This window comes from Ciconia boyciana, chromosome 1 (assembly GCF_034638445.1).
Source record: "Ciconia boyciana chromosome 1, ASM3463844v1, whole genome shotgun sequence".
NCBI classification, from domain to species: Eukaryota; Metazoa; Chordata; class Aves; order Ciconiiformes; family Ciconiidae; genus Ciconia; species Ciconia boyciana.
In genome coordinates, this window is record NC_132934.1 from 86,587,053 (window position 1) to 86,692,448 (window position 105,396).

The 105,396-nt window shown below is 42.4% G+C and overlaps 3 protein-coding genes across 28 annotated transcripts; 2 read left to right on the plus strand and 1 right to left on the minus strand.

The window, feature by feature from the left end:
* The first annotated feature begins 2,563 nt into the window (after positions 1–2,563).
* LOC140646629 (antigen WC1.1-like) lies at positions 2,564–32,052 on the plus strand. The gene is made up of 15 exons (XM_072850924.1): positions 2,564–2,698; positions 12,868–13,182; positions 16,079–16,387; positions 17,985–18,299; positions 19,116–19,427; positions 20,335–20,652; positions 21,403–21,717; positions 26,209–26,523; positions 27,288–27,350; positions 27,442–27,756; positions 27,945–27,980; positions 28,287–28,428; positions 28,729–28,817; positions 29,423–29,506; positions 31,745–32,052. The coding sequence occupies exons 1-15, from the start codon at positions 2,629–2,631 to the stop codon at positions 32,050–32,052; spliced, it is 3,306 nt and encodes a 1,101-aa protein (XP_072707025.1). The 5' UTR covers positions 2,564–2,628.
* Positions 29,137–103,082, minus strand: LOC140659469 (rap1 GTPase-activating protein 1-like). Of its 25 annotated transcripts, XR_012045148.1 has the most exons (26): positions 99,617–99,767; positions 95,524–95,617; positions 95,030–95,065; positions 89,339–89,386; positions 88,219–88,257; positions 87,898–88,089; positions 81,897–81,992; positions 80,460–80,563; positions 78,885–78,963; positions 78,537–78,590; positions 78,363–78,446; positions 78,011–78,111; positions 77,245–77,374; positions 76,830–76,985; positions 74,044–74,115; positions 73,770–73,856; positions 73,016–73,150; positions 71,291–71,437; positions 69,416–69,519; positions 66,959–67,072; positions 61,918–62,044; positions 61,730–61,832; positions 56,156–56,241; positions 54,897–56,003; positions 53,856–53,947; positions 53,454–53,750 (listed from the first exon to the last, which is right to left on the minus strand). XR_012045148.1 is itself a non-coding variant. In XM_072879187.1 (25 exons), the coding sequence occupies exons 1-24, from the start codon at positions 99,658–99,660 to the stop codon at positions 55,980–55,982; spliced, it is 2,256 nt and encodes a 751-aa protein (XP_072735288.1). In that variant the 5' UTR covers positions 99,661–99,767; the 3' UTR covers positions 29,137–29,525; positions 55,945–55,979. The 25 variants fall into 25 exon arrangements, 17 of the variants coding, with proteins under 17 accessions (XP_072735288.1, XP_072735297.1, XP_072735334.1 ...); XM_072879187.1 differs by lacking the exons at positions 53,454–53,750; positions 53,856–53,947 and adding an exon at positions 29,137–29,525 and having other exon boundaries at positions 55,945–56,003; XR_012045147.1 differs by having other exon boundaries at positions 53,454–53,947.
* On the plus strand, positions 44,793–52,572 carry GSTK1 (glutathione S-transferase kappa 1). 2 transcript variants are annotated; one of them, XM_072879350.1, is made up of 8 exons: positions 44,794–45,100; positions 45,703–45,784; positions 46,559–46,687; positions 47,024–47,124; positions 47,540–47,575; positions 50,388–50,504; positions 51,029–51,122; positions 52,433–52,567. In XM_072879350.1, exons 1-8 carry the CDS (start codon positions 45,035–45,037, stop codon positions 52,480–52,482), a joined length of 675 nt encoding a protein of 224 aa, XP_072735451.1. In that variant the 5' UTR covers positions 44,794–45,034; the 3' UTR covers positions 52,483–52,567. The 2 variants fall into 2 exon arrangements, with proteins under 2 accessions (XP_072735460.1, XP_072735451.1); XM_072879359.1 differs by lacking the exon at positions 51,029–51,122 and having other exon boundaries at positions 44,793–45,100; positions 52,433–52,572.
* Positions 103,083–105,396: the final 2,314 nt, after the last annotated feature.

The window sequence follows — 105,396 nt, forward strand, 5'->3', positions numbered from 1 at the left end:
TGAAAAGGGGGAATGGACCTCCAGAGGGATGAAACTGATGGCAGAGAATCTTTTCCAAACAGGTACTCAGTTTATGACAGATGAACTATGCTTTAAAGACAAATGCAAGATTTGTGCTTAGTATCTCTATTTCCAGGAGAGAAGAGATAGAATCCTCAGCCTGTGACTGGCTTATAAGTGGCCAGGGAAAGAAGTGAAGATGAGAGACAGTTTGACTGGGGGAAGAGGGAGGGCGCGGTAGGTGGGTTCCTCAGAGAAGAAGGAAGTGTTTCATCCATCTGAGGAAGGAGCAGAACTTCTGGATATGTAGACCAAAATGTTTGTGCTTAATGGAGATGGTGCTGTTTTTTCTTCTGCTATCTGAGCATAGATGGTGTCCCAGCATGCCCCTCTATCCAGACAAAGGATACCAACAGTTATGATGGGCTGTGCAATGGTAACCAATGGGTTACTTTTCCATATAGGAACATTCTGTATCCAAGTCTAGTGAGAAGATACCCTTAAGGTCCTTCACAAACATTGCTAGGTGGATAAGGCTGGATGACAGACACAGTATCATGTTGCCATTGAACTTGTCCTTGAATAGATGTCTTCTCCTGGTCATTTGACTAGAAGCACATCCTGGTGTCACCAGACATATTCAGGACTTGTTAAAGTCATCATGAGGACTGTGTTTTTTAGGTAAGCCTTCATGCCCATTGGGCACAGGGAATCCATGCTGCCAGTCCGAACCCAGGTGAACTGATCCTGATGACATCCCTGTCTGCAATGGGAAAGAGAAGAAAAGGAGAGTACCAGCTTCTCCGCAGCTGAGAATTCTGGAGTTCTAACAACCATGGGCACTGGCATGTACCTGGTTACTTGGTCATAGTACCCATGAAGTACCTCTGGTCATCAAGGGCCTGCATGCTGAGAAGTAGATCTCACTCTCAGGCTTCCTGGAGTGGGTTTAAAATGTCAGTGAGAATTCTGCTGATGGCTACTAATCAGCAAGGAAAAGAGTGCTAAGTGAAACTACTGAACATCCTTACAGGAACAGACATTATAATGGATACCTTGTCTATCTCTCATTAACACATCTGTAGTGGATTTTTCCTCACCCTGACCAGATTTCCAATGGAGTGGCAGTGACTTTTTGTTCTTTTCAGAGGTCTGTATCAGGGAGCAGAAGCAGGCTGCTCTGCAAGCGAAGGTCAGCCAGGAACTGAAGTTAACAAGCCAGGCATAAGGCAGGATCCTCACCAAGGGGTACAGTCCCATAGACCTGAACAAGAAAAATAGAATAGGTCTGGCAACTGCAGCCACATTAAGTCAGCAGTCCAGCCAATCCAAACAAGACCATAGTAAAGTGGTAGGTCCAAGATCAAGCCATAAAGTCAGGTCAGCAGATCAGGGTCAGTATCAGCAAAGTTCATGGCTGGACCCAAGTTTGGCTGCCAGTATAGCTGTAGCAGAGACCACAGGCAAGTGTCTGAGCTCCTGAGCAGCTCCTGAGCAAAGAATGGGCAGTCTCTGGCCAGAATCTCTCTCTTGCAGCTCTTCCTCATGCAGCTCTTTCCGCAGCAGTCTGACCTAAGGTTACACTGCTGCAAGATTATACAGACCTTGAACAGGCAGTCAAAGCCCAGTGAGAAGGGGAAGAGGTTGCAGAGCTTGTTGGTGTACTAAGGACCTAACAGCTTGGATGTCAATGAACTTGGGATTCTGGATAAACACCAGATAGATGCCATCAGACAAAAAGAGCATGTGTGTCAATGTCATAAAGAGAATTGTGTGTTCAGACTGGTGTAAATAGATAGCGCTCTGCAACTTGTTCCAGTTGCCAAGGATGAGTCAAGTAGCCACAGTGTGATTAACACCAGCATTTATTTCCCTAAATTCATCATTCAGGAGTGAATAAGAGAGTGGGCAGAACTACCAGCAATAGTCATACATAACCTGAAACAAAAAGAAATTCAGCAGAGGAAACAGGAAGTCCTGTAATTCGCATCCTAAGGAAGATGGTCTTTCAAGAGCTTCTGCCCATACAGTTCTCAACTTTTGACCGAATAAGGAAACCCAGAGCAGTGCTTGCCTCAAAGAGCGGGTGTCATTTTTTACTCACAGAACTACTGCTAGTGATAAACACCACTTCTGTTGATTTTACAGTGAGAGTACAATTGCTCCCAAGGAGATGGATGAGCTACAAATTTAGGGATTTTCTTCGCCTTTTTCTCTTCCAAAGCGATTCATAAACTGACCAATGTTCTGCACTTTCACATCACCTTGTCAGGTGAGAAATAACCATTTTGCGTACTGCTCTGCCTCTACCACCAATGTTGGTCCTACAGTAAAACAAGACAATACCGATGATGACATCAGAAGCGCAATCATCCTTCATATATGGTCACAGGCAGAATTTTCGAATTTTATTGGAGGTTTTGGTTCTTTCAGATTTGAGATTAATCTGTTGATAATGTCTAAAAAGGTGAACAATATTTCTATTGGTTCCTTCATGTAGTTCATGCTAGCATGTGAATATACATATTTCCTCCTTTGTAGTCATTTGTGAGACACAGAGAAGCCCATGCACAGTTTGGTCTAGGCAGTGCCTAACAGAGAGTGAAGTTTCATCTGTCCACAATCAGGATGGCAACAAAAGGACATCTTTCCACTCCGGTGTTGTGGCTGCTTCTCCTCTCCGTTCAGGTCTCCCTGGGTAAGTACATACCTTCACATAAGGCAGTGAGATGGGAAAAGAATGTAAATTCAATATAAATAGGTTGTTATTCCATGAACATGTAAGGCAAAGTGTCAAGAAGATGTTTAAATACATTTCTGTCCTTGATTCAATCTCCTTGGTGATCCTGAGAGAAAGAAGGGTAAGCCATTTGTAATAGTTTTATATTTTACTCAGACATCAGTGAGTGGCCATTCTCATAGGAATTCAAGTCCAAGTTTAGTAAACAGCCAAGCTGTAATGGAAACCAGCTGGGTATTTTTACTACTGTCTTGCCTCCCCTGCTGAGCTCTGTGTAGACAGAATGAATAACTCCAGGTCTTTACTCAACATCAGTTAAAATGACGGTGCTGTGCTCTGTGTGTCCAATGGAGTTTGACTGGGTAACATACCATCTCCTCAGTTGTTCCTGTGTATCTCAAGCTTATCGCTATTTGCGTCTCTGCTCTTCTGGAGCTATGTGTACATGTTTGAAGCTGATTATGAGAGCAAGATTTTGGAATCCCCATTTTTGTCTCTATACACATGGAGGTGGCACTATGGCACTGTGACTGTTGGTCGCATCCCCATATGATGAGAACAAGACTTCATGGTTGATACTTTGATGTAGCATGGCCCTAGTTCTGGATGCAGTCACAGTTCAAGTGGATGGGAACAGGAGGCACAGGCCTTTCTGTGCAAAGGAGCATAAAGAACAATATTAAACATTTGTAGTTAGACATCTTTGTAGCAATGTTTGAGTGTCAGCTGAGCAGTACTGTAGAAATGAGAGTGAGTTTTCTGCCAACTTCTTGTTAATAACAGGGAATAGTACCACAGTGACTCACTGGCAGATGCAGACGAGTAGCTTTACCTTGACACCACCATCAGCACCTACGATCCACGTCTCTGCTCTGCCGGGACTTGTACTCTCCACGCTGCCGCAGCCCCCTGCTGGTCCCCGGGGAGGGTGCAGCGCGCAGGCAGCGCGGGAGGCACGGCCATCAGGGAGTGAGCAGGCAACCTGCGACCGAGGCCGCACGCGTGTGCTGAAGACCTCCACTTAGGGCCTGGGTACAGGGATGCATGCCTCATTCTCATCCCTGGCCTACGAGGGGAACTAGCTCTTCAGCTGGAGCAAGCCAAAATCTGATGCCTTCTTACCCAAGCAGAACCTCACTCTGTGACTAGTACCACTGAATTCAATGAAGGCACTTGTGAGACCTGCTATGGAGTGTGACGAAATACAAAAGAGTGTGCCTGCAGGTATCATTAAAAAATCACATAAGATTGATTACAGCAAATGATAGTTTTGATTAGGGAATATTTAAAACTGTTGATTGGGTTATGCCTACTTCTGCATCCAGCACTGCATGATGTCATGTGTTTGAAAACATCAGATGTTGGATTATTTAAAAATTCAAGTACAGAGAGGTCGATCAGTCAAGTGAGGAGCTGTTTGTTTTACTCCTGGATATGGCTAATGGAAATAGGTTATCTAGTTCCTTTAATAATGTATTGTGAATTTAACTAACTTTTCTTAGAAATTATTTCTCTTTTAAATGTATATATTTTTTAGCTGAGAAAACTCTTTTTTGGACTATGTTCTTCAAATAAACTGTGGGTTGTTCTCCAGAACATCTTTCGGAAGAGTCCTAAAAGACTTACTACAGCAAGGTTATACTCCTTCTGAGACAACATGTTGCAAGTACAAAGGGATTTTGTAGTTATCAGAGGCTTGTGCTATATACGTGAGAGACTTCCTTACTGAGGACATTTGAGGAGAGAGGACAGTTTGCAGAAAAAATAGTTTTTGGAAGTTACTAGTTGTCAGTCATGTCAGTCACTTGAATAATCTCCCTTAAACTTCTTGTGTTTCCAAATCTAAATGATAGGCAGGAAATTGTGAGGACGTCCAGCAGTGTTAGCAAAGAGGTAAAACCTTTGCCTATGTATAAGAGGTGATCATGTGTCAAAGCTATATTGTCTGTGTCCGATGAAGCAGGGAAGAATCAGGCTACAGACCACATGGAGATGGAGGCAAAAATGCCTTTTAGTTGACTCCTGCCAGCAGTTTACTCTAGAATGAGAAATGAAACAATGGTTAGTTAGGGAAGGAAGTGGCTGTATTAGCATCGGTTGCTAATGATGACATACTGTAGAAACTATAGGCCAAGGATGACATACTGTAGGGAACAGAGAGAGGAATTGGATTTGTTTTCAAATGCAAAAAAAAATTATATATTCTTGTTTCACAATCTCAAATGACAGCAAGCAATGTGATATGTAGGAACACCTCTCTCTTTTGAGGAAAGGAAGGAAGGTGATATTTTCCACACCAGATTGTTTTGAAAACTCTTACTGGAAAACCCAAGTTTCTTAGTGCAAATGAATTCTCTTTTGTCACTTATCAAATACTATCATTGGTAGGAGATGATCTCTGAGAGGTGTCTTTCTGGACTATTTGCAAGGTGTGCACAGCTGCACTGTTTTCTGTTTACATCACTGCCCAGCGCTGGGTCATAATGAGTACTGCAGGTTTCTCTTGGTACCTGGTCAGGTTCTGATACCTTTCTTACTTCCAGTGCAGTCTTACTCACTAAGAATTGTGGCTGTCTTAGCTAACTGTGTCACCTTTGGAGAGGTGACTCATAGGAGTCATGAGCTGGTATGAGGGTACAGCAAGGGCCAGCTGCTCCAGCTGCAATAACATGTCTGGCAGGGCAGGGACCTCACCAGCCAGGGTCCAGCCCTGCAGTACCCAAAAGAGGCAAGCAGGGCTGGTAGTTGGCTTCAACTCTTGTTGCCAACTTGCCTCAAATCATCAGGCAAGTTCATGGTGATGAGGCAGGTCCAAGGTCAAGCTGAGAAGTCAGTCTGTGGCTCAGAGTGCAGATCAACAGGGCACATGGCCAGGCATAGCTGTGCCCAATTTGAACACAGATGCACCTACAATGTAGCTCAGGCAGGGACTGAAGGTCCAGGCCTGTGCTTAAATGGAGGCCTGGGCCCATGGGCAGAGCGTGTGGGTGGGGAAGGTCAAGGCCATTAAGAATTATTAGTGCACTCAGGGCACTGACAATTGGATCAAACCTGTCCTATAGATGTTTGCTTTAATTTTCCATTGTGTGTCAGGTTTTGAAACAGTGCTAATTTGGGACCAAAGTTACTAGGCTTCTTACGTGACTGTCCTGTAAACCTTCTCTAACTATATGGTCAATCTGAATGATCCTCCAGGCCCCAAAAGAACTTCTTTTGCCAGCCCTCTTCAGGGATTTACCTGTTTTATAACATGCTGAAATTCAAATCTGATCAAATCAAAGACAAGTCTGAGATGTGGTGGCCAAGCTCTTCCTGATTCTTGCGTGCACTTAGCTTGTAGTTTGTCCTTAACCTTGTAGTTTGTAGTTTGTCTTTGTCATTTGTCCTTGGAAATACCAAGGTCCTTCATGTGGTTTTCTACCATTTGATTTTCCACCCATCCTGTCGTGTCTTCTTTCATGCTCTAAACACCAGTGGCTTTCAATTCACATAGTTTAGTAATGCCAACACATAATTTTTCTTCCATTTTCTCCTTTTAAGTTTTCTCCTTTTAAGTTTTCTCCTTGAGAAGCACAAAGCTCGTATCCAACAACTCGGTTCCAAGGGGCGCGGGAGCCAACAGATGGACATGATGAGTACAGAATGATTTAGGTGTCAAGGGCCAGACTTAATTTTTTAAAAAGTGCCCCAGTTTTCTTAGTTCCATCACAAAAGCTGCAGAGCTTCCTTTCCTCTGAAATATAAAATTTCTTTCAAATATTTCAATATTCTATGTGTAATTCGATTGAGCATTTATATCCAACAAGTAATTACACATCCATCTTCATTTCAGGTTGGCCTGTATCCCAAGGTTTAAAGCATGTATCTTTCTCATGTTATCACTGCTTAAATGTCTGATAGCTGCTTGATAAAATCCTTCTTAAAAACCTTTCTTATGCAGGGGTTGCTGAAACTGGTAGCATGATAAGACACAAGGCAGTTACAGCTCTATTTCCTGAGGTCCAACCAGTAGTGAGTCTAACTTGTAGTCCCAATAGGCACACACATATATAACACATATATACTGATATACAGATATGCACACACACACATATACACCTGTACATGGCTGGCCACACAGACAGAAACATGCCACAGTGACACAAACACAAACAGCACCAATGGACTTCTCATGAGCAATTGATGTCATCCATCTTAACTTCTGTAAAGCCTTTGACATGGTTCCCCACAATATTCTTGTCATTAAATTGGAGATATATGGGTTTGATAGATGGACTATTCAATGAATAAGGAATTGGCTGGATGGCCACATCCAAAGAGTTGCAGTCAACAGCTCAATGTCCAAATGGAGATCAGTAACAAGTGGTGTCCCTCAGGGGTCCGTACTGGGACCGGTACTGGTCAATATCTTTATTAATGACTGTGAGAGACTGAAAGAGTTAATGTCTCAAACATTGTGGCGACTTGAGGCGCTATTTGCATGGCAACGGCAGGTCGGGGAGCACAGGGTGGGGGAGAGCGAGAGCGGGACGTGGAGAGCTTGTCGGAGGATGCGGGGTTCCAGGTTCTGACAGACCTGACCATGTATGGCCAGAGGTCACACAGAGTTCATCTGAGGAGGGGGTTTGCAACCGCCCGAGAGACCCCTCGTGACCACCCCCCTCCCCCAGCGCCTGCGCAGAAGATTGAGAACTTTCTAGAACAAGAACCATGTAAGTCCTGAAGGGGCGTACCTGGAGGCGGGGATTAGCCTATAAAAGGCTCACCCCCGCCCAAGGAAGCGCGCGCGCGCCCACCGCTGGAGGATTGCCACGTCTGTCATCGTCATCATGGGATCCAAGGGTGGTGATACTTTTCCTTTCTCTTTCCTCCTCTCTTTTCCTTTCCTTTTCTTGCTTCTCTCTTCCTCTGCTCTTTCCAATATGTATGCAAGTTTGGGAAAAATTGTGATGGGTTGCCCGGAAAATAACTCCATTGCCAAATCACCTTTGTTCGTTCGTTAAGCTCGCCAGTTCATTAAGTTTGTCCATTTGTGGAATTCGCCAGTTAATATAGTTGCTGGCCAGACTGTTCCTCTGGGTCATTGTCGTGACTCTACCGACCACGCGGCTCTGCCAAGCAGAGATCGGCTTTTGTCGGTACACAAACGGTTAGGGAATCGAAAAGATTCACCCCTCTCACAACCCACCAAGTGGGACGAGACAATGACATAGACAGTGGGATCAAGTGCATGCTCAGCAAGTTTGCAGATGACACCAAGCTGAGTGGTGCAGTTATCACCGCTCAGCTTGCAGGAAGGGATGCCATGCAGAGGGACCTTAAGAGGTTTGAGAAACAGGCGAATATGAACCTCACCACATGAAGTTCAACAAGGCCAAGTGCAAGGTCCTACATCTGGCTTGGGGCAATCGCCAGGATCAGTACAGGCTGGGGGATGAAGGGATTGAGAGCAGCCCTGTGGAAAAGGACTTGGGGATACTGGTAGATGACAAATTGGATGTGAGCCAGCAATGTGTGCTTGCAGCCCAGAAAGCCAGTCACATCCTAGGATGCATAAAAAGAAGCATGGCTGGCAGGTCGAGGGAGGTGATTCTGCCCCTCTACTTTGCTCTTGTGAGACCCCACCTGGAGTCCTGCATCCAGCTTTGGAGTCCTCAGTACACAGAAGACATGGACCTGTTAGAACAGGTCCAGAGGAGGGACACAAAAACAAACAGGGGGCTGGAACACCTCTCCTATCAGGAAAGGCTGAGGGAGTTGAGGTTGTTTAGCCTGCGGAAGAGAAGGCTCCAGGGACATCTCTCTGTAGCCTTTCAATACTTAAAGGGGGCTTATAAGATGGAAAGAGACTTTTTACCGTGGCCTGTAGCAACAGGACAAGCAGCAATGAATTTAAACTGAAAGACGGTAGATTTAGATTGGATACAGGGAAGACTTTTTTTACAATGAGGGTGGTGAAACACTGGAACAGATTGCCCAGAGAAGTTGTGGATGCCCCATCCCTGGAAGTGTTCAAGGTCAGGTTGGACAGGCTTTTGAGCAACCTGATCTAGTGAAAGATGTTCCTGCCCATGGCAGGGTGATTGGAACTAGATGATCTTTAAGGGCCCTTCCAACCCAAACTGTTCTGTGATTTTATGATCCTATGTTTTCCCCTCTGGCTGATCAGCATAGAAGTCTATCGGTGGGAAATATGCAAATACATACAATTTGGATTCCTCCAGAAACTCAGCCCATCCCATATCTGGTCCTGGATCCTCAGTCTCTGTAGTTGCCTCATGCACTGACACACATGCAAATGGGTCTTTCAGTTGATGCCCTGACCTTACCATCTCTCCAGTAGTTGGCCTGGACCCTCTGGTCCCTCTGGTAGCCAACTTCCCCAGTTACCTCACTCCCAGAGACACATACACACACTTGGCTCCCAGGCCAATTAACTTACTGGCTAGTCCAGCTTGATATTCACTAGCAATCACACGCTGACATGCGGTACCCTCACTCACTCCAGTTACTGGCATCTGTTGTGGTTTAACACCAGTAGGCAGGTAAGCACCACACAGCCGCTTGCTCACTCTCCCCAGTGGGATGGGTGTCACAGTCCGTTTGGATCTCTCAAATTTACAGGACAACGTACTCTGTGAATGAAACTTCATTTTAGGAGCTAATTAAGAAATACAATAAACAAACACAACAACAGGGGCTCATTTCTCCTTTGCCCAGACTAGCCTGTCACGTGAATGCACTGATTTGAGTCATAAGGTTTCATAACTTATAACCTATAACTTTTAATTCATGCACTTAAGAGGAAAAAAAAAAAATTAGTAACCTAGCCGAGCCGACGGTGAGAGTGCTCATCCTTCCTCCTCCATCACGGTGCGGGCATCCCCTGTATCACACTGGGAAGCATGAAAGCCTCAGCAATCCAGCTGCTGTTGGATCTGCTTCAAAGGCTTTTTGGGTAAGCTGATGTTTTATACCTTCCAGCTTGGAAGTTTGGTCTATACCATTTCCATAAGTTAGCAGATTCTGAAGAAACTGACAGACAAAGGCAACGGCTGCAGAAGCCAGCACCCTGCACGTGATAATGGCTGTATAATGGCCCTTTAGCTCTTTCTGGTCACCTGTCCGGCCTATGTGGTGCTCTCACTTTGACCTAATGGCGCTGCTCGCAGCATACATCAGGCTTTAGCATGAGCTGTGTTAGCCAAAATCTGAGCAGCAGTTGAGTCACAGATGGGGGAGAGATTCAGACGGGTAAAAGTGAGACAAACTCCTGGATTGAGATAGACAGTTTAATAGGTAAAGCAAAACCTGTGGATGCAGGCAAAGCAAAATAAGGAATTCATTCACTACTTCCCATCAGCAGGCAGATGTTCAGCCATCTCCAGGACAGCAGGGCTCCATCACGCATAACAGTTACTTGGGAAGACAAAATGTCGGAACTCCAAACGTCCTCTCCTTCCTTATTCTTCCCCCAGCTTTATATGCTGAGCATGATGTCATACGGTATGGAATATCCCTTTGGTCAGTTGGGATCAGCTGTCCCAGCTGTGTCCCCTCCCAACTTCGTATGCACCCCCAGCCTACTCACTGGTGGGGCAGTGTGAGAAGCAGAAAAGGCCTTGATGCTGTGCAAGCACTGCTGAGCAATAACTAAAACATCCCTGTGTTATCAACACTGTTTTCATGACAAGTCCAAAACATAGCCCCATACAAGCTACTATGAAGAAATTTAACTCTATGCAGCCAAAACCAGTACAGCATCAAAGACACGTGCTTCTATGACCTGTGGTCCAGCTCCAGTTGCTGGCACTTAGAACTCCATACACACACATGCACACTGAATAGAGTCACCTCACCCAGGAAAACAGTTAGAAATAGATTTTAATAAGAAGAAACAATGGACAGTGCTGATTAGGTTGCAGGGCATAGCCAGACAAGCATACTGACCAGCAGCCTGCTTACCCACCACTGGCTGCTTTTCATAGAATCACAGAATGGTTGAGGTTGGAAGGGACCTCTAGAGGTCATCTGGTCCAACCCCCCTGCTCAAGCAGAGCCACCTAGAGCCAGTTGTCAGGACCATGTCCAGATGGCTTTTGAATATATCCAAGGAAGCCAACTCCACAACCTCCCTGGGTAACCTGTTCCAGTGCTCAGTCATCCTCATGGCAAAAAAATGTTTTCTGATGTTCAGATAACATCAGAAACACAGAACATCAGTGTTTCAGTTTGTGCCCATTGACTCTGGTCCTTTTATCCACTTACCCTTCTCTTTTCCCACTCTTGCTCCTAAGCAAACATCCTTGATCCCTCCCTTTCCCCACCTGTGATTCATCTCCTAAACATCCTATAATAAGCCTTGTGCAATTCCAAGATGCTCTTCTCTTGCATCCCATAGTGTCCCATACCCTCTAGGCAGTAGCCCTGCTCAGTCTCTAAGGTGACACAGAAAGCCCTCATGTTGATTCATCTGATAGGTTTCACACCTAGACAATGGGGCTGATTTCTCTGCTGGGAGAGCCCTAGGTCTCTAGGTGGTCAGGGCAGGACCCTGACTGGATTATTGCTATTATTATTATTATTATTATTATTATTATTATTATTATTATTATTATTAACCTGGCATTGTTCCTCTGTACTCCTTTGCACATGGAGACAAGCTTTCTATCACATAACCTAACAAATGAATGCCATCCATACTGTTGTTTAATTACAACAGTGACTGTTTTTCATGGAATTTGGCAGAAGGTTTGGGGGTTCTTTTGTTTCAACATTTGTTTTCACAAACATCTACATAAAATCATTGTCTATGTCAATTCAGAATACTAACTCAACATGTTCTATGATTCTGTGATTCTGCATATGCTTTTTACTCCAGCAGATATGAACCTTTCTGCAAGTAAAGAATCTTTTTTATGAAAAGATGTTCCAAAACTCTTGCCTTAAAATTCCTGACTGGGAAAAAAAAGCTTAACACAATTCATGAACAAGTCCACTCTTTTTCTTTACGTGTCACTACATCTTAGGCTACACGCTTCAGTTTTTCCAATGTTTACTGTGTCTGTGTAAGATGCAGATTCAGACCTATTCCCCTGTGTTTCTTGGGCCTTAGCAGGCCTTTGTGTAGCTTGACTTCCTAAGAACTGCTTCTGTGTCCCACTGTCATTCCTGCATTTGAATGTAACAAAATTCTCCCTGTGTTTTCTAGCCTTTAAGTCTCTGTGCTAAGCTACTGTGCAATATTTGAAGCAACTATAGTAGCAGTCCAACAATGTAAGTCAAGAAACCAACGTGTGCATCTTCCCTCTTTTGTCAGGCTCTTTATCAAGTGCTCCGTGATGACTGTAATGTTATTTTGTGAGTCCACAGGTAAAAGGACTGGGAAATGTGTATCCATATCAAAGGAAAGCAGCAGACCTGGGAGTGGAGCAGGAAAAGAGGGTTCCTTGGGCATCAGCCCCACCCCAAGAGATGGTGGGGCATGAGGAACAACATGAAGACCTACCTGTCTGTCTTCTGCTTATGCTGCTGTATCTCCTGAGATAGCTTGCCACCCCTCACGAGTAATTCTCTTCTCTCTTCGGGTACCCCCAACTAGGGGACCCCGTGGCTAGGGCAAGAGAGGGCAGAAAGAATAAAGAGTATTGGGACACTGAGTTGCAAGTAATAGTTTGTCCGAGAGGAAGAAGTTGAGGCAGACAGGGGAAATTGCTTCTTCACAGTATACTGAACACAGGAATGAAGAAACCGGTGCCCAGTGAACATTTTCAGCTGGATATCATCATGGCAGAACAACAAAAAGAAAGGAGTTTCTGTTGAAGCCTTTGTGAATCACACAGCAGGGACATTAGTCAGCATTTCCCAGCCCTGATAGGTCAGAAGGAGAGAAAGTTTGCCTGTCATTAGAAATAACTTACATTTTAGCAGTGCAGTTAGCTCAAACTTGTAAATACAGACACAACTCCCTGCAAAAAAACTTTGTTGGACTATTTAGAAAGGTGAACCAAATAAGTCTGATTTAAGAGTAAATTAAGAGTAATAAGAATCTCATTAACCATCTGCAATAGATAATCGTGATTAGGCACTGTCCTTTCCATAACCTTGCTCTGTCTCTGTGTATGAAGGTGCTGATGAATTGAGGCTGTCAAATGGAACTGGCCCCTGCTCTGGGAGAGTGGAAGTAAAACATGAGGAGCAGTGGGGAACTGTGTGTGATGGTGACTGGACCATAGAAGATGCTGAGGTTGTTTGTAAGCAATTACGATGTGGATCTGCTGTTCAGGCCCTTAATCGAGCTCCTTTTGGAGAAGGATCTGGACCAACGTGGTTGTATCGAGTTGATTGCCATGGTGATGAATCCACTCTCTGGAACTGCTCACATAGAGGATGGGGTGCTTTTACCTGCCCTCATTACTTTGACACTGGAGTGATCTGCTCAGGTAAGAAGTCACCCAACCTTGTATAACAGAAAAATGCTACAAGGTTGTTGCGTTAAAAGTTACTGTTGCGTAGGAGTCTGAGGAGTGGCTGGGGGCGAAACCCTCCCGTTGAGTCATGAGCTTCAGACAGGACCCCCTTGCTTTCTAAACTCCTTCTCAGAGAGGAGTCTAGGTGTGGCTAAGTCCAGTCTTAGTCTCAGACTTGGTCAATGGTTTATTTTTCTAAGGATGGTATATGTAGCCACCCATCAGAATCAATGTTCGCCTGTCAGAGCCCTCTCAGGGCTTTCACTGAAACAGCTTCACAAAGTTGATTAAGGCGACAGCATTAGAGTAATTTGACAATGTTGTAAGTCTGGTCGCGTTCAGTGTACTGAACTTTCACAATTACAGATTCACAAATAACGCAATGCACCCCCAGTCTAGTCGTGTTGCATGAACTATCACGGCCACACTTAAAGAGTCTGGTCATGTTCAATGAGAACTATCATGGCTAGATTAATGAAGAGTGCAGTTTATTAGAGCAACAGACACACAGGTTCTTTTGGACTACCGGTGATGAATTCACTGTCTGCAAAGCATGTGCAAATACCAAGAGTATGAGTAACACCACCGGCTACAAACGCGTTAAAAGGTAATAAAGTGACTCTATAGAGATTTCTAAGTTTCCTGGGGACGCACTTGGTATAACCAAGTGTTCAAATCTTACCCAAAGGCATCCCGATGGGGGGGAAAGAGAGGCTCAGCCCGTCGACTGATCCCAGAGATCTGAGTGGTACGCAATGGTGTCTTCCCTAACATTCTCTCTCTCTTAAGCTATTTTATACTATTTTTCACCTTTCAGGTGGAGCTTGAGTGACTCTAGTCATACATACCTTTGTTTAGGATTGGTGTAAAGTTTTCTCGCTTTGCTTTTAAAGGTATAAGCTAGGAAAATTCAAAGTGCAAGCTCAGTGAGGGGTGGTCGCACCTTGGAGGCAGGTAGCTTTTGGGATGGAGGTGTGTTTTGGCATTATAATGATGTTATAATGAGCAAAGTTCACCATAAGGACAGTATTTTGTCAAAAACATGACAGGCTGTTGGCCCAGGGTAGAAAATATGCAGCTTATCGGTTCCGTGGTACCTTCAATTTCCCGTATTATCACAGAGCCTGGCACGGTATCTCCACACCGCCCCACCCTCTGAGCAGTTCCTCTTAGAGCCAACACACCAAGTTCCCCTGGCGTTTCTGGGGTTGCTAGGCCTGCAACCCATCTAAGGTTGCAGGCCTAGGGAACTTCCATGGAATGGATCCCTTGTATGTCAGCTGCACTCCACCCGGGAAGCTTCTTCAATGCTGTGCCTTACCTAAAAGTGTGAATATAAGTTTAATTTCTAAGTCACCTCCAGCAATTATTCCACAAAGGTTGAGATCAAACTTTGTCCTAGCTGGATAAAGCCAAGTACTGCAGAGAGGTAACACTTTTTCCATGGCCTCCGCCCAGCCAAAGCAAGTTGCATCAACACTAAGTATTCTGCTGACTACAAGTGTATATCTCCTTTTCCTGGGCACAGCAATGACATAGAATGGAAGTAGACATAGTAAATGACATAGAACAGAAAAAGAAACACTATTTGTTTTTCCCAGGCAACAGGAGAGCAGTACTAAACTTGTCTTTGACCAGGAATGGGGGCTAAAAAAAACGGTGGAGATGGAGAAGCAAGAAAATGCTGTGTTACGCCATATAACTGCCCTTCTTCTCCACATCTTCATGTAAGCTATGACAGGACAGTCTGCAACGGCAAACAAATCCAATGTCTGTTTGGCTGCCTTCCTCTGCAAGATGTGCCTGGTTTTGCTCTTTGGATAAAGTACCATTGCAAGAGGTTTTTCCTTCCCAGCTTCAGGACTTTACATTTGTCCTTTTTGCTTTTTATAAGATTCCTGTCAGCCCATTAAACCAGCCTGTCTAGGTCCCTCTGAATGGCAGCTCTGCCCTTGGGGTTATCTCCCCCCACCCCCAAACTGATAAGAGTGCACTCCATCACCTCCTCCAAGTTGTTGGTAAAGATGCTGAACAGAACAAGTCCCAGGAAAGACCCAACAGGTGGTATTCCACTTGTTGCCAGCCTCCAGGTAGAGTGCAACCCACTAATCACTACTCTCTGAGCCTGACCATCCAATCAGCTTTTTAACCATGTAGCTGTCCACCCACTCGGACTGTAACATCCTAGTTTGGACACAAGAATATTGTGCAAGACAGTGACAAAGGCCTTGTTAAATGTGAGGTAAGTGACACGCGCTGGTCTCCCCTCATCCACAAATCCAGTCAGATTTATCAGAGAAAGTAATAAGGTCACACAGGCATGATTTACCCTTAGTAAATCCATGCTGACTCTTCCCATTCACCTTCTTGTGCCCAGAAATGTGTTCCAGGAGGACTCACTCCATGTTTTTCCCAGGTACCAAAGTGAGGCTGACCAGCCTGTAGATGTCCAGACTGTCTTTTTAGCCTTTTCTGAAGATGGGTGTGACATTTTCTCTTTCGTCTTTCTGGGGCGCTTCAGCTTCCTATTCATTTGAATAATGAAGTCTCGAGGACACACACTAGTAAATGGCTATTTATTTATTTTTTGGGGGATTGCTATTTCTCAAGCATTTGGCAAATGTTCAAAACTTCCCTCCTTCTGTAGCTTCCCAAGGATTTAGTATTTTCACATACTAAGAAATAAGCATTCCCACACACCATTTTCTCTCTTGTCAGTGGTATACAGGAATTGCCACAATGGTTATTTAAAAGTGTCAGTGGTCCTCAGAGAAGTGACATGTGTCTTGCCCATGAAGGTATGTGAGTTATTAAATTAGGTCAGTACAACCAACCCTTGATGCTGGATTTCTTGGGGGTTTTTTTCCAGGTTTCTCTGGGCTGCGTCTGACTGGAGGGGACACTGCTTGCTCAGGACATCTGAAAGTAAAGCAAGAAGAAACTTGGGCTACAGTCTGTTTTTCACACATTGATTTTAAAACTGCCTCTGTTATATGCAATGAGTTAGAGTGTGGCCAGGCTGTGGATATCTTGAGAGGAACTCACTTTGGAGACAGACATGAACTGACCTGGCAAGAAGAGTTTCACTGTGTAGGGAATGAGACTCACCTTGCACACTGTCCCAGGATGCTGCACCATAGTAAGACATGCTCTCATGATGCCACTGTTGAATGTTCAGGTGAGACTTTGGACTGATGGACGTAATTTACATGTGTCCTATATGTCTTCTTCCTTTCAACCCACAGTTCAGAGCCTCTGTATATTTCTGTGGTCCTCAGGGTTCTTGGGTGCTTGCCCTATCATGCCTTGAGCCATCCAGGGAAGGCCAGGAAGTAATAGAGGGCAGCCCTACAATCTCTCATTCACTCTACTGAGAGTCTGCATTTAACATGGGCTGTTCTAACCACTTCACTTCTGCACTAGGGATGCGGATCTCAAAAGGGCTGTAATTTCTTTTATGCTACTAGAGGTATGCACTCAGTAGTGCTGAGAATTCCTTCCATGTCTTTCTCATATATGTAAAAGGAGAGATAGCCAGAGCAGACAAGCAGGAACATGGAGAAATGAATTTATCTTCTGTGCTGCCAGTGTGTATGTTAATCCCTGGCACTTCAGTTAAAAACGGGGAGAGGTACTATACCTCCAAAAGGTCAAAGGAGGCACAAGTTACAAACTTAAGTTATTTAAAACAAAAAAAATAAAAAGTCGTCAGAGGCCTGGATAACTTTAGTTGTGACTGCCAGGTAACACCATTTAAGAACTCTATACACTCATGGCTGCCAGGGGCTCTAAATACAGCTAACTTATTGCCACCCACTACAAAAGTGATGATTAGACCTAGCAAACACAACATTTTTCCTGAGGGCACAAATCAAAAGGTGTAAACTGAAGATGGGGCAGAGCAGCTGGCAACACCCTGTCACAAAACAAGCCTGGAAAGGACTGCAGTTCATGTCCATTTCCCAGTCAAAGGGCTGCAGTCTGTTTCAAGACTGCCTTGAACACTGTCTTACTGGCCATGGCAATCTGAAGTGCTGGCTGGGGAGCTGTGGCAGCCAAACAGCCTATTTAAGGTATCAGTAACTGACAGGTCTTGGATCCTGCCTCCATCTTGCAAGAGTCACAGCTCAGAGTGGAAATCCAGGTCTCATTAGGGGGAGTATGATGCAAGGACCAGGCAAGGGTAAGAAGTAACAGTGTGAGAAGATAGAGGGACTGTATGAGGCTGGCAGTAGGACACCACAGTCCTACCCATGCTTAAATTATTGTTAATATGCTGATGGGCATAGCCTGTTGTGTTCAGAGCCTTATGCTGTGCCATGGATGAAAGCTGAGAATTGCACGCTGCACTTGCTGCTTACCAGGTAATGTGAGATAACCAACTACTGAGAGAGTGCTTCTAGTAGCTCCTGCCCTGAGTTTCTCACATGCTCCAAATGCAAGGCAATGCTGGAACTGCCTCTGCAAGAAAAGATGTTGCAAGGTAGCAGCAGTATTGTGGGGGAAAGAGAGAGAAGAGCAGAGGAGGAGAGACTGAACTTAAAGAGTCAAAAGACTTTTAATCATGTAGTGCAGGCTACAACATGGACAATAAAGACTTTTTTTTCAGAGCTGGCTTATGAGCATCCTGGTCTAACATGGATCCCAGTAACCTAAGACATAGTGAGTGCTAGTTCTTTGCAGCTAGTTTCTTGCAGCTAGATATCTCTTACAATTTTCAGTGCAATAGCACAAAAAACCCTTGTAACTGCTAAGTTCCTTTATTCTTCCCACAGGCTATGGTGGGTACAGGCTGGCAAACGGCAGTACCACATGTTCAGGGAGAGTAGAGCTTCTTTATGGAGGCATGTGGGGAACCCTGTGTGACTACCTATGGGATTTACCAGCTGCCAATGCCCTCTGCCAGCAGCTGGACTGTGGAGTTGCCCTACTGATACCAGATGGACAGTCCTTCAGGAAAGGAAATGGATCTGTCTGGAACAGCACATTCAGCTGCAAGAAGAATGGCTCACGCCTGAGAGACTGTCCTGTGACTGTGCTAGGTCATGATGAATGCCCTGCTGGAAAAGATGCTCGTGTGGTATGTTCAGGTGAGCAGCAGAAAGGTCTAAGAGGAGAACTGAAAATCTCCTTCTTTGAGGAAAAAGATGGACCCAAAATCCAGAGGGTGTCTGTGGAGCCAAGTCTTTTGTCTGCTGCTACAGGCATTTCCGGGAGTTGAGGCTGCACTTCACCTGTACCACAAGGCTGCTCTCTGCGAAATGCTCCTAGTGTCAGGGAACAGCAGGAACAGGGCTGCTCCACAAGGTAGGATGAGCTGGGGGCAGAGGGTGAGGACAACACAGGCAGTGTCCTTACCCACCAAGGCACAATCCAAAGCATCTGCACAGAGGACAGAGGAAGGTACTGATAACAAGGTCTATGGACACTCCCAGACAAGGCAAAGTAATCAATCAGATGTAGGGTCCAATCAGAGTACAGTCAGGAGTAGCAGGAGACAAGACTGGAGACAGTTACACTAGTCACATAGTTGAGGCAAGGACTGAAGGCCTGGTCCAGGTTTAAGTGAGGCCTTGGACCAGTAGCCCAAGGGTGCATAGCTGGAGGCCCTAAGTGAGGCTGGTCAGAAAAATTAAGGTCTATTGGTTTACCCAGAGCCCTGAAACCTAGCACCCTGAGTTTAAAAATTGCAAAAAGGAGCAGATCCTGATTTCCAGTCATTCTTCTCAGTAAAATAGGGTGGACTGAAGTCTAGTTATGAGTATGGAAGTTCTAGTGGCCCAGTGCAGTCATTTTTACTACTGAATTCTAAGGAAAACTCATTCCCATTTCCCAGTCACTTTCAGGTCATGCCCATGAGCAGTTACGAACATGACATCTCAATACTCACTTTCTCTTATATTCAGGGTGCGCAGGGGGCAGGTTGGTGAATGGCACCAGATGCTCTGGCAGAGTGGAGATCCGCCATGGAGACATGTGGGGAAAACTCTGCGGCTCCCACTGGAATTTGCAAGCTGCCAGTGTTCTCTGTCATCAGCTGAACTGTGGCTATGCAAAGTCAATCCAGACAGGAGACCGTTTTGTGGACGGGAATGGGCCTGTATGGAGAGATGCTTTTCACTGTGAAGGGACAGAGTCCTGCCTGTGGGATTGTGCTCAAGTGACTTTGGGCAATCCAACCTGTTCAGCCAGAGAAGCAGCCACTGTTATTTGCTCAGGTAAGTCAGGAGTGGCCTTTATGGGTACTGCAACTTCAGACCAAAGCAGCATTTGTGATCTCACCCTGCCAAGCAAGTGTGGTATGTCATCCTGTCTTTAATGCCCTTTCCCTTCCCTTCCCTTCCCTTCCCTTTCCCTTTCCCTTTCCTTTCCTTTCCTTTCCTTTCCTTTCCTTTCCTTTCCTTTCCTTTCCTTTCCTTTCCTTTCCTTTCCTTTCCTTTCCTTTCCTTTCCTTTCCTTTCCTTTCCTTTCCTTTCCTTTCCTTTCCTTTCCTTTCCCTTTCCTTTCCTTTCCTTTCCTTTCCTTTCCTTTCCTTTCCTTTCCTTTCCTTTCCCTTTCCTTTCCTTTCCTTTCCCTTTCCTTTCCTTTCCTTTCCTTTCCTTTCCTTTCCTTTCCTTTCCTTTCCTTTCCTTTCCTTTCCTTTCCTTTCCTTTCCTTTCCTTTCCTTTCCTTTCCTTTCCTTTCCTTTCCTTTCCTTTCCTTTCCTTTCCTTTCCTTTCCTTTCCTTTCCTTTCCTTTCCTTTCCTTTCCTTTCCTTTCCTTTCCTTTCCTTTCCTTTCCTTTCCTTTCCTTTCCTTTCCTTTCCTTTCCTTTCCCCCACTCCTCCAACCTTGGTTTCAGCATAGAAACTTCACTTAGTAGAGGGATTCACATTGTTTAGATGTGCCTGACCCCTCACAGGATCTAGTCTTTGAGATGGGGAAGCCCTTCTCGCTTCCCATTGCAGACTCTTGTGTGCATGAAAGCAAACAAAGCCTTAACAGAGGCTGTCTCCTTAACCAGTGGTGAGAATTATTTTTTTACCAACATAGAAATTTGTTTTCCATCTCTCTCCTGCATGTTATTTCTACTGCAGTAAGAGCAGTAGATGTTATTCAATAAATTTTCCAACTTTCTTGGGCCCAGGTCTTGCTGAATCACTCAGACTTTCAGGTGGTGAGAGCCGCTGTGATGGGCGAGTTGAGATCTCACTCCATGGCATGTGGAGCAGAGTCCTGGATGATGACTGGGACATTAAGGATGCTCATGTGGTATGCAGACAGCTCCAGTGTGGAATTGCCAAGAAAGCCTATTACCTTCCAAGGTCTGAGCGAGGCATGGGTCTTGTTGGCTTAAGAAGTGTCCAGTGTGCTGGAAATGAGACTCAGCTGATGCTCTGTAAGACCTCCCATTCTCAGACAGTGCCAACGGGAGTTGCTGAAGACGTTGGTGTGATTTGCTCAGGTGAGTTACTGTGCGAAAGGTACAGAATGCTTCCTAGGGTCGCCTCTAGCCCACCTTGTGCTGTGGTCTCACCAGATCTTAAATAGGCATGGATCTGAGTTTGTGATACCCACCTGCTTGTATATGCTAAGGGACAAATGATAGTTAAGGAAGCAAGCGTAATTTACATAATGCTTTCCTCATCTGAATTTCTTAAAGAATTTATCTCACAGAATCGAAAAGAAATAATAGAATACAAAAGCCATAAGAACACTAATTTGGCCATGACTGCCACACATTCTGACTGTCACTTGGGAATTAAATAGGTTTTACTTTGTGACATTTCTGTATTTATAGATACCTGCAGCCTTTCTGAAGTAAATTAGAACTGTTTCTACTCTTCTCTTATTTTGTAACCCATCTGTAACAGAAACTGTCTCTGTCTCTGTCTAACTAAACAAGTTTAGATAGAAAACAGCTTCTCCAGCTTTCTAAGATAAGGTGATGTCTGCATATACTTAGTATGACTAGACATTCCTTCTTGTTCGCAACATCTCACAGGAATTATTCAAACATTCACCTGATGCAGGAGTAGGCTTTTCCCCTTATGTGGTTTTAGCATCACAGGAGTTCTGCCCAAGAAACCATAACAGAAGAACTGGAATATAACAAGAACATGATGCCTTACAAGTGCTTTAAACATACAGCCATTATGCTGACCTGTGCATTATCATTATATTGCATGTTGACAGCTGGGTTTTCTTCCTGCAGGTAGCAGACAGATCAGGCTGGTGAATGGAACACAACGCTGTGCTGGGAGAGTAGAGCTTTATCATGATGGCATCTGGGGCACCATCTGTGATGATAACTGGGATATAGCAGATGCTAATGTTGTTTGCAAACAGCTGGAATGTGGCCATGCCATCAAGGCATTTGTCTCTGCTCATTATGGCAAAGGCTCAGGACAGATCTGGCTGGATGATGTGAACTGCAGTGGGGCTGAATCTGATCTCTGGGCATGTCCTTCTAGGGCATGGGGCCAGCACAACTGCCAACACAAAGAGGATGCTGGAGTCCTGTGCTCAGGTGTGTTCAGAAAATCCTTTTCTGAGCCTGTGGGTTGAAAGGGGGAGGGTTACATGAAGGGGAAGCAGAGAATAGTGAAGACTTGCTTGGACAGCCTCTTGCTCTCTTGACTACAAGCATAGTTGCTCAGCACATCCCCTTGGTCCCACCAAGATGCAAAGGGTCCTTATTTTGCGTTAACACACACAGAGAAGAAGTGTGGGGTGGGATATCTGGGGGGTAAATTGGAGGGTTTCCGTCAAGATTTCCACAGCAAGGGGCTGTGGGTATTCCTTGTGCAGGAGAAGGTCATCAACTGCCATGTGCCCATTACAGTCAGTCACAGCTGGCTCTGAAACCAATGGAAAAAACCCACTGTGCACCAAAGCATCAACCAATCAGAGAAGCATATGGTGGCTCTGCTCATGCATATTTAAGACAGAGTGGCAGCTGCAAGAGAGAGGAGAAATGAAGGAGAAGTGGAAAAAGACACTGCTGGGGACATGGCTGGAGACACGGTTTTCCATGCCAGAGGGGATATGCCTCTGAGAGGGCTGTGGCCTGTGGATAAGCCACACTGGAACAGATACACTCCTGAAGGGTCTGCAGACTGTGAGGACCCATGCTGGAGCAGGTATAACCCCTGAAGGAACTGCACCCTCTGGAGGGCCCACGATGGAGTGGGTACAAACCCTGAAGGGAATGCAGCCCGTGGACAGCAGTTGGTCAGCCATGTTGGACCAAGTACAAACCCTGAAGGGACTGCAGCCTTTGGAGAGCCCACAATGGAGCAAATACAACCCCTGAAGGGACTGCAGCCTGTGGAGCATCCATGCTGGAGTAGAGGAAAATGAATAAGAAGCAAAGAGCAGCAGAAAAAAACACAACCTCCTGCACTGAAGGAACTGGGAGGGAAAACAAAGGAAGTTAGGACTAATGAAGAGGATGAAAGATGTTTCCCTAAGTGTTTGTTTAATTGTTAATGTTTCCTTTTTTTTTCCTAATTACCCAAAGCAATGATTAAGATTATGTTAAGGCAAAAAATAAAATTAAGTTAAATTTCCCAAGCGGGAACTGTTTTGCCTGCAATAGCAGACAGTAAATATGGGAGACACTCTGGCAACACTAGTACCTGGCATGCCCTGGGACTGGAATAATTGTAGTGACTTTGAAGCTCCAGAGAAGCCTTGACTCTGATATTGGAAATTTTTCTTGTTGTGGTGTCGTGTAAATGGTACACCCATTGTCAGGGGGAGCAGGGAAGGGTATGAACTATGTGTAAACAGGTGGGAAATGGAGAGTGTGACAGACCTTGTTGGAGAGGAAGGTGATTGGGAAGAACTCCAGTGGCCTGGAGCCTGGATATTTTTGTGTCCAAGAATATCAGCCCGGGAGACGCAAAGTGAATTGCCTTTATGTTGCCTGTGAAACCACAAAAGAGTGGTATGTTGCTCTGCTGTGGGATACATCAGAGCCTACCATGTGCTCACAGCAGGTCTTCAAGAGGCACTGGGACAGCTTAGCAGAGCTGGGGAATCTGGTTGATGGTCTCAGAGTAAGGGTCTGGTAAAGTGGTGTTAACTAGTGCTCAGCACAAAAGGGAGGATTCTGGTCAGAAGTTAGCAGCTAGTAGCACTGAAATGGTCAAATTGCAAGCTTCAGGCTGCTTGTGGGAGCACCTACAGCTTAGATTGACTGACCTGGCACCTTGGGAGGGCAAACTAGGCGCTCATGATGAATTAAAAAATGAGTCCTTTCAGGCAGCCCTAGTTACAGTAATTATGAGCCCTACGGAAAAAGGTACACTGCTCCCCAGAATGTGACCACTCAATGGGTCTTTACTCTGAGTGTAAATGAACGGAGAAATGTGGAGAAACTTACAGTCACTGCTCAAGGGAGAGGCCTCTGCAGCCTCTGCCAGCTGACCAAATTGCTTGAATAAGCACCATGGACCTCCACACAATAAACAAGAATCCAGGCTTCCTTGGGCATTACTGGATTTTGATGTATCCACATCCCTGGTGACAACCAATTGACCAAACCCACATATCAAGTGACCTGAAATAAGCCTCATTTTGAGTGGGAAGAAGAACACCAGCAAGCTTTGGAGCTGATCAGCAGGAGATAGTCCATGCCATGGCATTAGGACCAATATGGGTATGTAACAATGTAAAAAAATTGTTATATACACATGCAGGAAAGAAAAGCATCATACAGTGTTTGTGGCACTGAGTATCCCAAGAGATGAGAGACGCTGTTGGCACTCCAGTGTCAGATCCACAAAGGAGCAGAAAATAACTACTCCCCTCTAGAGCAAGAAGTCCTAGCTGTATATGCAGAGGGTGTCTGAGTGTCACTGAAGTGAGTGCAGAGCAGTCACTGTGGTTATGCCCTAGAGTAGCTGTCCTGAATTTTAGGTTCAAGGATTCAAAACCACTGAGGGAAGAGCAGCCACAACTACATGGCAAAAATGGCTACTGGCCCTTTGCCAATCTGCAGATATTGGTTCAAGCTCCAGACCAGGATTAGTTTAATTTACTAAGTCAATGGCCAGCAATCAATAGTATGAGGAAGACCAAACACCTTTGGCTGTCAGAGTCCTAGCATATGATGAATTAAGTACTGAAAATAAACAACAGAGTTTGTTTACTGATGGATCCTGTAAAAGCACAGCAAGAAACAGGAGGTGGAAATCCCTGGAACCCCTCTACAAGAGAAGCTGCCATCTGGAAGGAGACTTGAAGAAGTTTGAAAGGCCTTGAAAATAGCCTTGGAACATAGGAGCATCAACAGACCCACATATACAGACTCCTAGATGGTGAATAATGTGGTAAAGAAATGGCTTGAAGAATGAAATCGTGATAACTGGCAGCAGCGAGGAAAACCATTTTGAGCAGAAGTATGGAAAGTAGTACAACAGCTGCTTGAAGAAAGACCTGCTTGGTATGTCATCCTAATAATGCAAGTATCCCAGATGCAAAGGCAACTCAGGAAGAGAAACACAGCAACCAAGCTGACCAGCGAGCTCAACCTGTCAGCAGAGATTTGGGATGGGAGCATGGGAGCATAAAGGAAAATTATTTTTAGATAGATGAGCCTAGGAAACTGCTAGCATGCTGCAAGGGATTGAGGACAGAGAAGACTGCTTAGGCTTGTCTTTGGAAGACATAATGCAAGCAATTAAGCAGTGTGATGTCTGTGGAATAACACAACATACAGCGTGAATGATGAAACAGTATGCACAGTGAGAGAAATGAATGTTTGGAGATGCCTGGCAAGTGGATTATAAAGACCAACCCCTTCCTCCCCAGAAGCACTGGCAGATGCTATGTTCTCATACTGGTAGAGCATCACAAGGGTGGCTAGAAGCTTTCCCCACTCAGACAGCAAACGCAGGTAGCACCCTAGAAGGAATAAACAAACATATCTGTTGGCACCACGGAATGCCGCTTAGGCAGGAGTCAGACAATGTAAGTCATTACCGAAACACAACCATTCAAGAATGAGTAGAGTGGGTACATTGCCAGGCAGCTGGAAAAGTAGAGCTGTGCAATGATTTACTTAAACCCATGCAGCCCAAAAGAAAACCTGAGCTCATTTGGGTAATAAAGTACCAGCCAGCCCTGAGGATGTTTGGATTGGGAAGCCTGCAACAGTTGAAATCCCTAAGACAGTGGTCTCTATTGTTTGAAAAGCAGGGTTTACTTACTGGTTGGTCTTTGGAAAAAGAAAAATGAAATGTGTGCCTTTACATAAAGTAAACAGAAGAGAGCAATCTTACTTTATCTCGTAAACTACATTCTTGTTCATGTGTTTTGCAGGGACAAGGTCTGAATCTTGTAATAAATATATGTTGAGATTGGTATGATGTTAACTCCTATAATGTGGTTCCCAGAATGAGAGGCAGTGTTTTACTGACTCTATGTGCATGTTCTTACAATGACAATACCTATTATCTGGGACTAAGGGTGGAGTTTATAATGCATGTATTTTATGACTATGATGATAGTAAAGTAGAGTTTATAATGGATGTATGTTCAAACACTTCTTAAATATGTGTTTCACAGAGGTGAGGGGTGAAATGTACTGGCTACAACTGGCAGGGTTTCAGTCACTGGAGGCTGCAGGGGTGCCCTGTCCTTCTGCAGGGCAGCCATTCCAGCTGGCCCTGAAATTATTGTAAACAAGTAATTGCACACTAAAACTTCAACAAATCGGAGGAGCGCATGGTACCTATGCTTCAACATACAAAAGAAATATGCCTGCAACTGTGGGGGGTGGCCATCACTGTTGTTTGTTGATGTAGATGCTGGTGAATGCTGGCTAACGAGAGAGGATCACTGTATGACTTCTGGTTTTAAGTGTTTGTCACTTTTAGAGTGGTTTCCTCTGGCACTTTCTCATTCAGAGTGATGAACAGGATTGTTAGCAGATTCTGGATTTCACTCATCACAGCCAAGTTCCTAGCAGAATCAGGCCCCTCTAATTCCATTTTTATGTCTTCACTTCTAGAGTTCCTGGCTCTGAGGCTGGTGAATGGCAATGACTGTGCTGGGCGGCTAGAAGTTTTCTACAATGGGACATGGGGGAGCATTTGCTCCAATCGTATGTCTCAACTCACTGCAATAACTGTATGCAAACACCTGAACTGCGGAGATGGTGGTGAAATCGCAAGAGACTTCAAATATGGCAGAGGTTCTGGGCCCACGTGGCTGGACCACATTGAGTGTACTGAGCAACATAGTTCTCTCTGGCAATGTCAGTCAGACCCCTGGGATCCTCAGTCATGTGATAACCGAGCAGAAGAGACCCATATTTCTTGCACTGGTAATTAGAAATGCATCTGTACAGGACTGCCCAGACATATACATAAACCTATGCATGCCTATATGGACATTGTAGTAATTACCTCATGTTCATTTGTTATCTGGTATATATTATTTCTAGTTTCATGCAAATGGCACAAACATTTTTCTTTGTGTATATCCTTGATGTAAATGAGGGAATTAAAATTACATGAGTGTCACCAAGTGCAGTTACCCAGCAGAAATCCCAAGGAAGTCCCCGATAGGATAGTGCCACTGCATATTTTTAAAGCAAAAACCTACGATACACAGTCAGTCTGTGAGATCTGAGTTAGGATCAGACTTCTCAAGGAGTCTAGAGGCATGTATGTGTTTCTACATGTATGGAGGCATATCAGTGCATATGTACATGTACACACATGCATGCACATAGCCATGGACAAGTGTATGAACTAGTTCCGTTCTAAAGGTCTATTTCTAATGCCTGCTCTTATGACAGTATTTCATACCTGTGGATTCCCACTGTAATATAAATGAATTCTAGACGACATTCAGATCTCCTAAAAAGGATTGCAGCTGCCTCACACAAGAAGAAAGCAAGCACAGTCATCAGGAAGATTATTTAATTCACAGCAATAGCCAAACAGTGATCCACCAAGTTCTAAATAGGCCACGTATATATCATAGGAAAAAATTAACTTGATGATTAATTTTCAGGCATTTTATACTCCCTCACTCTTTTTAGAGAATAATCAAATTATTTACTTCAGCATTTAAATTCTACAGGAAGAAAAGAGATGACGACTCCAGCCACATTTGCTGAGTGTCCAAACTCTACAAGTTGTTCAGGTACCTCTACCTCTTTTTTTCTCCTTATTGGTCCCTACGGACCTTCCTGCTGTTTCAGCAATACAGAAGGTTTCTTCTCCCTGTTTTGCAGACAGGGAGAAGCTACGAGTCATAGGAGGAGAGGATGGATGTTCAGGCAGAGTGGAGATTTGGCACCAAGGTTTTTGGGGAACAGTCTGTGATGATTCCTGGGACATGGCAGATGCTAATGTTGTATGCAGGCAGCTGGGTTGTGGATCTGCTGCGTCTGCTCTGAGTGAAGCTGCCTTTGGGGAAGGGACTGGTCCCATTTGGTTGGAGAAGGTGCACTGTAAAGGCACAGAGCTGTCTCTTTGGGACTGTCCTACCAAGCCCTTGTTCGGCAAAAACTGTGATCATAAGGAAGATGCTGCTGTGAATTGCTCCGGTTAGTCCTTTGGTTCATTATACAGATCTGGGAAGGAGGTGGGCAGAGGAACATTATGTCCGCTGTACATCCCAGTGACTAGCCCCTTCATAATTTTGACAGCAGGAACTTCACAAATGATGTGAAGATGTTCTCCCTATTTTTCACACTTGCCTCTTCCTTAATCTGGACTCGCCTTCCTTTTGCAGGTATGACAGAAACAACAGCATCACCCACTAGAGCAGGTAAAACATTCCTTCTTCCCCCTTTCTTTCTCCCATCAAATGAGGATTTAATGTCCCTGATACTATAGAGCAGGTAAATCAGCAGTATATTCCAACTCATCAGAAAGCATCTCATGTAGCCTTTTGTAAAGGAGAGCTGAGTGGCACTACCCCCAGCTGCTGAATTTTAGCTGCTTGAGCAAGACCCACAACTGGGCAGCAGGTGACCTGCCTCACTCTGCTAGCATGGGCAAAGCAGGAGGCTACAGAGGAGCAGCCCTTTGGGTCACCTGATTCTCTATTTGTTGCTTCTTCATTTCCATTCAGATCCTCCCCGCCACCCTGCAACAAACACTATGAGAATTTCAACGCCTGTCATCCTCTGCATTATCCTGGGGGCCCTTCTCTGCCTGGTCCTTGCCATTCTTGCTGGACAGATCGGAAGTGCCAGGGCACAGCAGAGAGGTGGGTCCCTCAGGACTGGTATGAAATGCCTCCTTGACATGCCTGGCAAGTGTTTAGTTGGCTGAGGATTCTGGGGGGATCAGTGACAGATGAATGGCATCTGGTGCCACAGTGAGATTTTCACTTACTGTCTGGCAGTGAAAGAGCCCAGCAGTGCTTATCCTCAGTCAGCACCCCTCGATGACTTTCTGGGTACCAACAGGCCATGTACACCCCTTTAGGTCACTTCTCCTTTTCATGACCCCAGCCTGGGTATGAGCAAAGACTGTGTGAGTGATCATTGCCTTTTACTTTCAGGCTCCAGACTATCCTATGACCCCTTCTCTGAGGCTGTCTATGAAGAGATTGACTATAACCTGAAGAGGGAAAAGCAGGGCATGACTGGCCTCTCAGGTCTGTGTGTCTTGCTCTTGTCAAGGGAAAATTTCTCCTTGTGGGCCAGATCCCAATCTGTTACTTTGCAACTCCCAAATATACTGGGAAACTGAAAATTCCTAGATTTGAGGAGAGGGGTTTCCAGCACATTGGGCTCTGCCAATTCCTCTCCTAGGGACGATTCATTTTGTGCTGTCCTCACTGCAGCCATAGAGCATAGATCAGTATAGGTCAAACAAACAAACAAACAACAAAAAACAAAACCAAACAAAAAATGCTTTTACTGCAATTATTTAAAGCAGGAACAAATAAAGGAATAATTTGTATTTCCCTCCCAGTAGCTATGTGTCTCTGTAGGCTTCCTCCTGTCGACTGCTTTTCTCCCTTTGTGGCTTGCCTCACCCATGAGCCACAAGAGGTGTTATGGGGCCCCTGAGGGAGTCTTGGCTATTCCACCGTAAGCCCTTTACCTTGCAGGAGTAATATTGACCACCCAAGAATCTGCTTGACTTGGGTGTTATTACTCAAGTTATTACTTGACTTGTCTACTCTTTTCCTCATGATGCAGTCTTAGCAGCTAAGGAGAGTTTAATCTGATATCACACTCTTTCTCATTTGCCTAGATTCTTCCTCAGAGAGTTCAAAAACAAAGGCACAGTTTTATAGCTGGGACAGTGATGAAGAAAATGGTCCTGGAGCTACTCAAGGTAATGGAAGATGGGGATCCTACAAAGAAAGAGACACAAAATGAGGGTAGTTTGTAATTTTCAAAGGATTATTGGTGATTAAAACTTTTTTCTTGCTGCACTTTATGTCCACTAGTGATGTTTGGATGTGAACCAAAAATTTCTGTTTAACTCTTGTGGTGGAAGAATGTCATTCAATCTCGTATACAAGTGCTAATCTTCTCTTATATATGAGAAGTTGAAAATAAATGTTTGAGGGTAGTATTGCACTCTTCACAGGATCCAGTCATATGAATCCAACAATTTGACAACTGCTTCTCCCAGAAATTGCAACTGTAACAGCTTGTAAGCTGTTGCTTCATTTCTGAGATAAATGGGGAGAATTAAGACAGAGGAAAAACATTCCCCAAATAAGAACATTGGCACACCATTGGAGTGGATTAGGGAATTTTCATTCGAGTGATCTGAAGAAAATGCAGTTTGCCAGATTGGGGCGGGGGGCATGATTTGAAAAAGCTGAGAGAGAGCAAATGTTTGCAGAAGAATTGCATTTTCCTGGAGCTGATCAAAAAGCTCTCTTAGCTATTGCCTGGTCTCAGAGAGATAAACTGCCAAAGGCACGAGCAGTTTTGGACTCAGCTTCCCATATTCCCAACTCTATGCTGTGCTATGTCTTTAATTTTATTTTCTATTGTTTTTCTTATATTAAAGGGCTTTTATTATTTAAAATTAAAATAAAAGCTGTTCTTTTCCTTACCTGCTTTGAAATGCTTATCAAGAAGGCAATTATTCCAAATAAGATCTCTTTTTCTTATTCAGATTGAATATTGAGTACTAGGTAAAAAGTGAAATAGGAATGCTTTGATTGACTTTTATATATGTATTATTTGTATGTCCATGTGTGTATGCATATACTATAAAACAGTGAAAACTAATATCCTCTGAGGGATAGCTTCCAGTTAAGTACAGACCACAGAGCTAGCTGCCCTGGAGAAATTAGAGAGCTGGCTACTCACAGAACTAAGTTTGATGGATGGACTATTCAATGAATAAGGAATTGGCTGGATGGCCACATCCAAAGAGTTGCAGTCAACAGCTCAATGTCCAAATGGAGATCAGTAACAAGTGGTGTCCCTCAGGGGTCCGTACTGGGACTGGTACTGTTCAATATCTTTATTAATGACATAGACAGTGGGATCAAGTGCAACCTCAGCAAGTTTGCAGATGACACCAAGCTGAGTGGTGCAGTTGATTGATACACTTGAGGGAAGGGATGCCATCCAGAGGGACCTTGAGAGGTTTGAGAAATGGGCAAATATGAACCTCACCACATGAAGTTCAACAAGGCCAAGTGCAAGGTCCTGCATCTGGCTTGGGGCACTCACCAAGATCAGTACAGGCTGGGGGATGAAGGGATTGAGAGCAGCCCTGTGGAAAAGGACTTGGGGATACTGGTGGATGACAAATTGGATGTGAGCCAGCAATGTGTGCTTGCAGCCCAGAAAGCCAGTCACATCCTAGGATGCATAAAAAGAAGCATGGCTGGCAGGTCGAGGGAGGTGATTCTGCCCCTCTACTTCAGTCTGGTGAGACCCCAGAGTGTACTGGAGTACTGCGTCCAGCTCTGGAGTCCTCAGTACACAGAAGACATGGACCTGTTAGAACAGGTCCAGAGGAGGGACATAAAAATGATCAGAGGGCTGCAACACTTCTCCTGTGAAGACAGGCTGACAGAGTTGGGGTTGTTCAGCCTGGAGAAGAGAAGCAGAACTGCAGATATTTTTCTCCAAAGGTTTGGCCTAAGTTTGTAGCCACATGTCCATAGGCAAACGGCCAAGGGTGGCTACTTAGCAAGACCATTTCAGAGAAATTTAACAGAAGGTGGTTACAGCAATGAAAAGACAAGGAAGCAAGTGCTACACAGAGATAAACAAGGAGTAATTTGTCATTGTGCAATTATGAAATGCAGTGGGGAAGCTTATTCTGAAATAAACCCTGTCACTAACTGCCTCCTTCTCCAGATCTTCTTCCCCCTCCTGTCCCTCCTCCATGTTGATTTCTGGTCTCTACTTGTTACAGCAATGTATAACAATTATTGGAGCTATATAATTGTTGTCTGGAATACCTTAGAGTCCTCAGGAGGATCCTTGGTTTCTTATTGTTCATTATCGTCATGATAACATCAGTATTACATGCCCTTATTGCTGGATCATCAGCTACTGCTCTCTCTAGTGATAGTTAATACCTGTACTGTTCCAGAGGTCTCTCCACTGCCTGGAAATATCCTGGAAGATGGTTATGATGATGTGACAGAAGCTCCTGGACCTAAAGATGCTTCTCTTTCTGAGCAGAATAAACAGGAAATCATTGGGATCCCTGAAGAAAGCGACAGAAACAAGGATTCACAGACAGGTGAGGCCAGAAGAGCAGTGCTGTTAGTTTTCATAATTTATAGTTACTGTACTGAACTCAGGGAAAATCAAGGTGGAGGGTACCTCAAGGGATCACCTAGGTTTTATCTAACCACTGTCGGGAAGGAACACTACCTACCTACGCGAAGAGTGTAGGTTAGACATTTGTTATTCTGTTCTTACAGCCATTCAGTAGCAGTGTTTCCACAACCTCTACAGGTAATCTATACCCATGCTGTGTTTTCCTTACAGCTATAAAACTCTTGTCTGTGGCCTATCCTAAGTCTTCACTGCTGGAAATTAAAATTGTTACTTCCTACTATAAAGACCATGGGGATAGAGGAGTTGCATTCACCTTTGTAACAGCCTTTTAAGTACTTGAAGACTGTTAACATATCTCCCCTCAGTTCTATTTTGTATTTTGTTTCTCTAGACTGCAGCAACCTAAATTAGTCAATTTTCTACTTAGGTCTTGTTGACTAGACCTCTGCTCATTCTGTATGTCTTTATCCAGGCTGTGTTAGTAGGTCCCTATCTTTCAGAAAGTGTTTCAAAACCAAAATTTTACACTATTTCCATACAGCATGGTACTAAGACCTTACTAGTGTCAGGTAGAGCAGAAGGACCACTTCATATGTCTTACAGGATATCCTTGTCTTATGCATGCCAGTGTGTCTCCCTTTTTTGCAACAGCATGACACTCCTGACAGTGTTCAAAGTCTGGCCCAATGCAGCTCCAAATCCTGCTCTGTAAAATGCCACATACCATTAGACACTGATCTTTCTAATTATGCAGTTGATTGTTTCTCCCTTCATCTGTAGTCTTGTAAGTGTCCTTATTAGATTTCATTCTGTTTTCATCAAAACTTTGACAAGATCATTTGAATTCTAATATAGTATGGTATCATCTGGAAAACGTAATAAGAGCATGTGTATTTTATCTTAGGACTCAATAAAAATACTTAGTTGTATGTAGGGCCGTCAAAGAATCTTACCTGGTACAGTGAGCAACACTAAGAATACCATTTTTGTCTGAACTTGTAGCCAGTCTACAGAGGTTTGAGTTAGACTATATTTCTCTAGTTTACTTACAAAAATATCATGTGAGGTGAGTGACAATTTGCTTTACTCCCTTATAAAAGCACTTTTAGATAATCAAAAAGAAAAATCAGATTTATCTGGTGTGATTTATTTTTGATAAATCCATGTTATCTGTTATCTACCCTTTTTTTTCTTCTGTCTCCTTATAAGTAGTTTATTTGTTCTCATATTTTTCTGAAGTTGAACTTTCTGTAACTCCTAATCTTGTTTCTTCTCCCACACACACCATCTTAAAAATAAGCATACGTTCATGTTTCCCCAGTCCTTTAGAGCCTGTTCTCTGTGAGTTCTTAAAGACAGTGGATAGTGGCTGGAGGATGGATTCAGCTAGGTTTTCATCCTAGCACTAAATTTTGTCAGGCTCATCTAATTCAAAAAGAATTAACAAAAAATATTTAAGATAGATTTCTCTTTCTCTGTGCACTTAATATTAACTGTGGAACACCTTCTGATCAGCGGGTGAACTCCACCTTTTGGGGTAGTGATAAACATATTTCACAGAATCACAGAATCATATAGGTTGGAAAAGACCTTTAAGATCATCGAGTTTAACCATAAACCTAACACTATTTGACAGACTGAAGGCATGAAAAAAATAATCAAAATATTTTAGGACTTAAAGTGATTAGGAAACATCAGGTATTTTTTTAATAGCCCATGATTATATTCATTTTAACATTGTGTATAAAGTTGTGTACATTTCTACCTTACTCAAACGAATACTCAGTGTCTTTGTGAACCTCACTTGCTGTTGACTTCATACAAAGCTGCTCAGCTGTATTGACAACCTTTGCTGTTTGCAAAAACTGTGTATAGTCAAGGTATATTCATCTCTCTTATCATTTGTTTGTCTTCTTAAAATCAGAAGATACTAGGGTTTGCTAAATCTGGTCGTCTGATGGAGGTTCCATGTCCCTAGGTCCAGCCAGTAGTGAGCCTGAGCATGTGTAAGCATGCACACACATACATGCACATATAATGCACCCAGGACACACAAGGCTGGCTTGTAGAGACAACACAGAAAACATAGCACTCAAACACAAGCAGCACCGATGGCCTCATCCTGTTCCCCTCCCTGGCTGACCAGGATGAAAGCCTATTGGTGGAAAATGTATATGTACACACACAATATGGATCCCTCCAGTAGTTGGCCTTAGACACTTAGTCTATCCAGTAGCTGCCCCTGTATCCTAAGTCTCTCAAGTTGATGTCACCTGCATGTCACCTGGAGGCCCACAGAACCACTCCAGTTTCTGGTAATCAGACCTACACACACACACACACATACACACACATGCACACGAATGCTATACTTCCACCAGTAACTGGCCTTAGTCTATCCAGCAACTGGTCCTGGAACCCCCTGGCTTTCCAGTTACTTCACACACCCACACGCACACTAACACCCACACATATGCACAACGCATCCCCCAGTAACTGGGCTTAGACATGCAGTCTACCAAGTTACTAGCCCCTGGATCCCCTGACCTCCCCTAGTTGGCTGGTGTTTGGGCATGTGAGCCCCCGACACCCAGAGTCCTACCCCATTTGGTGGTACTTCGAGGTCTAGGCACTCTGGTCTCTCCAGCTGCTGGCACCACAGATGCACAGACCCCACTGACCCATGGTCCAGCTCTGGTTGCTGGCACTTATACCTCCATACACACACATACACACAGAATGGAGAGCCCCCTTACTTGGGAAAACAGTTAGAAATGGAGTTTAATAGGAAGACAGGACAGGTGCCACTGATCAGATGCAGGGCATGGCCAAAGATGCATACTGGCCAGCAGCCTATTTACATGCCACCAGCCTCTTTTATCCCCTTATCAGTCTATTTTCTCATGTTTGTTCTTCCCCAAACTACATCGATCCCTCCTTTTCTGTGCTTTTGTTTCCTCCCCTAAGCAGCCCATAGTAAGTTTTCTATGATCCCAATATGGTCTTCCCCTGTATCTCATAATAAGTCTCACACCTTTGCAGGCAACAACACCCCTCAGTCAGTAAGGTGGGTTACATCCTCTTAATGGGTTTCAAACACAGACAATGGGCTGAGCACTATCCTATGATAGCTCCAGGAGGAGCCAGATCAGGGCATACATGGGATGGATAAGGACAGATCTACGAAATTTGCAGTGTGTCAGATAACACTTGAGGCAGTAAAAGAGAGTTGAGTTATTTAGGGATATTGAAGAATTGCCTTTATTAGAAGTCTTTAAATCAGTAACCTGTTTTCTGGGAACAGTAAGCTTGATCCTTGGATATGTGTACATGTAGCAGGAGGCAGAATGAGACAAGCACTTCTCAGGTCTTTCACAGGCATGCATATCTAATGGTTCTAATTTCTGGAGAAGACAACGGACAGCCCATGCTGCCAGCTGCACAACCATGTAAAGGTAATGTGTACAGCATGTGCATTTATCTCAGTGTTCTTCCCTTCATGTTTTCAGACTGGAGTCCTAACATGTCAGGAAACAAGAATTCTGAGGCTGAGAAAGATTCATCCCCTGCTCTTGAAGATACAGGCTATGATGACATTGAAGAGCTGGGACACTGATAGAGAGTGCTGAGCTGTACTAACCACTTTTGGAAATACACCTCTGTTCATAAAATGTTAATCGGGTACTAGTAGAACCAGAACAACCTGCATTTAGGATTAGTTTACCTAAGTTTGGTTTATTTGCAGAGAAGTGATTATGTACTTACAAAAATACAAGCATGACTGTTAAGAAAATCTTTCTAATTTCCCTTATAATTTCTTGTTGCCAAGACTGGCTGGACACTTTTTGCTTTTTATTTCTAAATAATTTCATTGTAATCTTTTTTCTACTGAGTTAATTTTTCAACTTAGGACACTTTCTTATTAGAAACTGTTTAAAGATTTCTTCTCAACTTTATGCTTCTCACAGATACACAGGGCAGCTTTCTAGAGATTATTAGGAATGGAGACTGAACTGCAAGAAAATCATCAAAGTTCTGTTTCATCTTTTGGATATTCTTGCTTGTCACACAGAATGTGAGGACTAGAATTAATTTTCTATATAGTGCTTTGTGAGATGAGAAACTCGGCAAGAGGTTATTCTCGTCCTCACTTTAGATGCAGTTCTGTCATTTGAATTATGTACAAGTGAATCACTCATTTGATTGGAGGAAAAAGCCTCTCTTCTCTTTTCTCCCTCTATACCATCATGACTTATTGTCTCCCAAAGTCATACCAATCATACAGTAAGAGAAAGTTTAATTTCTTTCCATAAATGGCAAGTGGTGGTCATACCTATAGGTGTCTGTCATGTCATTTCTTTTAATCACATGAAGGCAAACTGAAAAAGTCCACATGTTGATGGAATAGAAGGCAAAGTATTGCTGTCTTGGCTCCTAATGAAATTTCTTTCAGGTCCTGAAACAAAAAGCCTCCCTTGCATTCTGTCATCTCTGTTGGCCTCCATTTATCTCTCAAAATCTGAGCCCTACCCTCCTAGTAGGCACTCCCCCTCCACACCAGAAAGCTGCTAATTTATTCAAGAATGTGAAGGAATTTTTTAATGAACCTTATTCAGATCAACTAAATATCTCAAAAGGTCTGAAACTTCAACATGGATATGATTTTTTGGATCAGAGGATAAATGTACTGGAAACGCAGGCTGTTGAGAATTTGCCTAGAGCATGCCAGTGTAATGATGTGTCTGGAAGAAATACTTGAGAGAGTCACCATAACCTAGATGAGACTTTTGTTTGTACATAAAAACAACAGTTGTTCTAGCCATCATGATACATAAAGAAATGTGTGTTTGTCCCAGACAGCTGAGAACACACACAGACAAGCAAATCCTTTCTCAAACAATCTCACTAACCTCATTAGCCCAGCATCAGGACACCCTACAATCCTGTGCCAAGGACTGAGGCAGAAGAGGTTGCACTGAGATTAACCAAATACCTCTTTGTATTCAGTGAGTATCCTGGCAGATCTACGCTTCCCTGGATGTCTCCCTCTCAGCAGTGAATGGAGCTTCCTGTGGGATACTGTGAGAGCACAGGAGTACTCTGTACTGCTATGATTCTGTGATGCATAGGATGTTTCTATCTGTGTAACTTCATCCTTTCCAAGCTAGACTGGAAGTAGTGAGGAAGAAATTCAAAAGGAAAGACAAGTCTGGCAAAGACAAGGCACTTTGTTAAAAGAGATCCTAACGGAAAGCAACCACCTTGACATCTAGCTCCAGGCAAGAGTGGTTTACTTCCCTGGTTAAACCTAGAATCACAGGAGGACATAAAGCCATTGCAGGAGCCAAGTATTTGAGAAAGGAATTCTTGCTGCTTGCTTCTCCAGCAGCATCAGCAAGACCTGACAGGCATGCTATAGGTATGCTGTGAGACACAGAAGGAGGGAAACACATACATCCCTGTAATTTAACTGCATCACACTATCTGCTTTTCTTGGCTCACTAATAGAAAAACTAGGAAAGCAGAAATAGTCAGTGTTTGCAAGGAATAGAAAAAGGCAGCAGAAACTGACAGGGGCAACCAATTCTATGCCAGAAATAGGTGTAGCAGACTATTTATCCCTGTCAGAATTATCTATACAGGACAGGACTTCCCCTCCCTCGGTGCACCGGGCTGGGCTCCAGCAACCAGGAAGGAGGAATCCCCTGGGCCTCAGAGATGGCAACAACTGATGTCATTGGCATGATCCAGTTGAGCTGAGTACTCCCCAGGTGATCATATATAAGGGTATATAATCCTCAATGTGGCAAGTGGACTGATCTTGGAAATGTGCCTACAGTGTTAAAATTTGTAACCAAACTTCTATAGCATTATGAGTGCACCTGAATGGGACCTGCCCAAGGAAATTTTTAAGATAATTGGAGTAATCGGATTGAAAGCATATTAACAGAACACAAGAACAATAAGAGATGTACAGTGGCTTAACTGTGGGATCTATCAGGCAAAATTTCTACTCTGAGGGATGAAAGCAGATGCTTACAGATGTATAAGACCTCCTATAAGTAACAGATCACTTCAAATTATTAAATCAGAAACAATATTGGCTAACAAGCAGGATGAAAACCAAAAGAATCAGGCTAAGGCTGATCTCATTACAAATCCATCTTTAACATTTGTGAAAAAAATCAGGTACAAAAGGAAAACAGACAATTGCAAAGGTATAGCCTCATTTTACAGAGAGATTTAAACCTAATGGAGTCTGATAGCAGAACTTTTGAGTATTGCATACAAATTTCAGCCTCACCTAATTTTACTCAGTTTGATCCCTCTAATCCTCCCACACCTATTTTTCCCTGTACTGCCTTTAATTCTTTCTCTGAAACATCACTACTCCATAAATAATGTAAATAATGTACCTAGTGGAAATACACATTTCTCATAGCTCCTGTCATTAGACAAACAACTAGACATCCTGCTAGGAAGCAAGAAGTGGCTGGACAGGACAACCGAGGGTCAGCCAGTATTATTTTAGCAGCACAAAGGCCAACGTTTCTGAGGATGCTTGGATAAAGATCCTGACCCAAGAGAAAATACACAATTTCTAAAGAGGTTGGACCCTCCTAGGGAACTTTAAAGTTTTTGCCCTTGAAGAACAACAGAAATATGGACACACAGGATGGGTCAGGTTACAGTTTATGTGTCACACTGCATGACATCCCACCCATCAATATCCCTCCCTTCCTGATAATTTAAGTGCTAAAAATAACAGCACTTAAAAGGGGTCACTGCGGGGGAAGAGGGTTGAAATAGCATTCAGAGACCAGCACCACCTCACCCTAGAGTGCCAAAGATGCAAGGTTCATTCACCAGAGCAGAAGGAATTTTGTTTTAGTTCATGTTGAACTTACTCTAAATTAACTACTGAACCACCACAGACTGAGATGAGATACTGGAGTGGGGGACTGAAGGATGGAGATGTTGGGGTCAATCAGTTGGAAATGAGGCACCCCCCTCTGATACATCCTTATACTCTTATGCATACAGATGTATCATGTATCTCACAAACATAACTGAGAAATTATAAGAGAGACAGTAAGACTAAAATTCCTCAACCACTAGTTGATGGGCTATCAAGAATCTACAGGAATAGCTTTGAAGAGAGTTGACTTGGACTTTGTAACTGATAAGGGGGAAACAAGAGAAAATGAGTGTTACGGATATTTGAGGGGGTCTGGGGGACTATGCAAAACTTACTAAGGAATGTTTAGGGAAAGAGTCAAAGGTAGGGAAAAAGGGGAATCAGGGAGGAACAAAGTGAGGGAAACAGAGGGGAAGAATAAAAGGGTCCATTTGTGTATAAGCAGCTGCTGGTCAGAACACTTGTCCGAAGGAGCCCTGTGCCTGATCACAGGCTATCCTATCTTACTAATATTTATTAAATACCTTTCTGTTTAATTTCACCCTCTGCCCCATGTGAGACTGTTCAAAGGTCTAGGTGACAGCAACTGGAGAGACCAGACTAACTGAATCAAATGCCAGCAACTTGAGTTAGATCATGGGTGATAACAACCCGTGTCTTTGTGGTGCCAGCAACCAACTGTGGGGGGTCTCAGCATCAGCAACAGGAGGGACCATGGGTCATAGGCCACATGTACCTGGGATGCCAGCAACTGGAGGGACCTGTCCATTTATATTTTCCCCTAACCTGATGTGCATGGGTTCATATGTGTAATTTGCTAGAAATCTTCTGGTAGGGATGGGGTGAATCTGGTAGCCTGACAGAAGCAAGGCTGCCACAGTTCCATGACCCCAGGTACAACTAGTAGTGAGGCTGACAATGTATTCCCAGTAGACACACACACAGACACACATATACAACACAGATCAACACAGTCAGACACACTCAGCACTCACACAAACACAAACAGAACCAACAGGCTCATCCTAGCCCTGCTCTGGCTGATCTGGATGAAGATCCAGACCTGGGGGTGTTGGCTGACAGCCGGCTGAATATGAGCTGGCAATGTGCCCAGGTAGCCAAGAAGGCCAACAGCATCCTGGATTGTATCAGAAATAGTGTGGCCAGCAGGACTACAGAAGTGACCGTCCCCCTGTACTCGGCACTGGTGAGGCCACACCTCGAATACTGTGTTCAGTTTTGGGCCCCTCACTACAAGAAAGACATTGAGGTGCTGGAGTATGTCCAAAGAAAAGCAACGAAGCTGGTGAAGGGTCTAGAGCACAAGTCTTATGAGGAGCAGCTGAGGGAACTGGGGTTGTTTAGCCTGGAGAAAAGGAGGCTGAGGGGAGACCTTATCGCTCTCTTACAACTACCTGAAAGGAGGTTGTAGTGAGGTGGGTGTCGGTCTCTTTTCCCAAGTAGCAAGTGATAGGATGAGAGGAAATGGCCTCAAGTTGCACCAGGGGAGGTTTAGATTGGATCTTAGGAAAAACTTCTTCACCAAAAGGGTTGTCAAGCATTGGAGCTGGCTGCCCAGGGAAGTGGTTGAGTCCCCATCCCTGGAGGTATTTAAAAGACACGTAGATGTTGCACTTAGGACCATGGTTTAGTGGTGGACTTGGCAGTGTTGAGTTTGCAGTTGGACTAGATGATCTTAAAGGTCTTTTCCAACCTAAACGATTCTATGATTCTATGATTCTAAGATCCACTAGGTACAACGTGGATTCCCCCCCGTAGCTAGGCTAAGACAGTCTAACCGAGTAGCTGGCTACTGGATCCCAGTCTCTCCAGTTGCTGGCACTTGGTCATAGAAGCCCCTGAGGCCACAGCCTCACTCCAGTTGCTGTTACAGACCTCCTAACTCACCAACACACATGCATACATACACTCACAACTTTCTAGCAGTTGGCCAGGACTCCCCTGGTCCCCTGTGGTAGCCAGCTCCTTCTGTGCTCTTGCCCTTTGAGACACACAGGCATACACACACAGAGCTTACTGGGACTCCCCTGGTCCTTGTGGTAGCCAAGTCATGGCTACCATGACCGGCCCTTTTTACCCCCTTATGCCTCTATTTCCCCATGCTTACTCCTCCCGAAACTGCCTAGATTCATTCCTTTCCCTGTCTTTGGTTCCTCCCATAAACACCCCATAAATCTATTGTAAACCCAAAATTATCTTCCCCTGCATCCCAGACCCCTTTGCAGTACTCCCCCCCCCCCCCCCAACAGTCCTGCTCCTGCTGACTTGATAGGTTTTATGGGCTGGTGTCTGTCCTGGGACAGCCCTGGGAGGAGCCCAGGACAGTGTGTTCCACCTCTGAGAGAGATGGAATTTGGGTTCTCACATGCCATCGTGCCCCTGAGCGCCTCTGGGCTTGCAGAGATGGGCCTGTGACATGCTCCTTTGATAGACCTGGAAGCAGCCAGGAACCACCCACCATTGTCCTTCTGTGCTCCTCTGTGTATGTGCAGATTAGTGTTTTTATAGATAACCTAACAACTTCAAGCTGTACTAGCTGGTTCATAGGAGGAAAACCTGGGAAGCCTCATGTCTGAGCTGGAGGTAGCTAAGGGAGCTTAGAGCGCAGTCCCCGGGGGCGGGGGGGGGGGGGCAAGCTGAGAGGCTTTGCTGATAAGGGATCCATGAGTGTAAGAGTGCTTGTGAGACAAGCATGTAAGTGCATGCCTGTTTGCCACCAAGTATTGAGCTGGACTAGCTGGCAAGTAAAAGACCCATATACTGGGCAAGAGGGCTCAGATCAGAGCATGAACAGGAGAGGGGCTGAGGGGTCGTGCTGATATTCAAGGGATCTGCAAATGTGCATATGCTTATGAATCTAGAGGGTGAAGGGGTGTGTTTTCACTAGTGAACTTAACCCCGAGCAGCCAGACAGCAATAGGACCGAACTATCTATACTCACATTTTTTTGAGTTCTGGTAGCGTTATATGTGAGTGTTGTTAAAGGCAGCACTCTCCCTGTTGCAGTCTGTGTAACTGGCCATGTTAGTGTCCTCTGTATGTATGTGTGTATGCACATATATATCTCTCTGGGACACACACTCAGCCTCACTACTGGCTGAACCTGCACATGGGAAACCAGCAGCCACATCCATAGGCTCCAGTGGCCTGGAAGGAGGAATCCCCAGACCGCAGAGGATGCCAGAGGCAGGTTCTTATAACATCCCTTTATGTCATACTCTACAGTTTTGTTGACCCCTTGAAAAAAACATAAGGCAGGATTCTCCTTTATAGAAGCCCTACCAATTCTTCCATATAGATTTTTTTATTCAGTTGTTCATTAATTCTTTTTTGCCACCATGTCTACCAATATGCCTGGTAAAGACCTCACACTGAAGCTTCCCAGCTCTCTCCCAAATCCTTTCTTAATGATTGGCTCACTGCCCAGTACTCAGGTGTTAAGAAAGATTTCAGAGAGAGGTCACAAACTACTGTTGGCAGTTCAGATTCTTCATCCTTGAGTTAAAGTTACTTTAATTTCAGAAAGCTGGTTTTGTTGAAAATCAAGATTACAGCAAGATGAGTCATCAGGATCATATTCCAGATCATATCTAGGACTAAGGGGGGTTGCTGCCTAGGGGATGGTGACACATTACAGGATGCAAGGGAAGAACGTTTTGGGATTGCACAGGACTTCTTGTGGGATGGTTAGGGGAGGAACCAAAGGTGGGAAAAGGGAAGGGTTTAGGTGACTGGAGGAGGAACAAGGGTGGGAAAATAGAGGGTAAGAGGATAAACGGGCCAGTTGCATGTAAACAGTTTACTGGTCAGTATACTTGTCTGGCCATGCCCTGCACCTGTCCTATCTCCTTATTAAAGTCCTTTCTACCTCTTTGTTGGGTGAGGGCTCTCTACCATATGTGTATGTGGGCCTGAGTGCAGCAACTGGAGTCAGACCACAGGTCCCGGTGCGGGTGTGCACATGAGTGTGTGATCGCTGGTGAAGATCCAGCCAGACCAGCCAGTGAGTAGGTGAGGCCACCTGAGAGCTGGGAGCATTGAGTGGGTATCTAAGGGCCAGCTCTGTGTGTGAGAGTGTCTGTGTGTCATCTTTATCTGTCTTCAAGACAAGACGCAAGGAGAGAATAAACACTCCACTGGTGCGAAGCAGTAGATTGCTTTCACATCTTAATTATCACCTCAAAGTAGCAGTATTTGTTATTTAGAAAACACGCTCTCTTTATCAAAGGTGATGCATTCTCATGCATATGACTTACTTTTCAAACCACTTTTTAAAGAACTTGCTTCCTTCTTTCTGTCTGCATTTAATTTCTTTACCTTACTATGAGTGTTGCCAGAGGTAATGTACAGATGGACAGCACTAAATAATGCATGGTTTGAGTAATCTTACAGAGCTGAGTCAAACACCTTTAATACAAAGAGGAACAACTTGTGCTCCACTCAAAGGTAGCCAGTCTGACTCTCTCAGCCAATCTCTCTCTCTGCATATAAATATATATAATATGTAATATAAGCAGTAATTCTGAGCCAGTTTGGCTTCTATAAGGGAAAATTGAACCTCTTGATTGTTTCTAGTATCAGTGAATGAATAATTTAATTGAAAAAGTCAAGTGGATAAAATTCCCAGAAGCACTCAAAGTCATTTAGAAAATATGTATTGATTATAGCTGTTAATGTTAGCCCATCCTTACAATGTCATTTCAGAACTACATGTGAAACAGCACATTTCCTTTCCAAGGGTAGATATATAATGATTAATCAATATAGTTTCATAGATTAAGCATGTTAAATATAAAGACAAACAGTTCTATTATAATGAACATCTTATTTTTCAAAGACATAAAAGTTTGTAAGCAACCATAGTTCTATGCTGGAAACTGTTATAATCTCAACATTTAAAATCTATTGTCTAAAGTTAGACACATTCATGTTTTAACTTCTGAAGAGGAACAGGCCCTTTTCCAGAGCTTTTGAGTGCTTGGAAACCTGTAAAACCGAGTGGGAGATGCCTACCCAAGAGCTGAATTTAGCCCAGCATATTCAATATTGTTCATTAATATAAGGGCGGAAGTAAAGACCAAAGAGCTGAGTCTGTAGATGTACCTCAGTTACTTCAAAAAGCAAATACTCAATGGTGGAAGAAGGTGGTGGGGAAGCATACTGCACTTCCAGACCAGGCAGCATGAAAGCTGAAATTCACTTTCCTAAGGCCAGATTGTGATTGTCTCTGAACATCCGAGTTGAGTCATCTGAGGAAAGAGATGATGGAATTAGCACAGGCTGTGTGCTTTTGGAAGAGCTGACTTTTTGCTGTTGCTCACGTACACAAGCCATGCGTAAAATAGTGAAATAAACGTGAGTATATCAAAAAGGAGATGGGAAGTAGCAAGATAGTATTTTGCCACCCTGTGCCATATGCTTCAATGGGATACTGGAATATACTTGACAAGATTTTTAAATATCATGAAAGGAGACAGAAAGAGACTTACAGATTATTTGACTGGTGTGTGTAACATAACACAAAAAAAAAAGGATAATACAAAAAAGGAAAAATAGTAATTGTTTCTGTGCTTTAGATTGTAGCATAAGAAAATTCTTAAAAATGTCAGTGTACTTAGAAAGAATGGTTCGTAACTATGAATTTTTTAGGTAGCAAGAACTTCAATTTGTTACCCCAGCCGATTAGTTTTCTGGGGGAATTTTTTGCTTTTAAGTTTTACACACCCTCTGCAGGCTCCAGCAGGGAAGCCGCGCTCCCGGGAAAACATGCCGGCCTGCTCCGCTGAGTCAGCTCCCGGCTTCCCTCCTCGGGAGCCTCCTCTCCTCCTGCCTCGCCATGGAGAAGGGCACAGGCCCCCTCTCGGCTCCCTGCAAAGCCCCGGCTCCCGCCCCCACCCCCCCCCTCTTCCTCCCAAGCCGGGCTTCAAGGAGAGACAGCAAAGGGCACCTCACAGCTGGGACTGGGCCCCAGCCATAGCAGGGCGCGCAGCGCCACAGGGAAACAGACAAAAAGAACCAGAAAGGACGAACGCCGCCTGCTGCCTCGGCAGCGGAAGGGCCCCCCGCCTCCGCCCCCGCCTGCCCTGGGGGTGGTGTCGCTGCCTCTGGGGCGCACTGGGTAGCGGCGGCGGTGGGACGGGACAGGACGGGGCCAGGATGAGGCGTACGGTCGTGGAGCTCTTTTACGATGTGGTATCCCCTTACTCCTGGCTGGGGTTTGAGGTGAGGAGGAGAGGAGACGGAGGAAGGCCGTTCCCGAAGCGCTCCGCCGTTCTTCCGCGGCCCGGCGGTCGCTCCCGCTGCTGCCTCTCCTTCAGGAGGCGGCTGAAGGGCAGCTTGTCTGGCCGACTCGTGGTGCTTTCTCACCGTGCTGCAGGCAGCCCCACGTAATGTTTCGGTTTTATTTTTATCTCACTTGTGAGGGTTACTTTGGTTTCTTCCTCACGTGTTGAAAACCAGGGACACTAAGGAAGCGTGTCTCAGCCAAATGGCAGCATGGCCTGTGCATATTTGGGAGTTATTGCTGAACGTTTTGCTTTACGGATAGTTTTGATGTTTAACAAGTGCAAGTGTCCACTCATGAGCTTGATCTTTTCCTTATTTATCCCTGCTTAGACTTGTACTACGAATGTGGTACTTTCAGGTTTTTTGAGATCAGAGCTCTCTGGCAGCATCCAGAAAAGGCTTTTAGGACTGTCACTAATACAATAGAAAAGGATTCATATGCAGTGTCTATTTAATGCCTTAGCTTATTTCCTAGCTGCACACAGCTCTACAGACATCTCCTCTGACTGTTAATCCATCACTACTTTTTTATGTTGCAGGTGCTCTGCCGGTACCAGCACATCTGGAGCATTGATCTGCGCTTTCGTCCAGCTTTCCTTGGTGGCATAATGCAAGCAACTGGTAGGCAATATGAGGAAATTATCTCTGTAGGGAAATAACTTCTTCACTAGTAGGACACTAGTGAGCAAGCTCTTAGTGAGTGCAGAGCCCCCAGAGCCAGCTTTAAACTAAGTTTTGGCACCAATAACAAATTAACTATAGGATTGTGGAGCTCAGTAGTGACTAAGAAACCAGCCACAAGGAATTTCATACTGTGCAACTACACAGCTACTGTTTGTGGCACATACAGTCTATGCCAAAGTTTGTCAGTTCTAAACTAGGATAATAATAATTTGATATGGAATGTTTTCCTAAAAGTTTTCTGTTGAGTTCAAACCAGAATTAATTTGTGGAACACTTGCAGTTTGTAATATGCATAAAGGATCCACGTATGCCATAAAATAGTACTTGTGGCCTTATTAGAACAAGTTAATCACTGACACTTATAACTCATAAATCATGAAATTAACAAGTCTCTACATATGTTTATCCATGCATTAGTAGTTGTTTAGCTTAAGTCATCTGTCTGAATCCATATAAATCCCTGCTAGGACATTTGTACCTTGGTTTAAAACTGATTCTGCTATCTTAAAGGGTTGATCTGTGCAAAACCAAAATAAATCATGTTTAAATCCTAGCATTATCTTTGGAAAAGCTGTGTATGTTTCAGTAAGCCAATATGAAATTATACTCTTTCTTAGGCACATCTATGGATGAGGTCTAATTTGTCCAGTATTGTTTAGTCTAGTGTTATTATAATACAGTTGAAAATCTCAACAGAACTTTTTCTGAAAGGTAACAAGCCTCCAGCAATGTTGCCAAAGCGTGCTGAATACATGCTGAAGGATATAAAAAGGATGGCAAAATACTACCAAGTGCCTGTACGAATTTCAGAAGATGACTTCCAACGTGTCCTTGGTACAAGTAAGTAAGAGACTTAGCTGGTGTCTTTCGACTCTAGTGCTTCTGGTTCAAGTTCTCCCTAACAGTAAAGGTGAAGATGAATTCCCCGTCCACGGCCTCTTCCTGTATCTGTGAGCAATATGAAGTATGTGCATTTTTAATCATAAAAGGAACTTCTGGAGAAATGCGCTTGTGAATTATATTAGCATGGAGGATACTATGAATCAACATAAGCTTTACTGTTTGGGGACTGTACAGAGAAGATCGTACTGTTCTTAGGTAGCACTTGTGTGGACTATCTGTTCCTGATCCTGTGCCTTGTTTCAGTATGTTTCTCTGTCTCCCCACTAATCCCAGGCAGTCTTGGGGCCATGCGCTTTATCACAGCCATTGATATGACACAACCACAATACTTGGAACCCTTATCTAGAGAGTTCTGGATACGTTTTTGGTCACAGGTCAGTATTTTATGAAGCCAACTTCTTGATCCTTTCTCTGTCACCCTTCCTGTCCCACTTTGTTCAAATGTTGCATTCGAACAAGAGAAAGGAAATGTCTTCATGAAAAGTCATAGCAGGAAACGTAAGGTCATAGTGGTTCAGGAGCCATTACAAGAAAAGAACTAGCTTATAGTCAGCTTAATTTGCCTTCTTTTAGGTATGTATGGTGAATCCTATGGGCTGAGTGGATTAGTAGTTCATACCAGAAAGCATTTAATACATTCCTAGATTAGGTGACTTAAAACTTTTTCTGAGGAAATTCTCCAGCAACTAGTACTGTTTTTATTTCTATTTTCTTAGAAAACTTGCTTTCAAGTCCAGACCTGAGTTTTTGTTCTTAAGTACTGAATTACTTATTTTATTCTTTTACCAGCATGAAGATATCAGCCAGCCAGAGAATATATTGGCCGTAAGTGTCTCCTTTCTGTTGGTGCTTCTGCATTTCTGATACAGATTGTTATTGATGGCTTGAATCAGTAACAGACATGAAGACAGCTTAGTCAAATGATCACTTGGAGTTTTGAAAAATTTCAGCTAGAAAAAAGTGGATTTAATTTCCCTAGCAGCTCTGTTTGAAATGATTTTTTTTTTGTCATGCTTTGAATGACACTAGAACCAGAATCTCCTTTTTTGTTAATTCATGTGGCAAAGATGGAAAATGAATTATCTGCTAATACTGTTTTACTAACAGTAATGAAAGTATGATCAGTGTCTCCAGAATGCATTGGGGTTTTGCTGCTATATGAAATCTTCAGATGAAATGCAACACTTTGGGAAAGTTGACTTTCCTTGGAGTGATGGAGCCAGGCTTTACTATTAAGTTCAGTGCTGTACTGCCTTTTTACATGCTCGGAAATTATACTCTTTTGATGTATTTTCTTTTGCTGTTTAGATTTTGTTTATTACAGTAAAAGCTGTAATGGCATATAAGTTAATATACCATGAGATCCTCTTTAAGGGCTCTCATTTCTACATTATTTTATTTTTTAAGTTCTTGGAATATGAAGAAAAGAGAGGAATAGTCCATGACTAGTCTCTCCTATCCAACATCTCTATTTGAAAAGTGAAACCTGCAGTCTTGCTGTTTCCCCATAGTCCTTGCACTTCAGCTTCATCTTAGTGTACCTTTTTTTACCAGAATTTCAGCAAAGGTTTGCATTTTGCCTTTTCAAGAGGCAAGATTTGAAGGATATAATTAAACTGTGGTGCATTAACCCTGATAGGCAGCTGAGCACCACTGGTGTTTGCTTACTTCCCCTCCACTGCCCAGTGGGACACGGGAAGAGGAAAAGAAGAATAAAAGCAAGAAAACTTGTGGGTTGAGATAAAATTGCTTAATATGCAAAGGAGAAGTGGAAAAGAGAGAAACAAACAAGACAAGCGATGCAAAGGCAATCACTCACTACCTCCCAAGGGTAGACTGATGCTCAGCCAGTTCCCAAGCAAAAGGTGGCTAACCGCCCTAAACCCCCTCCTCACTTCTTGTTGCTGAGCATGATGTTATATGGCATGGAATATCTCTTTGGTTAGTTCAGGTCATCTGCCTTGTTGTTTCCTCTTTCAACCTCTTGCGTACCCCCAATCTGTTCACGGAGAGCGGGGGGAGGGTGAGAAACAGAAGGCCTTGACACTGTGCAAACTGTTCAATAATACCTAAAACATTAGTGTGTTATCAATCAGCATTGTTTTGGTCACAGACCTGAAACACAGAACCACAGGAGCTGCTGTGAAAAAAATTAACTCCATCCCAGCCAGACCCAGTACATAAATATATACAGAAAGTCCTCACATAGTCTCTGAATCCATCATTATTTAAATAAAGATAAAGCAAGGACATGCAGAACTTCAGAGAAACAAACTTCATACTCAGAAAGATCTCTATGTAATTTAGTCACTGTTTGGTGGTCTACGAGTATCCCCCTATGTTCAGCAAGACAGAGAGGTCGGCATCTCCTTGTTTGCTTGTGTCTGTCTTCAGTCACCCCTACAGCAAGTACTAGACTTTCCTCTCTTCTGGAAATACGCCATCCAAAGGTGGGTGAGGGGTCCCAACCCTTTCATCTGAGTTTTCATAGGTGAATTTATTTTACACATCAATTAGAAAAATTGAATGTTGTTTACTTGATACAGTTCCTTAGTATTTTTTTACTTTTCTTTTTAGTCAGCAGTTACTTCACATAAATTACTCTAGAAGTCTTTGAATCCTGCCCCAGTCCACTTAAATACCCCTTCTGCCCTAACACGGTGAGGACCAGATACTACGTATCTGTGTAAATATTGCAGTCTAAACACTGTGGCTACCAAGCATACACAGCATTTTGTTCTATTCCAGTCCTACACTTGTTTATCTCCTGTTCAAGCAGGGTCAAAAAGAGCTCCTAATTGCCCTGATATGGAAGTAGGAGAAGGTACAAGAAAATGTGGATACTAAACAAAAAAGTGATTGAGAGAAAGAAAAAATCATTAACATCTACATGTGCAGGATTACTGGTCTGTGTACAATACCCTAAGCATTTTTTATTTTTTTTTAAGAAAAAACAAAGGGCATGTCATTCAGGTAGATGGCATGGAAGTTAACATTTTTTGTGAAATACTTTATTAAAATAGGTACTTGTGACTTCAGTGTTACCCAATAAACATTGGACCTTTATCTTTGGCCACTTTATCTCATTCCTGTGTGGCAGAGGCACAGAGGAGACTAAAAACACAGCAATAATACTAGCAACTGTTTAACCTCTGTGAGTTACAGTCTCTTTCATGCAGTATCACGTATAGATCCTATGTGGCCACATTTGTCATACAAACTGTTTTTGTCTTGGCAGGCTTGTACAGTAAGATTTTTTTTTTTTCAGAACAACTTTTTTTTTTTTTTTGTAAGTTATCTGATAAGTCATTGGATCAGAGGTTAAACTTAGTATTTATCTTTTTTTTTTTTTTTTTTTCTGTTTAGGAACTCCTGAAAAAAAGTGCAGATTTGGGGCTTGGAAGTTTAAAATATCCCTTCTACTTTGTATCTGAGAGTTGATAAATGATTCATGGGTTGGGAATACAGCAAGACAGTTGTGCAAGAAGTGCTTCAAGGGTATTTTGTAATTTTTTTGGTAATAGACCTTTTGGTAATAGACCTTGGGTGATAATACTGAAGATTAAATTAATTAGACCATAGTAGGAATTAGAATGTTTAGTATTAGAATACTCTTAATTACATCATCTTTTCTCAGGTTGCCAGACAGGCTGGGCTATCATCAGAGCTCACCCAGAAGCTACTTGAAATGATTTCAACCCCTGCAGTGAAGAACCGACTGAAAGAGACAACAGAGGAAGCAATAAAATATGGGGTGAGATGCTTCCAATGCCATTTGTCATCACAGCTATGCATTCCTTCCATATTAAGAATACTGGGAAGCAAGGAACAATGAAGGTGATGATTAGAAAGCACTATATAGGCCATGTCTCTTAGGTGGTTTTTTCTTTTTGAACATGTGAAAGCTAACTCACTGTTGTTGGTAGTTTATCTCAATGTCATCTGGGAAACCAACGTTGACCCATTCAGCTCCTTCCAGCTGGACAGCAAGGGGAGCTACAGGACCAGTACTAAGAGATACCATTTATCGCTACTTGACATAAAACCGTGGATTTGTCAGGTTGCTTTTTTTGCTCCTTCAAAAGGTGCACACAGGCTCTGGAGAGTCACCTACTTTCTGATGGCTCCATTAGACTCATCTTTAAGAATGAAGAAGGTGAAAAGAAGGGGAGGAAAAAAAGTCGAAGTTTTTGCTTTTTATTCCTGAAGATTGATCATGTGTCTGCAAAAATTTCTCTCATTATAACATTCTCTGTTTCATCTCCATGGTGTCAATAGGCATTTGGGATGCCTGCTGTTGTGGCACATTTTAATGGGGAACCTCATCTCTTTTTTGGCTCTGATCGTTTAGAGCTGCTAGGCAGCATTATAGGTGAGTGTACCCAATAACATCACTTTTAGTTTCTTGCTTTCACCCTCTTTTAATTAAATATGTAATACAGCTAAATAAAACACTCTTAAGGTCTTTCAAATATTAAATAATGTTGGGTATCCTTCTCATGGGATGAAACTGCTGACTGGAATGTATCTCAGTACAGTTAGAGTGACCAAAGGTGTAGTCCTTTTCCAAACAAGAAGTAACGCATTCTCCATCCTTTCTTGGTATGTTTCAAGGCTTTGTGCTCCACATGCCATTCTCAAATTACTACTGAAACTCTTTAGTTTTCAAAGTGTTCATATTTAACCTTTTGGTACTGGGCATTAGGTCTTGGCTAAGATTAAGACTATGGCTGATACTGCTTTTTTTGTTGTTGTTTTAATATTTTCATTTTATATCTGTTCCTTCTTAATAAAAAGCACATTATCACAGCTCCCCAATCCATAACTTGTAATTACCTAACTACACAACTTTTTAACAGAAATTCATATATTGACCATCCTTTTTATTTTTCTATTAATAGAATACAAACTTTAAATTTTTAAAGATAATTTGAATAGGTTGTGATAACTAATAAAACTCAGTCACCTGCTTTTACATGAGTTAGAGGGCATTTGACTATTGATCTCAAGATTTGGCACTTGAGTTTGTCACTAGAAAGAGCTATGCACATAATTAGCTCTGATGCATTTGTTGAAAAATTTCACCAGAAAATCTTAATTAATGTAAATTAAAATTAGTTTAACAGAAGGGCTTAAACAGAAGGGAGGTTTTTTGAGGTTTATTTTCTTTTCTGGATGGGTTTCTGATTCTATAAAAATATTCTTGCTTAAAATGAGAGTGAGAAAGATGAATACCCAACACCCACTACCATAGTCACTAATCCTAACTGGAATCTTATGGCCTGGTCTGTAGTCTCAACTCCAAGGACTTCAACAGATTTTCCTTTTGTTTCTCCCCAGCCTTCCACCCTTTTTTCTCTTCCTTACTCCCAGTCCCTCAAAAAAGGAGTCCTAAAAAGAATTGGCTTCACCCTCATGTGGAGTGCCACAGACCTGCAGAATCTCATGTGTGACAGAGGAAAACAATTCTTCTGTACAGCTTCAGTTGTGACTAGACAGTGAAGGGTTTATGGAGCTGGCTGAAGCATGCCAAACAAGATAGATACAAATCCGTATTCCATTATCAGTAGTTACCCTTCAAAAGAGGAGTAGGAATGGTCATCCTACTGCAGAAATGTGACTGGCCAATCACTTCAATGTATTAAATTTTAACTTTCTCTTTTGTGCTGGTTTGTCTTGTAGGCAAAAAATGGCTGGGACCAGTTCCATCAGTTCCAAGCCCCAAGATGTGAAAAGTCCTGGGGAAATACATGAGAGTGAAAACACAGTCAATCTTCAGTGATTATCTGAATGTATGCAATTTTATGGAGAGATGGCTTTCTTGTCCTTAACAGCTAACTTTACAGCTCAGTCTCATCTCTAATTACAAAGAAGTTCAAGGTTTGCCAGTATTACCAGTCCAGCGAGGTCTTTACCAATACAAATGTGCTTCTTTTCTTTCAACAGATTGATGATTAACATTAAAGATTAAACATTAAATATTTAACTTCTTGCAGATTAAACATTCTTCTTTCCTGATTAGTTCTCTTTCTCTTACCCTAAAAGCACGAGGATTAAATTGTTTTTATGGGACTGAGATCTCTGGATTTCTCCCTAAAAGCATGGATTCAATTGTTGTTATGGGACTGCGATCTCTGGATTTCTCATATCTTCCTGCTTGTCCTTTAGAAACACACACACATAAAGCCTAAGAGAAGCTGGCTACATTCTCCTTTTAAGTCCAAGATAGACACCAGAAGCACAGGACAAGGTATTCACGCTTCCTTTTACTCTGCAGCATGGCAATTGGAGGGGACATGAAAGAGAAGAGTGGAAGAGAGAGGGACAGTTCAAGCCCAAAGAAAAATCTGGGGAACAAGTCAAGTATTTCAAAAGGAATTGTCCCCCTCCTGGACAGTATTTCATACACCTTGCTCTGCAGTGACTGACATTGAAGGAGACCACCACACACATGCATTCTTGGGCACCAACCCCAGACCTTGCAGGGGGTTTTAATTAATGCCAGTTTTACAGTAATATCTTTGGAGGACAATGGTGAATACTATGTAAGTTTAGTTGGCAACTGAACTAGACTGTATTTTGCTTCCTCAGGGATGGCTTAATTGCTGCCTATCCAAAGGTGATTTATTTGATGATGAGATGATGATTGATTTGATGATGACAGAAAGATCATCCCATTGTATAGTGTGCAGAGGGAAAGATATGCAAACAATAAAATTAAAACCAAAACACTTCATTTTTCACTCTTATCTCTGATTACAATAGTTAGTTAGAGATTTCACACTGGAATAGTTTGAACCTGGCCCTGTATTGGCTGAATTGGAATAACACTCAAATTATTTTGATTTGTATGAGGCTTGATTTCTCAATGATTCCTGGCTGTCTCTGATGCATCTCTGAAGGAAGCAGAAGAACTAGCAGCAGCTGGAATTCCATTTTTTGCCTCTTTCTGAACTTTAAGGTAAAGCATATTCATGCTTGTTCACTTGAACAGCAAATCCTGGAACAAAGCATCAGAAAAAAAATTTGTATTCTTCACGTTCTTACAGCTGTAAGTGTTGTGGGAGTATCATTTGTTCCCCCATCCACAATTTTTCCATCTTACACCTCTTTCAGCTCTTCAGGAAATATCCTATAATTTGAGAACTCTGTCCTCCTTTCCACCAGTGCACCCATTAGTCTTTGGGCAAATCCAGCCTGGAATTTAAGGAAATCTTCGTGAGCTATGAGAGACTACATTCATGTAGGAGTTAGAATGACAGGGAAGTTATCAGGTATGTGGATGCCATAGGTTTCTTTGAGTTCCTTGAAGCCATGTTAAATTTTTTACCATTCCCCCCCTGAAATTTGCTAGTCTCCAATTTGTGCTATCAAACGGATTCTGAGGTTGTGATAAAAATGGAATGACAGAAACATCACTTTAAGCCAGATCACCCCAGTGACTTGTGGCCACTGCCATAGGCAGTGCTGTCTCAGAAATGGGTAAAATGGGAGGTAATGAACTCTGGTGGGAAGGTGGGGAGAATGCAAGGAACATCTTGAAATAATCTCATGGTGAAAGCCAGGGTCTCATGAAACTTTGTCCTTTGATTCAGCTTGACTAAAAAAAAACAGCCTTTGTGACAGAACATTGTTGATTTGGCAGATGAACCAAATGAGATGGATCTTATAGACTGCTATGTATTTCCCAAAATTATCTTAAAGGCCCTTAGACCTACTTTAAATCAGTGGAAATGAAATGCTTAAAGCCTTAGGTACTAAAATAGTACTTAAACACTACTGAGATAAGGAAAATCCAAACTCAGGATTTTCCTTACATTGCTTATTGCCTGTGATAACTATTAGTAAGTGGTTACAGCCCTTGCATTTATATCAGTGAATATCCATATTGTTGCAATTCTGACTGTATACCTACTTCGAGCAAAAGTTGCCTGTTTGGGAGCAGAGCTTTGAGGAAGTTCTGCTTCTTGTTTAGGCAACCTTACTCCTGCGTTACAGAGACCTCATCGTAAGCACAAGCTCTTGGCAGACACTCTGGTGATTACCCCAGTAAACACTGGCTAGCAGCTATACTGTCATTCTCAGTACTTATCTTTAGTGTAGCATGCATTTAAGTAGTCTCAGCGCTGAGAACCAGCTTCTTTACCTGGCTTCCCTTTCTGATCTTCTGTCTGTAGATGTCAGTCTGCTGCGACACCGATGGCCATCACCGCATGGAGTTGAACTGTTTATCTGACTGCTCTGAATGCCACCAGGTGGCAGGGCAGCTAAAAGTTGAGCATTACTTGAAAAAACATTGAGGATCTAAACTTGTGTCTTTTTACGAGGCACGGGGGTAGATGCTAAGCAGTAATAAGAACTGCCAGCTATTTAGGAATAGCTGGAAGAATTTTCTTCTGTAAAGATATCTCTTCTACTTAGCTATATACCAAACTAGTTCCTGAGAGCCGCACATCCACATCACTTTCAAGTAGCATGCTGTTTAGCTGTCAAGCCGGAGAAGATACTAGGCAAGGAAAGGGACTTTGCACCAAAAGAGAGACTCTCAGCGATGCAAGCAAAACTGGACTATGAACTCTAGGGAACAAACTTGGAGCTGAGTTCCCCTTTGCTCTATTACAGATCTCACCAGGAGATCCAATCCCACTTCCCATGTCTGGAAAAGCTGTGAAACTGGCATGGAGAAGCAGGTCCCACCAATGCTAGGCTGAAAGCAAACAAGTGTAGAGATGGGCACAAAGTCACAAAATGAGCAAAAGAAAGTGGTTCAGTAAAATAATGAAACCATAGGAAGCAGAGGATAGGTACAGAGAAAGCTAGGTGGCATCTGAGCAAAGGAAACTGAACAATGAAAGAAAAAGAAAAAAAAACTGAGCATAGATTAGGGCAGAGAGAGGTGTCTCAATGGGAAATGCTGTTCCCTGAGAGGGAGCAGGCAACCAAGAAAGGCAGAGCTTAGGTAAATTAGGCCAGAGATCTGAATTTGGTTTCAGGCAAAATCTGTTTAGGCCAGAGTCAGCTGGCCATAGAAGATTATTTGGGGAAGGAAGGTATAGGATTAACTCTATTTACTGTGAAGCCGTATAGTACTTGCTGCACTCTTTCAGTGAGGCCAGAGATGGCCCAGGGGCCTGCCTCCACCCTGAACCACCAGCCTGCGGCACTGCCCCATACCCATTACCTGTGCTCCTCACCCAGTGTACACCGAGACAGTCCTCCAGCGGTGACCTCACACGCAGCACAAAATGGAGGCCTGCAGAACAAGGCAGTTCTTTAACCTTCCCCTGCAAGCACCTTCTTATTGTCCTTTCAACCCTCAGCAAGCAAAGCCTCCTAAATTCTCTTTTTTTCTCCCATCCTTATCTCTGTGCAAGTGAAAAGGAAACATTTTATTAAAGCACTTACTGGATTATGGTGCTGAGCATCTGCTTTGCTGCCTTTTCCTTTTCCAGTGGAGCCAGCAACACTGCTGGAAGGAAGCAACCTGCTTCCTAGAAGGGAACCAAGCACAGAACAATAAAGAAATAATCAAGAGGGTATCCCAGGAGCTGTACACATAGCTGGTTTTACCCCAAACTTTTCACAGATCTGTGGCTCATCCACAGGTAAGAGTGAAAGGAATGTATCTACACACAACTTGACTAATGTTACCTTGACCTACTTCTCATTCCAGCTTGAAACACAAGGAAAGTAACTACTTAGCTTTCATTTAATTCAAAAAAATAATTGGCTGCTGGTTCCAGACTACTTCAATGACACAGCTGTTCTGGCTATAGCTTCTTGCCTTTAGAAGCTATGTCTGTAGCTATCTAACAAGTAATGAAGGCATTCTCCAACTTTCCCACATGTTTCCATCAGTCCCATTTTCAATTTCTGTATCAGTCTACTGTTATACACAAAAAATAGTTTAAAATAATAAAGCAGGTTCCAGTAGGTGACAGCATCATGCAGTCAAGTTAAGAAATGCCATTACTGAATAAATCTGTGCAACCTGAATGCCTTATCCTTAAGAATACACTTTGTGAAGCAGAGTCTAATCTTAGGCTCTCACAGTGTTTCTCTTCCTTCTGCTCCCTCCCTTAAGATTCCCACATCTGATCTCAGGGTTTAAGGAATTTGCCTGTCATCACATATCAACACCATGGCAAAAACAAGGATGAAATACTTTGCAAAATTCACAAACTTAAAACATTATTTTGCTTTCTGTAATCATCTTACATTCACCGTACACATTTCACAAGAAATGAGTATGTCTTTAATGTAACAGCCCTCTTTTTTACACCATTCTAGTTTATTCTTAGGTGACCCTCCATCCTATGCACTGATGGTTTAAAATTATTAAATATAATAATTTAATAAATAGTATAGTTTCTAGGAGTTTATGCATAGCTGTATTGCAACAGTAAATCTGCATTATAACTCTTTTCTTTGAATCAGAGGAAAATGGAAAGAGTTTGAATTAAAGAGTTGGTGTCAGTGTGGAACGTGCTAAGGGGGCAGAAGGAGCAGACAAATTACTTTGATGGCATACCTATCCACCATTCAATCAGGAAAGTTTAGAAAGCTGTACCATTCAGCTAATGAGGGATTCCTGCAATAAGATGGTAAGCCATGATGTTCTTCACAGGAACATTTTTTTCTTTTTAAACTATACATGATCATACCAATATTTCTATGGAACAGATGAGATGCAACTGTGTTTCAGCAGTTTTTCAAAGGTAGACTATCCCCTTTCCCTTTAAACCTCAGAGTAATTTAAAACTCTGAGGTTTAAAAACAAAACTGGTAAATCACTGCCATTTGTTGCTAAACGGTGGCTTTAAACAACATGAATTTGCAGTACCAGGGTTCTCCTCCATTTTGTATATATCCCAGCTCCAGTACTTTGAAATTTAATTATGATGTATGTTTGTAGGTAGTGACTAACAGACCAAGTAACTGAATAAAAACACTTCTAAAACAACTATGCATATTAAGTAACCTAGAAGTGTCTTAAATAAAGTGTTAAGGAGGGCTATAGCTAAATTTATATGCTGGTGTTGAGGCTAGGGGGAAAATCACCTCTGCCTCATGTAATATATACACTGGCATATGAGACATGTTGGCGCTTTAAAGCCAACTCAGAAAATAGCAGTTTTGGCAATGGCAGTTCTCTATGTCTTTATCTAGCTCTGGTAGCATAATGACCACAGACTGCTGCCATTTTTTTTTCTTTTCTGTAACTGTGCTCTCTCAATCTTAATAGCAAATTGGAGAATCCAAGAATGTGTACATGGGTTAGGAATTCTAAAATAATTCAGCTTAAGATCCAGACTTACAGTGGGCATCCAAAATGTTAGGTTACTTCATAAAAAAATCAGTTCGGTCTGATTTTACACTGTACATTAACTGTGGCTGAATATTTATTGTATAGCTCACTAATGGGCAAAACTAAAACAACCAGATGCCTCTCTGTGTCCCAAGGTGTTTTCTTTGCTTTCAGTTTAGCTTAACTCTGGCATTTCTTCAGTTTATTATGCTTGGTTATGGATAATTACAGTTCTTCCCTGTTGCATAAATTAACCCGAACTATCAATGTTCATTTAAATGTAATTTTGTCTAGGAATATTAACATGTATTGCCACACTTGATCTTTTGATAATTAGTCTTCTGTCAGGACTGGCTGTAGTACATAAATAGAAAACTTTCTAGTATTTGCAAAAATCAAAATAAATATATCTTTATATATCTTTTATATAAATATATCTTTTCTTTGCACTTAGAAAATGCAGGCTCAATTCTGCTACTTCATGCACTTCACACATACACATAACTCTTTATTTCCTTCCTCTCTGCCCCTTCATCTATTACCACAAACACATTCTAAATGGTGTGGATGGTGACATCATCAACCTTTCTTACTGCAATCAGCAATGGCACTCAAGACTACATCTCTACAGTCTCCTGATTAGGTGAGTTGATTTCAACTAGTCAGAAAAGTAGCCATTATGTTTATCCCTTGTAACCATGGCTCTCCTGACATAAATCAAAAGTCCCTATACAAACCTGCATGTTTGTTGCTGTACCTTTATACACTTTTTTTTTTTTTTTTTTTAAATCTCTGCACTGAAGATGTAAGAGTAGATATGGTACAGCAAAAAATCACCACTCCTGCAGGGTGCACCATGCCAAGGTACTGAGAAACCACAGTGGAAGTTTTGCAGTGTCAGTATGAGATCACTGCCATTGACAATGGAGGTATAAAACCTAAAAATTATGTTGGCATTCTCTGTAATGATTATTTACATGGCATTTTCTGTAATGATTATTCTCAGTGTTGTATATTAATGATGTATATACCTGTGGGACAATAAGGAGTCAGCAGATAGGGAATCTATCCAGGAAGAGCAGCAGAGGCCACTGGAAAGGATCCCTACTTCCAATATCCATAACAAAAGGGGAACAGCTAGGCTGAATAACCTAGCGCTCTTCTACTGGAGAGTATATTGAGACAGCAGCTTCTCCCCAAGGTAGCAAGCTGGGAGCTCAGAGCGAGTTTGGCCTGTACTATCAACCTAGCACTTGGATCCGGATCTGAACTTTCATAGGTCAGCTACAGCTCTAGGATCCAGTGGGATTTTCTGGCAAGAAAAATAATGCAGGAAGGAAAATGTTGCACAAGTGAGTAAAGGGGTAAAAGGAGAGACAACCCAAGCCAATATAATAAAAGTTTATAGTGGATCACTTCCACTGGGCTTTACATGACACAGGTAGATGGGAGTGATAAGTGGATTTGTGGAAAGATCACACTTGGATTAAACTATGGGCATGGCAGGGGAGGCATAACAGCACTATTAAAAACAACACTGTGTTATGTCTGTGCCTGGGAGTGCTCTAGGATAAATGGAGTGCAAGGGGAACTGCAGTTACCCACAAGGTCAAAAGGAATGTGAAATCTTTTACTTGATGACAATAGACAATTTCTGACACTCAAGCAAAACAAACTAGTTTGCATTTACACTAATTTTCTGCACCCATTAGTATTTCTCATCACAAGTAAACACAAGCTGTTCATTCACTTTTGACAGGGAACAATCTTTCACACCTGCTTGGTCTTAGTGCAGTGCTACAAGGGCAACAGGAGTGAATAAAGCTCAAACATTTGTGAGGGGAGCTGTGGCCTGCTCAGGATAATCCCAGACCTGTGGAAATGGTAGCCTGGACAATGCCATGGTGATACAGTGAAAACCCTCACACCACCAGGCACAAAGCAGCTATTGCCTTTTATGGTGTCATTTCCAGATCCCTTCAAAAAGAGGCAATTTCATGGTGTTGGGCCTCCTAGCCTTATAGTATTTATTTATCACTCTTGCTCTGAGCTGATGACACTGAACTCTTTCTTCCCACAAGTTTAGTAGACTTCCCACAAGTTGAAGCAGACCCTTCAACACAAGGATCTACAGAAGCTCATTCTCAACTTCTGCTTCTTAATAGCAGCTCATTAGCTGTCTTCTGCTGTGAAGGTTCCTGACATGCTGCTTTTTCATATCACCACATTTAACACCTTTATGTCTCTCCCTCAGGACAGGCAGGCTCTGTATATAGCACCCCACTTCCTAATTATAGCATACAGTATGGCTCTCTTCTCCCTCTGCATGATCAATAACTCCACTTGTTTTTCCTGTTCTTCCAGAGTTTCAATACCAGCCCCTTGGATTGTCTTGTGCCTCTAAGTATACAAGCACTCATGCTGTGAGTTGTTCTGCAGAAGTGGAGAAATCTTACAGAACATCTCACAGAACAGAGGTCTCTGCAGAACATCTCACAGTATCACATCTTCATTGCTGTTACTAAGATACAGGCAATTTCAAGCAGGGATCTTATGGACACTCTTGATATCTCAGACAGGGCTGCTGCAGAGATTGAGACACCTCAGTCTGTCTTCAAAGTAAACTGGCTCCCCTTTCTGACCCTTGTAATCTTTTTCAACAATCCCTTTTCACACAATTCCTATAAAGATTTTACTGTTCCTTTCAACCAACTTACTTTCTTGCCATCCACATAATCCCTAGTATCTCTTACCATCTCAACCTGCTCCTATTCCAGAATCTTTTAGCAACAAATATTGAGTTTTGCCTTCCACAGTTCCTAACGATTTCCCAATCTCAAAAGCTTAGTCTTTTCAATCATACTTTTCCCAAAATCTTACACAGTCCCTTCAGCCTCATTCTCAAAAACAGACTAAAACTGATTTAAATTTTCCATACTTTTAGCTTTAGGCTGATGCTCAACAAGAAATGCTTCAATCCAAAACAGTTCATTTTAACAAACTGAAGCAAAACTGCAAACAGGGTCTGAGATCAAGGCAGCTGATACAACCTCAACAACAGATACTGCAATAGTTCTGCCTGCTATGGAACTAAAGAGAACTTATAATGACTATAATCATCTCTGCACTGTGAATGGATCCAAGCTGACTTTAATCAACTACTTCAACTTTAATCAAGTACTACACTAAGAGCCCAGCCTTGGCAGTCAAAAAGCTCAGTGCAGGTTAGCTACCTGATTACCCACCTTCTCAGGAGCATACTGCTTTGTTCAGGAAGCACTGTTTCTGTAATTCCCATATCCAAACTATCTAGTTTATAAAAGGGCACTGCATTCAGAAAAGCAACCATTGAGATACTCTCCATAGAAACATGCTCTCCATAGAAACACATAAACACACTAATTCTTTGCAATCTACTGTAACTCCTTCTGCAGTGTGTACAGCACTATTCATGCTACTGAAACGCACTTCCCCTTCCCATTCTCTCCCCATTACAGTTTGCATGCTAGCTTCTCTCCCCATTTCTCTGAGCCTATCATCTACCTATGCTTCCCAAATCTTAAGTATAGCTATACAAAAGATTTTGCCAAATGGATGTGGCTCAACCTGACATATGCTTCTAGAAGCACAAGCAGAGGATTTTTTTCTGGTTTTCTTTCTTTCTTTTTTACCTGGTGAGCTGGAAGTACTGGGTGTGCAGTCACTGTCATCCAGCCACATACTCTGTACCATTGAATCCTGTTTTGGAGGGCCCTCAAGAGAGCACATCAGCTCCTGGAGAGGGCAAAGAAGATGTGTTTTAATAATGCACTTGGTAAAATCAGGGAGGTAGCCTGTTTGTTAGAGATCATACACCCACCCTGTCATTCTCCTCTTCGTCGGATGTTTCATTTTCCCTCAAACCACTACAACAACTGCTTACACTGGATGAAGAACGTGAGAATGGCTGCATCACACAGTATCCTGAAGTCTGATTCCTGAGCATTCTGTGAAATGCAAGCATTCAACATCATCATGCTTATTGTTACACATAGGCTTGCACTTTTTGTGACATAGCTTTATTATATAGCAGTCAGAAACAGTAAGAATAAATTATTCATTCACAGCTAGTTTTTTCACCTAGGAACAGAATTCAGGTGAACTGGCTTGCATTCCTTAATTTCTAGTTGCTACTTCATTTAGTAGAAACACCACTTCTTGTTTCCATTCTGGATAACTGTATGAAAGGACAAGACTAACTGAATTTTTAAGTCACAGACCTAAGTGTCTTAAAACAGAGTGAGTCAAACCACCTGCATTTAAGCACTGTTTACCTCTAGACATTCATTAAAATCAACAGATGCCTTCATTTTGGAGATCAGAGATTTTAGGAGCATGATTTTAGGAGCATACATGACAAGGTTTAAACTGAGTATAAAGAGAAGGCACTACCCAGCCTAGGCCACCCATTCCCACAGCCGCTGTCAGCCTATCATGTTTGGTCTTATGTGAAATTCCAGACAGTACAAGGGGACTATAAAAGCACACTTTTCATGTCACAGAGCTTATAAACTGTCACTGCTGTGTTTCTGGACTGCTGTAACAGGAGTCAGGAAAGCGTATACACATTAACCAGTATTATAGAATGGTTAACTAAGAAAGTTTAAGGAAGCAGTGGGGAGGTAGAAACAAATTACTGAAGTCTGCATTATTTTAGGATGTCTCAGTGCCAAACTATTAGGATCAAGTGCCAAGCTCTTCCACAGACAAGTCAGAACTCTCCTCCTGCTTACAGATAGGAACATACCTAGGTCAGGATGCCCATCCTGGTGATTCTGCATGTGCCCAGTTGCCAGTAGACTGGCTCCTGTAGGTCCATCCCACTAGACTTTTAGCTCCCACAGGGTCATTACAAAGGGAACATTCAAAGCAAACTGTATTGGATCACTTGACCACCACTCTCTCAAATGTCACAGACACTGAGGTAGCCTGGTGCATGTTTCCTATCTGTCAGGAAAGACCCTTAAGGTCAGCTTCTCCCAGCTCAGAATTTGGGATCCACTGCTTGCAGTCATCTAGGAGAAAGAGCAGTCCATGCGGCTGATATGCTTACATGGTGGAAGCCTAACATTTTATGGTGAAATACTCACTGCCTGCACAAGAGACCAGCTAATAAGAGAGAGATGAAGTGCTTAAAAATGTTAAGAAACCCAAAAAAGCTAAGAGAGGCAAGAAAGATAAGACACCTTTAACATACTAAATATATTTATTCCTTCAGAAACACTGCAAAATGTGGCCAGTCTTGACCTACAAGCAGTAATGAAACCTAAAGTCCCAGGCATATTACATGCCAGCATGCAACAGGGAGAACAGTAAAGATAGGGCCGATATAGGCCAAAGATATTTCCTCAGGAGATTAGGAAATATATTTTGGAGGAAATGAAGGCCAACATGCTTCGCCCTTGGCAGAGCAAATCAACAACATGAATTTAAGTGAGCTGGGACCTAGATTTCCACAAAGTATCTCCTCCTCAGCATCCTTCCTCAGCAGGTTTCTCCATCCTCATTCTCTGCACTGCACTTCCTGACCTATGTCATCCAAAGGCACTAGAGACAGAGGTGGAAACATGTTCTTCTGCTCTTGCCTTCTGCAAGTCAAGCTGTTCTCTTCTCGCTCATCTGAGGGGAGGGAAAGAGAAGGGGAGGCACTCAAGGTGGCCTCCTTCCCCCATAATTAGTAGAGGCTGGTTCAGTGGCTGCTGATTGGGCAATGGGAAGGGCATAGAGCCAAAATGCTCCAATAGGAGCTATCCGTCCATCTCCCTTTCCCAGGATTCCTGCTCCAGGAAGTGCCAGTGGAGCGTTACTCGGTGCCACTTGGTCCTTCCACAGTCCTTGAGGTCCTCTAAGTAAGTTCATGCTCCTCTTAGCCAGGACTCTCATTTCACCCCAAAAGTCTTGCCAGTGTCTTCAGTGAGGTAACCAATGACTGAGTAGCATCCGGTCCACTCCTGATTGGCTTGATGTCCCCACTCAGATGTGTCTGAGGAGGGAAAACACACACACAAAACACCCATGTACTTTTCCTAGGATTTGGACATACACAGTACAGTGCTTGATTTTTCAGATGCAACCCAGAAAGCTGTCTGATCCTGAGGAGTTTCGCTACCTGGTTACTTAGGCTGGGTTCATTCTTTTGAGTCTGTCCCTTGGGAAGAAGGATTATTTGGAAGGCTACCTGGACAGTGGAGCAGAAAAACTAAGGACAACTCCCTGTATGTGGGAGAGAAGACACTGTTAGCCCAAGTGAACAATGTAGTTTCATGGATTGTAGGCTGATCACTGCAGAAGGGTGTGTAGGAAATCAGCATGCAAGGACAGAAAGTAAGTGCTGGTTTGTCTCTACTGTGAAATAATTAATCTATTATTTATGTGTTCCCTTTGCATTTATTTCCAGGTTGGTTTTAACAGAACACAGATGAAGAGTTTGATCATTAAATTCTGGAATCTGAAATTATTATTTCAGACCAGCAGCAACATGCTGGACACTTTTGCGACAGAGAAGTTTCCTATGATACTACTCCCTGGAGAGAACCAGGAGTGGATTGATGACATACTACCAGGGATAACATTTTTAATATGGGCTGTGTAAATTACTCTAGAACCAGCTGGAACTCTTTTTGCATTAGAAATATGCCTATATCATGATCCTGATTTGTGGTTCCACAATTAATCAACAATGGAGTATTTCAGTAGAATTTCAGAGACAGTGCTACTGAGACAGACTGTTAGAATTACACTCCTAGCCTGTTCCTGCAATACTGTGCTAATTTTCACTGTCTTGGTGAAAATGGTGTGCTTTAGATGGTGGAATTACATGTCCTTGATTCCCTCTCCCAGATATGGTGCAGAAGGTATGACTGCATGTGGGCTGGTCCCTAACTCTGAAATCACAACTCTAACTCTGGCTAATCACCAATTATGCAAAACTCCATGCTACATCCCACTTCGTAAACAAACTGTCCAGGAATGGGCTAAGCCACCGCAACTGTGAAAAGACTTTTTCCTGGTGATCATACAAGTCGTTTTGAGTCCATGACTGGAAAAAGATGCATAGTGAGAATCCTGGGGACAGAAGTAGACAGACTGCCAAATCATACAGGTCATGCCTCATGTGCATAAACAATATTCATGCAAGTATTGTTAGTGAAATCCCATGCTATGTTTGCTCTCTGAAAGCATGTGATATCAATTTGAAACAGCCATTGCAGCTGGCTCGCCTCCTCAGCTGATGAATGGAGAATGGAGGGTGGGAAGCAGGGGAAGCCCACAATCAAATGCAGAAATCAGGAACACATGTCAAGAAAGCTTCATCATTTTTTTCCAGGACATGCACACATTCTACAGTAGACTAACCAGGGCTGGCCGAGCTATGAGATGTTTTCTTACTAGGCATAATTCTTGCTGATTATGCAAGTTTACTTCAGCCACCTAATCAGAGCAAGAGTCCCTCACATGTGCCTAGCTAGGGACTTCTAGTTCACTAACAACATCCCAGGCAGGATGAGGAAGGGGAGGTGGAATGATGTGGTAATACTGGAAGATGGGGGTTGCTGACCAACCTGTGGTTCCATGTCCTGCATTCTCTCTTGTCCTTGGCTGCCAGAGCTAGCATCTTAAATGGTCTGTATCTCCTAGCTGTGCTCCCATCCTCCTCGCCACCAAAATTTTGGACACCCACCCAACCCAAAAACTAGTATCACAAAAACATACTTACCAGAACTCTGCATCTTGGCTGTGACAAAATTCTGGCCATACAATTCTGGGCAAAAAAAATCTTACAGCATACAATTGGGTAGCTGAACTACTGCAGATAGCCACCAGCCTGTAATTCTTAGGGAGCACTGGGTCTAGTTGGAAGGAAGGCCCTTCCTTGTCAGACTTGGCACCTGGAGCAACTACAACCATAGAGGCCTGGCTCTAGGGCACCTCCTGAAATTTTCTTAAAGCAACCCCAGTCCTGAGAAAGGGACATGCCCTATTACAAAGTACTCAGTGCCCTTTTTGACACAGGTGTCATCCAAGTTCTCATGAAAAAGATCAGTTGTGGCAAGCTGTTCCAGAAAGTCAGCTACAGTCTTGGATTTAGAGACAGGCTACCGTGGAGTCTTGGAAATGTAAATGTGTGGTTTCCGTGAAGTCCTGAAGTATCCTAGATGGGATCACATCCCAGCATTATACAGCTTAGCAACAGCAAAGCTGCATGACCAGGAACGTGCATTTTTCCAGTTTTTGACCACCAGAAACTGGAGAACTATTTTGCAGACTACTGCATGAAGTGTTTTGCAGGAGAACACTGGGTGTGGTATGGCATGCTTTAGCAATGAAACATAGGTGCAACACACGAAACCCTGCTGTAACACCTGCTGTAACGCTTTGGGAGGACTGAAGGCAGGCTAGTTCACGCTGGTTGGGAGCAGCGGCATGAATCCTGCTTAAAGAGGCAGAACTTGAGTACAACCCAACATCCCAACATACCCTTGTCCAAGCTTCTCCATGAAGCTCCAAAATCACTCCAGAGCAAACTATAGAGGAAACATATAGATGAGTAAGCATGGATAATTGGACAGCTAGGGCTTTGTGTATCCTGTTGGATGCAAGCTAACATTACAGTAAAGATATAGCCAAAATCACCTTTAAGTGGTCCAATCTTTCTTCACTGGCTGTTTAAGAAAGCTGAGTTACTTACTTACATGCTCTGAATTACTGTGCCATGGCCAGACATGTAACTTTTAAGATGCTGCAATGCCTGATGTGGACAATCTCAGTAAAGCCTCCAACAGAGCAAGACATGCACCACACTTAAGCCAATACCAGACACAGTGAGCATCTTTCAAATATTGAAATTATTTTCAACTCACTTGCTCTTCCTGCTGGGGAACTCTGGGGAGCTGGGACTGGATGATCCATCAGACTTCAGGTCAAAGAAAGTTCCTGGACTCTCCAGCACCTTCTGTATCCTCTCTGCAGTGTCTCTGCTGGGACAAATGAGAAACCAGCTATACCCCCGGGCCAGAGTTAACCACTATCTATTCCAACACTTCCTTACAAGCCACAATACAAAGCTGTATCTCTTGTATACACATGAAAGGGAAACAAATGCAGTTGTGTTGAAAAGGGTAGACGCCTCAGATGTGACCTGTTGAGGGCAATATATTATAAATGTCCAACTTTAAGCTCCTTTTGAATTGATATAAAAACCTAAATTAATTTCAGTATTCTCCTTTAATACTTCAACTTTTTCTTCTACCCTCCCCATTTCATTGGTCTTAAGAAGCTTTAGGATTGATTAGAGAGCTTATATATTTATTGCATAAAGAAAAAGGATTCAGCAAATTTCCCTGTTTCAGGATGGTTTCAATAGTTTTATTGCTACTAGTACTTGTGAAGACACTTCTGAAGAAAGCTGTCTGTGTGAGTAACGGAAAAGTGGGGTGTGTTTAATTAAGCATTGGAAAACTCAGGTTTTTGTTGGGGGTTTTTTGTGACTTCAGTGATGGAGTTCACAAAGTTCCTCCTCTGCTCTCTTGGTCAGTTGATCCTACCTGTACCCTTCACACCACAGTTCCTCATGCCCTCACTTGTGCTAGTACAACTGTTTGTGAAACTGGAAATTATCCTGACAAAAAACAATCCTGAAACTAAAACAACCCTGAAACTTCTATGACATATGAACAAGCAGGATGGACTGGGTCAGCTCTGTCATCAAAGCCTGCATATCTTTAAACTACAGCTTCAGGGTGAAGTCACACATGACGTTGAGCTCACTGTTGCCAGAGAGAGTGCCTGCTCCAGCCTCCTCTACTCTTGCTGAGTGTACTTTCCATCAGTCCGGGTACCCATCAGACTTCTCCATGAGCCAGTTCATGGCAGAACCTGGCAGACAATTAATCCAATGAAAGAAAGTTGATACTTTTTCTGTTAGATTAATGGGCTGAATCAGTTCCATGAAGGGTCCACTAACCATCTGAGCCATCACAAGAAATAGGACAGGACTGGGTAGTTGAAAGAGACACTGGGAGGAGGAAAGTATATCTGCTTTTCAGTAGCAATGAACTGTTAGAACAGACCAGTTGCTAGTGAAACTACACTTTCAAGAATCATCCAAAAAGTCTTTCACAAAACACAAGATAAGGCTTACTGTTCCTCGTATCTAAGATTACAAACAAGGAAAAGGAAAGCTAGATAAACCCAACTGCTTACCAATTTCCTTCTAGCAAAGAGAAAAAAAAAAAAAGAAAATAAATCCAGTGGTTTTCCTTGTTGCAGAAAACTTTTACAGATCTTTTAAGGGATAGTGAAGGATGTTGTACACAAAGTAATGGATTGAGGGGCACAGCTGCATAAGGTACTTAAAGTAGTGAGGAGCTGTGGCTACTGTGTTGGCTTAGACTGTTAGAGGGAAGTTCTCAGATGATTTTATTTTTCTCAAAGAAAGTTCTATGCTATTTTTATTCATATTAGGTCATAGGCACCTCATTAAGGTCCAAGAGAATAACTGGAAAGAAGGGAAAATGTAGTAATTCTTGTTGTGATATCACTAGTTTTCACATTAAAGATGGCTTTTCGCCTTTTACACTGAGTCTTTAAGCTGTTCACTGGAATTCTTGCAAGTGGGAAAACTGTATATTAGTTGCAGAGCACTCATTACTTTTCAGACTATAACCTTACAAAGGTGTCTCAGCTAGAGCCGAGACAAATTTATTGGTTTAACTAAATAATCTCTCATGACCAGTGGACAACTTTTGAATGGTTATAATTCTGCCAAATATGCCAAATCACTCCTTAAACCTGTGAGTTACCCCTTAATTATAATTTTTTCTCAGACCATCTAACTTAAATGCTAGTCATTTTGACTTAAAGCTTTTTTTAAAAAAATCCTTTTTTTAAGACATCAGAAGTTTTGTCTATTTGAACTTTTTAACATGAAAACAAACAAACAATCAAGCACCCAATTCCCTTTCATAGGACTCTTATCTAAAAGTGGCAAATACAGAACAGGAGAACCAAGAGTCCTGGATCATACTGCACAATATTTAAGAGCGATCTTACTATGTTCCTCCACCCATCTCCTCCCTTCTTCCTCAAATATTGATTCTCCCCAATTGCAAATGTCCTTTTTTATTTTGTTTGGTTCTGTCATTTGTCCATTTCTCCATTAACCAATAATCAGGCTTTTCTTCCCATTCCGACCATTTCCATTTCAGTTCTCATTCCTGTCAATTCCCTTTCTGTCCTTATATGTGCTTTTCTATCCCCCTTTTCTCATCTCCTCCTGTTTTTTTTCTCTCTTTGTCTCATCTTCCCACAGCTCATACCTCTTTTCCTCCTGTATGTTCTCAATGCCAATGGCACTACTCCGTCGCCCATGGAAGCGGCTGGCTCGAGTACGTGATGGGCTCCTACCAGGCAAGGCAAAAGACTAGAAAAAAGGAAAGTGTGACAGAAAGGAGGGAGGGGAACAAGACAGGAAAAACTGGAGAACTGGAAGCATGGGAGAGGGAGTTTGCGATGTGGATCCAGATCCTCTCCTTTACTTTGCAACACAGTAGCATGGCCCAGCTCCACCAGTGCAAGAAGGAGTACTTTCTGTCAGTGAGAAAGAGAAGCTAGGGCTTACAAAGGTGGTATGAGAAAGAGACAAAGATATAGAAACAAAGGCAGAACAAGATACACAGCCAGTATACAGCAAAAGAAGCTCAGGAAGGGAGGTATCCCCATATGATGAGAAAAGGAGAGGCAGAATCAGAAGGGTAGAGAAAAGTAGAAGTTAAAGGAGAGAAGGAGGCAGCAAACCCAAGTCATTACTATTCTGTGACTGTTGTGCTGACATAAAGAATGCATACAACTGAGTAAACTGTCACCAAGAAATTTCCACACTGAAAGGCACCTTCTTGGCTTACTCGGACATTTTTTTGTAGTTTGCCTGTATTGATATCTGTCCTGGTTTCAGTTGGGATAGAGTTAATTTTCTTCCTAGTAGCTGGTATAGTGCTGTGTTTTGGATTTAGTATGAGAATAGTGTGATTAAACACTGATGTTTTAATTGTTGCTAAGTAGTGCTTATACTAGTCAAGGACTTTTCAGCTTCCCATGCTCTGCCAGCTGGGAGGGGACACAGCCAGGACAGCTGACCCAAAGTGACTTAAGGGCTATTCCATCCCATATGATGTCATGCTCAGTATATTAACTGGGGGGAGTTGGCCAGGAAGCAGCATCGCTGCTTGGGGACGGGCTGGGCATCAGTCAGCGGGTGGTAAGCAATTGCATTGTGCATCACTTGTTTTGTACATTTTTTTACCATTATTATTATTATTATTTTATTTTCTTCTGCTGTCCTATTAACCTGTCTTTATCTCAACCCATAGATTTTACTTTTTTTTCCAATTCTCTCCCCCATCCCACTGCGGGGGAGGGGGAGCGAGCAGCTGCATGGTGCTTAGTTGCTGACTGGGTTTAAACCACGACAACATTGCAGTGCAAAGACCACAATCAGCTGGATGCACTTTGACCAAGGTAACCATGTTTCCAATATCAGAAACATGGATCCTTTTCTGGAAGCATTTGTCATGGATTTGTTATGCTTACACTGATCACGTATGTTTAGTACCCCTATCAAACAAGAAAGGCTTTGATAGTGACTAGAAATATTCATTTTTTCTCACCCCAAACTTTATTCTGCTGTTTGTTCCCAACATGCAAATTCTATTTACAGCAAAACAGCATCTTGAATAAACATTGTGCACCTGTTTATATTACAGAAAAGAATCTGATTGGTGAAATTGAAGAAAATGGAACAGATCTAGTGTCCTTACGTTCTCAGCTCTTGCCATATGACAATACAGTACCATTCTGGTCAAACCACAGTGCATGCAGTTTTTTAAGTTATGGCAACATGCGCGATCTAATCCAGGATAGCACAGATAGATATCGGATGTAGAATCATGTTTGGCTTTCTTCTCCCAGTCTGCATCAATCTCAGCTCTAGTTTACAGATAAACTGGGGCTAGAGATAGGCACAGACAAAACAGACTGCAACACATGCTGTTACCACTTGTGAAATGGGATGATACAACAAAAAGAGATTCACAGAAGGACAAGAGGACAAACTAATAAGGAAAGAGAAATAAAATGTATGGGTGGGTCACAAAGGTATGCCGGGTTTCTTCTTACAGCCCACCCAAATACCTTACCGCAGCAATGACCTTAGGGCCCTCGGCGACACTCTGGCTGAGGGCAAGGCCACCTGTAGTTGGGCGGCTGGGCAGGGTGGCTGGCTGCTGCTTTCTCATGGATATCCCCATGGTATCCAGGCTCTGGCTGCGGCCTCTGATCACCCGCTGAACAGAAGGGAGGCAGGGAAACAGACAAACACAGACATGCACACGGTAGGGCAGCATGAAAAGCACCACAGATTGGGTGGAAAGTTGTGACAGACCAACACCAGAACCACAGAAATCCTAACTCCTAGAAGGCAGCATCTTAGACATTACCCATTTTTGGTCCTAGCTGATTCATGGAGCTCACTGCCAGGAAATAACTCTTCCTCAAGTATATCCTCTACTTTCACCTCCCTTGTCCTGTTGCAATAAACAGAGATTCCCTACCAGTATCCCAGCATACTGGATAAGACAGCATCATCTGGAGCAGTCCTACCCAGTACAGGCTACAAAACACAAAATCAAACTCCTGTTCAAGACTGTAAGGTTCAGTCTCACATGAACCTGAGTGCTGGTTCCAAGGGGAAAGCAGCCATATCAAAATCTGCAGCATTTGAAAAAGCCATTTTCTGAGTTTACTCAACCTTTTCCAGCCTTTTACACAGGTCATCTGTGTACATGACATGCAGATCACAGCATCTGCTAGAAGTCAGAAAAGGACATTTTGGGATAATTAGTGTAAGACATGGATGGGTATGAAATTTCTGGTTAGCAGCAAAGGCTGGGTAGACTGTACGTAAAAATATACCTCACCAAAGCACCCCAGCTCTGACCAAAGCTACGCATATAACTACCAAACCTACATGTGAATGGATTAGTTTCACAGCCCTTAATGACTCTAACCAGCCCACCATACAAAGCAGGTGGAGGTCACCTGAAGAAATCCTATTTATAATAAGTCTCTCTGTCCAGACAGATAACTTATTATACAAAAGAAGTGGTGAGGCACTTCCCCTTTCCCACTTCTGTGGGAAGTAGATGGGAAAGTGATATAAGATTCTCTCTGTATAATCAGTTTAAAACTCAGTGTGCCTGTTCATACAAAAACTTTGCTTTCTCATATCATCTTGATTACTATTAAAAGTAAGTTCTGTCACTTGATCCTGATTTATTAAAAAAAAAAAAGAAGAGAAAAAAGTGTCCTCTACACTGAACAAAAGTAAATTAACTCTGGCTTTTAGAGGTAAGTAAAGCATCACAGTTTATCTAGACAGTACACTCACAGATATGTTAGAAACTCTCTTGCAGTGGCTCTTGCAACTCTTTCAGTTATAATGAAAATTAATTGGAAGAGATCTGCTGTAGGAACTGAAAGCTGCTTGCTACTAGTTATTAAAATTCCTCTTGCAAACACTCACTCCTTTTTCTGTAAGTCATGGAGTGAAACCCCATCTGACACTAGACACCAGCATGAAGCATAAAGAGTTTGACTTCTCAGGGACAGTATGGAATTCCACCCTGGACCACGCTGTAGCTCTGTAGAAAGGAGCAAAGGAAGGGGAAAAATGTCTTTTCTTGAGAGATATGGTAAAGCACAGTTGAAGATGCTCTAAAGAAAGGCTGCTGGATGGAAAGACTTTTTTTCTGTCTCACCCTAAGCACAGCTGATCAGCAGGGTCAATATTCCTTGGAGGGACACACAATGAGCTTGAGAAAAGTGTGAGCCACTGAGTAAGAAATCAATCCACTATGGCTCACCTTGAAATTCTCGAGGAAGCCCCCACTGCCGTTCTCTATCTTGTCATCCTCCCCTATGGGCAATCCCATCATACTGCGGCTGCGAAGCTGCAGCTCCTCAAAAAGGCTCTCCAAGAGGGCACTCCGGGTTCTTTCCTGCATCAACATTGGGAATGGAAACACAGCTATTATTGGGAGTGGAGGGATTTTTTTTTTCCCCCTGTTTTTGCAATGAAAATTAATTTAAACAGTATGAAGTGGTTTTAGCTGTATAGTTATGGAATATGTTACTGTCACACCCAGCCCTTTTAAACTCTTTCTAAAGCAAGTCATAAAGGACATCAGTACTTTTCTACAGGTGACGAAACAGAGGCATAGATTGAGGGCAGTTTTTTCTAGATTAGGCAAGCAGCAGAGTCTGGAACAGAATTTTGGTACCTTGAACCAAAATCAGTGATACCAGTACGCATCCTGTAGCACAATACTGAGTTTCAGCTAATACATTTTGCTGGAGGAAATTCTGTATGCATCATATTCCCATTCTTACTTGAGGATTAGATCTTTACATTAGAATGTACCTGTTCATATTCTGTCACGCTTGCTGTGAAATACAAAGGAAACATCACATAGCTGAGTATAATCACATTTCATCTTCCTTTTTTAAGCAACACAAAATTAGAAGTAAAAGAAAGTAAAAAATTATACTGTATTTTCTTAATCTGGCAGTAATATAGTTCTACCATTTTTAATGGAAGCAACCAGGTAATAGGCCCACCTCTAATTTAGCAAATTTCTCAGCTCGATAGCAGCTGTACTCAGCATTGATGAGCTTGACCAGGAGGAATTCACGAAACTCTGCACTCTACAAGACAAGATGAAGACTAGACTGGAGATGAAAACAGTAATAAAAATATCACAAGAAAAGCTCTGCCTTATTACCCTTTAGACCTCCAAAGTCATCTAGCCAGACTGACAATACTGACTCAGAACACAAGGGTATGTATATACCATATCCCCCTGTCATCTAACACTGGACCAGAGAAACAAACCTTTCTGAATATGGCTGGATTTGGCAGAGGGGGTCCAAAGAAGGGGACATCATCTCGGGCTGTGACTGAAACCTGAAACAATATAAAGGGAAAAAACATAAGTATCGTAACACAAGTGAGACTATCAAAGCCTTCAAACTACTATGGTACATCTGATTCCTCCCGATTCATTTACATATCCAAGAGAGATATAATATGCTGTCCTGTGCATCCATCTGTTTGTGTACTCAGTGAATGGATGTGCTGATTTATCTCCCTGAAATTCAGTCAGCTAGATGTGCACACACTAAGAGCAACTAGGAAGAATGGAACTGATTGCTTTTTTAAGAAATATTTTTTATAAATGTTTTTAATAATAACCAGTGTATTTAGAACAAAAAAATAAGATGCTTCTATTCAGCCTGCAAGATTTATCTCCACTAGAAGAACCTTCGTCAATATGGTTATACTGACCTATTTTTTTTGACAGCGAATCCGCAGTGGAGTTACACTGCACACTGAGGAGAGTATCTCAGTGACACCACCTCTCTGAGTCACATGTGGTAAGCATACAAAAGCACTTTCACAGTAAGAGATAAGGAAATCCATGCTTTTGGTTTTTTCCTTAACATGCTCCTACCTGCCATACCAATGCCAAAAAAAAGTAACTGTAATGCAGTCCAGTTTTTACATACTGTCACTTGGCTCTTCACAGCACTCACCTATAATTATATGCCACTATCCTGCCAGATACATACAGCACTTAAGAATATTTCACGGTTATTTTTTTTGTTATGTTTGAGATGGAATAATACCATTATTTGCCATTTCATACAACAGGGAACAATGTCAGAACAACTTAACAGCAACTGCCTCAAAATAGCACTCCAGTGTAAATGTCACAGAGCCAATGAGAAGCATGAGTTTAATGAGAGGAAGAAGGAAAGGGGCCCTCAATTTAATTCAGATTTCTCACATTGTAGGCCAGCTCCCCTAATTACAAGGCCTTCGTCTCCCTCCCAATAGATATCTACCAGTTAAAATCCTGCTTTGCATTTTTAATTTTCTGATTGCAAAAATTGATTCAAAGAAATGCCATTAATATTCCAATTTAACCACTAGGCACTAAAGCTTAAGTAAATGGAACAATGGATGGAAAAAAATCTTCCCAAACTGCAGTCTCTTAGGTACTAGAATGCTCTCAAGGCAGAATGAGTTAAAACCCCTTTGGCAAAGCCTTTACAGAAAACTCTGCATTGGCTCTAGGTTCCTGACTGGTACTATTTCTTTTTCAGGAAATGATACAGGCAACCCTATTACACTGATAAAAACAATGCCATTGCAGACAGGCAAAGATGAAAACAGTAGTAGGAAGAGACAAGACAAATGGCAAGCTTCCCCAGCTCTTTCTCTTGTCATTAAAAAAAAATCCAGTGAATTTCTGTGCCCTACAAAACAGAGAGTGAGAGGAGAACTGGAATCCCATGCCCCTGATCAACATGAGGTTATCATGTCACTACAGAACTGGCTGCTCATAGCATAGGGAACAATGGAAGGTGGTTGTTCCACCCCCAGCACCCTCTTTGGTGGGAGAGGAGATGGGGATCCTGTCCTAATTTTGATATTCTTGGTGTTCTTGTAGACCTCCAAGGCATAAAGACTCATCATGACCAAATCAGAATTCCTACATAATATGAGACATAGGACTTTGATTAAAATGTTTCTACAATGGAAACTCCATCACAGAATGCAAGCTTCTATATATTTTCTGCTCTCTCAGCATGACTCAAAGTTGAGCATAAAGTTATATAGACATCCATACAGAGTCATGTGACAGAGAAAGAGCTGTGTCCAAAGGCTGCAGATAGGGAATTTGTGTTCTAGCAGGGCTTCTTTCAACTGGAGGGCCCTAACAGGTAGCACTTCCCTGCCAGATGGGCATCAGTTCTGTGATCCCCCAAATAAGATGTAGCTGGTTCGGATTCCATAGATTAGGCCAACCACCTGTATCTGACCTGCAGTCTCAGGCAGCGCAAGCTCTCAGCACTGTGCTCTGCAGCATGAGCAATGCAGACATGGCTGTCAGTCAGGTGAATGAGTTTTACCTGACTTATATAATGCAAGCAAGACATCCCCCAAAATGGCATCAATTGCTCCTTGTACTCTTTGATGTAAACGAAAATTTTTTATCTGAATTCATCCTGCTTCAATTCCCAAGCTTTAAGCTTCAGAAATTCATCAGCTCCTTTGAAAAACATACAAGTACATTCTAGTTTCATATGTAGATACTTAACAAATTGATCAAATTATTCTTTAACCTTCTATTTGCTAGAGGCAGTAAGCAGTCCTGGACTCCTTTCAGTAAAATACTTGTGCTCCAGAACTTTAATCATTCTCAGCCTCACCTCCTGGCCCCATCCAGCTTATCAATATCTTTATGAAATCTGAATACTCAAACATGAACACAGATTGCTAAATGGTAGCAATCACACCAAACAGAGAGGACCTCTGCAAACCTACAGAATAGAGAACAACATAGCAGGAAGGAGACTCCTGGTCAGAGATCAAAGAGTGGGTGAAGGGGAAGGAGAACTGGTGGAAGCTACTGGATTTCTAGGTTTACTGGTAATAAATATAATTATTGCCTTTCATTGAAAACATTGATCAAGTTTACTAACAGAGGAAATAAAGCTGTTAGGATGATGGCTGGCTGAACCTGTACATCGCCTGAAGGCCCAAGAACAGGTTTCCACTTCAAGGATCAATATCAGTAAATCAGTACAGAGGAATCTATTGGCTCCGTTTACCTTGTAGAGAGTGTCCCCAGTGGTGCCATGAGTGAGCTGAACTACCACATAAGCATGTAGGAAATTAGAAGCAATCATATCGGGGACAAAAGGTGTGCTTTCATCCTGGAAGATGATCGCTACAATGTCATTCCCAATGTGACGCTTCCGCTGAAGCTGGACAGGAAATAAATAATAAAGCGAGAAGGCGGGTGAAAAAAAAGAGTAGAACAGTATGATGGGACCTCAAACACCAGTCTGTCTAGCATCTCCAACCCATTGGTTCAACCGAACCCCTCATCACTACTTTTACCATTACTCCAGCCATAATTCCCAACATTACACAGTTGGGCATTCTCCTCTCTAACTAGCCCCTCATCAAATGCCCCTCCCCTCTTAGCCACACTGTTGAATTCCTTAGTTCTCCTTCCAATACCTGCTGGGAATCTCCCTCTGTGAAGGGCAGCTTTGTAGACACATGAAACATGATCTCCTTGCCCCGGAAATTTGTATAGACTGACTCAGTGCCCGTTTGACCTCTAGTGACATCCAAGCCTCCCCGGAACCTGAGCAAATCCATACCACACCATAGGTCAGGCAGGAAAGAGATGAGAAAGTGGAGAGAAGAAAGAAGATATCAGTAACAGTAACAAGAAGATTTGGTGCCCCACTATCACTGATTTCTTAAAAAATCACCTTTGATAATATTGATGTACCAAAACAAATGCACTGACTGAAGCTGCACAATGTTTCTGCTGATGAACATACTTGCTTGCTAAAAGCTATGAAGCTAAACCAGGGATCCTCAAAGGAGCTACTTTCTTTGGCATTCTTCTGAGAAACACAATCCATATTTTAGAACTACAGAAAGGACAGGCTGCCCCACAGAAGGAGACTAAAACAATACTGACCCCTACCATTGTGAAACAAACTTACATTCACACAGTCAAATAAAATTATTCTTTACTGATAGTGTGGGTCAGACAGATACCAGGAGACCTTTAAATGAAAATACCAGCAGAGACCTAAGCTCCAACTGGTTCCCAGACAGGATGGTTGACAAATGCATTCTGGGCTTCACCTGCATTGGAATTCACAGGACACAGCACTTTTCTGAAAGCAGGGCCCTAACAGAGTTGCAGTCTTTGAACACGCGGTGTTCCCTAACTCAATACGGCTTTCCAACAGTGCTGGGTACGCACCCACGGAAATCCTGCAGCTGAATCTTGTCACCAAGGAAATCCAGGAACTCAAGGAAACCCAGACTCTCTTCTGTGTTACTGAAGACTTCTTCTTCGGTGGTCTTCAAAAAGGAAAGCAGAAGTCATAAGGAGCACAAGCAGTACAAAGAACAGGCAGTAATGTCTATACATAGTTCAATCAGCTTTGAGGACCTGCACAAACAAATCGATCAACTTAAGGCAAGCTTCATCTTTTCTCCTTATGGCGTCTGTATTTTTCACAGGATAGTACAGACCTTGTTATTACATTTAAGCTAAGAGAACTGACTCTTTGTGTTTTGCCTCAAGTATCGTGGGATCTGAGGGAGCTTACCTGTCCAGGTTTCTGGTAGATGACCCCAAATTTGAAGTTATTGCTTATGACATGTTCATCAAATGCAACAATAAGCTGCGAAGCCTGAGGTAATGAAAATACAAATTATCAGTTGGATGTCATTAGCCAGACCTTGATGGAAAAGGGACATGCAGACATATCAGAACATTATACCTTGGGGTAGAGGACAGGAAAGAAGCGTTCAACATTCACGTCCTCACACAGTAGCTGTCGAGAGAGAGAGAGAGAGAGAGAGGGAAACAGAAGTGTGATTATCATGTGCCCTAGCTTGCTGCTGGCATGAGAGTGTAGGCACTGTTTATAATTATCTGACAGGAGTCCCTTCAGGCAAAAATTCTGAGGTAAAATTAGAAGAGAAAGAAGAGAAGCTAAATGGAAGTGTAAAAGGGAAGTATATGACTACTATTGGGGAACAGTAGAAAAGAGGGAAATGGGAGGACAGAGGTGAAAATAACTTGAAGAATGAGGCTGTAGGAGCGAACAGGCAAGCACGAATCTCACCTTTGCCATCTGGACAGCATTGGGAAACTCATTCAGACAGGAAATGGGGATCAGGTCATGTTTGGTGCCAGTCCGAGTCCTGACACAAAACAAAAAAGGCATTAGAACAAAAGCTGAAGGGAGACATAAGCAACACTGGCTCTTTAAAGAAAGAATAGCCATTCCTTCAGATTATCCTTAAAGCAGTTAATTCCAGAGGATTAATTTTAAGCCTGGTGTATAAAATCACTGGAAAAGGGAGGTATGTACACTTCTTATTGCTCATCACTCGCTGTGGGGAGCAGAGGAAGACAAAACAGGGATGCTTAGTGCCTTGCTCCTTTGCATTCTTTTCTTGCTGGAAGAAATATTTACCTCTTTCCACCACCACCACCATTTTCTTTCACAGAAATCTAAATGTTGAAATACAATTCATGGACACAGTATTATAATGGATTCATAAGATCATACAATGAGGATTTGAAAGACTGTTAAAAGGTCTGTTAGAGACAGCCTAGGAAAACAGATCTACGCAAAGTATAGGAGATAGAAACCGGTGTAGCATTGTTCCAGAAACCTGATGGAGAAAAGCTTCCTTTCTCTGTATATATACATATTAAAGGAGAGATGTCTTTCTAGGGGGAGAAGAAATATTGTGCTGTCAGAGTCCTCTTCAAACCATTATAAACAAGCTATTGAGCAAAAGGTGCTGCATATAATACAGTATCTTAATCGCAGAATTACTACCACCGGTCTCTTCTATGTAGGAGGGTTTCTGGGCTCAGAGAAACATTCCCTGGCACAGCTCACAAATAGCTCACAAAACAGCTCTCTCTTTTTTCCCCCCAGATTATTGCTGCGCCTGGCACTCAAGTGTTCTCCGCTTACAATGGAGGAAGCCCACCAGTGATTCTCTTGTAGTCGACTCCTATGCAACCAGTATTTTCCCCTCAGTCCTGGATGAGTCCTTGTCAGCAGCAACTGTATGTCAGTTGCTCCCAGTAGCATTATGACTACTGGAAGCGCACCCAGCCCACAGTGTTGTAAAAAGTTTTTCTGCAGCGTGCCTCTCACCTATGCAAGATCCATCTCTGTTCTTCCTCTAGTTCATTCAGCAGCTCCCTCTGGGTAATGGCTCTCTGTGGAAGCCCTAAAGGTTATGGCACTTCTTAGGCTGTCCTGGGAAGCTAAGGAATGTTCTAGCTCAACTTCAAGGGAGCCTTAGTCTCAAGTACAAAGTCCAAAGAGAGGCCTGGGCTAGGCTGCCCTCCATCGGGGAATCCATATTCTCCTAGAGAGTACTCACATGTCTCTAAGTAAACAGAATAAACAGAAAAACTTTCTTTTTGAGGAAAGAACAGATGTTTTTCACACAGGAACTACAAAGATGTGCCTGCAAACACCACTTCAGCTTCCTGAAGGAAACTGCTGAGAGAAATTCAGAGGGGAAGGCAAGAAAAGAAGGCTCAAAGGTTCCTTTGCAGTCCTCTCCAGGAGGAAGACGTGAGATTCACACCCATATCTATGCAGAGGAAGTTCAAGGTAAGATGAGAGACACAGCACAGTAACGTACACTTCAACAACAGGCACTGTTACCTCAGCAACAGGCGTAGATTTTCCTGTTTCTCGATCTGTTCATACTTCACAGAAAGTACCAGGTAGCCCAAGGACATGTCACTGGAGTAAAAGTTCTGGTGCTCCTGAAAACAGGAAGCCAAAATACATTATTCCCAACATGCTTCCCAGAGAAGTTTACCAGATTTTTTGCATACAACCTGCCACTCAAGATTAGCTAACTTTTTCTTTAACTAGCAATGGCATGCTTGAAGACATGCATATATGCTGTCTCCCAGCCCCCTTGGTGATCAGTGCATGAGCATATCAGTCAAAGTTCATCCACTGTCAGTTCAGTTCCTCCTCAGCTGTCCATCATCAGAAGGGCTCCCGAGAAGGAATAGGATGAGAACATTCAGCAACACATTTTGAAGAAATTGAATTTCTTGTAAATAAATTCATATCTTTCATGGACATTCCCTGTATCCATTCAGACTCTGCATGACTAAGTAGTGGTCTCCAGCACATTCAACTGGATGTGGTCATGAGAATTTTCTACACAAACACTAATGGCAGGATCATTATACCAAATGGTTGATCTCTAAGGGCACTCACATCTCAGGGAGGATGCAGTCAGAGCTCCAAATAACTACTTTGCAGATGAAGACTGTTCTCAGCAGTGCCACTAAAACTGCTTGAGCTTTAGTGGAGCATGCCTCGAACAGAGTCATTCAGTCAAACAATGAACCAGAATACAAACATTTTCACAGGCTGTATATAGAAGTGGCTGTGGCCATACGTTTCTCCTGGGTATACAGCCATGTTCCAATGACCTGGGTGTATCAATATATATTGATATATATATACATTTTATATATAGATAGATAGATATATATAAACATTTTATGTATATATATTGATACATATAACCACTAACCTCAAAAGGTTAAAGCCTTTTGACAAGGGATGTAAATGGAAACCTCTAGCACAATGAGAATACTACATAGGTGGAATCATCCAGAAATGCTTAGATCGCTCCCATCTTCCTGGAAAACCACTTTATGGCCAGTTTTTGGAGCTGGCCGCTACATAAACTCTGACCAAACAAAGAGCTGAGACTGAACTCATGCTTTCAGCAAACAGTCCAAAATTATTGGGTTTGAGGTATAACCGGGACAGAGAGACCAATGAGAATGTCATGCAGGGGATCCAATTCTCTTTGCATTAGATTTGATTAGATTAATATCTTAATCTCTTGCTGCTAATAAGAACTTCTGTTGAAAGGGGAGTAGTACATTCCAGTATTTAGCCTCCAACCCAGGAGAATATAGTGAGATTGGTATGGTACTTCTGAGCTAGCAATGATGGAAGTTGGGGTAAGACTCCTTCTCAAAGTGAAATAATAATAAATAAAGTAAAATAAAATAAAGAATCCCAAAACCAAAATCATCTCAGCTACTCTATAGCAGGCAGAATTACCAGTGCCTCCTTATGCCTTGGGACCATGAAAATCACGGTGGAGAAAGTCATACAGCAATGTGCTGACAGTGGAATCAGGAACATGTCCACAGATATCTTCAGTGCAGAACAGTTTTAGCAACAGAAAAAAAAAAAAAAATTAAAAAAAAGTCAATCAAGGCTTTCTTTTGGTATCTTTTGTAGACAAATCTTGGGATTTTCTAAATCCCAGATGATGTACCTCAAGATATCCAGCTGGATTTCCCACTTGTGGTTCTGCAGGAAAAAGAAGTTCTATCCACTCACTGAGAAGTCAGATGCTCCCAGGAGATAAAATGCACACGCTTTAATGGGGAGCTGGATTCCCAAATTCCACTTGTCAACTGTTTCACAGAGAAGAGGTATCAACTGCTATCTTGTTTGTTGATATATTTTCTAATGATAGTGTTGCCCATCACCAACTTACTTGAAAGATATAATCAAAGTACTCTGCATACATTTTAGCATGTACAGATTCTGTTTGATGTACACCAGTGGTTTTATGCTGTTTGGTTGTAGAAATTATCTCCTCAGCCTAAATGCAAAGTGTTTGTCACAGTCAAATTAAATGGAGCAGAGAGAAAAAACACCATTCCCCTGCAAATAATGAATGGGCTGCTCTACCACCAGAATAGCAGTCATCTCAAATCAAAGACAGAGTCACTTGCTACCTGAGAAGATGGCCAGGGAGCATGAAGTCAGTAACCAGGATTGCAAGACTCAGAGGGAGCATCATAGGAAGCACTGTAGAAATGCATCCTTGTGCATGACACAAAAGTGTTATGCATTGGGACAGTAAGTTAAGTGTCCAGTTGTACAGTCAGAACTTGTGCAATTTGGAATGTGTTCTGTGAAAGGAATACTCTGGACACAATTAATTAATAAGAAGGACTCAATGGGAGCAAAGTGTGTAATTTGATCAAAAAGAGTTGCTAGTCTGAGAGTTCCTTCCTCAGCCTTTTGCCTAGAAAATACAGAAGGTCTGTTCTGTCTCTGGTGGATTGCAACCTCTCTCAACACACTGGTGAGATTGCCTTTTGCTGTGGAGAAAAAAAAAATCTAAACAATTTTTTGTATTAGTCATAGTTCTGACTCACTGTGAAATAAAGATACATCTAATGAAATACTCTGATATCTACGTGGACGCAGGCAGCTTGAAGTCAACAGACATAAACCAATCCCCTCTTTAAAATAAAAAGGAATAACTAAGACTACAGTCACTACCCTGAACCTGGATGTGAAGATGAAGCTTTTTAACTTCTTTAAGTATTAGAGATAACGATTGTCCTCACTTCGTCTTTGAGACAAAAAAAACTCCCAACACCTAGAACTGCCCTGCTACTGACTTACGGGGAAGAAGTTTCATGGCTTCTGGTGCTAGCATAGTCTACCTTCTGCTGAAGCAGACCTAATGAGTGGGTCCTGAAAAAGATAAGGTATAAGTAAAGAGCAGCAAACAGGCAAACAGACAAACAGAATAATGTGTCCTCCAGCTGCAGTGTTCAAATCACAGAAGTCCAATGTGATCTGTCACACAAAGTCAATGGTAGTGACTGAACTTACCTGTACATGGGAAGAAAAGCTGAAATCAAAGCCACAAAGCCACAAAGGCTGAGAGGACAGTTTATTTCTCCTGACCATGACTTTCAGGATATGAATAGATTTCTGGGATGTGAACAAGAATCAAGTGCAGTAGTGACAAAGGGCAGAAAGACAGAGCAGCTGAGGAATAAACAGATTCAAGGAGCAAAACAAGAGCATGCTCAATGGTCAGTTGAAGTCTAGAATCAACAAAGTCCATAACCCAAAGAAGTCATATGCTAGGGTGGATGCCCAAGACAGGCTGTTAAGGAAAAAGATGGCACAATGGCAACAAAAGTCAGGACTAGAAGACAGAACAAAGAAATAGGAGCCAAAGCCTGAGGTTAACTGCAGCCAAAAGTAACACTGAGCTGCAAAGACTAGAAAACAGGATACCTTTTGATGAGACTTCTAAGCCAGACCCCAGCAGGTCTGACACATTGGCTGTCGGTTGCTTTGGAGACTGGGCTATCAGCTCTGCAGCCAGCATAACCAGGCAGAGCTGCAATCTTCACAGGGGAACAGGCACCAGAATTAGTGGAAGTCTAAAAATAATTGAATTTTTGTCAAAGCTATTCTGGCTGCCTAGCTTGATCCTGAATGTAAGGCTGCGTTTAAAATGAGATCTGAGTAATCATATGTGTGAACAAAACTATAATTTCCTCGTTACGACTTTTTTTTTCCCCCTGTGATTTTCTTTCTCTGTAAAAACACATAGGCAACAGAAGGCAGACTGAGAGTCCTTCAGTGTACAACAGCATTTATTGTTAGCTGTCCTGAAGTTAGAGATGAACCATCAAAAGGCTTTATGGTTAATACTGAAGATTGCAACTCAGAAGTGACAAGATACCCTGTCTGAGATGACCTATGACAGATTTGTTCAGCCATAGAAGCAGTTTCTATAACATTTAAAGCAGTCTGAAAGGAAGTTCTGGATTTCAGATGGATCTCTGTAAAAGCAATTAAGTATCTTCCATGGGGCCAGGAGAAGAGACTAACAGAATACATAAGGAGTGCTGACAGTTTGCCTGAGAAGTTATAAAGCTATTAAGACATCTGCCATGTTCTTAGCTGCTTTTTTGATGAAATAGAATTTGGGTTTTTTGGCGAAATAGAATAATTTTTCACTACTCGGTAGCAGCAATTGCACCAAAGATGAAAAAACCAGACAAAAGTAAAAGATGTCTTCCCCATGGGACCTGGTATGTTTCATCAGTTCTTTAGCAACAGGAGCATAGGAAGCCAGAGAACACTAAAAGATCTTTTCAGGATTCAAAATGGGTTCATTAGCCCATTCTCTTCCTTCAAGACAACTGAAAATAATAAAAAAAAATTAACTTTGAATAAACTTGGCAACCTCTGGCCACCTGGTAAAATACTGGGATTATTTCATCCCTGAAGAAGGAAGAAAAGCAGCTTTGGTGGCCAAATGCTTATGTGATGACCTACAGGAAGATAATGATACCTGAACATCCAAACTTATCAACAGTGATAGATAACTAATAAACTTACAGTACTGAGTAGGCGGCATCATTATTCCAGCAAGCCTTCTTTTCGTAAAAGTGTAAGGTGTTGTTTGTCAGTCAGATGACAAGGACCTAGAAGCTGTTGGCAACTGCAGAACACAGAACCACTAAGGCTGGGCTGGTACTGAAATAATACCTGATAAGATTGCCTCCTTGCAGGCCCTCCCTGCATCTCTGCTTGGAGAAAACTAAAAAAAAAAAAAAAAAAAATATCTTGGGCTGATGTCAGCTTGTCATGACAGGAAAACAGTAACAAGCTCCAAAACACACGTATTTCCAAAGCAGAGGAAAATGATCCTGAATATGAGAAGACCTGCAGTCTCAGCAAGTGAGAGAACACGTTTACTAAAATCATAGACTTGTAGTAATGAAACAAAATTAGAGAGACTTTAAAATAACAAAAGAGATCATTACAATTATACCTAATAATAAAAATGTCCTTTGACTACTTCAAATAGTTTCCACCTCTTTGTCCGAGGTTAAGCTAGAATTTCACACTAATAACTTAAGACATAGTTCTTTCCACTGAGAGGACTCCACTGAGTCAGTTCCCCAACAGTTCACAGCACTGCAGCAACAATACTTTAACCAGCACAAAGAAAGGACAGCATAATGGAGAAATACATGACCACATATGAACGTATGGCAAGAAAGCTTCTCTCATCAGCACTGCCAGCTTCAAGTGCTTGTGAAACTCCACCCTAAGATTCTTTCACTGGTATTTCCAATGTATACCTTTATTAAATCCTTCCTGGCTTCAGGCTACTTCTCTTTATTATAGTCTTGAAAAACAACGTAGACATTTAATAATTCCCACGGTATAAGACATAAGGTTTTACAGCCTTATTCCTACAGGCAAAATGAATCTTAGTGTGTAATCATCATATAAAATATAGACCATGAAACAACAAAAAAGAACTGAGCTATGGCTTGTATATCCTAGCACTTTTTTTGGTGGTTGTTTTATAGGATCTGCTATAAGGTGTTCTGCAAAAAGTGTCAAAAGTCTTGTCCAAGTTTGAGTGACCTAGTATATGCATACCCACAACACAGACATACATACTAAGTTTGTAATACCACACATACTCTAATCTCCCATCTTGCTTAAAGGATATTCCCTAAACCACTGGCTATGCCTTTCCCATCACATTATGCTTATGGATTCTTCTTCAGCTAAGAATTGTTCATTTATTCAAAGCATGCAAGACACCTTTCTTTACCTTTCTGAAATAACCTTCCCATGTTATCATCAGGAAAAGGACCCAATCCACACAGCATCAAAATCACTGGTCTCTCAACTTTGAACTGAAGAAATACTCTCCTTGTGGAAAAGCTCTGGGCTCTCTCCTTACCTAAGCCTTTAAGCCATGGGTAAAGACATGGGTAAAGTTTTCTACACATGGGTAGAGTTTTCTGTGACACTGGCTTGCTCAAAAACTTGCATGTTTAATGGAACAGACGCACATTCATGTCAATTAAGACAAAGAATGAAACACTGGACACTGCAGAAAAGAAGAAATATAGGTGAGAGGAGTTTTCCTGTAGTACTGAAGCATTGGTAGTTGGGCACTTTGCAAATGTAGAGTCCAGTGGTATGGGAATTCCTGGATCTCAATTGGAAGGAACAATGATGATATGGCCCTGCTTGAGCAGGCATGTGGACAAGATGAGCTCCAGAGGTCCCTTCCAGCCCCAACCATTCTGTGATTCTGTGATATCAGGTCAGGAGTGAATCCTACAATCGGACTGAAAAAATTATATCCCAATTTGCCTCTCATCCTAGCTGGCTCTGGAAACCTTCAAGCACAACCCTAAATTTACCACGACAGAAAAATAATTACAGTTGGCATACTCAAGGCTTCCAGAATGTTACAAGATAAATGTCCATTAACAGATTGTACAGCAGATCTGTCAGTCTAGAGAGGAAGCCTCCAGGAAGGGTACTTTACATAGAAATTATATTAATATCGGTTTCTAGTGTTGCATACTACACAATATCATTCAGACAAGTCCAACTACTGCAGAACAGATCCCCAGCACTGCCCAAAGCTCCACCTCTTCCTGGTTTTGAACTTATTAAGCAGTCACAGAGGGAGACAACTGAATAAGATGCAGCATAAGTATACCTGTCAGGCTTTCTTATCTCCTTATGCCATTAACTGAATCTCAGAAAAGATAATTGGTTTGTTCTCACTTGTTCTTGATGGTTAATATCATCCTGAGATCCAGTCTGGCAATCAATTCTCTAAACAGGCCAACCCAGATGGACCTTAATGCCAGACAACAAACATCCACTTAATGAGGCCAAACTTTGTCTCCCTATCTGTCAGACTGAAATTTTTAAAGTCAGGCAACACTTAGCACCAAACTTACTTAAACCAAACAACTATAAAACACATTTTCCAGTTTCTTCATACACATCCTGTGGTGACCATACTTGCTACTTATATACACTGAGGAAAATGGACCATTTTTCTTACTACTGAGGAGCTTGCACTATCAGTGCTGAAGTCCCCTCTAAAAAGAATACCATCTCCATTTCCAATATTATTAGACTTTTTCCCCCTTGTCATCCCAAGGTTGGTATCTGTCCAGGAGCCTCAAAAGAGCTTCTTAACCAAATATAGGCATTTCCTGCGCAAACCTTTCTCTTCTGTTAATGCACAGGATGATGCACATATCACAAGGGGACAGGACCAACCTAACACACTACTAGCTATACGGTAGTATGTACCTTATTTACATTAGTTCAAGGCATCATGAGGAATTGAAATGGAGTGGCTGTGCAGTTATTTCCAAGTCCATCAGGAAAAGCCTGAGATACATTTCAGCCTTGAGGCTGGGTGGGCAGAGAAGGCTCTGAAGATCACCCTTACCTTCCCCAGAAAATGTTTGCGGTATAGCCTGGCTGTAGGGTCACTCTCCAGTTTCACTTTACCACTCCAGGGAAAGGGTACATCAGACAGAGTTGGACTCAAGCTGGAGAGGTTGTGGCTGGTCCCTTCAATCCAGTAGCCCCCAAACTGGGGTAAGATAATGAGAGGATATGGCCACCCTTTCTGTAATACCTATTTAGAAGGACACAGAACACAAAAGCTGAAAGGCCAATAAGCTGAAAGGCCAATAAGCTGAAAGGCCAATAAGCTGAAAGGCTAGTAAAGTCCAAGGAAAAACAGAGAAGAGCAATACTAACTCACCTCATGGATGCTGGGGTAAGGAATATACTCCTCTTCTGTCTGAAATCAGAAGAGACCATTAGCAAAAATGTGTGACATCATTTAAAGTGCCATGCTCTCATGATAGCACAAGCTGTGCCCTCAGCTTTCATTCTGCCCTAGTCCATCTTTAGAGTTTTACTTTAGGATTTAAGGTTAGACTCCATTTCCCAGGTCTCAGCATTATAGTATAGAACTTTGAGAACAATAAATTTAGGAGTCAGATTTCACCCACCTTCCTCCTTGAAACTACACAGAATACAGGCATGCAAAATGAGGATGTAACCAAACTATAGGCGAATTGGATGAGGTTAGGAGTGAGAGCCTCTCTCCTTTCCTTCCACACAGTGTTAGACAGCTGCAGGCAGAAATAGTACTGTATTTACAGCGAGATCAAGGTTGTGTCATCTCCATAGCTAGACCTGTGGTATACAACTGAGCAGTGCTGAGGCATGAGTGCAAGAATAGGAGGAGTATCTGAGCCACTTTATGCCAGTTGGATGCCCCTTCCATCACCACAAAGAGCACTGACTATCTCCGTCAGAATTGAGCTATACCAATTCTCTATGTGGATTTTTTTTATGTCATTCCAAGATTGAATTCAAGGTCAAGGTTGATTTTAAGGTTACTGTGCCTGAGCTGAGACTGAAAGAATGGAGAGGAAGAGATGAGAATTTAAAGATGGGAATCTGTTCTTATTGGCCCAATATTGAGGGAAACAGACCAGCTTTCTAGTAGCATCTATGAGCCCTCAAGCAGACTATTGAAATAAATGCAATGTGGTTTCATAAATATTATTATAGCTCTTAAATTGAATAAAATTTAATAAATTATTTACTCAAGATTGTTAATAATATTAAACACTTATTGGAACCACTTAAATTTGAAAAAGGGAAGTTTTGATTCTGTTCCAGCTTCATAGTTTCACCCTCTTGTGCAGCAACTCAAAAAAAAAAAAAAAAAGAGACAAACATATATGTGTTCTTGGGCTGTTCGTAGGCTCCTGTTCCTGTTCACTCCAAGATGAAAATACACTGCAAGCCAGGTCAGTTATTATCTGCCATTATCAGCAATTTAGGAGGCAACAACAACTTGGCCTGACCTTGAGAGGAGCTGGAAGGGAACATCTTTGTTCATCCAGACGACTCCCCTGGAAACAGAAAGTCACAGACAGTGAATCCTATGTTTTAGCATGTCTTTTTCACTTACCCTCTGTGTCCTTCTCCATATCCCCAATATGCATATTTGGTGTCTCTCTGTAATCTTCTATTTTATGGAAGTTTGGAATAAACAGAAGGAGTAAAGCTAGAACTTGGCCAGTCCCCTAGTTTGGCATTAAAACTGAAAAGCTTCCCAACCTTACATCTCTTAAAAAGCAGAAAGCTGGCAGAAATCAAAAGCAATGTCCTAAACTGATTTTCTTATTTAATTCTCTAATCTATTCTAGCTACTTCACTTCCTATCCCAAGCAATAAAAAAAAGGAAGAGGTAAATACAAAACGTGAAAGAACAGTATTTCAGACCATTCATTCCTGTTGTACTCTTCCCTCTCCCTTGAAGATACTGTCAGGCAGAGCATTGAGAACCTCAGAGTAAGGTTAAGAGAAGTAACAAACACTTCTTTTGAGGATTAGGGCTAGGCAAGAAGACTTTTAAGCAGCTTATGTGCCTTGCTTCCATCCATATAAGGGAACATATCTGTCTCCTGGTGGTAAGACAGAAAATCAGAGCTGCCCTCCATCCATACATCAGACTAGTGCAATAGACTCCTGCAGGCAGCAAGCAGCCATGTAGCAAAGCCCTGCACATCTGCTTTCCTAGGCACCATTACTGAAATGGCAGGGCAAAAGACTACTGGATGCCTAGTTTCTTCCTGAATCAGCAGCTGGTATCCAGGCTTGATTCTCTTTAAGACTATTCCACCCTCTGCCTTCTCACCATGGCAAGACTAGCTCACTTCCACCGCACTTCTGCAGCAGAAGCACACAGGAATAGGAAAATTTTAGTAAGGAGAGCCCCCACACGGACTTGAGCAGAGGCCCAGAACAAAAGAAGTCAAAAAGATATGGGGGCCAACAGGCTCCCATAAAACAACGGCCATAGTCCAAGTGGGCATCAATACAGACAGAAGAGTAAGCGGCAAAATTTGCATTGTCAGATAGGAAGCTCAAGACCAGGATTTAAGTTGTAGCTTTCTCTTATACACAGTACATCAGTATTCAACTACTGCCACCTAAATCTTGTAACTCTCATACCAGAACATGATCCTGAGACTACATTTTTATACACCATCAGTGACTGCTTAATGGAGTGGCTAACTGGGGATTCCAGACAGGATAAGCAACTCTCAACTTTGTTCCAAAAATAAACAGGATCTGATTTATAACAGCTATGTCTATGCAAGTATTCTACAGTGGAACTAGCTTGTAAGCTAGTCTCTGGTAGAAATATGTACATCTGAGTGGAGCTCTACAGTGGAGACGTAAGAGGCTCAAGAACAACAGTTTGGGGCCAATGCTCCAGCCATATAGGGCGAAAAAACTGCTCGTCTAGCAACAACATTAACATTGGGCAATAGCAACATTAGATCAAGGATTAATAATAATTTTATTTTGTTGCAGGAGCAACAAAACAAACAAACAAAGACATCCATTACACATAAAAACGAGGTTATAGAAAAATGAGAAAGCTTATTAAAAGAACCTAAAAATGAGCCATAAAAAAAGCTAAACCTTCATGAAAAGATGAGGAGCCACACCCTGAGCTCACAACAAATGCATATCACCTTCAAAAAAACCTCTTAGAAACACCAGAATTAAAACAGCATGGCTAAACTTCAGGGTAAGGGAGACTAGTAGTAGATGCACGAGGGCATTCTTCATAAGTCTGAAGTTGAGTTCAAACACAAAAAATAGTGATAACAACAAATTTTAGTTGATTAAATATAGAAACACAGTAAAGCAAGTGAGGAACAATCTGCAGATAACATAACAGCAAAAAAAACTATTCTCCTTAACTATATTAGGAGAAAGAAGCTTGCCAAAACGTCTACAGGGTGACACAGGATCAAACTATAAAAGCCAAGCTTAGAGAGAATTACGCCCCCAAAAAAAAATTTTTTTTCCAATTTGTATTTTCAACAGAGGAGCCTGAACAAGTATCAGCTTAGAACTATTCTTCATAGGGAAACATCAGAAGATCTGTTTCAAATTGTAATGTCAGTAGGCAGCACTGACAAAATTAATAACAAATTACCAGGACGTGGTAGGTTGTGAAATTGAGATGTAACAGAGGCTGACAAGTGGTCTTTACCTTTTGCAGAGGTAGTACTAACCATTTTGCATTTGGGCAAGTCATAAAGCTGAGAAAGTGGAGTGCATTAAATATAAGTCCAAATGGATGTTTTGTTGATGCGATCTGGAGTTTAACTTGTCAACCTAGTGTGTTGGGGCTCACAAGGAAGGCTAGGTTCTGAAATAGGGGTCTCTGGAACAGTTATTTGGGGCAAGAAAGTCCTATGCTCTATCAAAATAGGATTGAGACAGGAGACATGCAGGTACAAAGCAGCCCCAGCGTTCTGGAACAAACTGTGGAAAGTACCGGGACAAACTTGCTATGCACCAGGGGATTTCTGCACATGGAAATGGAGGTTGGGAAACTGCAATTTTGTAGGATCTCTCTCCCTTTCCTTGGCATTTTTGGCAGATCTGATAACTGCAAAAAGTTTCCAGTTTCAAAGGAGGTCCTGGTAGAAGATCAGTATCTCAGAGAGGCCTGAGGGAAAAATTCCTGGGCTGCTGTAAAGGAGCTGCTATTTGCATCGGAGCCTCTACAGAGAGTGGAGGAATGTGCCAGCACATTCCATGACTCTGCACTGTTAAAGGAGCTCCTGGTAGCCTGGGAGCAGAAGACACAGGCCTAAATCTACCAACCTCTCCTCTAGAGTGAAGCTTAAGATACTGGCAAAGATCTAAAGCAGCCCTGGGCCGTATGGTCCAAAGCTTTCTTTTAGAGGGTAACCAGGACCGCAGGGAACTTACAGCATAAATTGTTGAAGTGTCAAAGCATGGGCAGAACTGGTTGATGATCACTATCATTCCTCAAAAGGGAGAGGCATAAACCACAGCAGTCTCAGCCACCTGTTGAGACACCCTTCTGGTTTGGTCCAGTTTGACGCGCAGCACTGCCTTTAAGGAAAGACTTTCCCTCACTGTCTCCCCAGGGTAGCTTACTGGAGACAGCATCAGTCTGGGAATCTGATATTCCCAGGGTGTTGTACAGGGGAAACACCTGGCCTGAGCAGGATAAAAGAACAAACAGCAGAGGAAAAAGCCATCCAGACCCACAATTGGGTCCAACATGGCATAACAATACTATGATAACACATTGTTTTTTATGGGGAAAGAGCAGTGCCTTGAGGGGACTAGTTCAAAATGGACAACTTAGATATAAAAGGGGACACAGGAAAAAAACATAAAGGTAGTTGTGAGAAAATAAGACTGAAAGATATGTTGAAACTGTATGAATGCAGAATAGAGGTAGTGAACATCACACCTTAAAAGACAAAAGCAGGTAAGTGAAGAGGGGTTGGTTATGCAAGTATGTGAAGACCTAAAATATCTGGGTTTATTGGCTGAAATAAGATCTGCTTGCTTTTCAACTGCTTGCACTGCAGAGCCATCTAGCAACAATATATTCCTAAGTGTCCTTAACAAAGTATTAACTTGACTTCACTACATCTGTATGCAGAGAACAATGCGGCCAGTAGCCCATTTACTTCAAGTCATGATTATTAAAATTAAAAAGAAAAAAAAAAAAAAGAAAAAAAGAAAAGGCAAACTTCATTCCCAGGTCTCAGGGACAGGTTTCAGTTTAAAAAGAGAGCACAACTTTACCTGTTAATTCATCACACATAATGTGAAATGGCTATGTTAATTTTCAAACAATTATACTCCAATCCGATTGTTAAAGTACTCAAACACTAATTCTATCCTGTGGCTTTGTTGTTGTTATTTTACAGGAAAAATGTCCAAGTCTCCTATTTTGGCTTTTACTCACTTGATTGCTAATGAAAATCCCAGATTTAATTTTCAAGAATGATTCAATAAATCTAAAGGATAGCCAGAGTCAAATGGAAGGAAAGGGAAAGCAAAACAAACAAAGAAAGAATAAATAATTAGTAAAAATATAAAGAAAGATCACAACAAATAATAAAAAGAAACATTGGGGTGGGGAATTTTTTCTTTCAGAAAATACCTCTCTTCCCTTCTTTCAAAAAATTGCTGTCATACTTAAGCAGTAGTTATTAATTCTCCTAGTGCAAGTCAGGTGACGAAACAAGCTAAATTAAAAAAAACCACCACTATATAGTCTTAACAATGGTCAGCTAAGAAATCAATATAGATGCAAAATTAGGTGGTTTGCATATGCTGGAAAATCTCATCAGCTCCCTCTGTTATATCTCTAACTAAAGAGGTCCAAATCCAGTGAGAGACAGTTTTCATGTAGTAAACTGGGAGCTGAGAAACACTGAGAATCTTAAGCAACACCATCTTCCAGTAAGGGACATCTGCTAGTGATTCTTCTTTATACAGATTTCAAAAGGCCTGGAAAGGATTGTCGTACCTTTTAACATGTGCTTGAACTGAACAAGAAGCTCTGCATGCTCAAGCTTACTTTCTAGCACAGAGTTAAATGAGCCAGGCACATTTACAGAACTTTGTATTCTAAAGCATTAAGCATGTATCCCCAACATAGTTTGGGTGTCAGTACAGTGGTTTCAAGGTCTGTGTCTGTCTACATATGAATAAGAAGATATACCTTCAGCCCCTCCTTCCCCCACTTCTCCTTTCTAGTCTGCCAAATAGTACTTCAGCCTCATAACACTGTACTGAGCATTTTGCTGCTACCTTCCACCTCCTCACCTTTACAGGCCCACCAATGTCTTGCATTTTCCTCATATCCATAATGTGATCACCCAAATTCCAGAAAAGAAGTTAATTGTTTCTTATAAGTTTAATTCCCACACATAATAAAAGGCAGGCATTATGTGCCATGTTACATGTTATGTTAGGTCAAAGATAACCACAGCATTTTAAAGAAGGTACACCACTCAGAGAAAATATTGGTAGTCTGTGAGGATGCTTTGAGAACAGATCATCTGAAAAATTTAGTTTTAAAGATTTTGTTGTTAGATATATAACATATATAATATATTATTATATTACTATCTCTTTACTTGGAAGGGCAGGGTTGGTTTTTTCCCTTTTACTCTTTGAATTTTATAATGTAATATATGCAACTAAATTGATGTATTTCCATAAGGGAATTAAGCCAGAGTCCTTCTTTCTTGTGCAAGTTAAAGACAGGACCTACAGTAATTATTTATTAAACTGTTTGACCTTGCTAAATGCAGTTATGTTAACATCCCATTAATCACCTGTCATTAGCAGCTGCTACCCAGCAGAAACATAGTTTCTTGACGAAGATGCCAGAGATAGCTTAATGCAACTTTGATTTTCTCTCAGAATCACACTTCTGCAAAGAACAGACAGAATTATAATAATTTGTGTCTATTCCTTCCATCATGCTGGTTGAAAAAATGAACATAGGAAAACACTTTTGAAACTCCATTTAAGAGTAGGTATAGGAGCTTGTACCTAGAAGAGCTAAATATTCTGCAAGCCCAAATTAAAAGGTATTGGGAGTGAAGTGACAAGACAAATAGCAGCTGATTATTTGTTTGGCTGTGAAAAATCAAGAGATCCCAAAGTTTGACAGAATAACTTCTTACCTGCATTTTTTCAATCATCTCAAACAAGTCCACAGTCTGTGAAAAAGAAAAGACAACAGGGAAAAGAATTTAACATTTGCAGAAGCTAACCTTATCTTCTGTGGTAAACCAGATATTGAAGGAGCCAACAGCTCCTTCCATGTTTTGGCACAGAAACTACTTGCTCGCTGAAGACAAGATGGAATTGTTCTTCCTTAACTGATAGCATGGACAATACAACTGGCCAACTTGTCCTCAGCTTGTGTTGCAAAAGCTTGACCTGGAACCTGATCGGACAGGTATCAATAATTTCTCTCTTTCAATGGGTCAGACTACTGACTTGATACAGTATAGCATAAGAAATGATTAAATGAACAATTTTAGGATTCTCACAGAAGTGGGCGACTATAGCTATAACACATGCATGCACACGAGTTTGCTTTCAGTCATTTCTTCTCCTCAGTGGTTCAAGGCACATTCCAACCTTGAGCCAGAGGAACATGGACTGCCTTTACCTTCTTGGGGACAGCAGGAGCGAGAGGACATGGAAAGCCTTGGGTGGGAGAGTCTATAACATCACTGAAGCAGTGCACCCCCTCCTCAGACCTCCTGCAAGAGACAGAGGCGGGGGGGGGGGGAGGAAAAAGAAAAACTTCTAACTCTTGGAGAACTGAAGATGCCAGTGCTTGCCTGCAGTGCCTCCTTTGCCTTCTGCTTACTATTCCTCTCCCCAGACCATTTCTTGCCTATGAGGAAGCTGTCATTCCCTGTGAGATTCCCTGAGCTGTCTTAACTTACCACTTGCCACCTGCAAACATCCTGGATATAACAGCAAAAATCTTCTGGCCTTGACTGCTCTGTTTCTGTCCACACACACTATTTTCCTCACAACCGTTGTGTAAGCACTGAACAATCTTTTTTGCCAAGTTCCTCCTCTATCATGGATTTGCAGCAGAATAAAGACAGGTCTCACAAGGAGCTTTGGGATCAGATCCCAAAACTGAACCATATTAAAAGAGCTGAAAGTTCTGAAATATTGCTGAACTCAGCACCTAAAGGACAGCCCCAGTTGCCACAGCCTGGGTATTAGTCTCCAAAACAGAAACATAACAGAAGTGGTGCCAGAACAGAACTGATACACCCTGCAGGAGAGATGCAGGCATGGTTCTGTGTTACCACTGCTGGTAAAGTCAGTGTGCACATTAGATGGGCTTTTGTCTGCACACCTTCTATTGAAAATATATTATTATTTTGGCCCCTGCTGGAGCAGCAGTGCATACAAATAGCAGTAGCACTTATTTGATTTCACAGAATAGAAAACAAAAAAATAACACAAACACTACACTGTAGTTTAAAAGACCTATATTGCATTGCCCATTGCACTATGGACAGTCTCACTACTAGCTGCAGCACTCCTACTGTTCGCTTATAAGCTTTCCATGCCATTCACAGATTTTACTAGCAGTCACAACCGGAGTTTAACTCATGGTGAAGGTCACATAGGTGGGGCTGGGAACAAAGCCCAAGTTTCTAATATGAGACAAGGCTCATCCACTTTGTAATGCAATCATGAATTGTTTGTTACGTGATCATATAATGCAATCATGAATTGTTATCCTCTAGCTGTTAGATGCATGACTCCTACTGCTTCCATGCTAAGAGATTGGTATCTGTAAGTCATGCAGACTCTTGCTTTGAACCCAGTGGCTACATTCCCTGTTGTATGGAAGTGTAACATATTTCTGTAATCATGAATCCACGCTCTATTACAAGCTCCAAGAATCTCTATGCCCACTAATTCTCTGACAACTCATAATTTATTTGGGTAGCCCAATGGCATCATGTAGCTTGTATATAGGCTGATCTACACAAAGTAACACAATGCTTCCATCACACAATTTTCTCCTAAAACTCAAATGAGAGAGATCTGTGTAATGCATCTAAAGATTAAATCCATAATGTATATGGGAGGGAAGATGTAGGAGTTAGTCTTGACATCCTCACATAAATATGGGAATAGTTGGATGGCAAACATATTTTAAATTAATATTAATATTATACCAACACATGCTTTACTTACCATTTAATTCATTTACTTGAAGCATGTTTGGGACTAACAAAATGTATGTCCAAGGCAGTACATGAAAGATTTTTACTGTTTCTTTTAAAAGCTGAAGTTTCTGGTCTGTGAACGCTAAAAAGGTAAGAGCTTAATTTCATAAATTCTCATTTTCAGAAACTAGCCATCTCCAGAGAAGTAGAATAGTAGAACTTTTGTGCAACTGAATGCCCTGGGGCCTTGTTGCATGCTACAGTGTTTTTCTTTGGCTGTCACTGGTTTGAACCCTGAAGCATTCAGTAAAGAATAAAATACACACCTGCATCATGGAAATCTGGCAGCTCCTACACGAGGTCCTGGCCAGTCCTGCCCCTGTTTTCTCACCACAAATTCATTTCTACACTTTGGACTGACCTGAGCACTTCGTGCAGCAACTGCTCCTTACCATTCAATCCTAGCATAGTTCTAGTTGTCAAAATGACTCCAGCAGATGCCAAAACCACCAGTCGTCTTATACATTTAGAGATGTTCTCAATTCTATAATTACCCCAGATTAGGAATGTGCTGAGGGACTTTGAAAATCCAGGAGAATGACTTAGATTTTATGTTATCTTTTACAAAATATCACAAAAATTTGGGGCCATTGTAACTACTGCTTGAAAGTCCATTTGTGAATTTTTAACTTCTGGGATGAAAAGCACTAAGCTTTATTTATAGAAAGAGAACATACTTCTTTTCAAATTGGAACTTCGAACTCTTTGACCACAGAAAAGCAGAATATCATCCTTCTGAAAAAGAAAAGCAATTCTGCAGACTGGGAGAGGAATATGTATACTTGCTGAAGTTTTATTTTTAGGAAATGGCAACAAGGGGAAGCAGAGGGCCTAGAAAATGCTAAAGACTAAACTAGGATTTTACTAGTGACAGTAACTGGTGCGTTAACTTCAAGCAAGTAGTCAAACTAAAAGTAGGCACTGCTGCTCCACTGTTGAAGACTCCACTCTCAATTCTGCAACGGTGCAAGACCGTTGGAGACCTCTAAGCCACCATCTCCACACACACAACTCTGCTCACATCCTGTATTCCCGTCTGGCAACATCCTCTATTTCAGTCCTGGGATCTCTCTATACAGCTCTCTCAAAATCATTCCCATCTGCTATAGCTGAGCCAGTTCAATAACCAAGTCAATGCAAATATTTGTTCTGAGAAAAACACAAATTGGCCTTGACAGATTTCATACATCCTTTCATCCACCTTTAATAAGTATTCCAGAGGTAAAGGGGATTTGTTGCACTCTGAAGAGACAAGTGCCCCAAATCCTCAGGTAACTATTTTCCTGAAAGTTCACAGGGAAGCAGGTGTACAGCTATTGTAAAAACCTTTGCTAATCTGGAAGTGTTCCAGTAGGAGAAACAATATGGCACAATTTGCATCTAATTATGGAATGACAGTATAATAACTGGCATCCCAGCCTGATGAGTGATTCTTGCAATGAGACACTGATATGTTTTTGAAATCACTCACTAGAAGGGTCAGGCAATTTAGAAGTGAAGGTAATTTGAAACAACAAGGACAGGCCTGAAATGCTCATAAGGAAAATTCTGGGCAACCACTTCCCTTGAGCAACAGCTTCTGCTCTTTCACTCCCTTGTTCCTCCCCTACAGAGGCATATTCGCTCTACCAAATAAGATTTTTAGGTATTCAGTGAAGACAGCTGAAAACACGACATGAATAGGCTTACTCTACTAACACCAGTATGTATAGAAACTACAGCTTTGAATTTTGCTCACACACAGATTCCTAAAATTCAAGAAAAGGAATTACCAAGACAGAACTAGGAAAAGGAAGCAACCGCTACAGATGAGATGCAGGTTGCTCTCAGCTGGTCACAAGCTCTTCTGCCCATAGACTCTTGACTTCCAGTCAGGAACCACACTTCTGGCTGCGCTCCCCTTTCTGGCTGCTGGGGAGCTCGGTACTGAAAAGGCCCAGAGAACCCAGCTAGCTCTTACTCCCCACCTTTCTCCTACAGGACGGGAGAAAGGAGAACTCCCGAGTGAAATTAACCTCGCCACGCATCCGCACTCCCATCTCCTAAGAAGTCCAAATTGGAGAACCCATCCACTCCCGGGGAGGCAGGAGAAAAGCAAGCGAGCCTCACTTGCGCTCTCTCTTTTCCCTTCAGCAAGAGGAGCACCGCCAGCCTCACTCGCCCACCTCCTCCCGACCAGAGCGGGGCCCAGAGACTGAGGGACCACGGCCGCTCCGCTCCGCGCCACCAGCCCCAAAGCCAGAGCCGGACCTGCCGGGCTGGGGCACGGCTATCGCCTTCCCCCTCCTCAGCTCCCCGCTCTTTCAGGCAACCCACGAGGGCTCTTCCTCCTGCTCCCACAACACGGCCGCCGCCGCCGGGGGCAGGACCCGCTCCAGCACTTCCCCCCAGGCGCCTCCAGCCTGTCCCCTGCCCCGTCGCCGGGCTGCTGGGGGAAAAGCAGGGCGCCAGGCGGGGCCGCTCGGTACCAGTACCGGTACCAGTACCAGTACATACCCTCTGCAGGCTCCAGCAGGGAAGCCGCGCTCCCGGGAAAACATGCTGGACTGCTCCGCTGAGTCAGCTCCCGACTTCCCTCCTCGGGAGCCTCCTCTCCTCCTGCCTCGCCATGGAGAAGGGCACCGGCTCCCGCCCCCACCCCTCCTCTTCCTCCCAAGCTGGACTTCAAAAGAGAGACAGCAAAGGGCACCTCACAGCTGGGACTGGGCCCTAGCCACGCCACGCCACGCCAGGGCGGGCAGCGGCGCAGGGAAAGACGGAGAGGAGAAGGAGGAGAGATGGAGGAAGATGAGACAATGGGGGATGGGGTGATGACTTCTGCCCCTCCTTCGCTGTGGAAGATCAGTTCCCCCTAGATTTCCCCTTTCTGATGGTGCACAACCTGCAGGAGCACTCTGCTGGGGCAGCCGAGCCGAGGATGCTGTATTCCAGGTTGTCAGTGATGGTTGGACAAGGACAGTGGAGGGGTCCCTTATTCAACTCTGCTGTAAAGTACGAACTCTCTCCAAGCTCTCAGTATCCAGTGGGAAAAGTAAGCATCAAGGCAATCCTCCACAACTTCCCATTCCCTTAAAGGGAAGACTAAGAAGATACCAGACCCACTAGCCTTTAGTATTTGGAGCTGATGTACATTAAGCACTACAGAGATTTGGCTCTACATCCCCATTATGAAATAGCTCACTGATCTAACATGTAAGCTATTCCCTAGGGAAGCTCAAATTTTGAGGGGTCAGAAACCCCTTAACCATATGTATTTGCATTCACTCATCAGTAGATAGTCATTCCTGATAAAAACTGAGAATGAGAACATGATCTTCCATTGCAACAGTATGCATATACTTGTTTTTAAATAAGAACACAGAGCTCTTCTGGACATGTTTTTTTCCTGTGTTTTCCAATTTCATTCCACAGGATGATGTCATGTTTCCTCTTTACATCAAGACCTAAAAAGGCAGCAGCTACAATCTTACACCAAGTGTCTGCCTCACATTGGGTTTGTTCTAACTCACTAAGGGAACAGTAGGAAACACAGAATGAGAGACAGAATTTGACAGAGGAGCCAGAGAGCTAGGAAAAGATGCAAAGGAAGAGTGAAAGTAGAATGCAGAGAGACCAGACAGAAAATATGAGATTGCTGATATAGATGGGTAAAAAGAAAACTAGAGAAAGCAAGCAGCTACATCAAAGTTTTAGGGATAAGAGTGCAGCAATATCGTCCTAATGCTTCCTATAAATTCTACGCATGGAAGACCTGGACAGAAATTATTATGGGGGCTTCAAGGGTCTGTGGGTGGGAAAAGAGACTGTAAGAAGTAAGGAATCAATCAAGGTAGGTGACAATGTTGAATGGATGAAGAAAGGATCCACTTGCTGTTTTTAGGAACTTGCATGGAGGCCAGGTGTTCCCATTTCCTCCTGTCTACCTCTTTTGGTTTTTTTCCCCAGCAGATCTGATGCTGGAATATGGGCTAACTCATACAGCCCACCTCCTCACGCCAACCCAAATGCCTCCCAGACGGGTCCAGGGCACTGAATACAGCAGCTGCTCTCTGCACAAGCAGTTCTTACTCATTCACCTAAATCTCTGAGCAGAGGTGTGACTGGGCCAAGGCAAAGAGCCAAGCTTGCCACTTCTGCTGCATCCTGGAAGGAGGAAGAGACATTATTTTCTGCTGCTAGAGAGGGCTGCCAGCAGTAACTACTGCCCTCCCCCATCCCAGGGTCATTATCAGCAGCAATAGCAAGCCTGGCCATGGTGAAAGCAAAGTATACAGAGGCCCAGGTCTTTCTGCCATTCTTCAGCAGCTTGCCACCTCAGACAAGAGCCAACTTTGTTCACATACAGAACCACACTAGGCTCACCTTTCATTTAACTGTCTCACAGCTTTACCTAACCTCCTGTGCAACTCCAGTTGTGTACAAAGCCCTCAAGACCCACCAGCAAACAATTATTAAATACCCTCATTACTGTTCTAATTAGTCATCTGTAGCAATAATCATATGAATAAATCACTTCCACATGTAAGCAAATCACAGGCCTCCTTTCCCCTTACTGTTCTTCAACTTATAATCAAGCTAACAATTGTTACTATTTACCCAGCTGATGCAACAATATCACCTAATATAAGCCTTTAGTTGTACTAAGTAGATTCAGCTCCTATTGATACTTGCATTCTTATATGATTAATTCTGTGTACTTATAGTCTCACATTGTAATCCACATATTTGTCTATATTTGCATAGATCATTATGCATTTTATAGTTACTGTGTGTTTTAGGGACTCGCACACAAGTTTCTGTTCTTTCAGGTATCCTTGTAGGTATGTTAATATATGTATTACAGTAACTGGTGTCTATACCTTTTGCTATGTATTCTCCCAGTTTTTCATAACAGAATTGTTTTCATTCTTATAACTGCATTAGCATTTTATCTTGCTCACATAGGAAAAGTCTGTGTTAGCTGTAACACAGAAACTGATGTCTGCAATTTTATTAATTGAGTCATTGTAAGAACATCAGAAGCTCCACAGAAGCTGCGCAGTACCACATAAACACAGCAGCATATCCTTCAATGGTAAACTCTTCAGGGCAGAAACTGTCTTTTTTATTAGGTATTACTACAATATTACACTCAGTAGTCACAAACTCACAGATGCAGCCACAGATAGAAACATACATGTTTTCACATCAGCTGTTTCCACACAGATCTGTGCACACAGCTTCTAAATATAGTAATGAATGTGCACAGACAGCACCTCCCACTGCTCACTTGGACTCATCATGATATGCCAAAGGTTGACAGAATCAGGGTGGGATTCCTTTGAGTCTGGACAGACCCTCTTTCATGCCCCTCCATCTCTCCAGTTTGTCTCATTTCCTACACAGACATCTGCTCTCCCCACCTCCACTGTCTCTCTCCCTGTCCAACTGCTTCTGTACACAACGCAGTATAGCACAATGTCTTTTAAAAAGCATACAGCCACTTTCCCTCCTGAGGCTGAAACTGCCCCAAGGTCCATCCATTACACAATGCCACGTAAGCAGCAGAGAAGATCCGGATCAACCCTCCCCCAGCTGTCTTTGCTCCCGTTCCTTCTAGATGCAAAATACATTTAATTGGCATTGCAGGCAAGATGAGAATAAAAGCAGCTAAGCTGTTCATCCCCTACCTGAGCAAGGATCTCTCATCCCCAGCTGGTGAGCGGATGGAGACAGGGAACCCAGCTGCTCTCCTTTCCCTGCACTATCAATTATTCACATAGGTTGCAGTGTCCTCCCTCCCTCTCCCTCCCTCCCTTTCTCTTCCGCTGCCCCCACCTGCAGATGAATGGAGAGCGAGCAGGTCGGTGCTGTCAGCCTGTGGAGCAGCTGGGCTCTTAAGCAGAGAAGCTTGGTCCTAGGGGAAGGGGTCAGACCTGCAGCTACATAGATGGAGCATGGGCAGCTCTGTACACCCACAGCCTGCTCCCTGCACTTCTAATCCCAAACCTGCAGGGATGACCTTTAAAAATTAGAGAGTTTTCTTCCACAGAAAAGCACATTTTTTTTAGTCCTCTCAAGTATAATGACAGTTATTTGGTGACAGTGAACTGGGTCATGTGGATTCATGTGTATAGATCAGAGTAGGAAGGGAAAGTAGCAGACTGGAAAAATCTGAAAAATGCTTACTTAGTACTGACTTAGTCCCATAGCAAAGGCACTGAAAGAGGATAATCTGAGGGAACAGGATGACATGGTACTTTCTGCAAATGCTTTTGGTAATCGTGAGTCATGAGACTGACCTATGGATTGGAATAATTGTTCAGTCACAATTTTTGTAGATAACTAAAGAATTTCCTATGTGGTACTAGTCTTAGGCAATGGTAAAATGAGTTCTGGCAGACCTAGGTGAAGGCGTTTAAAGCATTTTGCCTTTGTAGAGGGCTACTACCTACAACTGGGTGAGTGCTTTAGATCTGTCTAAAAATTAGGTTTAATTCCCAGGCCAAATTAACCACTCCATTTTGCACTGGAGTAACTCAGCCTGACTCATTCTGGTCCCATCAGTCTGCTGGGGGACCTCCTACTAGGTCATCTCAAACATCACAGTAATTTCTTCTGTTAATTATTCCCATGGCCATAGCCATGGCAGAGGCACCACAGAGACAAAAAAAAAAGCATACTAGGGTGCTCAAACAGTAGGTCATAATTGGCTTTTCTGCCCTATTTAACTTTTTCCATATTTTGAAAAAATACCTGCAGGAATTTTACCAGAAGTAATAAAGAGTTTCCTGAACTTAGATTAAAAATAAAGTGCCTAATAAAAAATTGTTGGTATTGCAACCTCAATTGTAAGTAAGACTCTTGAAAACCGGCAACTCTTTTTAAGAGGGCACTGTGATTGCCTGTATCTACAATTGTTTTTAATTATGTTCTTGTTTACAAAACTTCATAGATCACACTTTGTCAAGCTTTTCTTCACAATTATGCAGGCTGGAAATGTTTTATTTTAAAAAAAAGATAAAGTCATCACCATTTTGTTTTCACATGAGCATGGGAACCAACAAGTTCTACAGATGGAACAACAACCAATTTCCTACGGATTTGTTCTGTGTAGTTGTTCCAGGTCTAAGAACTCTGACTGAATCTGCTGGAGCACTTACATGACCCTTCCTTGAGCTGAATCTTTGATAAGGTTCACTTTGCAACCTTATCCTCTTTTGGGACACTTACAGGAATTTTTTTTTCCTGGGTGACCATTTTAATGAAGTATATAGGAAACTTTTATCTAAGAGAACAAATTATCTTTGAGATAATTATCAAAGATATATCAGAGATAATCATCAAATTATCAAAATATAATTTTGAGAAAATTATCAAATGAACAAATTATCTTTCAGACCTCGATCCCTTAATTTTGGTAGAAGATAATCAACTATTCCAAAGGTTACTAGGGGATAATGGTGTACAGACACACCCACACAGACTGTCTAGAATATGTTTTGTTTCTAGAAAAGCAGGCTAAGAACAAAGTATTATAAAATTCAGTAAAAGTAAGAAAACTGGCATTGTAAATACTAGAAAAGCAGTCATGTTTGGCTTTTCAGCAAACAGCAGATATCGATATCTGTATAACTACGTACAGATATAGGAGCATAAACGTATGCATTTTATTCTGAATATTAAACTCATACTGGACTTAATGTGTCATTGTTCTGGTATCTTACAATTTTAAATTAGTATTATTCATAACCTCATTAATAAAATTATAACATCCTGCCATTTCTACAAGCCTTTAAATTACCCTTAGATTATAAACTGACAGGGTCTTCACATTTGCCTATAAAGAATCTAGAAGAAGTTGTTTCCATATAAGTACTAACACTTCACGTTTCTTTGCCACCATTATTTGAAGATCTCGCAATACATTATTGATATTAGTTCCCATTATTACCGCTATTCCACATATGGATAAACTGGCACAGAGAGACTAACCCTCACTGTTACCCAGGGCCAGGAAAAGGAAACATAGCTCAGAGTCTGTCAGTACAGTTGCATAAACAGCTTGAGACCCCTGTGTACCACACTGGCACCAGGACAGTCCCACTCGGATCAGCCAGCTGATCCGGGCAACGTCCTGAATGCTAGCACTGGTGCAGTGAAGGGGACTGGAATAAGTGGCCAGGGATGGAAATGGGATATGGCAGGACTCTCTTTTTTGCAAGCAACGGTATTTTAAACTGGTCCATGAAACTGCATCATCAATCTCCTGGCAGAGCCCCTAGATAACAACTCAG

Coding starts and splice junctions, on each gene's coding strand:
- LOC140646629 (XM_072850924.1), top strand. CDS start 2,629: ATGGCAACAAAAGGACATCTTTCCACTCCGGTGTTGTGGCTGCTTCTC. Junction 21,718..26,208: donor TGCTGGAGTCCTGTGCTCAG/GTGTGTTCAGAA, acceptor CTTCACTTCTAG/AGTTCCTGGCTCTGAGGCTG. Junction 27,351..27,441: donor AAACTCTACAAGTTGTTCAG/GTACCTCTACCT, acceptor CCTGTTTTGCAG/ACAGGGAGAAGCTACGAGTC.
- GSTK1 (XM_072879350.1), top strand. CDS start 45,035: ATGAGGCGTACGGTCGTGGAGCTCTTTTACGATGTGGTATCCCCTTAC. Junction 47,125..47,539: donor GGATACGTTTTTGGTCACAG/GTCAGTATTTTA, acceptor TTCTTTTACCAG/CATGAAGATATCAGCCAGCC. Junction 50,505..51,028: donor AGGAAGCAATAAAATATGGG/GTGAGATGCTTC, acceptor TGGTGTCAATAG/GCATTTGGGATGCCTGCTGT.
- LOC140659469 (XM_072879187.1), bottom strand. CDS start 99,660: ATGTTTTCCCGGGAGCGCGGCTTCCCTGCTGGAGCCTGCAGAGG. Junction 88,090..88,218: donor CTTACCCCAGCATCCATGAG/GTGAGTTAGTAT, acceptor CCTTCTAAATAG/GTATTACAGAAAGGGTGGCC. Junction 69,520..71,290: donor GCCCTAAGGTCATTGCTGCG/GTAAGGTATTTG, acceptor CCTTTTTTCTAG/TCTTTTGCCTTGCCTGGTAG.